The sequence below is a fragment of the Cryptomeria japonica genome, chromosome 11, assembly GCF_030272615.1.
Source record: "Cryptomeria japonica chromosome 11, Sugi_1.0, whole genome shotgun sequence".
Lineage (NCBI taxonomy): Eukaryota > Viridiplantae > Streptophyta > Pinopsida > Cupressales > Cupressaceae > Cryptomeria > Cryptomeria japonica.
Genome location: NC_081415.1, coordinates 642462189 through 642606367, shown reverse-complemented (window position 1 = coordinate 642606367; position 144179 = coordinate 642462189). Strand labels below are relative to the sequence as shown.

Below are 144179 nucleotides of genomic sequence, written 5' to 3'. Positions count from 1 at the left end.
GAATTTTAAATTGCTCTTGTTACTATTAACCCTACCACACAACCAGTTGGGAGACTTATGTATTGACTCATAGGAGACTGCCCTAGGGTCCCAGATTACTGCTAATCCTCCAGACGCCCCCATGGTTGGGATCCCCACTACTTCTCTTATCCCTAATTTTTTGTTTAATGCTTAAATACTCCTTATTTAGTTTTGTTTCTTGCAATAAAATTAATTCTGGGCTAAATTTTGTTATGCGGCGTTTTATGATTCGCCGCTTATTAGGGGCATTCAGGCCCCTAACATTCCACGTGAAGAGCCTCATTTCTGCTTGGGAAGGATCTTACCCTTCTCTGCATAAAAAAGATTTGTTAATTTAGTTTGGCCTTTTTCCTTTCTTGCCAGATTGAGTAACTTCGATAGGGGTTTCCTACCCCTTCTTTTAATTTCTTTGGTGCAATCAGGGGAACAAATATCTTCTATGGTTTTGGCTAATCCAAGGTTGCCTTTTCTAGTTCCTTTTCTGATTCCATGATCCCCATAAACTTTTGAATTGCATCCAACATAATATCTTTCTTCAAGAGCCCTAGCATAAGAAGCCTTTTTTGATATGCTGGTTCCTCATCATCAACAATTTCATCTATGAAAGTATCCATCAGATCGTTAACTATTTCATTGCCCACATAATCTAAGATGATCCTATTTTCTACTTCAATTCTCTTAAAATGTTCCTCCTCAGTTTCCTTGGTTTCTATATTTAGGGGGTCACTAAGTTGTGATATTGGGCAGGCTTTATCGCTCAAAACATAAGGCAGGTAGTCCATGCCATCTGCCTTGCCGATAACCCCTCCATTAAATGCCATGTCTGATTTCTCTGGGAGAACCTTGCTTGCACCAATCCATGAGGGTAAGCTCTTCGATGAGAGGGACAAGGGGATCTATATCCATAAGTGAGGGTGTCTCAAATATGCCACCATCATTGCAGGCAATTTCCCCTTCCTCTAATTCCTGAATCAGGGTTTCCTTATCCTTCCTATCTATTGTATTCCTACTCAGGTCTGATTTATCTGTGGTAGCCTTCATCAAAGTATTAATGGTGAAGCCTCCTCCTTCAGGATTGAGAGTTAGGACAATCTTATCCTTAGGGGGTAAAGCTGGACTTCTATTTCTCGGTTTAGGGTTGGGTAGAGTAAGATCTGGAAGGATAACTTCTTTTGAGACCACTCTGCCTTTAAATAATTCTGGTTTAATCCAATACAAAGAATGATTTGTTATAATTTTAATAGGCTCAATGTTAACAGTTTTGATTGGCAATTTGACCATCATCCTGATGGTTGCAGAATATCTGAAATTTTCTTCTAATCCTTCAAAACCCCCAAGTGAGTCACCTATTCTGACAAGGTGATGATTGTGAATAAGCTCTACTGGGAGGTTAGGTAGTTCTACCCACCTTGGGACAGAATGATCTTCGCAAATCTTAGGGGAAAAATTTGGTTGCCATTTAAAAAAGGAGAAACAGTAACCTTGAAAGAAACGAGGTTGAAAATTTAGTAATTTATCCCTTAATACTAATGATTTGCAATGAATAAACATGTAATTGTCTTCTAGGGTTGTGATACTTACTTACCCTTTGGTTGTGGAGATCAACCACTGGATAATATCCTGGGTGGAGGCGTCGAAGCCGCACCATTTGCCAAAGAGACCTCGTCTTTTGTAATCCTCCCAGATATTGTTTGTGTACTAGTTACTTATGATAATTGTGTTCTGACCAGAGCTGATATGGGAATTGACTTGCTTCTCGCTATTATGATTTTGAGACTTGTTTACTGAGTTAAAATCCCGAGGAAGGGCTATTGATGGATTTGGTAAAGACTCCCCCTCTAGCCTTTTTTTCCCAAGTTTAACCCTATTTGCACCCGTGGCAATATAATTTGCAATAAATCAAGTTGGTTCTTGTGGTGGCCACCATTTGTCCTTCCTTGTGGTTTTCCAGTGCTGATCTAGGGTTCCTTTGTTTCCCCGACCAATCAGTATCTACTGCCGCAGATGCAGAGATATCCTTGTTATTTGTAAATTTAGATTTATTTTGGCTGATTGGGGGGTCACTTGGAACCCTAGGCGCATCCTTGCAAATTTGATTCTGTGTTAACGGGATCAAATTTACTCCTGTAGCGCAGGATTGCATAGATGAAAGGGCTTCAAATCTATTCGCTGAACCCACCTTGTTTTTGTGGGCATTCTGAGAAAATGAATTAGCATGCCTTGGGGATATCCTCTTTGACCTCTAGATATTTTTAGGTCGAACGATGGTTTTCGCAGCTGGATGTGATTTCTTGATCGCAAGATACTGTTTACCAATTGTCGTGGTTTGGGCAAAATTTTGCAGAGCCATAATCTTTCACCGCATCTAAATTTTTAGCTCATTTCACGAATACAACCAACACTTGACGTTTAATTAATTAAGTATTATTATTGATTATTAATTAAGTTTAATTTAATTAGATAACTTAAGCGTAATTTAATTTATTTAATTAAATGTAACTAATTTTTTTTAATTAAATTAAATTAAATTTATGTAATAAATTAATTTTTTAGATGAATTTATTTAATTAATTTGAATTTAATTTTTTTAACAAAGTTTAATTTAATTTGTTTAATAAAGTTTAATTTAATTTTTTTAATAAAGTTTAATTTAATTTGTTTAATAAAGTTTAATTTAATTTGTTTAATAAAGTTTAATTTAATTTTTTAATTAAGTTTAATTTAATTTAAGCTATTAAGTATAATTTAACAAAGTTTAGTTAATTTAATAAACTTTAATTAGGTTAATTTAATAAACTTTAATTAAATTAATGAAGTTCGACCTAATTAGTTTAGTTTAATCTAAATTCAAAATTAATTTAATATTTTAATTCGTCAAGTTCGATTTCATTTATTTAGTTTTATTTATTAAGTTTAATGAAACAATTTTAGTTTCATTTAATTAAATTAATTTAATATAATTGATTTAATTTAATTTAATTTAATTAAGTAAATTAATTAAAATATAGTTTGGTTTAATTAATTTAGTTGATGGTTATTTAATTAATATATTCAATCTTCACATGTTTCAAAAGCATTTATGGCCTATATTTCGTTTCTCTATGATAATAAGTTTAATTTAATTGAAGTATAATTAATTAAGTTTAAATTATTTAATTAATTTTATTTCATTTAATTAGCTTTAATATTTTATTTATTGAATTATGTGTGAGTTAATTTATTGCAAGTAAATGATTTAATATTATTTATTTATCAAACATCTGTATAAATAAAATTGTATTTAATCTTTAATTTAGTAAATAATTTTAATTTTATTTATTTAATTAAGTTTAATTTTAATTAATTTGATCAAGTTTAATTTAATTTATTTAATTAATTTTATTTCATTTAATTAGCTTTAATATTTTATTTATTGAATTATGTGTGAGTTAATTTATTTCAAGTAAATGATTTAATTTTATTTATTTATCAAACATCTGTATAAATAAAATTGTATTTAATCTTTAATTTAGTAAATAATTTTAATTTAATTTCTTTAATTAAGTTTAATTTTAATTAATCTGATCAAGTTTAATTTTAATTAATTTGATCAAGTTTAATTTAATTTATTTAATCAATTTTTAATTTAATTAAAGTCATTATGTTTAATTTAATTTATTTAATTAAGTTTAATTTGATTTAAGTAATTAAGTTTAATTGAAGTTAAGTAATTAAGTTTTTAAAAAAAAAATTTAAGTAATTAAATTAAATTTAATGTAAGTAATTAAGTTTAATTTAATTAAAAAACTTTCGTTCAATTGAATTTTTTAAAGTTTTCTTTATTTTATTTTTTTGATTGGTAATCGCTTTTGACTGGAGCTACGAACCAGTGGGGGACACAATGGGGGACTCCCTCCCCATGGAATTACATGATGAGGTATTAACACCTCCTTGATGATTTGTATGCCTCTTTTTCATAAATTTGTTATGCCACACCTATCTCTCCTTATCACTCCATACACGTTATGTCTCCATACTTGACTTCTCTCCTTATCTCTCCAACATGGGCACCTTATTGCTCCTTAATTTGGTGGGGGGCATCTTGAATCATCGACATTCAGACCTGATGAGGTGTCACAATGGGGTAACACAGATCATAGGAACAAAACAATATGACCACCGCAGGAGGAATGAGCACGAACCAACAAGTCTCTCATGTTTGACCAGACCTTTAGCAACATCAGCCTCTGCATCAGAAGAGCATGAACACTCTTCCACAATGAACAGTCAACAAGTACCTGCACGGGCCATCGAAAAAAAAACACAACGAGCATATTGAAGGGTCTGAGGATTCGAACTAGAGACCTCCATATCAACACGGAGTTGCAACAACCGTTACACTATGGGGTCAACCCAAATTTTTTTTTTTTTTTTGATCGGTAATAGTTTTTGTATTATATTAATGCAAAATTTAAAAACATACATAGATACCATATCCCATAAATCATTTACATGCTGTAAACAGAAACCCCCATACTACCCACAACCATACAGCCAATTCTAAAACCATGCAACCTATGCATGCCAAAAAATGAACCAGTCCAATGCTTCTCCTGCCAACCAAATATTACATAAAAATAGTTTTAAAGCTACTAGTAACAGTGATTTAGTAAAGCATATAAAAAACAATGGCCAGATGGCCACTCACTCGCTGTCGCTCTGGTTCTCCTTCTCCCCATCCTCCTTGTTAGTCGGAGCTTTACTCCTTACCACTTCACGTTTCATCTTTGGGATGCAATCCAGACATCCAAAGTCGGGGTCACCTTCCAAGCTCGCCAGCAATTGAACAAATAGACCTTCCTCAAACCTGTCTCTCAGCTCCCTACCGACCTCCATCCGTGCAACCACCTTTAAAACCTTCAAGACTTCATCCACCCTAATTAGTTTTACACATAACTTCATATCTTCCCATCCAATGCGAGCACGATCACGACATTGATCCTTTATGTCATCCTCCGACACATGGATAAAAGACAACAACTCCTCCTAGTCATCTCCCTCCTTGATGCGGATGCCTACTCGGGTCACAACCCACTCAAGAAGTGAGTTGAGGTTGATCAAGTACTCCCCATCAATCAATTTGGTCAATGTGAGTCTAATTTTCTCCACCTCTGGCTCAAACTCTCATGCCCATGCCAGAATCAAGGAGTACACCTCCATATTCATTCGATAGCGATAATGGATATACACCACCTCTTTTGCAAGCATGAGGCAAGCCGCACTCCACAGTTTCTTCACCTTGTAACAGAAGAGTCCCTGCATCCTCTTCTCCGTCACTTTACCCAAGAATGGCACCAACTTATTATCTGTGTGCAGGGTGAAGTTTGCTTCCTTGGTCACTTGCAAAATGAAATTGCTCCAGCTTCTGCAATGACAATGTCATAAAAGCCACAAAATATTGCATCAATTAAAAAACACACAGCCCCTAGCTCGCAAACCAAAAGGAAATAAATTCCTCCATTGTCATTTGGGGTGAGTAATAAATGCAGGAGTGATGGTATAAAAGCCATGAGATTGCACAAAAGATTTGCTGCCATCCGCCACCCTCTCTAAAACGTGCGACCTGCCAAGGATAACTACCACTGTCAAAGCAATCGCCAACTTGCATGGTGTACTTGCCAAAAATTTCCATTGCTTACATATTGTAGGTTGCGAATTCCTAAGACTGCATTTAAGACCACCTCCACAGTCTTCCATCTCCTTTCCACCACTTGGCCATATAACTATCCATATCACAACCAATATTAGAGAGTAAATCTGCCACTGGGTTTGCTCCTCGCTTGACATGGGAGACACGAAATTCCACAAATGATTTGAGTTTCTCTTGGATTATAGATACCCAATGGTTTAATTTCCAGCATGGAGTGTTACCTTTAGCAATTGCGTTAATGACTACTTGAGAGTCTCCTTCCAAATACAACCATTAGACTTTCATATTTAAAGCCAACTCAGTTGCCAGAAGCGCTGCCTGAGCCTCCGCTTCATTATTTGTACCATCCTGCAAGCGTCGTGCTCCTTTGAAGAGGATAGATTCGTTATCATCCCTCGCCACTACCCCAACACCTGAGATTCCCGGATTTCCTCTAGAAGCACCATCGAAATTGACCTTTATCCACTCTTTACTAGGTGGTTTCCCATATGACACCTCCTATATCTGACAAAGGAGCAACCCCCAAAGACCCATTAATGGGTTGGCAGTACACTAGAGACCAGTTCACTTGAATGTCTCTGTCTTTATTTGTGAAGGGGTGTTTTGCCAAATTATGATTCCTAGCCGCCACAGATACAACTTCAGCTATTGCTCTTTCTACCCTTGCACACAAGCTCCCCACTGATTCCTTTTTTTCTTGAAAAATTCTCCTATTTCTCTCCTTCCCAATCTCCCATACAACAAGGGAGGGGGATACTAGCCAGAGGATAGAGAAAATGGACTTACGACAAGGTAGTCTCTAGCTTGAAAAAAGGTCAAAAATTGAGTTGGGTAGCGGGACAACCCAACCCAGCTTACCCAGAAGGAAACTCCATACCTTCTGTGCCTCCTCACATTGTAGTAGCAAATGATCCAAAGTTTCTTCTGCCTTCTTGCACATTATGCATCTAAAAGGACCCATGAAGCCCAATCTACACAATCTTTCCCCTGTCAGGATTCATTTTTTCAAAACCAACCAAGAAAAGGCTCCTACTTTCGGGAGAATAGGAGAGCTCCATATCAGTTTAGTTGGCTAGTTCGTCCTTCCTTCCAGATTTTCTAAAATACTATAACCAATCTTGACCGAGTATTGCCCTTATTTTGAACCACACCATCTAAGAGTATCTTTCTTGTTAGATAAGGGTGGCGTGTACTCCTGCATGATGGTCTTCAATATAACTTTGTGGTTTGATGTCAGAGGAAGGTTATCCACCTTCTTCCACTCCCAACGGTCTACCCCATTTATCCTACTTTTCGTAAGGAAATCCCCTACCTTCAATCTCCACTGTGCTTCTGTGACCTATTTGATTTCCTCAAAACCTTGTCTCTCAAAGAGGGGTGGTCTCCCCTCCTAGGAGTCCGTCTAGAAATTGGCTGTTGTCCCTTTACCTAATTCCCAAGTGAGATGCTGAGTAATAACATGTCTACAGGAGAAAAGGAAGTTCTAGATAGCAAAGCCTTTAGGAAGGACACTAATGGTAAAAATACGTTCTCTGCTCATTTGATCAAGATACTTGTGTTTTAAAATTTGTACCCACTTTTGATTTGGGTGAGAGTAAATTTGCCATAACAATTTTGCCCCCATTGCCTCATTAAGCAAAGTCCAGTTCCGTAAACCTGCACCCCCTGCCTGTTTGGACTGACAAACTTTATCCCACACAACTAAGGGGATTTTGTTATTTAGGTTTAATTTTTATTGTTGTTAGTTGTTTAAGTTTAATTTATTTTAGTTTGATTAAATTAAATTTAATTTGAATGAATTAATTAAGTTTAATTGAATGAAATTTAATTTAATTTAATTAATTTAATTTCACATAATTAATTATTTTAATCTAATTTAATTTAAGTAAGTTAATTTAATTAACTTTAAATCAATTAATTAATTAATTTAAAAGAAGTGTATTGATTAATTCAACTAAGTTTAATTCAATTAAATTTAATTAACTAATTAAGTTTAATTCAATTAAATTTAATTAACTAATTAAGTTTAATTGAATTCATTTAATTTAATTTAATTTAATTTAATTTTAGTAATGAAGTTTAATTTAATTTAAGTAATTAAGATTAATTTACTTTTTTAAAATTAATTTTAATCTAATTGAAGTAATTACATTGAATTTAATTTATTTAATTAACTTTAACTTAATTTAAGTATTTAAGTGTAATTTAATTTAAGTATTTAAGTGTAAATTTAATTTAACTAATTATAGTTTAATTTAATTTATTTAATTAAGTTTAATTTAATTAATTAAATTAAGTTTAATTTAATTTATTAAATGAAGAGTATTGATTAATTAAATATTTTGGATTTTTTAATTGTGTTTTGTAATTATATTGTTGAATTAATTGATTTGGAATGAATTTAAGTAAATTATTTAATTAATTAAATTTGATTTGATACACATAAGTACTTGTTTGTATTTAATTTAAGTTGTTAAAATATAAGCAGTTGTTTATATAGTAATTATTATTTAATTATAATTGTTTATATAGCAATTATTATTTAATTATTTATAATGGATTAGATTACAATTATTAAAGTATATAGTTTAATTAATTAAAGTTGATTTAATTTAAGCTGTTTAAATATATTTTAAAATTAATTTCATTTCATTTATTAAAAGTTAATAAACTATTTTGTAACTAATTTAATTTAACTAGCCTAGATATCTTAATACATCTATCTAAAATATGCCGAGAGATATCAGTCTCGAGGCACCTATTTTAAATTGTTGTTGAGAATAGTTAGGCGCCTCGAGACTGATATCTCTTGGCATATTTTAGATAGATGTATTAAGATATCTAGGCTAGTAGCATCTGCAACGCGACATGTAAAGTATTAATCCTTCAGTGACATACTCATTTATTGGAGATGCTCCAATTCCTGGCCAATCAATTAGTGATCCAGGATCTACATTAGGATTATTTACCCATGCATGAATTAGTTCCATTTCTCTTCGAGCATTTGGAGGTTTAGAGGCCATTGATGTAGTGTGATTAATAATGTTTTCTTCATCCATCTCTAATATTGGACCCGCAAATACATATTCATTTGTGTCTGAATCAAACTCCATATGAACAGAATTCAATTGATAAAAAATGTTCTCATCTGAATTACATGTAAGGTCATTAAGTGCATTTTCATCAATTTGAACATCTCTATAGAACTTATCATGTTTTATTTTATATTTAAGTGCTCTATATACCCTCTCTTTATTAACTGTAAAATTATAATTTGTTCCACGCTGATCTTTTTTTTGAACAATGATGATTGGCAAATCTTTTATCTGATGTGGTAAAATTTTAGCTATTTCTCTCACTTCTTGTGGAAAACTTATGGTATGTCCTTTATATTTGTATTGACCCCCAGTTGCATGTGTTACTTGAAGAATTGGGTTGACACGTGCTATCAACATTTCTTCTATTTGTGTTAAATTTGCAAGTTCTAATGGTTGTGGACTAGGATCCATATTGTTTGATGCTGAAAATCGATGTTCATTTTTCTCTTGTCGACATCGATTGCAAATAGGGCCCTCAAGTACCCGCACAACCTTCATTGCAGGATAACTCTCTTGACAAATGTAGCACATACTTGGTGTAGAAAGTTGATCGAGTCCATGTCGAAATATCATTTGTAAAGTCTTCAAATCAATCTCAATATTTCCATCATTATTAACTACTCCTTGATCTCTTCTATTTTGTGTTCTTTGCAATTGTCTTTGTCTTCTTAGAGGAGTTGTTAATTCTTGTTGTGAACTATTATTTTCCATATGATTTTGAAAATCAACATTCATTACATTTTGAACTCTATCATTTGGTGTTTGTAGCACACGATCAATTGTCAAAGAATTCATCCCTTCAGAACTAACCTCAACTGCTTCACGATTACGCACTTGTATTTGTTGTCTTTCCATCTCATTCAATTGATCAGAATGCATAGCTCTTTGTATTCTTCTTCTTAATATATATCCATCATCTTGAGATGTTTGTGCACGATGTTTCATCATTTTATCTGCATGTTGTCTCATTTCCTCTTCAATCTCTATCACTGTAATTTCTGCCCTACGTTTAGCACTTCTTTGTCTATCATTTTGGTTTCGATGATTCCTTTCTTCTTGTCTTTGTAGATCAATCATTTGTTCACATCGTTGACTCATATAATTTCGAGCATATTCTCTCTTTTTTTCTCTTTGTTGCTCTTCAGTTGAATGAATTCTTACTTCCTCTCTTTCTGCATTAGCCATTTGTTCACGTCGTTGTCTCATATAATTTTGAGCATATTCTCTTCGATGCTCTTTTCGTTTCTCTTCATTTTCAAAACTTGTCCTTGGACGATGAGGCATCCTACAAATTTCCTTATAAATTATTACATATTTAAAAATATCCTTATTAATAATTTATACTACCTATTTTAAATATGTTCATATCAAGTTAATATCAATTTAATTAAAATAAAAAAAAATAAAAAATAATATAATTAAATATAAAAATAAAAAAGAATATAATATAAATAAAATATATTTAAAAACTAAAAAAAATATTAACTTAATTATATAATTTAGGTTCATATCAACTTAATTATATACAAAATATATGAGAAATATTAACTTAATCATATTATTTAATTATATAAATTAATTTAAAATCAACTTAATATATAAACTACTATAAATAATATAGAATTAAAAAATATTTACTTTTACTAAAAAGATAATAAAAGATATCATTATTCATTGTATATATAATACCCATTTTACATTATAGGTAAAATAAAGTGAAAATGACTTACTTTTTTTTAGAGTATTTATTTGCACCACCTTGCACTATATTCTGGGTAAATTTATTCGCACTATTTGCACTATTCGCAGTTGTTGGTAAATTTATTTGAAGTATTCGCACTATTCGCACTCGCTGGTGATAATTCTTTTTTGTATTTATTCAAAGTAATATGTTTTTAATTCTACACATTCATCGGTATTTATATTAGTTTGAAACGTTATAATTATTTAGTTGTCGGTTCAAAAAGATATAATATTTATTAAATATTACTTGTCGGCTTTCAATTTATAAAAGTTAACAATTTTTTTTTAACACGGTCACGCCATCCCACTCCACCCCGTGCTGCCACTGTAGGTTACGCCTCTCGGCGTAATTAACCCTCATTGAATTGTAGTCACAATTTGAACCTAATGGAGTATATTTAATTATGGTTAAACCTAAAGTATTTTCATTTCATTTATTTAAAAGTTATTAAAGTATTTTGCATTTAATTTAATTTAATCAAATTTAAGTTAGTAGAGTATATTGTGTACTTAATATAATTTCATTTAATTTATTACAGTATAATACTGTTTAATTACTTTAATTATTTTAATTCAAATTGATTCAACTATAAAATCATATTGTTTAATTACTTTAATTAATTTAATTTCAAATAATTTAAATATTGTTGATATTATGGTTAGGGTTAGGGTCTAAATTATGGTTAGCATTACAATTAGGACTAAGTTTCGCCTTAGAGTTTAGGATTATGGTTAAGATTATGGCTAGGGTTAGAGTTTATATTATGATTAGGTATAGGGTTAAGTGTTATGGTTATAATTATTATTATTATAGTTAGGTTTAGAGTTAGGGTTATGTTTAGTGTCTAGATTTACATCATAGTTATGATTAGGTTAAGGATTATGGTTAAGGTTAGGGGTTAGGATCATGACTATGGTTAAGGTCTACATCATGTTTAGGTTTAGGGTCTACATCATGTTTAGGGTTAGGGTTAGTGTTAGGATTATAATTATGCTTAGGGTTTTCATCATGGTTATGGCTAGGGTAAGGGTTAGTTTAGGATTAAATTGAATTTGGTTAAATGTTCAATCAAGTTTTTAAGTTAGGTTATGATTACATTTGAGGGTTCAATTTGTTTTGATTTTAGTAGTTTATTAAATTATTAAAGTTTATTATTATGAAACTATATTATTAAATTATTTTAATATTATAGGTTTAATTTTTAATATTTTTATTTGAATTAATTTAATTTAATATTATTTTAGTTTATTATTAATTGAATTTTATTTATTTATTATTAAAGTGTTAAAGTTTATTATTTTAAAAGTTTTCTATTTGAACATGTTATAAATCATATTATTAAAGTATATTATAAAAGTATACTATTATATTATATTATTCAATATAAATATTATCTTTTTTCATTATATTACAAGATTATTACATTGAACTTTAGAAGGAAAATGTTGATTTAAATGAAATATTTCATAATTTATAATTCCTAAAGAATACAAAATAAGTCATACAACGAATTTATTGAAATTAAAGAAAAATAAAATAATTCATAATTGCTAATCTTAATTTGAAGAAGAATACTCATATATTGAAATTGAAGAAAAATATTCATATAAATGCAATAATTCTAAATTACTAATTAAATTTTGAAAATAATTGAGTACCTTTATTTTACAAGAGACTTTGATAATTCCACCCAATGTGCACAATGCAATCAAATAGTTAAATAATACAAAAAAAAAATAAAAATAAAAATAAATTGATAAAAAAACTTTATAATATGAAAGACATTAAACTTATTATTAATTTTCAAATTAAATATTTTAAAAACAATAATGAAGAAAAAATTCAAAGAAGATACCTTGCCGAGAGAGAAGTCCTCAAAAAGCTATGAATATTTGAATATGTGAACCTAAAAAAATAAGATTACTGAAATTTAATATCAATTAAATTATTTAACAATTCATAACTTTTAAGTTTTCAATTTTTTTATTAAAACAGAAAAACACTATTTAGCGTAGATTAATTATTCAGTATTTCTTTAAAAACTCGTTAATTTTGTCCACATTGCAAACATGAAAGGTAGTCTTGGAATTAGATCTACAGTATGCTTCACATCATGGTATTTTCATGGGTAGTGTAGCAGTTATATATCACCATTTCTTAATAGATGACAAACTTTTTGATGGGAAAGGTTATTTTTTGAACATGCATTGACTGTGCAGTACATTTTCAAAATTATTTAGAGCTTCAACATCTGTTTTACCTTTAAAAATAGATAATATCCCAATTAACTCTTTACTATTTATTATCTTTGGCCACCAAAATATGTGTTTGTTCGGGATTGAAGATGTAGCTGACCGAAATACGATGCACCATCAATATTACACAAAGCTCATTTTATTGTTCTATCGTAAGATGATCAAAGTGCCAGATCTTTTTGGATTATCTTTCCATTTGCATTTAAAAGGGTTTAAGAAAATTTCAAAAAAATGATTTTTGTTAGATACCATAGTTGGATGTGCTCTGTTAGAGATGCATGCAAACGGTGCAAGCAAACAGTCACTAATACATTTGGCTTCAAATTCTGACGAAGGTTTCCAACGGACAAGGCATATTGTGATCAAATTTGATTATTTTTACAAAAATGCCCGAGTTCGTCGGAATTCCGACAGAAAATGTTTGAGATTGAAAATATTATCTCATATGCGTGATCAACCAAATACTTCAAATGCTAAACTCATTTACCGTACTAACAATGGGCCCTCCCATGTCTTACCGCTTTTGCATTTCCTAGAAAAAAATTGGAAAAATAGTTTTATTCGAATATGGTAATACACACACTTGAAGAAACATGATTTACCCATGATAGATTCTATATTCATTGTCATGGAGCTCTATTTGGGCTAATGATGGCTTTTGTCAAGTGGGTAAAACTCCAAATTATGGTTAAATTTTAATAAAGTTTTGTTGTAAGGCTTTATGAAATAACTTAGTCTTAGTGTGGTTTAATAGCAATAACACTATTTAACAACTGCATACAATTTTCGAGTCTTTCAGATCATTTAATAAAATAAAAAATATTATGGAACCAAAATCAAAGTTTTTGGAAGAAGTTGGTTCTGTAGCTTTAGCAATAGACATATAATTTCTACCGTCTATATCTCTCTTATTGCAGCTTGACATATTGGTAGCAAGGGTCACTATCTTTTCAATGAATAAAATCTATTTTTTTGGGATTAAGACCATTTTTTTTATTTAATAAAATGGTAAAAACTTTATTGAAAATCAGAATAAAGAATTACAAAAGAGAACCAGAGTCTTAAAGACCCAGAAGGGAACCACAAGCCCAACACAGGATCAACCAGCTTCGTAACTATCCAAATCTTCAACAAATATCTTATGCAAGTCTTGACAATAATCCGGGGAGAGTTGCTCCCAACCTTCAACTTTCCAATCATCATCATGTTCCGAGGCCCACTTAGCCAAACAATCAGCTGCTCTATTCCATTCACAAGGAATGTGGATGAAAGACACCTTCTCCATCATATAACTAATTTAAGAATCTGGTGAATGATCCCTGCCAATTGCCAATGAATCCCACTCACCTTCTGCTCAATCAACAAGTTAACAATATTTTGCGAATCCGATTCACAGATAACCTTCCACCACCCCAACTCTAAGGCACTCTCCACGAAATAGAAAATTCCTAATCCCTCTATAAAGTTATTAGACTGCCACCCTTTATGCACCGATAAGAAGAAAACCACCTCCCCCCTACTATCCCTACCAACACCGCCAATCCCAACAGGGCCTGGATTACCCCTAGAGGAGCCATCGATGTTAATCTTGATGGACTCATCCTGAGGGGGCATCCACCTTCCCACCCTTTGAACCTTCTTCATAGCACATCTACCTCTCCTGACACAAGCCGAGGTAGGAGACATCTCATGCAGACCCAACCTACTCACAATATCAGCCTCGCCTCTATCCAGAGGAAAATTCACCTCACATTTAGCTTCCACCGTCTCCCGTATCATACCAATGATTCTATTCCACACTTGCTGAACTAACAATCTGACCTCCCTAAAGATCCTCCTATTCCTCTTTAGCCAAATCTGCCACAATATGAAAATGGGCCCAATATGCTAGACAGTTTGGAGAAAAGAGGACAAAATAGGAGGCCCGCCCAAACTGCTCCAAAACTCCACCAAGGAATTCGCGTGAACACAAGGATGCTTCCACACCCCCCACCAGTAATGCCAAATTAGCAGCGAGAAAGGGCATCTAAAGAACATGTGTGAGGAATCCTCCTCCCCATTAGCACACAAAACACAGATGGAAGGCCCAAGAAATCCCCGCTTGCGAATATTGTCCCAAGTAAGACAATTATTAAAATCCAAATTCCAAGCGAAACAGTTACACTTCGGCCAAGAAAAATTATTCCTCACATGTTTCCACCAAAGTACCTCCCTCCCCTCCAATCTTCGGGACAACAGCTCCTGGTACCCACTAGCCACTATAAATACGCCCTTAGAATTTGGGGACCAAGCAAGTCTATCCCTACCCTTAAGGGAGCTACAATGTCTACTCACTAAAATGCCATACAACTCCACACACTCTTCATCCATACCAACAATCGACCATTCATTAGGAGCCTTCCACCGCTCCAACTCCAATCACCCACACCTGTAAACAACATTAAAGTCACTCACCCTAGACCACCCTGCCTCCAGGAACCTCTGGTAAAGATTCCCAAGGTTGGGAAACTGATCAAGGATGGGGGGGTATCCATCCCAAGAGTCGAACCAGAAAAGCACCTCTTCCCCCTCTTACATATCCAAAAAAGTCCTTCCTTTATAAGAGAATCCCCTTTCTTGAGAGTACTCCAAATCGATGAGCCTTTTCCCTCAAGCGGATATCTTGGGATTTCCTCCTTCGGGATCCTCTGCATATATTTGTAGGCTAAAATCCTAGCCCAACCTCAATCCCATTCAACACACCACCTCCAGTACAATTTAGCTGCCAAAGCCTCCCCAAATAAAATAAACTGCCTTAAGCCAAGCCCACCTGACTGCTTCGGGATACACACCAAATCCCAATTGACAAGACACCATTTATAGGAGGAAAGGTTGCCTGCCCATAATAATTGCCTTGCTAGAGAATCCAATCTCTTCAAGAACCACTTAGGGGCCACTTGGAGCATACACCGATAAATCAGAAGAGCCCGACCCACCGTCTGGATCAGTTGAACCTTCCCAGCGAAGGATAACCATCTGTGTGTCCAATGTTCGACCTTCATGCGAAATTTGTCCAAGATACCCTGCCACGAATCCCTGGGAGGATTACTAGCAGAGATAGGAATACCCAAGTAAGTCAAGGGAAGAGAACCAACCTGGAATCTCAGGATATGAGCAATCCTCCTCTGAATAGTTCTAGGTGTGTTGAAGAAGAGAATGGAAGATTTATCCTCATTAATCAACTGGCCTGAAGCGATAAGATAAACATCCAAAACTTTACACAGATTCGTAGCTTCTCTGTTATGAGCTAATCCCATCAGGGTCATGTCATCAACAAATTGCAAATGGGATTGAGGATGCAGGTCATTAGCCCAACTCCAACCTTGAATAATACCCAGACCCACATTATGCTTAATCAACCTCCCTAGATCCTCAGCTAGAAGAATGAATAAGTACGGGGAGAGGGGGTCCCCCTGGCGAAGACCCCTAGATGCACCAAACAACTCAGTATGATCTCCATTAATCAACACAGAGAAGGAGGTAGACGTAACACAACTCATTGCCCATTGGATCCATTCATCAGCAAAGCTAAAGGCCCTAAGGATCTTCTGGAGAAAGGACCAACAAACTCTATCATAAGCTTAGCCATATCCAGCTTAATAAACATAGCTTTTTCCTTGGAAGCCGCCATAGAATGAATGGTCTCAGTAGAAATGACTACACCATCCAAGATTTGGTGACCTTCCATGAACCCACTCTGCTCCTCTGGAATGACATCCCCAAGCCAATTCTTCAACCTCTCCACTATCAACTTAGAAATGATCTTATAGATCACATTACAGAGAGAGATAGGGCAGAACTGGCCTAACCGGTCAGCTCCATCACACTTGGGGATTAGTGCAATGAAAGTCGCATTCAAAGCACGAAGCATCTGCTTATTCCTTTGGGACTCTTGGACCACCTCCAACAAGTCCAATTTGATAATATCCCAGAAATCTTGAAAGAACTCAACCGAAAACCCATCTGGTCTAGGGGCTTTTCCTTTCCTCATGTGAAAAACAATCCTCTCAAGTTCTTCCAACAAAATATGACCCATAAGCTGCTCATTCATCTCCCTAGTAAATAGAGAAGGAATACAAGCAAGAACCTGATTCTCCTCTTCCAAATCCCCCAGAGTATCCTCGCTAAAGAGGGACCAAAAATACTGTAAAGACTCCCTAGAGATATCCTGCAAGGATAAACACTTCTCACCTCTATCATTGACCAAAACAGGAATGGAATTGCCATGTCTTCTTGCTTTCACTGAATTGAAGAAGAATGTAGTATTCTTGTCCCCCGCTTGGAGCCAATCAATACGAGCTCTCTGTTTCCAGTAGATTTCCTCCCTAAGCTCCCATTCCTCTAAAGCCTTGATTTCCCTATCTTCCTCCCTAAGAAAGGCTTTAGACAAACCATGCTCTCTTATTTTCCTGGTAATGCCATTCAACACTAGTTGAGCAGCTTTCTTAGCATGAAAAATATTCCTGAAACACTGGCGGTTCCACTATTTAAGCTGAAACTTAAAAAATTGCAGCTGCTTGGCAAAAGTGTACATAGCAGTGCCAAAGTCTGGCCTCCCTTTCCTCCACCACTCCACAAAATGATCTTGCAAAGAAAGATCCCGTAACTAGATAAGCTGGAATTTGAATGAAGGAGTGCGAGCGACCCAAGCAGAAGAAGATGCCAACTTTATGGGCTGGTGGTCCGACCCTCTCCAATCTAGAATCTCAAAACATGTGGACCACCCCCCACTGACCCAAAAACTAGAAACCAGAAAGTGATCCAACCTCTCCGCAATCCAATACTCCCCTACCCTCCTATTGTTCCAAGTGAACAAACCATTACCAGGCTTAATGTCAACAAGATGCAATGAAGATATACTATCTCAGAGAAGGAAAGGAGAAGATTCCAAATGCATAACACCACCCTTCTTCTCACACAACTCTAAGATGGAATTGAAATCTCCCGCCATAATCCAAGGATGAAAAGGGAACAACCCTCGCATAAAAGAAATACGAGACTATAAATTTTGCTTACCCTGAAGGTCAGTGGGGGCATAAATGTTAGTAAACAAGATATATTCCATAGTCTCAAGACTAGAGGCAACCTCGGTTAAAGAAGATCTGGAAGCGACCCACCAAATAGGATGAATCCTCAAGGGGTTCCAAAGATAGGCCACCCCTCCAGAGGAGCCAACTGCCCCAATACACTGACAATCGCCTCTCCCCCAAATCTTCAGCACCACACCCATCATAGTTTCTGTATAAAGTTTAGTTTCCTGCAAGAAAAGGACATCAGGTGAATGACTCCTTATCAACTCCTGAACAAATTTTTGTCTAGGGCCATTGTTCAAGCCCCTCACATTCCATTATAGCACAATCATTTCGGGAGATTGGAAAAATGAGAATCCAAAGTCTTTACTGACCATGACTCAACCAAATTCTCCCCCATCAATTTGATCTTATCCAAATCCTTCTTTCTACCAACCTTCGAATTCTTCTCCGTTGCTCCTTTCTTAATGTCTTTCCGATGAAGAACCAGGTGTAAGGAGATCTTATTACTTTTGATCCCAACAGGTTCCAATTTTTGAGCTGCAAGAGAACCCTCCCCCCTAGCCAACTTCACTTCTGCACTAGAAATGGGTCCCAACTGAGCCACTACTGGCTGATCCATCTCCATTTGCTAACTCCCAACCACTTGCAGAGCCTTGGTAGAGTCCCAGATCACACTATCAGGAACCAACCCTGATGCACCTTGATCCAAAGGAATTAACCCCGGGTTCACCTCCTGTTGGCTAAGGTCATCCAAGGCTTCAAATCTGTTAAAGGTATCCTCCTCCTGTCTCTTTTGCAAGGACCTCTTTTGTCCCTAATTCCTATTCTTTGTCTTAACTGAGACAAAACCATCAGTACCCACTACCTCGTCCGACATGGTAGGTTTTCCTTTATCAGCCCCATCTAGGTTACGAGTCGGTTGTTGAGGTTGGCACACCACCAGTTTATACCTAGGACACTTGTGCTACAAATGACCATACTCATGACATAGATGACACCGAAATGGTAAAGTTTGATAATCCAACTGTTGAACCCAAGAATAAGAGCCTGCACACATATCTATAACATCTAGCAAAGGCTTACTAAGATCAATTTCAACATAGATACGAGCGAAAGTCATTACCTTTCTTCCCAAGGTTTGCATTGAAGATCCAACTGGATTCCCAAGCAATGAAGTGAGCATCCGCAACACATCCTCCCGACAACATTCCACTAGAAAGCGCAGTAATTAAACCCACACTGGGACCCTATTCGGGAGCTCTTCCGAAGGGATAAACCCCACATGCCAAGGTTTGATGAACAACCCTACCTGGTTGTAAAAATATGGGCCTCCTTCAAAAACCCTATTGCGATCCTCCATGCAGTTGAATGTAACCATGAAGTAGTTGTTTGCCAGCAACATAATCTCCATTTCCCCTTCCGGTGCCCAAGTCCTCTGCGCCCAGTTTTCCAAAAATTGTAGAGAAACCCTCATCCCCCAAAACTTGCAATATAGTGAGTGTTTTGAAAAGTATTCAACATCTTCAACTATCATCTCCGGAGGAATAATCAACTCGGCCTCTCACTTCATCTCTCCAGACAACAATTAATCTTCGTAATCCGAGAGCCACCAACACTACCAAACTTCGAATCTGAGACAAAAATATTATTATAAAAAGTCTTGACACTTTGGGATGGAGATTTTGAACCCACTACAACACGAAAATCCATGACGGGAGGTGCCTTCGAGGTCTCTCCACCAGTACTAGACATTGTACCTCACAAAAAACCCACACCCGAAAGGGAAATAAGCAAGGTATCTACACACCCCTGCAAGGAAACAGAAACCCACCCCTCTCGAGCACCACCGAATGGTAGATCAGATCACAACCCCCCTGCCCCACTGGCTATCCACGAGCCCACAAGGAACCTCAAGCCCCTACCGCGCGCAGTACAGACCCCCCTCTCGTAGGCCACCGCTCCTCCACCAACACCCGCCACCCCTAAAGAAACTCCTCCCCTCCCTGCACTAACATCCACCGCCCTCCCCCGACACACCAGTAGGAAACGACCACCCACCTGCTAAGGCTTCGATGTCCTAGCTCGAAACCCTGCAAACTTCTTCGCGCACAACGCCATCTTGTCTAAAATCAAATTGAAAGCAAATGAAAGATTAAGACCATTGAAAACAAAGTAAAAATGGAAATACCAGAGCTACAACAAAGATAATTGTGAAAAAATAAAGGCAAAATGGAAATTCAAAATGAAAATGCCAATGAAGTTCAAGCATTAATTATTGCAAAAGCCAGTCATTAACATCAACACAACATAAAAAAAACTCACCTAAAATCTGGGAGCATAATAAATTATGAATGCATTTATGAGAAGGAGCACCTACGAATGTAGAAGAATTCGTTGCCAAAGGAAGGCACCTCCATTTGTAAAAGAAGGACATCCGTATGTAAAAGAAGTACCTGCAATTTTAGCAAACAATATTAAGAGTTTTTAAAACACATGTCATTTAATTATAATTAAATATCAAAGAATAAAAATTATTTTACAAATATTACAACTGACATGGTAAACTAAAATAAACATTGAAGAGATTTAAATCATATAAAGAGAAATGAACACATCAAGAGTAGAGAACATAGGAAGGGCTGAGTCCAGTCTAAAGCGGTAAAAAATCATCATTGTAAAAGTAGGGAAATCCTTGACTTGATATGTTTCAAAAGTTGTAGTATATTTCAGAACTTTTTACCGAGTAGTTGGAAAATCCAAATGAAAAGAGTTGCATTAACAATTGCATGTTAATAAGGTGGAGAAAGATTTAAAATAACAAAGGCGTTTGCAAATATTTTTATCTAACATACAATTAAACGTTTCTTTTGTTTTACTGAAAAGATAATTAAATTGTAGAATCTTTATCACAATCAAATAACTGCCTAAACTTTCAACTCACTTCTTTGTGTACTCTTTGCTTCAGAACAACTCCCAGTAGAGTACGAATGCTTTGCTTGTTAACAAAATAAAAGCTCAAATATTTGTGGTTAAAGAGAAAATGGAGATGGAGATTCCAATTTATAGAAATGGTGGGAGATAGATCAATGGTCTAATTTGAATTCATCCCAAAACATATCAATGGCTCAAAATGAATGAGATGAATGGAGGCTAAAAAAAGATGAAGTGGTAAAAAGGTGGTGGAAGAGAAGAGTGGACAAGTGGCTAGAGAGCGGAAGGGTGGTGGAAGAGAAGAGGGGACAAGTGGCTGGAGAGTGGAAGGAATTAAATAAATTTAATTATTTGATTCTATGTGTGAGGAAAAAGAATAAGTAAATTGTAATTTTATGTATTTTTTAAAGAGGTGAATAATTAAACTAGTCTATATATATTTAATTTAATAATATATATATAATTCGCTGAAAGATATCTTTCTCCAAGCACCTATTCAACTTTAATGTGAAAGAATATAAGAACTTAAAGAATATCTATTCTTAAATTTGATATATTATTAAATTAAATATATAAATTAGTTTTATTACAATAGAAAGATTGATTAAATTAAACATAATACAAAACCTAAATTAAAATGGAATTTACACTTGCTGCTGTGAAGGACAAACATGTTTATAACATCTACTATTAAATATCAGCAATGCTACCAAGATTCTTAATCCAGGTTGGTTATGCTTTTAAATTTGTTTACAAGAATATCACTGTTTAAGATCAATTTATTCCGTCTGTTCATGGTGCCTCTACTTTCTCATGATCTAGTTTATTTATAACTATAAAATGTAAGAGTCAATATGCAAGTTCATGGACATTTTTAAGGCAATTGTTAGAATATAAAGAAAACAAAAAAATACCACCATCTTTCCTTTCATTACTCATACGATTATAGGAGTTGAGAAAATACAACACCACAGGAGCCCAAATAATCTCTGCAAGCTGAAAAACCTGTTACAAGGAGAAGCAATGAACCAAATCATAGAAGGAAAGAATACACAGGAAAAATATGCTCCAAAATGTATTGTCAATAATAATCCTTCTTCATACAATGAAAAGAAAGAACTCAACGTTTAATAGGTCAAGAAACCCTAAAACGGAAAACCTAGGTTTGCACATAATAATTAATTATATGCACCTAAAGTTAGCTTAAGTGTAAAAGAGATAAAGGGAACTTAAATAATTAAATAAATAATGTTTAATTAGTCAAGTAAATACCTGAATACTCTAACACCCCCCCTTAAGCTAGACTTAGGGAGAAGCTAAAACCTAGAACAACTACTGAAAGCAATAAAGATGGGTCCCGACAACAAGGCCTGATCAGGTACCCAAATACAATGAAATCTCTATAAACTGGAGAAATAGAGAAAACCACGTGGGAACAAAACTCTACTCCAAAAAGAGATGAAAAAGAATATCACTGAAGCATGAAGAACCTGCAAACTCTGTCAAAGAATAACTGCTGATCTGAAGAACATCCACTGAACTAGAACATGACCAGGTAGAGAAGACTATAATCTGCATGAGTGCCCTCAAATGACACTACTCGAATCAGGAGGCAAACAAGGCAAAAACAACTGAAATCGAAGATATAGATGGCATGAGAAACCAGAGCCTGAAGAGCTGATCAATCAAACCACAGAAGTAGTAGAACCAACAGGATAAACCTCCCCATAATGCGAAAGTGGGAGAGGAACAAGAACACTGAAAAGGACAGCCAAAAACAACTGCATGACGAAGAACCAAGAACATCAAAGGTGCTGAGACACATCATCATGAGGTGAATGTCATGGAAGGAACACTCACTGGACAAAGGAAGATGGCAAACAACAGGCAAACATCAACTCCCTCATGGCACTTGATCAATAGTGCATGTACAACAAGACACAAGATATGCAAGATTCCAAGTAAACAATGCATGATGGCACTTTATCTCAGTGCATTTGCATAAATACAAGCTACAATGATAAGAAGACTGGAAAAAGAAATGAGAATCAAAACAGAGACACCCTACTCAGAAAAGAGATCCCAGGACTTGAAACAACCACGATATCCACCAAAGTGCTGAAAAGAAAAAAACTAAATAAAATATGCATGGAGAAGAATCTAGAAATAAAAATCACATTTCTAGAAATTGCACAGCACAAGCTTTCCGAAAATATAAAGTTTTTGAAAAACAGAGTTCAGATACTCATTCTACGTCTCCCGGAGTGCAAAAACTAGACCTCACTTTGACTGGAAAAAAACATAGTCAAATAAAAAAATTGGAAAAAATTACCAACACCATGAGGTCGGCCTCAGAACCAGCTTTCTGACACCTATTCGTTTTCAAAAAAATGACTTCGTATGCCCAAGATAGAGCCAAAAAACCAAACCCCCCTTGAAAAATGTCAAAAAAGAGGTCTGGTGGCTTGTTTGGGCGGAGGAAGCCAGGGAGCGGTGCTTCGGTGGCGGATGGGTGGAGCCTCCTCGGGGGCTGGGCGGAGCAGAGGTAGGTGGCTAGGCGATGAAGTGCTAGGTGGCTAGGCGGCGGAGGAGGCCGGGGAGGGTTGCAACGGCGGGGAGCTCCAGTAGAGGCGGCGACCGGGGAGAATTCCGGCGGCGGAGGAGGCCGGGGAGGGCTGCAGCGGCGGGGAGCTCCAGCAAAGGTGGCGGTAGGGAGATCTATAGCGATGGATGAGCGCAGCGGTGGGGGCCAGGGAGGAGGCAGAGGGTTGCAGGTGGCGGTAGGCCGGTCAGGTGGCGGGAGGCCGGTAGGCGGTCGGGGAGCTGGGGGCCGCAGGCGGTGCAAGGCCGCAAGGAGTGGAGGCCGAGGGCGTGGGGAGCGAAGGGCCACATGTGGGAGCTGTGGCTAGGAACAGGTGGCGGGAGCTACAGCGGCAGCGACCGATGGAAGGCGACGGCGGGCGGTCCCCGGAGGAGGCAGAGCACAGCGATGCGGAGGCGCTGCAGCGGGCAGGAGGCCGACGGAGGCGTTGCCGGCGGCGAGAGGCACCGGGAGTCGACAGAGGTCAGAGACGGCAAGGCTGCCAAAAAGTCCAAGTGCCGGCAGGAGAATTTGTGCGAGGCCCGAGGGCGGCCAGGTCTGTGGAGCCAGGGGGCCCACGGTACCCTGCGTACCATGGGATCCCCCCCCCAAAAAAAAACTTTTCCCAAAAAACAATTTTTTTTAAAAAACCCTTATTTTTTTTCTCTTTGCTTTTTTTAAAGAATTTTAAAGAAAAAATTCGGCTTGCATACCGTAAAAAGGCAATTTTTTTTTCAATTTTTTTCTCGATCTGCGTGTTAGGGTCGTATGGCCTGGATCTGAGAAAAAAATTCACCCAGAGGCTCAGGAACCAAAATAGGTCAAATTTTATATGACCATAGGGGTTTTTGGGCCTTTTGAGCATGATGGTGAGGTCCGTTTAGGCCCAAAGTGCTCAGAAAAAAAGCTCAAACCCTAAGTACATAAAAAATTCCTAAAACCCTAGATCTGCTTCCAAAGCCAAAAATCTCAAAACAAGAATAGGTAGCTACAGATCTGAAGCTCTGATACCATATAGGAGTTGAGAAAATACAACACCACAGGAGCCCAAATAATCTCTGCAAGCTGAAAAACCTGTTACAAGGAGAAGCAATGAAGCAAATCACAGAAGGAAAGAATACACAGGAAAAATATGCTCCAAAATGTATTGTCAATAATAATCCTTCTTCATACAATGAAAAGAAAGAACTCAACCTTTAATAGGTCAAGAAACCCTAAAAGGGAAAACCTAGGTTTGCACATAATAATTAATTATATGCACCTAAAGTTAGCTTAAGTGTAAAAGAGATAAAGGGAACTTAAATAATTAAACAAATAATGTTTAATTAATCAAGTAAATACCCGAATACTCTAACAACGATGTAGTTTTTTTTTTTTTTTGTTTGTCTCGTGAATAGATCTTACTGAATCTAAGACCTGAAAATTGAGTTAAAATTAAACATACATTATTAATTATATATTAAAATATAAGATGTTGAATTTTCTCGATTCAATTCACAAATACAGAAGCACAAAATAATCTCGACCTTTAAACGTGAAGATTTGAAATTCATTTCTAAATTTAAAGAGATCTATCTAAAAAGGGGAAAAGAAAAAAATGAAAATAATAAATAATAATAAAGCTTAGTAATAAAAAATATTTGGAGATTGGCAGGGAGACACCATGCTATCAAGCATTGGCAATGTCATCCCACCTCCCTCTATAGCTGGCACATTTCCATGTAACTAGTACCCCTTAGTTAGTCCTTTCAAACCCACTATTTAGTACCTTGTCTGCTCTCGTGACTCCATTTCTTTATTTGTTCGAGTGTTGTACATTTTTGCCTAGACTGCATCCATAATCGCCCTCCACACTCCATTCTCCTGCAAGATGCAGAAATGCTATGTGAGATCTCGTTTCCTAGTCAAGTGGTGTTCGAACTACTCCTTTGTTACCTGAAACAGATGACAACCACAACTCCAAAGAAATCCTCAGATTCAATGTTCTTTTCATAAACCTGGAAAGAACCAAAATAAAATGAGAAGCATAAATTTCAGCAACATTGTCCATAACAATTTTGTAAAGGTTTCCAATGCTCCTAAAAGATGAATGTTCGATATTCATCCATGTTTTAAATACAAAATCTTCAAATATTGGATGCATGCTCTTGGAGGAGGAAATCCCTGCAATACGTTTTATATGAACCTATAAAGAGCATCTTGTTTTAAGGGATTCTCAACAATTTCACCTAACCCTAGATTAGAGCAAAAAGTTAAAGATGGTAGGCATGAAAACAACAAAATTTTGAAGTTACAATAAAAGCCCTAAAATTTGTAAATGAATAAAAAAAAAAGAAAAAAGATAAGCATAGATCAGCTGATATTAGAGTGCATTAACAAGATCAAAATAGGTGCATTACAAACATGCAAGTGAGTAAAATTTAAAAATGAAGTCCAAATAAAGAGATTATAAATGAAATGAAACGACATAAATTTTGTAGAAACCTTGCTGGTGGGCATTTCAAAACACAACAATGCTCAGGGAAACATATCAGATTATGCTCACTTTGACATGGAGTAGGATATTCTGTCTGCAACTAATGGTGCAAACCTCTTCCTACGAATATGGAGCAAAAACTTCATGTTGAATGGTTGCGCTTTGCTTGCCAAATCTTCTTTGGCCAATCTAGTAACAAATTATAAAGCTCCAACAAAGCCTCACGTTGCCTTAGGTGTTGCAAGGAAATATAGTGTTTCACATTTTGGCATTAGGGATGGCTTAGAAAACAAAGACAGAAATTCAAAAGCTAGGAAAAAAGCTTTAAAGGGAAAAAAGATAAAATCACTTGAATATGGAATGATGCAATTTGATGCAAAATGCATATCATCTCGTGGGTACCCCTTGCTACTGCTAGTGTTGGTGGTGTAGAGGATTTGGGGGCAGCAACATCGCATCTTCATCAAACCTTGCCCGCATCGCCATCACACTCCCATGCAAAACTCAGGGAGGATTTGGGCCATGCCATGTAGCTTTCCCAAGTTTCAAATATATACACTCATTTTTGTAAGCAACTTCACACTACGATTGGCCATGCTTTAAATATTTACAAGAATTAAATACCACTATAGGCCACTACTCTATTTGGTGAGACTTCTGACCGGAGAATGCACGTCAATTTTTTTTTTAATGTTTTTTGTTTACGGACAATATTGATTCCATTGTAGATCACCTATCGGCGAAATAAATTGACATAATTTATTTAATTATACAAGAAACATTAGCTAATTAAACAATGAAAATGAATAGAATAATTAATGTTGGAAGAAGGGAATGATTATAAATTATTTAATTAATTTGAAGAGAAGCAATGACAAGAATGAAGAAGTTAATTGTCAGTATCTACACATACAACTCTAAATTTTATTTTTCCTCTTTTAAAATGAGGTAAAGGAGGCTTAATTTAAATATTTTGCAAATAAAATTGAAGTATTAAATTTTTGCACACATACAATGAGCTTGCATTTCAATTTGGTGGAAGAAATCAAAAGGTCAAAAATGAACACATGGGATGTGCAGTATCCGATATACATCCTCGAGTGTAACTGTCATCTCGCCGGTCGGTAAGTCGAGGGTATTATGCTCACTATGCCAACACTCAGTCAATAATGTCAGTAATCCTCGGTCAATCAAAGGTCAGGGCATATCAAGGAGGGAAGATAAACCACACCTATCGATGTGGTCTTGGTTTTCTTGGCTAAGGCAGGTTATCAGCATCCATGTCTTTGAGAAGCGCTCCCGAGATTGGAGGACACTAAAGGGCTCCTGCAATCAAATCATATCAACATATTAGTAACTCGATTTATCTATCTATCAATCAATCTATCAATATATCTTGCTTAGGTGAGATTTCTATCAAATCTTGCTGAGCCCCTATCAACGACTCTCATCTATCATGAGCTCGTAATCAATCCTATCTTATCAGGCACACAAATTGAGATAATCGAAACTGATCATCAATCGTCATCAATTAGGAGTATCCAAATAAAAAAAATTTCAAAAAATTGATACCGAGCAACAACTTTGGCTTATCTTTATCCTATCGAAATTAACAATCAAATCAACTTGACAACATTTTATCACCTTATCGAAATCATGATAGTTGGTGGACATGATGCAGATGTTTCTCAAATTTAGACATAACCGCGCATAATAAAAAATAAAAATAAATTCTTTGCGCTCTGGCCTTATAGAGTTGGCTGGTGCCTCGCTGCACCCTAGTGCCCTAAAAATTGAACAAAGGTGGGGGTAAAAGTACAAACTTGTGTCTCACTTTTATAAAGGAGAAGGCTAACAACAACAAAATAGTTCAACTTCAATGGCACAAACATGATATTTCTATTTGGTATTTGAAGATGATGTAAATTGATGAAATGTGTAAAACTGGATGAAGTTTATGCCTCTTATTTAAAAAAAAAATTGGAACAAGAATTGATATGTTTTTTTAATTATTAAAGTCAATTTTTCAATTATTGAAAAATACTGCAAATCAGGGGTTTCACCTCCCACCACAAAACTATATGTAAATAGTCTTGTTTTCCTCTGATTTTGAAATATGTGGGGGTTTCGCTGAGTAGGCTACCATGTGGGATGCTACATAGGAATCCTTGGCCGAGTGGGACTCGGTCGAGTAGAGCTCGGTCGAGTTCCCCAAGCGGTGGGACCGTCCGCGAGCACTCTTTCCCTCATATTTTAATGCGAAATAGCGCTATGGGGGGCTAAGTGCAGTTGTCAGGACTTGACTGAGTAGGACTTGGCCGAGTCCTACTCGGTCGAGTATACCCCACCACCTGTCCTCCATGTAGGTGCCATGTGGCGTCACGTAGGACTCGACCGAGTAGGATTTTTAATGTGATCGCACTTAGCCTAAAGTGCGACACAACACTATACTTTCACCCATGGGTTTTCTCAGGTTACATATCGGTGGACCGTAGGCTACATGATGCTCATGTCGCCGAACTTGCTCGAATCTATGCTAGTGGTAGTGGATCACCATTTTCTTCTCTAGAGCAACTTTTCAACAAACTCAAATGCACAAATGAGGAGTGGTAAAGTGATTTTCACTTTTTAAACTCAAAGTGGGGCATTTAAGTGGGATTTTTATCTTTTATTTTAATCATCTAATCAACTAATTAGCCTGACAGGGCAACATTTTTAAATTTCTTATCGGGAAATGAATCAGATCAAATCTGAAAATATTTAAAAATCGTAACATCATTAAAAAAAAACATTGTAAAATTTTTAAAAATTCAAAAATCGCGAAAAATTCAAAAAATTGAAAAATTATCCAATTCATCTCCCGAGGGGGCATCCTCGTATCGAAATCTATCAATCACCGTCTGGGGCATCATATCAAATCATGTCCGCATCAAATCAAAATTTATCATATCAAAGATCAAATCCGCATCAAATCATATCAACAACATCATCGAATCGAGATTTTCTTTGATTCAATGCGTCATCACACATTGCTTCAAAGAGGGACAAAATGTATTCACCTAAAAATGGTCTGAAGATAATTGATTAAATAGACAGTTATTTAATTAATCCCCCTTTCCCAATTAATTGAATTCACAAATAATTTGATTAATTTCCCTATTCATCTACTTATAATTAAATCTAAATGATTTATTTATATAGCTCATCATATTCCCCTTTGATTAATTAATTTCCCCCCATTTAAATCAATTCTTCTAATCCCATAATTAAGATTAACAAATTCAAGTTTGTTGAGATTAATTATCCATTTTCCTAATTATTTGAATTTTTAAATTCAAATGAGCACATGGCTCCTAACTTATAACCGCCTAGGCTAGCCACCCCTTAACCTAACCCATTCTATCTAATCTAGGGTTTAAGCAACCCTATCCTATCTTGCACATCCTAACCTCTTTTATTCTAACTTCTTGTGGGTTGGATATTCCCTCCTTGAGACACATGACACTTTGGCCACATGTCTTCTCCCTGGGACACTTTCCCTCTCATAAGCAAGATTCCTTAACACTTGTCACCACAGAGATGACATGTGTCCCTTCCTCCAACCTCTTCTCCAACTTCCTCAATTCTAGCCCTTGATATCTTTTGATCGAATTCAGATCGTTGATTCCTGCCACCTCAGCTTTGGCCTTGGAATTCCTATAAATACCCCTCATTTTGGAGCAATAAAGAATCCTTGCATTTATAGTTTTTTCATACTTACTATAGGCATTTTATATCTTAATCATCTAGCATAATTGACAATTAGATCAGTATTAGCATGTTTAGAATAGTTTTTGGCATGTTAATTTAGTTTCCATTTATCAATCATGTAGCTTAAATCATCATTTTAGCTAAATCATGCATCAATCAATCTTGCAATAAATCACTTGCATTATCATGAAGTAGCTACTCAACTTTTGAGTTGCCACTTTGGACCAAATGATTAGGCTCTCTTGTAGCACTTTCATATTCATACATAACAATGTCTTTTATAGATTAATTCAGTGTATCAACATTTTTTGGTACATGGCTTAGAAAATCCACATATATTTAAAATGATAAATTTCATTATAAAATATTTGAAACAATTATGTAATAAAAAATATGTTCTCACAATGCTTAGAGCTATATCATGTGTATGCTTCATGGTTTCCTATTAATTCACTTGTGTACCATTAAGGCACACATGTGTGCATACTTGTAGTGGCAATCTCAATGACATTTTGGTAAGTTTCACTAATAACCATATCCCCAACTACTTTCCCTTATCGTGGACTAATTAATGCCAAAGACGCTTTCCTTGTTTGGATTGTGATTCCAAATAGGATCCTAATTCTCTTTTTAAAAGAGCCTCCCCCATTCTACAACAAGATTAATGTTTAGCAACTCTTCAAACTAAATCCCAATTTTTTTCTTAAAATCTATTATTTGTTTACTTCTCTATAGCAATGGCCAAAACTAAAGCTTTCAAGGTTTTCCAAAAGTGGTCACCCTATTTAAAGAAATTTTCTAACTTCTACTTGATCAATGCTCAATTATGAATAACATTACCAATGACCATTGAACCTACTTTTCAAATTACATCAATATAAGCATAACTTCAACTTAATAAATAATATCACAATTTAGCGTCAAAGCCCTTAAATTTGCTATTTGCAAATGCATATTATCATTTACATTACTTTCTTTCAGATTAAATATGATAAGTCAAGTAATTCAACTTCTTGTTAATTAGTTTAATCAATAATCATACTATATGTGTCCACTACTAATTTGTTTTGCATACTATATTTCACGACCAAAGCCAATCCAAATAACCAGACCACCAATAAAAATGTGACAAAATATATATTTTTTAATATGATATCAAATATTCATACTTATAATCTCCTAATTTACTTTTTTTCTCCCCTCTCAACTTTTTCTATAAAACATCTCTCAACATAATACTATATATTATGCCTTGTGATTATCTCCAATAAAATGCAACAAATAATTAAAAAATATTGATTACTTAAACCAAACTTTATAAACAATTATAAATTTAGAGATAAATTTTTCAAATATAATCGAAAAAAATATTTCTATTTTTAAATATCTAACTTAAATCAATAATATCTATTGCTAATGAATTTTAATGATATAAACAAATGCTATTGTCTTTGTGTTTTAAGAATTGAAGTTGTTCACTACTATTTTTCATATGACATAGACAAATGGATCTTAAGATGACCTCTAAGAATAGTCAACAATACCTAATTGAGTTATTAACAACAATAAATTATTGTATACATAAAGAAATTTTATGTTTCAAGTAATGTTAACATCCTATTGATTATGTATGATATGGAATTAAGCAAAGCAGTTGAGATTGATTAAATTCAACACAAAGGAGACAATATCCTCTCCAAAAGTAAACTACAAACATAATTCCAAACTTGATTAATTTGATAATGAAAACGTATATAAGCACGAATACAACAAAATTATACGATCTGTTAATATCTTTCAAATCTCAATGTGAAATGCAAAACAAAAATGAACTAACAATTAGCTTATTAAAAGTAACCTTCTAACTAGGCTTGGCATTTAACAACACCCTTACCTGTCATATGAATTTTTTTATGATGGTTTGGTCATTTCAATGCCTTTCATTTGACATTTCAAGAAAAATATTAATTGTCATAAAAAAAATTATGAATATTTTTATATAAATGCTATTCTAATAAATGTCAAAATATTAAATTTTACCTATCATGACAAGTTTCTTAAGTCATATTTAAATAATCTTATTAAAATATTTTAAAAAGTTAAATTGACTAAGTTTCTAAAGCAAACCACATGTGTCTCCACTGAATGTAATGTATTTATGGTCAATGGTATATATGTGAGCTTTGGGCCTCGACAATAGATCAAAGAAGATGGAGATAAAAACCTTCCTATAGAAACTTGTAACATATCAAAGAAGATGGAGATAAAAACCTTCCTATAGCTGCTTAGAGCGCAATCTCATGATATGAAATGTTTTTCAAATGATTAATTTTTATGGATAGTTGGTTTATGTACTATTTCTCTTCCACAATAATGTATCCAAACAATAATTTATTTTATTACGATTGAATGATACATTAGTAATGCCGTTGTAAAAAGGAAAACCCATCTATTTTGAATCAATTTGTTTATAGCTTCGAGGCCAAAAAAACTCCCTATATTCATGGAAAATTTATTATAAATTGTGAGCCACAGAAAACTCTATAAATCACAACATAAGATTGAATGCAAGGATATGTATGCATTTTTATTTAGAAAAAATAAATAATAATCCATTTGAATTTTCAGGTATTTGCAATAAATCGTTTCAATCACCCCATAAATTGAGAGGAGTGTCCACTCTCTTAAGGCATTAATCACATTATTTTGTGTGTTATTTTCTACAGTTTTATTCTATATGATTGATGTGGGATTGTTTTTTTATATACAAATTAAAGATTGCTAGGTTTACTTCAATACGTTCAAAACATGACTAGCAATTTTCATGGAGAGTGTTTACAATAGTTTATATTAATTTACATATATAATCATTTATTAATTTGACAATACGATGGTTAAACATGTTTAGTTATAAAATATTTTTTGGTAATATTGTAATTTGTTCCTTAAACATGTTCTTATCTTTAGTTTGTTTGAAATAAAATTGTAACTTCAATAGAAACTTGTATAGTTTTGTAGCATTGTTTACAGGTCTTGTAATAGTTTTTAATTAGTTACTAGAGAGTGATTTAATCTTTACAAATTCTTTATTGAAATACTTGTATTTCATTTATATTAGTCTCCTTAGTTGCACCCCTCATACAAATAGCCACGATGCCTTTCATAAGTTTAATCCCAAAACAAGTGTCACATAGTGGCGAGTACTTGCCATCATAGTATTGTAATAAAAATATTTGTTCTAATTTTAAATTATTATAATTTTAAATTGTAATAAAAATATTAATTTTTTTTAATTATTATAATTTTGAATTGTAATAAAAATATTGAATTTTTAATTATTATAATTTTTTTAATTGTTATTTTAAAATTATATTAGAATAATTATATATTTCAATAAAATAATATAAACTAGTAATTGCACTTTGGTGTGCAATGGGTATGCTAAAGAGGTGTTGATGGTCAATTGAGAAAAAATTGGTCTATTTTTTGGATAAATTTGTGTAGTGCATGAGGTAAATTTGTGGTCATGATGTTGTTTGTACAACAAAAGACTTAATTGAGAGGTGATAGCTTAAAATCAACTATGCATCCACTTACAAGGATTCAATCATAACTGAAATGAAACCTTTGAATTGAGAAGATAATCAAGTTTTATTAGCAACGGGCTCATATTGTCTTTGCAATAAGGTGAGCGCAAGAGTGAGGTTGAGATAGGGCTAGAAAGAGGGATATATAGAGGGGTAAGAGTGAGGGAGATATTGGTAAAGAGATAGACATAGAGATAGAGAAAGAAGATGAAGCTATAGTTGGAGTCGAATATAGAGACGAAGAATAGGGAGAGGAAGATGGAGAGAAGGAGATAGATATGAGTGAGACAAAGAGAGAGAGAAGAGAGGAATATATAGATATGGAAGAGAAAAATAAATAGTTGGAGAGAGATGAAGATATAGAAAGATAAAGATACAGATAGGAAGTGATATATAGAGAGAGGGAGAGATATAGTGGTACAAAGAGATAGAGATAGAGGGATAGATGAAATAACTGATAGAGAGAGATAGAGAGGAAAAGAGATATGGATATAGTGGTCCAAAAAGAGGGAGAATGAGAGAGATGGATAGATAGAAGGAGGCATGTCTAGAGACGAGGGGGAGATATGAAGATAGAGGTAGAGATGAAAATAGAGAAAGGGAGAGGGGGAGATAAAGATAAAAAGAGAGGAGATAGGGAGAGACAAAGAGGAAGATATATATAGTGAGATAGAACTAGAGAGTTAGAGATATATAGAGAGGGGAAGAGGGAGAGAGATAAATAAATGGACAAATAGAGTTGGAGAGAGGGTGAGAGAAATAAGGGACATAGATATATATTGGAAGAGAAAGAGAGAGACATAGAGATATATGGGAAAAAAAGGGAGAGAGGTAGCGATAAAGAGATAAATAGGGGGATAGGGAGGGAAAGGGGGAGGGAGAGATGGGGAGAAATATAAAGAGATGGATGGCCCAAAGAGAGGAAGTGAGGGGAAATTGATATAGATAGATAGAGAGGTATAGAGAGAGATAAAGTGATATATGTATATAAAGTGATCGATAGATGAACTGAAAAGAGATGGAGAGAAATATAGAAAAATATATATTGTGAAAGAGATATGGAGCAAATGAGAGAGAGGGAGGGCAAGAGTAAGAGAAAGAAGCTGACAAAGACAAGTAATAGAGAGAGAAAGGTTTAGACTTTAGAGAGAGAGAGATAAAGAGGGGGAAAGAAAGAGATAGAGAAATATATATGGAGAGAGAAATATGGAGAGTGTGTATATACATTAGAGATCAGAAGTAGAGAAATATAAAAAAGGGAGTGATGGGGAGTTAGGGAGAGATAAGATAGAAAGAGGGAGGGGCGCGATATATAAGGATATAAAGAGATAGCTATAGGGATAGAAAGGATCTAGAGAGTAAATATAACCTATAAAATATAGAGGGGTTGAGCAAGAGGGAGAGATAGAAGGAGAGAAAAAGGGGGAGAGGAAGAAATAGAGATTAAAAAATGGTGAGAATTAGAGAGGGGGAGATAGAGAGGTAGAAAGATAAAGATATAGGAAGTGATAAATGGAGAGGTAGAGATGGATATGGAGAGAGTGAGAGAGATGAGGAGTGTATAATATCTAGAGATAGTGAGATAGAATAGAGATAGGGAGGGAGAAATAGGTTGGAGTGTGTGTTTGTTTGAGTGAGAGAGATATAGATATAAAGATAAGGAAGGAGTAAGACAAAATGTGTGCGAGTAAAAGATATATAGAGATAGATATACAAAAAAAATAGAGAGAGGGAGAGAGGGAGAGAGATGATATAGAAGTAGAGAGATATAAAAAGAGGGAGTGCGAAGGAGAGAGAGAGATGGATAGAGAGAGAGAGATAGAGAGAGCTAGATAGAGTGGGAAGGATAGAAGGGGAAAAGACAGAGATATAGGGAGAGGTAAGGAGATATAGATAAAGGAGAGAGATGGAGATGGATATAATAATCAAATGACATGCTACCCTCAACATAACTCCCCAAAGACATATGATATCCTTATATTATTGGCATGAAATGAATAATCAAAAGTTAGTTACTCTTTCTTTCTCTCTCGCTCTAAACATTTAATTTAGGTATTAAGTTGAAATTTATTTTATTATACAAATTAGAATAAAATTCAAATATAATTATTTATAATAAATAAAATTTAAATAAGACAAAATGTATAAATTCTAATATCTTTTAATTGTTATTTGTAATTCTATTAAAAAACAAAAATAATTAGAATACAATTTTAACTTAGTTACAAATCAACCCTTAAAAGAAGTGGAAGAATTAGAATAAATAATAAAATATCTAATAAAAAAAAGATAATATTAAAAGAAAATAGTAATAAAAGAAATATTTTAATTCAAAATATAATTATTCTATCATAATTAAAATTTAATTAAGACAAATAATTATAGATTAAATTATAATAATTTTTAATTATTATTTAAAAGACATAAATAATTAAAATAAATTTTAAGCTTAATGAAAAATTGACTCCTAATGAATTATATATATATATATATATATATTATAAAAGATATCTTTTTTTAAAAAAATAAATATAATTTAAGCAATTAATTCTATAGTCTTCATTCTTCTCCCCAATTCTAAACCATTGATTTCAATAAGTAGGTGGTTCACTTCATATAGGGAATGCTTCGACATAATAATTATAATATAATAAAAAAATTATAGTGAATTTTTTTTCTTTTTCTTAAAAGCATAATCCTGACCTATTCATGGGTTTACCAGGGTTCATCCTATGGCTAAGGTGAATAGGAGAGGTGAAGAGGTGTGGTCTAGGTTAGAGCAGGGATGGATCAAGATCAACTTTGATGGGGCATCGAGAGGTAACCTAGGCATCTCAGGTGCTGGATGTGTGGCTTGTGATGAAGAGGGGAAGGTTCTCTTCAAAGGGGCATAGAGGTTGTAAGACATGATGAACAATGAGGCCGAGGTGCAAGCTGCCCTATTAGCAGTGGAATTGGCCAATAAGATGAATATCCCGAGAGTGCACCTAGAAGGGGATTCCAAAGTGGTGGTGGATGCTATTTTGAAAGGCATGTCTTCGAGCTAACAGATTAATAAATTCATATCGATTATTTGCTCAAAGCTCAATTTTTTTAAAGATTTTTGTATTTCACATATTTGAAGAGGGTTGAATGAGGTGGTAGACTTATTGTCCAACATTGCGTGTGAATTGGATAGATGTGTGACGAGATGGTGGGGGGTGATGATTTAGAGGTCCAGTGTCATTCTTAATCAGTTTGCACATCCACTGTACTTGGCTATTAATGTGAATTTTGTGATAAGGACATCTAGAATTCTTTCTATGTGTTTCGGTTGGCTTGACTGAAGTTGGCAATTAATGTCAATCAGTTCTGCAATGATGATGAAGTTTGATGACATTTGCATTTATGGGGGGAGTGGGGATGTGTGTGACATTCCCTATGTCTTCATCAAGCTTTTTGATCCATGCACTTGGTATTTTTTTTAGGGAAGAGATTGAGGCATGCACTCTAGTTTTCTAGACTGTATTGGAGGCCAAATGCACTTTGAGGACCTCCAAGCTCCTTAGTGCATTTTGGGGACCGGTCTCAAAGTGCAGATTGAAGAATATGTTCCGCTCTAAGGGTGGGCGTTTGACCAAGAGTGTGTAGTTGGTTCTTGGTGAGGAATTGGGAGTGATTGGACACCAGTATAGAACCCGTATGGATGTATACTCCCTCATCATGGTGTGGGGACTCGACTTGGAATCCTCATGTTAGCCGGTCTGAAAGGTTTTGAAGGCAATAATCCTAGAGGAGTTCCTTGAAAATATCGAGACACTCTTGGAGTGGGTTGTACCGGGTGCAGGTTTTGGGGTTTCATCAAGAGTTGAAATGTAAATCCATTCCCTTTCTCAGGTGGTGGGAGAAGGTGAAGGCAAGGTTCAGAGAGGAGGTGAGGAGAGGGTGGGAGGCACTGAAGTTGTTCACGTAGATAATGGAGTTGGAAGAGGTGATACGTCAAGCTCGAGTGGAAGCAAAGGATGGGGAGGTGACAGATTAGAGGCCGAGGCCGAGAACAAGAAGGACGAGGGACATGCTGGCTCTTACCCCGGCTCCAGGTGGTTCTTGATGTTTCACTGGGTTCTTGTGTCTGGAATGCATTCCTTGATTTAGTATTATGTTCATAGAACTTGGTTTCTCTATTGGTTTTTTGGACTGGCTCAGATAGGTTGACAAGTTTTGTATGCCCTAGTTTTTCTATGTGCACTCCTTTGAGGGCATTTAGTAGGATGGTTTTGAGAACAGTTTTGGTTTGGTGGTTTGGGTTTACCACTTTTTTGTTTAAAGATTATGTAACTGTTTTTCCTTTTAATAATATAAAAACTCATATTATTGACCCAAAAAAAGAAGCATAATCCTAATTTAATTTAAAAATTATATAATTATAATTATAATAATTAAATTAATCTCAAATATAATTACTAATATGTAGTATAATTTTATTTTATTATTGGTATTCATGTAATATTAATTATTATTAGTATTCATGTAATATTAATTATTATTAGTTTTAATAAAATAGCTATTAATAATTATAAAAGTGAAAATAGATATTTTTTTAAATAACTTAATAACAAATATATAAATTTATGACTAAAAAGTTATTAAATTATTTTGTATATATTAAAATGATTAAAAAATTTATGATTTTCAAAAAGTATTTAAAAATAGAATGATTTCAAAAAATATATAAAATATAATTATAAAGAACACATAATAATTAGGTTTATTTTTTTAATAGAAATATTTGTATTTAATTTCATTTAAACTAAATGAAATCCTTATAATTGGTTTTATTATCTATATTCTAGATAAAAATAATAATTATTAAAATTTATATGTTTATTAAGAAAAAATATTTTATTTAAAATATTATAAATGATAAAAAATGAAAAAAACTATTTAAAATAGCCATTTCAATTTTTAAAATACAAAGAAATCCAAAAAAAACCTAAAAAATCTATCATCCCTAAAAATTTGCTCCTATAACACCAATTTTTTTAAAACAATCATAGCGTAGATAAATAATTTTTATAATATCTTAAATTTAAAAATATAAATTTTAACTTTACAAAAACCAAGTTTTTTTTTAAGAAAAAATAATAATCACTTTTGGTTGGTGCAAACTAATTGAATAAAGCAACTTCATGAATGCAATAGTATTGTCTATGGCAAGTACTAATAATACAACAATTAGACTAGATTTTAAATATATCCCTGTAATAAAAATAAAATAATTCCTAATCTAGAATATACAATCTAGATAATATCTTACCAATCCTCATTAATTTAATAAATTATTATAATACAAACAATATTAACACAATTTTACATTTTATGATTCACTAGTTCCAAATGACCAATATGAATTTTTATTCTTACAAACAAGCATCTAAATGTGTGTATAAGAGCCCTCAATACTTTTTATACACACACATGCATGATTTGAATTTCTTTGGGTTAACCTTACACTCTTAATTAGTGTGAGATAAGATTATTAAAAGTTTTCAATATTTTAACATGAATGTATTTTGATTAACTTTATATTCTTAAATAGTAAAGGTTACATATAAAACGTTTACCTTGTTCAATATCTATGGGTCGGTCCCCACTTGTAAAAGGAGAGAGATATGGGAAGAGATTTTCCTCTTTTTTAACTCGCATCCTGATTGGAATTGTATTTTAGGTGGTGACTTCAATGCAATTCTCGATCTATCAGAGAAATATGGGGGATGTATAAGGGAGTCCCAATCTCTTGTAGACTTTAGATATTGGGTGACCTCCAATAACATTATGGACATTCGAATGGACAATGGTGTCTTTACATGGTCCAATAGAAGATCGAGTTTTAGCAAGATTGCAGAAAGATTAGACAATTTTTTATTCAAAGGTGACATCATCAGCTTCTACTCTATTCTCAAAAAATCTATCCTTCTCTTCTCAGGCTCGATCATTATCCGGTTCAACTAATCTAACTGAGGATAAAAAACCAAAGAGGTGCCCCTTCAAATTTGAGAAGATGTGGATGAAAAGTAATAATTTTGTGGGTATGGTTGAGAATTGGTGGAAAGACTGCAAGGTCTCAGACTCAAAGCTATATTGCTTTGTCACTAAATTCAAAATTATCAAGAATAATCTTCTTCAACGGAATAAAGAACATTTTGGCAATATCTTTAGGCCAAATCTCTTATCGAGGAAGAACTAAGCAATTTAAACAAACTTGTCATCAAGGAAGGTATGAATCAGGAGAGTTACCAAAAAGAAAAAAATGCTCCTGGGTAGGTATGAGGATATTTTATCCAAAGAGGAGATCTTCTAGAGACAAAAGTCTAGAGAGACCTGGTTAGGTTCAGGAGACAAAAACACTAAGTTCTTTCATGCAAGTGTCAGAGCCAGAAATAGTATAAATAGAATCACTAAAATCAAGGATGCTTTGGGAATTGTGCTGGTCAAGCTAGATGATATCTCGACTTAAGCTGTAAACTTTTTTCAAAAAATTGCTCAACTCAGAAGCTTCTGACCTAGAAGCACAGTCCAGCTTGCTTCAAAATATTCCTAAACTAATTTCAGGTGAGTAGAATAAGAGGTTGAATAGTAAACTAACCTTTGAAGAGGTGGAAGTAGCGTTGAATCAACTCCATCCCGATAAGGCTCTCGGTCTGGATGGATTCCCAGCTTGCTTTTTCTAGGCATGTTGGCATTTCTTGGGAAGGGAGTTAGTCAAGGCCTTGGAATGTGCCAGGTGTTCGGGGAGATTTATTAGAGAGATCAATAATATGTTCATAATGTTGATTCCTAAAACAAAAAAAGAGTAGTGTATGGATGAGTTTAGACCCATTGCGCTGTGTAATACAAATTACAAAGTGTTTGCAAAAATCTTAGCAAATAGAATGAAAATCTTGCTCCCTGATATTATTTCCAATGGATAGATCGTCTTTGTTCCAGGGAGATCCATTTACAACAGGGTGATTATTGCTCATGAGGCTATTCACTCCATCCACACAAATCATTCACCCTCTATGCTTGTCAAGCTCGATATTAAAAAGGCCTACGCCAGGGTGAATTGGAGATTCCTTTGCAAGTGTCTTGAAGCTTTTGGCTTCCGTAAACAATGGATAAATTTGATTTTTGAATGTATCTCAAGTCCAAAATTTCTATCCTTGTCAATGGTTCTCTAGAAGGTTTTTCGATAGTTCTCGTGGGTTGAGACAAGGAGACCCAATATCTCCTTTTCTCTTTATTATTTTGGTTGAAGCTTTAGGTAGGACTATTCAAATATCACACGATCTAGGCAACATTGAAGATAACTAGTAATTTGGCTCCGATGACTCATCAACAATTTGTGAATGATACTCTGCTTTTTAGTAAAAGCAATATTTAGGAAGCCAAGAATTTTAACCTTATCTTAGAATGGTATTCTAGAGCATCAGAACAGGAAGTGAATAAAGCAAAGTCAAATATATTTTTCTTCTATACATATGCTAGATTGGAAAATGGGATTATGAAATTACTAGGTTTCAATAAAGTTGTTCTCCCATGTAAGTATCTAGGGCTCCCTTTGGAGAAAGACATTATATCCTTAACCTTTGGGATAATGTGTTGTCCAAACTTGATCAGAGGCTACAATCTTGGAAAGGGAAGTGGTTGACGATAGCAGGGAGAGTCATTATGCTAAGATTTGTCCTCTCAGCCATCCCTTAGTATCAAATGTCATGTCTCCTGCTCACGACAGGAGTTAGAAATAAGCTTGATAAGAAAATTAGAACCTGTAAAAGTTGTAGAATACAACCTCACAGAACCCAATGAATCTTTGTATGCAAATAACTTGTCACAACAATGGAAGATTCACAAAACACAAAGATTGCTTTGAAAACCTAGAGCAAAATAATGCAATAATGATAATCAAATAATGAATTACAAAAGGGATAAATCCTTATAAAAGGATATCAAACCTAAAAAGGAAAACCCTAAAACCAATTAATAATTAATAATAAATTAATTATTAATATTCCTAAGTTTAGCTTCCTAAATTTAGCTTAAGTGAAATAGAGAAAAGGTGACTTAATTATTAAATCAATATGATTTAATTAATTAAGTAAACTAATACCTTTACTCTAACTCCCCCCCCTTAAGATGAAAATAGGGAGAAGTTAAAAAACAACTAAGGACTAGATGCATGAAAGCAAAAAAAAAGGGTCTCGACAACAAGGCCTGATGAGGTACCCAAGTACAATGAAATCTCTATAAAGTGGAGAAAGAGGAGAAAACCCTAAGAGAACAAAACTCCTCTCCAAGAAGAGATGACAACTCAAGTGAAGGACTAAGAAGCCTCCAAACAAGAATGTTCCAAAAATAGTGTAATGTCCCCGTTAGTGACTTACCTTGGTTTAGTCTTGAGTCAACAATTTTAACTCAATGTGAGAATTATAAAATATAAATTCATCAATTCTAAAGAGATTTTATTATAATGTTTAATTTATAAAAGTAAGAGTAGTTTATTAATCAATTTATTTATTAACTTCTTTATTCCATATATATGTTTATAATTTTTTATAATATATAAATATGATCTTATTAATAATATTTCAAGTATATATGTATGTATAACAAGCAAAAATAAATCTTGTTTACATCATTATTATATATAGGTCTATTATCCTTATTATGATTTGAATATATACATAATTAAGTAAATGAAATAACTTATATTACTAATTATTTATGTATTTACTAATTATCTATTATATAAGTTATTAATGGTCCACAAAACCATTAACTCTCTTCATATAATAATTTCTATTGATAATACAAGAATATTACTTTAAATTTTATAAGAAATTTATTATACTTCCTATTATATTTATACTTTAATATTCTTATTATATTATCTATAAATTTATTTATTGAAATGATGATCGATCAATAGTAAGACATGACTCCTCCTTACCAATTAAATTGGTGACTGCTATTCTCAATTTGATCGAACTGCCTTTTTCCTTCCGCCTTCCCTAACTGATATTTCCCAAATTAGGCCCACTGATATGTTGAGGCGAGGTCCTGGGCGCCTTCCTTCCAAGTGCCCGTCTGATTATTGAAGTAGTTTATTCTCCATTTTTTATCCCTCCCTTTTGCTAATTCCTTTTTGACGTATTTATCCCTTTCCTTTCGTGGTCAATAGTCACGCTCAAGAAATACAATGGTTAGTGGCAACGATCTTGTTTTATTGATGTCTTATTAATATTTAGGTATTCATTCTATTTAATGAATAAACAATCATCAATGACCAAAGTAATTAAATATTATTATTAATCATGATATTAAATATTATTATTTAATCAAGTACTAGTGACACGAGGATATGATAGACTACCCTCTTGTTTAGTTATTATATCTCCTAACACAACTTAGCTTGCCTCTTTTATACTTGTATTGGTAATTAATTGTTTGCAAAGGTAGACAGATCTGACATGCGTCAGATCTGGTCTGCCATTATGTGTTTTACTCCCTGGTTTAGCAAATATAATCAGTGATCAAGACAAGCACCGGTTAGCAATACATTTAATAGATATTGCAGATATTACTTAACAGTAATTATTATTAATGCAAGTTAATATTTATTGTGGATATTAATAATTATTGGAAATATTAGTTAATAAATATTGCTTGTGATTATAAATACAAATCAGTATTTATTTAATAATTATTGTGAATATTGATTAATGAACAAAATAAATAGTTTAGATCCTTTTCAAATAGAATGCTCAAAATATAAGGGATATTACAACAAATTAAGGATTCCCAAATCAAGGAGCCACAAACACAAGAGAATCTGGATTATAAAGATATGATTGTAATAGATCATTCATTTCTTTGTCTACTTCCTTTAATGACCTTTCGATTCATTTTGCAATTTTGTCTCTTTTAGAGATTTCACAAAATTGAAGAAGTACTAACGTTGTAAGGTTAAGTTGGGTACATTACACATTCCGAGGTTGTGAGGCCATACCAAAAAGTGTCATACTCGTAACACAAGGAATTGTCAAAATTAATTGTGAGGGCATTAGTAATATTAATTGTATTAACAATATTAAATTCTATTAAAATGTGATTCACATATTACTAAATAATTTTTGTATAATAATTTTCAATATTAATTTGTGAATAATAATAATAATATTTAATAATTAAATATTAATAGATATTAATAATAATATTTAATAATTAAATATTAATAATTTCAAATAATCATTTGTTGATTATATTAGTTTATAATAATAATTGTTTCATTTAGATTATAAATAACGATCAAGGAGGGAACATGACAAATAGGAACAAAAGATGAGCATGAAGAATCACTAAAGCATGAAGAAGTTGCAAACATTGTCATCGAATGACTGCTATGATGTTGAAATTAGAACCTCCTCTGAAACAAAAGATGATCAGGATCAAGAAGACATGAATCTATAGGAGTGCCCTCAATGACAATACTCGAATCCAAATTAGATGGCAAACATAGGCAAAACATCTGGAATCTAAAGATACAAATGGCACGAGTACCAACATTATGAAGAACTAATCAAATGAAAAAATGGAAGGTTGCCTCCATAAATAGGAATGCAATAGTATCCATATGGTAAGTATTCCATCTCACCAAAATGCATGGGTAACCAGCCACTACATCCGCCTAGTACATAGGAACAAATACTGAATACATAGCTCACTCCAACGTGAAACCAAGGAAGCATTAGCACCAATAGTAGAAACCCCCCATAATGCTGACAAGGGAGAGGTATGACAGGTGCACTGAATCTGAAAGCCATAATGTAGTGCATGAAGAACAACCAATAACATTTGACCATGTAAAAATGAAAGTACAAGCAAATAAAAAGGGTGTGCAAACCAAGGCACACACGCATGAGAAAGGTATGAAGGCCCAAAGACACTGAGAGCGAGGGGGGTGAATCAATGTCTAATCAGTATATGAAATATTAAAACTTGTTTGCAACTTTACAACCCAAATTAATGTACCGGTAAATAAGAAATAAAATAATAAAGAGAAATACGAGAGACAACATCAATGCACACCATAACACAAGATATTTTGGCGAGGAAACCCGGTAGGGGAAAAACCTCGGTGGGATTTGTGACCCACAATATTTACTCATTGGCCAATATGAAAAAATATTACTGATACAATCGGGGTCTACACATGTAGGAAAGCCAACAACCTAGAGCTCACTACTCAATCACAAAAAGGAGTCACATTGACTACAAAATTGGATGATTAAATCCACTGACAATGTACTGCTCAAAATAGCATCTACAATGCTTGATTCAGTACCGGTTTAAGTTCTGTCAAATACCTCTGCCATAAACCTTTCTTCGCTCTGCTCTGCTCTTATTCGCTTATCAAAATTATTACATCAAAATGCATATACAAATATTCTCTCTCATAATCTACTTGCATTTAACACCTATACATATTTCGCATACCTAACACACTTTTCACATACCTGTGTCACTTTTTAAATGACCTATAAGATCTCATACATATATGAGTCTTTACAATAAATCATGTCGGCTATACAATATAATTACAATATAAAACAATATAATTTCCATGTCGGCTGGGGTGCTGATAAGATCTTCTGTCGGTGTAGATTGGGTGCTGGTGTGAATAATCTTGTTGTGCCTACTAGTGCTGGTAGATGATGTTTGTTGCCAGTGTATGTTGTGAACCATATTACCAGTTGGTCGCCATCAATGACAACATCAACTATTCTCATCTGAGTGTAGATTGCCAACACATCAAACCCCCATGGCACTTTATATCATAGTTCGAGTACAATAAGGCACAAAACTGATGTGCAAGATCCCATAATACATGTGCAATACAGAGGCACTTTATCTCAATGCGATTACAAAATCATAAGTGCTTACAATGAAAGCTCAAAATGTCAAAAAAGACATAAAACTAGAAATACATGAAGAACATCAAAAAAAGAGTCATCCCACGCAAACTAGAAGTTTCCACGAGCTCATATGTCCAAGTAATTCACCAGAGTGTGAAAACACAAAAAATGAATAAAATGTACCTGGAGTAACATTTGGAAAAAGTGCATGGATGGCTGTGAAGAGCTCTAAACCACTGTCCCAATGCCGCTGGAATCATGAAAAATAGAGAAACTGGTGACAAGATACGAGCTCGGGACTGAAAACAACACCTCTGACTTCCAATGGTTGTAGAATGTACCAACAACAAAACCAGGTGATGAAACCCACAATTTTGGAAAGTAGACGAAACCAAATTTTTGATAATATCTCGTTTGCCAAAAAATGCTATCATATGCCCAAGTTATGGCCAAAACAAAAAAAACCCCTCTTTTAGGGCACAAAGAGGGTCAAAGAGGGCCATGCACAACTATTTGTATTGCTGATGTCAGAAGAATATGCTAAGATTATTCTTTGTCCCGCAAAAAAAAATCCCTCATCAGAAAAATATTTCGTTGCCGAAAAAAATTTCTACCAGGAAAAATTGTCAAAAACAAATTCCGACAACCAGAAAAGAGGCAACGACGATCGGGAAAAACGTGGTGATTGAAAAAAAAATGTCGGGGGCTAGAAGGCGGCATGGGCCAGTGGCGGAGTTGGGAGCCGGTGGCGGGGAGACGTCATGGGCCGGTGGTCGTAAGAAACCGCCGGTGGTGGGTGGGGCGGGAGATTGTGGAGCCAACAACAACCGTTAGCCTACTGCAAGTCGTACGAATGTAGTCCGTATGGACTGCAGCAGGGGTACGCCCCCTCACCTCCTTTTTCACAATTTTTTAAAAAACTTTTTGAACACCCCCAAAAAAACTTTAAAAATAAAGTTTTTTTCATTGGATTTTTTAATAATATTTTTAAAATTTTTTTTGGAAAATGAAAATAAAACCAGAAAGGGAAAATAAAAAATACCCCAATTTTTTCTCGAAGTGCGTGCACAGGCAGCGGTATGTTTGTACAGGTAATTTTTTTTTGTTTCAGAGGTCAATGATGCCCAAATATATTGAATTACATATGAAAATTTGTGGAATCGATCCCTTGAAGCCAACCACGATGTCTGTTTTTGCCCAAATTGCTCCAAAAAATAGTTGCCCCCCTGGATCACAAAAAGGTGAATTTTCAAACCCTCACAGATCTGGCCTCGTGAATAAAAAATTGATAAATAAAAGGTCAATCTTGACTAGTTGACATGTGCCAGATTCAATGGTGAGGTCCAAATCAGCCCAAATTGCATAGAAGACCTGTTATAGGTAGAATCTCCCAATCTGAAGAACAAGAAAGCCTCAGGTTTGAAGCTCTAATACCATGTAAAAGTTGTAGAATACAACCTCACAGAACCTAGTGAATCCCTGTATGAAAATAACCTGTCACAATAATGGAAGATTCACAAAACACAAATATTTCTTTGAAAACCTAGAGCAAAAGAATGCAATAATGATAATCAGATAATGAATTACAAAAGGGATCAATCCTTAATAATAAATTAATTATTAATATTCTTAAGTTTAACTTCCTAAATTTAGCTTAAGTGAAATAGAGAAAAGGTGACTTAATTATTAAATCAATATGATTTAATTAATTAAGTAAACTAATACTACTCTAACAAAACCTTTTACTAGCAAGGTTTATATGAGAAGAAGAAGTTTGCATTGATTGCTTGGGATAGAATTTGAATTCCCAAAGAGGCTGGAGGTGTGGGGCTTAGAAATTAAGAATATCAGAACAAAGCGATAGGGGCTAAGTTGGTATGGAAAATGTACAAGGAACCCCATTTGAAATGGGTTAGGATTTTAAACCAAAAATATTTAGATGCCTCTGACCCGGTTAGTATTTTTAGGACTCCTGATCCCCCTAAGGGATCTAGAATTTGGAACTTTTTAGTTAGTTGTAGGGATATTTTATCAGATCAGTTGTCTTGGAACATAGGCCAAGGTGATCAAGCTCAATTTTGGGAAGATTCTTGGGGGAGGGAATCCCCCCATTCACAATATTATGAACAATCAAGCATTAAAGGAAGATTCGGAAGCTAGAGTTGGTAGGTTTGTGAGAGACTATGTAGAATTGCCCAATAATGACCCTGCTCTTGGATGGCAGTGGAAATATTTGGTACCCTTTAATCTGTCATCTGCCGAGTTGGATCAACTTTCATCAATTTTGAAGAGCAGGAGAGTTTCATTTAGTTTGAAGAAGGATTCACTTATATGGGCTATCTCACTGACTGGGGAATATAAGGTGAAGGAGGGCTATAATTACATTAGTAAAAACTCGCAGCACAACAAAACCAATACTCCTATTACCTAGTGTTGGAATAAGCTATGCCTGCCGAAGACCGAGATTTTTTTGTGGGCAGCCCTACAAAATAAGATTCTTACGATGGAATGGATTAGGAAGTTAGGGTATGAGGACCATTGAGGTGTCCTCTTTGACTAAAGGAAGAAGAAGATGTGAACCATCTGTTATTGAACTATGAATATACCAATCAATGTTGGTCTTGACTGATTAGTAAAGTTAATTGGAGTACAATGTTCCCTAAGGATTTACTGATCTTTTTGCAGGGCTGACCAACATTTCTCAGTCACAGTCTTTATGGAGTTTAATAGATTATTACACCCTCTATTCTACTTTGGGAAGTCTAAAAAGAAAGAAACATGAGGATCTTTAAAGAGAAGCATCTTCCTTTAGACAATCTACTGAACAAGATGGAAGCATCTATTATTGAAATAATGAATAATAAATTATCCAGCCTTCAGCACAAATACACCATGTTTACAATTAGAGATGAAAAGATTAGGAAAAATTGGGTAGGACTCATTGTCCCCCCCTTTGTCGGTAAAGGTGGGATTGACACCAAGGCCAAAAGGGAAGAATGTAGATGGCTCCCCCCAACTCCTGGATGGTTCAAGTTAAATTTTTATGGGGCCTTGAGAGGCAATCCAGGGACCACTGGCATTGGATGTGTTATTCACATCTAGGATGGGTCAGAGGTGGCTAGGTTAGCAAGACCCTTAGGCTTTGTTTCCAACAATGAGGCTGAAGCGAATGCCTTGGTTTAAGAGCTTTTGTTCAATAAAGATCTCGAGATCAAGAAACTAGAAATTGAAGGCAATTCTGCTATAGTAATTAATGCTTTGAGATCAGGGAAGGCACAAAATTGAAAGATTAATAACCTAATTAGTAGAGCCTTGGAATTATTGAAGTATTTCAAATTCACCACTATTAATCACATATTCAGGGAAGGTAATGGGAAGGTTGATATGCTTGCTAATATAGGTGTGGATGGTACTTGGGTAGAATGGATTGACATTGGATAGATTAGGGTGTGGGGTTTGGGTGGTAGGGCTTTCGATGAGTGATAACTTGTTTGTCACCTACTTCTATGATTTAGTATGATTTTGGATATTTTTTGTCCCTTCTGTATGGTTTTGATTGGCTGCTTTGGTTTTGATGATTGTAGCCTCTCCCCTGTTCTTCGATCTTTTTCTTTTTTCCATTTTCCCTCTCACTTGTGATTTGGAATGGTCTTGGTTAATGTTGCACGTGAAAAGGCCATTTTTCAAGAATTGGTTTTCTCCTTACTTAAAGGAGGAGGGGGTAGATGTAGCAGGAGAGGTTGTGGAAATTGAAAATGCCTCTATTATAGATGTTGGAGAACCTTCAGGGAGGACCGATTCTCCTGGACAGAACAAGAAAGGAAAATGAATTGGGTCTAGTGGTTAGTACTAGTGATGGACCGAGCCAATTTTCTTTCTCTTTTAAATATGTTATGTTAATAAATTATCGACTCTCTACTCTTGTTTTACGTCGATCGAACTCATAGATATGTTAGACTTACATCTTCATGTTTGGGTATTTTGGTCGCTCTTAAGGCTTTAGATAAAGTTATCACTATAAGGTATCTCTGCAGTGTTAGTGTAGGTTTTTTATTTTCCTTATGTTAGGGGATATTTATTTTTTCCTACACATATATTATTTAAGCTTGCTTAGGTTAATAGGAGTGGTTTATATGAGGACACGTGGCGAAATACTTCAACTACATGTGTAACTCTCCACCTCACATGGGTAGTTGAGTTACACACCCTCTTTTTGACTTGTTGTGCCACCTCTCATAACCACTATTTTGTCATTTTCTAAGTGGGTTATGGGGTAGTTGGGTTTCACACCCTCTTTTGGCCTTATGTGCCAACTTTCTCAACTCCTTTTTTGTCTTCATGTAAGGAGGTTATGCCACATGTTTTGGCATTTACCAAGAAGGTAAAACCTCCCACTTTTTATGGGGAATAGGAGTTAATGCACCCCTTGGATGTATATGCTTATATTTTTTTATATAATAAGCACTATACTCTCACCTTCACTAGTCAAGCAGGTGAAGTGATAGCTCGGTGAGAGTCTTCTCCAAATTCTCTTCTTTGTCTCTATTTCTCTCTCATATTGAAATTATCTTCATTCAGCTATTTTGATCTTTGATCATCTGTTGCGTGAGGAGTTGCATGTGATCTACGACCGACATCAGATCTTGGCTCAGTTCTCACGTCTTGCAGAATCTCACATGGTATCAGAGCTTATTGTCTGGTATATCTCATTGTTTTTTTTGATTTATTTGAGGGATTTGAGACTTTTATATAGCTAATATTTACCTTAAAAACTAAGTATGCTCTTCTCCTGCATTCTAGTGTGATCTGGAGAATCAGAACAGTTTAAAGGAAAATAGCTTCTAATTAAATCTGGTTTATATGTATGTGTCCTTGTAAGATCTGGGTGATTGCAGCTTTGTGGTAATATTGGAAGCTTAATAAGAATTTCCAGAGTGTCCATAAGGCTTGACAAAGTCAAAAGTGACTTTTACTTCACCAAAATCAGAGTTTGGAGGACACAGTAAAAAATCAGAGTAAATTTTTTTTACTGGAGCTGTTTTCATTTCAGCTTTAGTGTTTCAACTTCTGTTCCTTTTCACAAAAAAATGATTTCTGGGTTTTCTTCTCAGCATCGATTGGATGGTATTTCTAGAAAATGAATAAATTTTGTAGAAATCGAGCTTGAATAGGGGCTAAGCCGTTTTTTTATCAGGGAAATTCAGCAACATTTCTTAAAAGTTGCACAAATTTTGCCTCGGGTGTCAGATTTTTACAAACAAATACTTGACGGAAAGCTGGAAATGAGCACTCTCCATTATTGCAGGTCTAACTGAAATTTTTTGCCTTTTTCTATCAGATATTAAAGGTTTTATCAGCTGCTTCTTTTTCTCTTCAACTAGTCATATCTTTCTCCTCACAACTCTGTTTTTCAAAAACTAATAGTTGTTGGAAAGGTATTGAGATAAATTAAGCAGTTATAAGACTGATTTGTTTCAGATCTTGTCTCAAATTATTTGTATTTGAAATATCTATTGGTTTCTTAAAGAATTGTAATATGATAAAAAGCCTTGTAAATGCACTAATTATAAAGTGCCAACCTTGTAATATTTGGGGGGGGGTGATTTTTGAGACTAGTGAAAAGGGGGGGTGTCTCTTATGCCTTCTTTCTTGCACTTTTCCTGATTCTTTGCAATTTTCTTTTCTACTATCATGGATGCATCTATAGTTCCACTTTTAACACCATATAATTACTTTGAATGGAAATCTAAGATGATAATATATCTGAAAAGACATGGATATCATCGTGTTACTATGGGACTTGAAACTGAACCTCAAGATGCTGCAGAAAAGATTAAATGGTTTAATAAATGTGATGAAGCTTTTGGTACTCTATGTATGTCAATCTCTCCAGACCTTCTTTTTCACATTGAATCTGCCACTACACCAAATGCAGTGTGGACCACTTTGGAAAACCTCTTTGGTAAGCAGGATGAGCTAAGAGGTCATCAGTTAGAGAATGAACTCATAGGGTTGAATCCAACCAATTTTGATACTATACAAGACTTCTTCACTAAACTTAAGTCTGTAAGATTGCAGTTGGAACGGTGTGAAACTAAGAAAGATGATAAGCAACTGATCTTGAGTATTCTTTCTAAGCTTGGTCCTAACTATTCAGTGTTTGTTTCTACATTCTATGCTACAAAATGTGCCCTAGGTACCACATTCAAAATGCCTTCTCTGGATGAATTTGCTGCAGAACTCACTAGGGAGCAAGACAAATTGGTTCAAATGGGTACAATAAAATCCTTTAAGTCACATGCCTTAGTTGTAAATCAAGGCACGAAAGAACAAAAAGGGTCTAGTAAGCAAGATAAGAAACAAAAGAACCAAGGAGAGAAGAAAAAAGATTAGAAATTTGCTACTTCAAAAATAGATAATCAGACCTCTTCATCAAGAGGTGAACAACCTAAGAAGGAGAAGGTCAAGTGTTCTTATTGTAAGAGGTCTGGTCATGATGAACATAAGTGTTTAAAGAAACAAATTGATCACCTTTCAAATCTTCTTGAAAAGAATAATATCAAGGTGCCTGATTCAGTCAAACAAAGTTCATCAGAAGGATCTTCTAAGGATACAGATAAGAGTAAAGGGAAAGGAAAGGGTAAGGCCCTAGTTGTTGTTGCTTCACAACCCAATTCTTGGATAATTGACTCGGGTGCTTCGCACCACATGGCTTCTTCAAAAGATGATTTCACCTCTTTAGAGCCATGTTCTATGCCTTCCATACTAATGGGTGATGACACTCCTATTGAAGTGCATGGGAGAGGGTCTGTTGATGTGGGCGAAGGAACATTTAAGGATGTCTTTTGTGTTCCATCTTTATCAACTAATCTCCTATTTGTTTATCAGATCACTCACACTGGTTCTAGCAAGCGAGTTGAGTTCACGCCAGATACAGTGGTTATCAGTGAAATGCATAATGGGTCTACTATTGCTGTGGGAAAAGCAGATCATCAATCCAGATTATATCAGTTTTCTCACTTTCTTCCTGACTCTCCTTCGACAGTTTTACTCACTCATGCAGATAAGATTAGTTGTTTGTGGCATCAACGATTTGGCCACTTGAACTATCGTTACTTGCAACAACTTAGTAAACAAGACATGGTTTCAGGGTTGCCTTCTATTCAATTTTCTGATGGAGTTTGCCAGAGATGTATTCTTGGTAAGCATCCTGAGGAGAAGTATGATAAAGGCAAAGCATGGAGAGCTCCACAGCTATTGGAGTTGGTACATAGTGACTTGGCAGGACCATTTCCACAACCATCTTTCAGTAGGGCTAGATATGTCGTAACATTTATTGATGACTTTTCCAGATTTACATGGGTTTACTTTCTCGAACAAAAGTTTGAGGTATTTGAGAATTTTCTAGATTTCAAAGCTTTTGTAGAGAAACAATCTGGGAAGTTCATCAAGATTCTGCATACAGATAATGGGGGTGAATATTTTAATAATCAGTTTGAACAATTTTGTGCTTCAGAAGGTATCAACATGCAACACACAGTTCCATACAGTCCTCAGCAGAATGGTGTCGCAGAATGGAAGAATAGGTCCTTGAAGGAGATGGCAAATTGTATGATTCACTCCAAGTCTTTGGCACCTCAGTATTGGGCAGAGGCCATCAATTGTGCATGTTACATCCAGAATCGAGTTCCTCATAAAGCTGTGAAGGGGGTAACTCCTTTTCAAGCTTGGACCGGTCGGAAACCTATAGTTAAGCATTTTAGAGTGTTTGGTTCTCTTGCATGGGCCCATATTCCAGTAGAGAAACGCAAGGCTATGGATCGACAGAGCAAGCCTTGCATATTTGTTGGGTATCCAGATGATGTCAAAGGGTATAGACTTCTCCATCCCTCTACACATGAGTTGTTCATTGAGAGGAGTGTTTGTTTTGAGGAGAGTTCTTCTATTTCTTCTCATACCACTTCTCCATCCACTATCACATTGGAGACATTGCATAATGTTGACAGTTCTTTTGAGGATCTTAATCCTCCTAATCCTGTTCAGGAGTCTTCTTCCTCCACTTCAGATGGTGACAATGATGGTGAGGATTCACATTCTTCTCATAGTCATCCTTCAGAGGTTGATGATTCTCCCCCAGACTCTCCAGCTTCAGTGCCTCTTTGGGCTCGACAAACTTTTGAGTCAACAAGAGATTGGCTTGGTGATCCATCAGATTCTAGAAGAACTAGGTCACAATTTCAGCAAGCTCCACATCTCTTCATTGCTTCAACTTCTGATCCACAGTCTTTTCGAGAAGCTATAGGTGTTCCCGAATGGGATGCTGCAATGCAAGAAGAGTTTAATTCCTTAGAAAGGAATCACACATGGGATTTAGTTCCTCTTCCTAAGGGAAGGAAACTTGTTCGATGCAAGTGGATCTATCGAACAAAATTTGCAGTAGATGGGTCAGTTGATAAGTATAAGGCTCGCTTGGTAGCAAAAAGGCTTTTCCCAAGTTCTAGGGGTTGATTACTCTGAGACTTTTGCTCCAGTTGCTAAGATGAATTCCATCTGGCTTGTCCTTGCTATTGTTGCAACCCATCGTTGGAAAGTTCATCAGATGGATGTCAAGAGTGCATTTCTTCATGGTGACCTTCAGGAGGAAATCTACATGGAGAAGCCACAAGGGTTTGTTCAAGATCCTTCACTTGTGTGTCAACTTCGAAAGTCTCTCTATGGCCTCAAACAAGCTCCTCGAGCTTGGTATGCCAAGATGGACTCCTTCCTTCTGACAGTTGGTTTTACTCGATGCCATTCTGATCCAAACATCTATATTCTACACTAGGATGATACTCTCACATTTCTAGTTCTCTATGTTGATGACTTGTTGATCACAGGGAGTCACTCATCCACCATCAAGGTAGTGAAAACTGCTCTACATGATAGATTTCTGATGTCAGACTTGGGTCTTCTACATTACTTCTTGGGAATTGAGATTACTCAATCTTCTTCAAGCATCTTTCTTGGACAACCTAAGTATGCACTCGATATGCTCTCTAGATTTCGCATGGCCGACTATAAGCCTGCACCTACTCCTTTTTTGTCTGGGGTCAAACTTGAGGCTAAGTGCTCTTCACCCTTGATTGATGGCACTTTATATCGACAAATTGTTGGGAGCCTCATCTACTTGACTCATATGAGACCTGAAATTTCATATGCGGTGGGCATGGTCTCTAGATTCATGCAGGAGCCACATGAGTTGCATTGGAAAGCAGCTAAGCGGATTCTCCACTACATTCAGGGTACTCACAATTATGGAATTCAGTATGCAGTAGGCATGGATATTGACTTGGTGGGATATATGGATTCAGATTGGGCGGGTGATTCTCAGGATCACAAATCCACTTCAGGGTATTGCTTCTCACTTGGTTATGGTCTAGTTTGTTGGTCGAGTAAGAAGTAGTCTACAATTGCTCTTTCATCAATAGAGGCTGAGTATCGAGGGGCAGTTAATGCCACCACTGAGGCTATTTGGCTTCAGAATATTCTCATTGAGTTTGGTATTCCAGTTAGGAAGCCTACTATCATCTTTTGTGATAATCAAAGTGCTATACAGATCTCAAGAAATCCAGTTCATCACCAGAGGACGAAACACATTGAGATACATATGCACTATATTCGGGAGCTCATTCAGGAAGGCATCATTGATCTTAAGTATTGTTCTACAACAGAGCAAACTGCGGACATCTTCACCAAACCCTTCATCGAAAGCAAGTTCCTTCATTTGCGATCTCTGCTTGGGATACGACAGGTGTCTACTGTAGGAGGGACTTCTTAGTCCTCATTTCTTTCTCTCCTTATTTAGGGGGGGGGCTATTCCTCTTATGGGGGGGCTTCTTCTTTTGGGAGGGGCTATCTATGTACATGGGTACCTAACATGGTTGCATTTGTCGGGACCTATATTTTCACCCACCTAAGCTACGCTTAAGGGGGGGTGTTAGTGTAGGTTTTTTATTTTCCTTATGTTAAGGGATATTTATTTTTTCCTACACATATATTATTTAAGCTTGCTTAGGTTAATAGGAGTGGTTTATATGAGGACACATGGCGAAATACTTCAACTGCATGTGTAACTCTCCACCTCACATGGGTAGTTGAGTTACACACCCTCTTTTTGGCTTGTTGTGCCACCTCTCATAACCACTATTTTGTCATTTCCTAAGTGGGTTATGGGGTAGTTGGGTTTCACACCCTCTTTTGGCCTTATGTGCCAACTTTCTCAACTGCTTTTTTGTCTTCATGTAAGGAGGTTATGCCACATGTTTTGGCATTTACCAAGAAGGTAAAACCTCCCACTTTTTATGGGGAATAGGAGTTAATGCACCCCTTGGATGTATATGCTTATATTTTTTTATATAATAAGCACTATACTCTCACCTTCACTAGTCAAGCAGGTGAAGTGATAGTTCAGTGAGAGTCTTCTCCAAATTCTCTTCTTTGTCTCTATTTCTCTCTCATATCAAAATTATCTTCATTTAGCTATTTTGATCTTTGATCATCTGTTGTGTGAGGAGTTGCATGTGATCTACGACCAACATCAGATCTTGGCTCGGTTCTTGCGTCTTGCAGAATCTCACATGCAGTTGAGACAAGTTAAAGTAAATCTACTATGGAATTAATTTGGCTCTGGATATATAAACCTCTAATTAGACTTTATTGGAATCTTAAATTAGTAGTATTGTTATAAATTTGGTATTTTGGCAATTGTGGTTAGATTGGCAATTGATCCAATATCTTTTGTTATTTGTTTTTTCATTCTTGTTATTGTTTAACCTAACCTCCCTCTCTTTGTTTCTGGGGAAGATATGGTTCTTCCATGACTTTGGGGTTTGTCTTACGCTACATAAATATATAATTAATTGTGGGCATCGAATTGTTTATGGTAAAAATGGAAACAACAATATTGAAAGACTAAATGAATTCAACCACAAAACCCTAGCCTAACAACAACAAAGATCCACCATAACATATGAAGATTACCTAAGACAATGTAAATCAACAAAATCACAAAGATTATACCATCACATGTCCACTAGGGTTTGAATCTCCATCCTTCCTATCTCCATTGATCTTACTTGATATATTTGCTCTCAGATTCTATGTGTGCACAAGAGCTCAACAAAGAATAGAAATGTGGTTGCAAGTAGGCTTGATCGCATATGAAAGTTCAAATGCTAGTCCAGGAGCTTAGAATGCGTAGTTGAGGATTGATAATGAAAGAAGCATCTCCTTATATAGAAGACACTATAGGAAATTGAGAGATAAGATTAAGAGGTGTAAAAGATAAATGACCGGTTAGGATTAGAGGGTAAGTAGAGGAAATAAGAAAATAATAAGAGGGTAGGTAGTGTAGGAATTAAAAGATGAATGACATGTGTCGTAGGTAGAAAAGGCTAATGAATTAATTAAATAAATAAAGATTTAATTAATTAATAGAAGTGGGATCAATTAAATAAATAAAAGTATTTATTTAATTTAGAAAAGGATAAATAAATAAAAGTATTTATTTAAATGAGAAATAAGGCTAGAAGAGGGTAAATGAATCAATTAAATAAATAAAGATTTATTTAATTAATAGAAGAATTAGGCTTAAAATAATTAAATAAATAAAAATATTTATTTAATTAGACAGGACAATTTTAGGTGTCTACATTTTGCCCCTCTTTGAGACAATGCAGCTTGTCGCGTTGTTTCAAAGAAGATAAGATGAATTGATACAAAGTTGCCCCAAGACAGGAATGATATGCCCCCTTGAGAGATTGGATGAAAATGTCTAAAAAGATAGTAGACAATCTCTCAATAAGAAAGAAAGGCTAGAAATGACTGACAAGATACGCTAGAGTGACAGAGTCACGGGATAAAGAAGATAGACTCAGGATACTAGGGCTAGGGTAGTCTATAAGATAGACTAAGAGGGAAAACATCCTCATTGTCATCCACATACCTAAGAGATCAGAGTGCAAAGAGAAGTCAGCAGTGATGGCATTGGTGCATAGATTCGATCGCCTTCGCCGATATCAGAGGCCAATAGATGTAGGAGAGCCAGTAAGTACCACAAAACTTCCTTGTACCTTGGTGCATTAATTGTTGTCATAAATGCATGTCAGGTAGGGTAATAAATGTGCATTAGGTATGTTGAGAAAAATTTCAAGCGAGGCAAAAGACGGGAAGGCGCATCTGCGTTGGTGCCGGGTGCGTCTGGGTAGGTTAGGCGTGTTGTGTCTAGTGTAAGCGCGTTTATGGTTCTAAAAGAGTCTATGTCAAATGCGAGCATGTTTGTGAAATGCAGGTGCATCTATGGAGAAAAGAGGTACGTTTGTGTGTTTCAGGCACGTTTGTGAAATGTAGAAACGTCTGTGAAGTATGTAAGCGCGTTTGTGTCATGAATGCATGTTTATGTCTTCAAGGTCGAATCGACAGTTCTATGCTAAATATATGTTGTCGATTGGATAAGCTGCTAAGAGGATACACTCAAGCAAGTCCTCTAGGGAAGACTAGGATAACATATAGGGATATGATTGACAATTATGTGATAGAACATATGTTGCCAATCAGGAAACTACTCAAGAGGATACACTCAAGAAGAGACCCTAGGATATGATAGAGCGAGGCACTTTGTGATGAACAGGGAGTACCATAGAAATTGACAATTTTATGATAGAACATATGTTGTCAATTGGATTAAGCTGAAATTGACAATTCTGTGCTAGAACATTCATTATCAATTGGATAAGCTACTCAAGAGGATACACTCAAGTAGGTTCCCTAAAAGATAAAAGAAACACTTTGTGATGAACATGGAATGCTACTAGGATAGATGCCATATGATAGATATAAGCACTAGGATAAAAAAGCAGCACTTTGTGATGAATAAGGAGTACCACTAGGACAGAAAACCATATGATAGATATAAGCACTAGGATAAAAAGCAACACTTTGTGATGAACAAGGAGTACCACTAGGATTGACATAGTTGATTTTATTGACTGCAGGAGGACCTACCTATGCTGGAGTCACAAGAGAGATTCCTTTTGACTCAGGGGTTACGAGAAGAGATGACATTGGAGGATAGAGCAACAGTTGAGGCCATGGGATTGAGATATATTATGTATGTGCTTGAGTTTCGGGTGAACATGGGATTGCTAACTGCATTAGCTAAGAGATGGCACTCAGAGACTTGCACGTTTCATTTGTTGATGGGTGAGATGTCAGTCACCTTAGAGGATGTATACAGGATACTGAGGATATCGATCGTTGGAGAGTCAGTTCCTTACGATCAAGAGGGAGACAAGAATGCACTGAGACAAGTGTTTCAAGATCCAGGACTGGAGATGAGGGCAAGGCATGTGGCTTGGGATACCATGACAATGACAAGATTGGTGCTACCGGTGGTGCTGACAAGAGTGATTAGTGGATTCCTTTATCCGGATATGGTGACATGAGGGTTGGCTGTGGGATGGGGGAGGACTCTGGATACATTGGTGATAGAGCACACCAGGTTTGCATTGGGGTCGTGTCTACTAGCACATCTGTATTATGAGCTACATTAGTTTGTATATCATGGATCAACAAGATTAGGATGCAAAGTAACATTGTTGCAGGTATGGGCATATGAGCATTTGCTAGTTACACGTTCGATACACTTTAGAGGCAGGGGACATGGGTGCAGTTATGTGCATTTGTATGACATGATTACCTCTTAGCCATGGATTGGGAGGCTAGAGTATTGGCGTTGGGTTATTGATGAGGTAGATAGTGTAGTATGGAGGCCTTACCGAGACTGTGAGGAGTGGGAGGATGACGCAGTGGAGCTGCCATATGTATTCAATAGTAGGTATCTGATTGGTCGGACACCATATATCATTGAGTGGTAGTTGATTGACAGGGTGTGCAAGCAATTCGACATGATACATTGGATGCCACGGGATTCAGGGATGTATGCATAGACGGTGAGGGATCAGGTACATTTAGGGCCATTATTATCTTATGATCAGGTTGTGACACAGATGCTGGAGATGGTTCCCATGCCTTGGGATATTTGGGCCGATGTGGAGGATGCAAGGATGGATGCAAAATACAATACATATTAGGTAGAGCATTCGTTTCCACAATTGACGGATCCAGGGGAGTCGATCGAGGGGGATGGTGGGGATGATAGTGGGGATGGCGGAGGCAGACGCCGACGATGGAGGCGAGGGGCAGTGGTAGAGAGGAGGGTGGCTTAGAGGAGAGATGGAGGAGAGGAGACATAGGTGCATGTAGTGAGGGGGAGGGGTGGATTGCCATTACAGGTGCCAACAACATAGGTTCCCAGACAGGTACAGGGATAGGGACAGGGACAACCACAAGAGCAACCATAGGGACAGGGGGAGGCAGGAGAAGAGGAGGAGGATGAGCTACTATCCTTGAGAGATATCTACAAGGGATAGGCAGATGAGATCCACGATTTGGAGAGGGATGCGACTAGGCTCAAGAGACAGTTGAGGGACACTGAGCAGGAGAGGGATCAGGCTATTCAGTGCAATGCGGAGGCTGAGACAACACTGAGGATAGACAGGCAAGCAACAGAGGACACAAGAGCCAGATACACCTATGTTCTGTGGGAAGGGGAGGAGATAGCCTACTGGAGAGACCTGTACTATGGAGTGGTGCCACCAGATCAGCGAGCTAGGAGCTTCCAGAGACCATCGTGGATTATGACGACCACTGGAGGGAGGGACAGGAGACAGACGTCTAGTGGTGGGGCCATGGGTCCTCCACCACCACCAGATAGAGGGGGTAGGAGAGATGATCCTAGGGCAAGTCCTTCCAGGGCTCAAACTCTGTTGAGGCCAGTTGGCTCTGAGGGAGGGAGTTCATCATAGCCTTAGAGGGCTCCCTATGTATCAGTTTTTTGTACCATGTTTGTATGATGATGTATACACCTTCAGGTGATTGTAGCCATATGTATTTTGACATCATTGTATCATGACACTTATGATTTTTGATATATATATATATATATATATATATATATATATATATATATATATATATATATATATATATATATATATATATATATATATATATATATATATATATATATATATATATATATAAGATGATTCATCCTTGCAGCAGCTATATGCATGTGTACCTATGTGATGTTGCTTCTATGTGACGCATGTTTCTATGTGTTAATGATTTGGATGCAAATATGTACATGATGGAATGCAATATTTTTGTTCTTTTATATTTTATATGTTATGCATGATGCAGATATGAATGTATGAAATGCAGATGAATATGATAATGCAAAGAACTATTTACATGATGAGAATGTAAAATGTGCTAACATGTGTTGTATGCAGGATGTGATGCAATTGTGATATTTATATGTATGAAATGCTAATATGTGGTAATGCAGGTGCAAACTACATGAAATGCAAATATTTTTGGCGTGTCATTATACTTAGTCATGTGATAGTAGGCTACACGAACTCCAGAAGGACGATGGAGATCAATCAAGAAAGGAGGATGAAAGATAGAAGATATGGAAGTGAAAGAGCTTCTTGTGCTTTATCATCATTGAGCTTTATTATGGAAAATAGGTTATGACAATTGAGATATATGTTCGACCCAAAAAGTCATTGTACTTGTTTGCATGGAGATCAGACAGTCGCAAACAAGGAATGCCCCAGTTCACACTAGACTCACAATGTCATCATATCCTTGGACAAGTCATAGCATTACTAAGAGACAATCCACAGACAACAAATAAAAATAGGTGACGATACCCCATCCTCCCCTTTCTAGTCAAAGACATCCTGGAGATAGAATCTCTAGTTAGAGACATCCCGGAAAAGCTAAAAGACATGTCACTAAAAGATAAAATCAAAAGAAAACCAGGACTCGACACCAACATCCACTGTAGTCCTCAAGTTTAGTGTCTCTTGTCACTTGTATAAGTCTATTTGATTGTGGTCATGTTGGTAAACAGATTTGTCCTTCTTAAATACCTTTTAAAAATGACTCCCAAATGCCCAAATTGAAAGACAAAACAAGAACCAACATTTGAGTCACTTGCAATGGTGAGTGCAAGTGCTCTGTGAATTTTGATATGAAGGTACAACTCCCTTCGTTGGATAAAAATGTATATTTTCTGAATATGCTTTTAACCAGTAAATAATAAAAGAAGAGTAACATCTACCCATAACCATGAAAGTAGATGCAAATAATAGATTTATAATGCAGTGAATGCAGGTAAGTAAAACATAGTTTAATTATCCACACCCAGGAATATGCCCTTTCGAATAGATCAAAATGCTCTAGATGCTGATCGAGTCTCTCTCATGCCTCAAAGGACAAGGGGGATCAGAATACCCAGACAAAGAGTTAACAACATATTTCTTTCCAAATACAAATTATTTCTGAAATCAAAGTTTCAGAATTAAATGCATACACAACTTTTAATGTAACAAAAAAGGCAATGAAAGGTAATCACAAGAGAAACAAAGTTCATTGTAATCAAAATAAAATATTGACAAATCCACAGATCAACAAAATCTTCTTTATTCTATCAATGCAAAAAATGTGAGCTCATACACTCAATTTTTCTGAAAAATAAAACTGTGCAGTTCAGAAAACAATGCTGCCTCTTCCTTTTTTTACAGCAGAAAGATAAATAAAAGAAAACTAGGTTTTCTAAAACTTGTCAAAAATTCAGCCATATCCAACGGTGCAATTAAAAGTTATGCCCCTGCACCGAGACTTATTTTTCTGTCTCAGAAAAATCCACATTCTGAACCTGCAAACTTCGAACCTTGAACCTTGAACTTGCGGGGTTCAATAGTTCAAGCTCAATGACCGCAAATTACAAAGCCCGAAATTTGAACTTTGAACTTTTTGAACCTGTGCGTTTCAACTTGCGGGCTTGAACCAAAAAGGTTCAATAGTTCAAGTTCAGTGAACAAAAATTACAAAGCCTGCTTCAGTTGAATTCGAACTTTGAACTTGAACCCGAACTTTGAACTTTGAAAAGGTTCAAGGTTCAAGCTCAATGACAATTGTTCTTTTGGGTTGCCTTAGAAAAACCTGCATAACTTTTTACTGAGAGCTTTGTTTCTCATGAAATTTTAACTGTAGAATAAATGAGCTGAGTAGAGCATAACCCAGAAATACTTTTTGCATATGACACATAAAAATTGAGATTTAATTGTTTAGGCATATGGGTAACCCAAAAATAAAACAATTAAAATCTCCCAGCCGACATGGAGTTTGGCCATAAAAACTGGTCATTTTGGAGAAGAGGATGTTAAAATTATCTCTACAAAATTTTTTTATGTCATCTTTCATAGAATTTGAGAAACAATGATTTCTTTGTGATTGACAGGTAGGGGATGTCCAAGAGGGTGCTTGAAAGTTTGAACAAAGGTGAGAAACACTTTCAACATTAAAACATTAGCAATAGCTAGTTTTTAGCTGATTATGAGGCTTTAGACACGAGAAAAAATATAGGGGTAACAAGTCACAATGTTTTCGTTCACAAAAATGATAGATAGCATTGAACCATAATGTTTTCTAAGTCTATTGAGAGATTTGATTTGTCGAAGCCCGTTGCTACTATATCTTCATCTGAAATTAACTGAATCCATGAAACTGATACCTTATTGTGGAGACAATGAAATTTTATTGTGGATCTATGATGCAAGTGTTGCTTTATTGTGGATTGTGCGTGGATAGACTGAAGAAAACTGTACTCCTCAGAACGTGTGATGCTCTCAGTTCCACACCCATCACTAGATTTAGGATTTGCCTTAGCCACAGATAGGAGTTTCTTTATTATGGACGGAAAGAGGTGAAAAGGAGGGATTATAATGAATGACGAACCAATCTTGGGTAGATCAATAACAAGCCATGATGAGAATGGGTAATTTTATTATAAATGGATAGGCTGTGAGCGTGTGCAAAGTGAAGGGATGAGATTGAATCCTGAAGGAAGGAGGAGCAATGTCTCTATACATGGCGCCAGTAACCTAGTTTTCACCATGGTACTTGCCCAGGGCGCCACCGAAGTGGTTTTCATCATTGGACGAAATTATTTCTCTTTACTTTTTTCGATTTAAAAAAAAAATTGTGTCACAAGGTGCTTGTTTGCCAGGTTTTCACCAAGTAACAATTTTTTTTTTTATGATTTTTTTGTATTTTTTTAATTTTTTTAATTTTTTTGTATTTTTTTTTTAATTTTTAATTTTTTTATTTTTTTGTATTTTTGATATTTTTTTGATTTTTTTGTATATTTATATTTTTGTATTTTTTTTGTATTTTTGAATTAGGATATTCTGAAGAGCCGTGTAAAACCTGCGAAGGTGCATGTTGTTGATAGGATCTTCCAAAGGTTCGCCATCTGGGGTCGAAAGATGATATGCACCTGATCCATAGACTGTTGTAATGATATAAGGACCAAGCCAATTTGGTTCAAACTTGCCCTTCTTCTCTCTGTCTTGCTTATTTTTAGGATTTTTTCTGAGAACTAAGTCACCCACCTCTAATGTGTGAGGCTTTACCTTATGATTGTAGTTGCGTCGTTCTTGGATTGAATGATATGTAACTCGAGTAATTATCTTCCTTGATAAAGGAGCTGAGATAGAATTACTATCCTGTGAACTACGTAGGCCCATATGCGTGTCACCTAAAGAAGTTTGGGCATACCTGACAACAAAGTCCCGTGAGGAAGCTCCATTAAAGATCCATGATGTATCACCAAAGGGGAAAGGATCTGCAGAAAAAATGGATGGGTGATGAAGGCTTATGATTACGAAAATAAGTGAAAGTATCATGACATGATGGAGACTTAGGATCAACAAGTATGCTTTTTGACTTAAAATTGTAGAACTTTTCCCCCCAGTTATTTTGATAGTAGGGGAGATCAACTCTTGCTCTTTTTCTTTCATAGTATTTTTATCCTTGACTTTGATTTTTGCAGAGTCCAATAGCTTTTGATTTTGATTTGGACTAAAGGACTTCTCTTTATTTTTTACTTTTAGTTTTTTCTTTTCAAAACTTGATTTTTCATCCCCAATGAGTAAGGGATTTTCTAATTCTTGTTGATCCAAGTCTAGGAGAGGAGTGGAAATGGAATGAATGGATGAAATGGTAAAGCTATAGGAGTTCTCAAGAGAGCTGGTGATATGCTCAATAGATTCTTCGTTGGAACCACTCTCAGGACTATTGATATCAAGAGTTGCTTGGACCACTAGAGGAGATTTGCATTCAAACTTAGTAGCCACAAAACTAGGTGGTTCACACCCAATTCTTCGGCGTTGCAACTTGTTTGTAGGTTGTTCCTGTCGACTAAATGTCTTAGGATATAGTGGGAGTTGACCAATATGAAGGAAATACTCACCACATACCATGTCATTAATCTTGAATTTTTCTTTGAGCTCTGCTTGTTTTGATATAGAGGCTTTCAAGGATTCTTGATCAACATATGTTGATGAAAGAACAACCTCTCGATTGACTGGGATTGTTATTTTTGATCTAGGTCGCAAATTTTTGCAATATATGAATGGGTTTGGATCAGCTTTGACGGTTACTTTAACTCCATTGTGTGGGAACTTGATACATCGATGATATGTTGAGGGAACAACTCTCATTTCATGAATCCATGGGCGTCCCAAGAGTATGTTGTATGTGAGATCTAGATCAAGGACTTGACAAACCACATCCTTAGTAACTGGCCCAACTCTAAGAGGTAAGGTGATTGTGACTTTGGATGAACGCTCTTCGTCATCATATGCCTTGATGGTAATTTTGTTTGTGGCATTCATAGATTTTTCAGAGTATCCCAATTTCTTAAGAGTATTCAATGTACATATGTTCAGACTTGCTCCTCCATCTATCAAGACTCGTTTGATGCGGTTTTTATGGATAAAGGCTTCAATATGTAGAGGTGCATTATGAGGCTGGCTTATGGAGGCGTGGTCAGCTTCAGTGAATGTAAGGGAATGTGGAACGGAAAGGTATCCTACCATGGCGTGAAACCGGTCCACGTTTAGATCAGTGGGGACATAAGTTTCTCTCAAAGTTTAATCAAGGATGGTTTTATGTGCGAGGGATATGCGTAAAAGTTCAAGGATGGAGATTAGTGCGGGCGTCCTCCCTAACTGTTCTACCAGATCGTACTCAAGTTTGGTTGTTGAGGAAGCGATGGTTTTAGCTGGAGCACCTTGCAGGGTGACTTTACTTCAACGAGTTGTGACATTACATTCAGAGGTAGATTCAGAAGAAGGTCCAATGCCTTTTAGGACAACTTTGGGTCTTTGGGTGGAGTTTTTAGGCGTTTTGTCCTTTATGATAATGGTAGAGACATAATTGTCCATTGAAATGTGATTAACAGTTGAATCATAGTTGTTTATGGTAAAAATGGAAACGACAATAATATTGAAAGACTAAATAGATTCAACCACAAAACCCTAGCCTAACAACAACAAAGATCCACCATAACATATGAAGATTACCTAAGACAATGTAAATCAACAAAATCACAAAGATTATACCATCACATGTCTAATAGGGTTTGAATCTCCATTCTTCCTATCTCCATTGATCTTGCTTGATATATTTTCTCTCAGATTTTATGTGTGCACAAGAGCTCAACAAAGAATGAAAATGTGGTTGATAGCTAGTTTGCATATGAAAGTTCGAATGCTAGTCGAGGAGTTAGAATGCGTAGTTGAGGGTTGATAATGAAGGAAACATCCTCTTATATAGAAGACGCTATAAGAAATGGAGGGATAAGATTGAGAGGTGTAAAAGATAAATGGTTGGCTAGGATCAGAGGGTAGGTAATGTAGGAATTAAGAGATGAATGACGTGTCATGGGTAGAAAAAGGCTAATGAATTAATTAAATAAATAAATGTATTTATTTAAATGAAGAATAAGGCTAGAAGAGGATAAATGAATTAATTAAATAAATAAATATTTATTTAATTAATAGAAGACTTAAGCTAAAATAATTAAATAAATAAAGATATTTATTTAATTAGACAGGACAATTTTAGGTGTCTACAATAGTTATAGGACGCTTTTGTATAGTTCGCTTGCTCATCTGTGGCTTTGGCTTTTCCCTTGTCATGTTTAGGGAATGGTTCCTTAAACATCTCATGTTCTTGATTGGATGAATGTCCTTCGATCTCAATGTCATCTCTATTAATAAGATCATGTATGATGTTCTTCAAGCGATGACAATTCCATGTTTTATGTCCCTTGCTCTTGTGATATTCACAGTACTCATTGTCATTCCACCAATTTGGTTTGACCTTTGGTTCATACGGAGGATTGTCTAGAATTGTTATTATCTTGTTTGCCATTAGCTTCTTGAAAGCGGATTCAAGTGGTTCTCCCAATGGGGTGTATTTCCTTCGCGGTTTTGAAGTTGTTTGAGTATTCACTTCGTTGTTTGTAGAACTTGATCCAAAAAGAATGATTTTGGGTCTCACTGTGTTAGCATCGACAACACCATCATTTACTATGTTCTTGTTTTTGTTCCAAAATTGTGGCTTATCTTTCCCTTTAAAGTCCTCTTTGTTTTCTTTGAATATCTTAATGACTCCTTGCTCAATTAAGACCTTCTTTGTTGCTAAGCCTTTCTCAATGACGTCCTTGAAAGTGGACAAACAAGTTTTTCTCAAGTCATAGCCAATTTCTCTGTTGACATTCTGAGTGAACATCTCTACCATTTGTTTTTGTGGAATTTCACAAGAGCATTTGCTAGCTAAATTCCTCCATCTTTGTAAGAATGATGAAAATGACTCCCCATCTTTCTGTTTGCTATTGCACAAAGTGGTAACTGATATATCTGTCTCTATGTTATATGAGAGATGTTGTATAAAAGATTTTGCTAGATCACCCCATGACTTAATTCTAGTTGGAAGTTGGGAGAACCATTCCATAGCTTGTTCACCTAAGCTTTGTGGGAACAATCTCATCAAGTATGTTTCTTCTGTTGCTACCTCAATGCAAGCTGTGAAAAATTGTCTTCTATGTGCCTTATGATCCCCTTTGCCTCTGTACTTATCAAACTTTGGCGTTATGAAATGTGTAGGAAACGGAGGCATTGGAATTCCTTTATCAAATGGATAGGGACATATATCTCTCATTGTCTAAGCTAGTTTTGGTCTATTGATGTCCTCCATCTTCCTTTGTAATTCCTTTATCTGTTGTTCAAAATTGTTTTTGGGTGGAGACCGACTTCTTGGACCATATCCCATGCCTGAGCCACCGGGTGGAGGAGGAAGATACTGCATATATGGATGGAATTGATCGTAAACATGCTCATGTGGAGGAGGTCTATAATGATAATGCATGTAGGGACCACTTGACATAGGGTCATAAGGCATATCATGAGTTTGTTCTTGTGTATTGCCCCCAAATTTGACATAGGGTTTTCTTGTGTCCAAATTTTGAGCATGCTTTTGGATATCCAATTGCTTTTGAGGTTGGTCCTTAGCATTGGTATGCGATTGAGTGTATTTATCCGCATAAGATTTTCATAAGGGTCTGTGTAGACGAAATTGTTCATGAGATGTTCTTTCGTGAGTATCATAAGCTTGATGATGTGTATTTGGGATCTCATGTTTCTGAAACAAGGATGATGGTGACTCAGGCACGAAATGTGGTCCCCTAGTACCTCCACTATTAGGTCTCCTTTGATCCATATTGAGTTGACTTTCTTGAGTAGGTCGATTTTCCACTATTTGGGACATGTCAAAATCATGAGGTATTTTAGCTCCACTTTGTGCCATCACTTGTAGGAAATATTGTCTATCTCTTCTCATGATCTCTTCAACCAATCTATTAAAATGGGGATCCATGATAGTTTCCTCCACCTCTGTTGAATATACTGAAATGTTGTCAACATTGTCATCTTGTGCATCATTGTTGTTTGTATTATCCAAGTTCTCAACGTTCTGAATGTTTCTATAGATGTCCATGTCAGGTAATGTGGTATGATCAGAATTGAAAAAGATATTGTTGTCGTACTCATAGCCACTCATGTTTGCAAACTCTTGACCCTTTTTAGCTTCCCTCCTAGATTTTTGGGAATGGGTTTCAACCATGAACTAGGTCTTGACCAAGATATGTGAGACTAGATGAAAATTGAAAGAGTATGGAAGACCAAGAGTTGGGTGGAATGTAAATGAACCTGAGGTGTACTTGCAATGTCCAAAGTGTAAGACCAAGCATGTATGTAGTAGAGTAGGTGTGGCTTCCAAAGAGATGATAGATCTCTTGATGAGGAAAGTTGACCTTGACTCTAAGAAAGACCAAATGAGACCCAAAGGTGATAGACCTTGATGAGGGACCACTTAGCAAAATGTTGTTGTACCTTCCCCCCCCCCACCCCCCCCTCCCCCCCCCCCCCCCCTCCCCCCCCCTCTTTAGAGACAAATGTGAATGTAATGCAAGTTGTAAAGCAATGATGAACTTTGTGAGACCCAAAGATAGGTTGAATGCTAGATGAAAACCCGAAGAAATAACCTAGGAAGCTCAAGAATTCTGAAATTGATTGCTCTTGTTTGTTGGACTGTAAATTTTCTCAATACTGAATATAGACGTGCCTGTATACTTCACAGACGCGGTTACCCAGCACAGACGTGTTTAGACACTTCACAGACGCGTTTTTGAGAATTTTGTGAATGTAGTTTTTCTTATGATAACACAGACGCGTTTTTGTCCTACACAGATGTGATTATAGGACACAGTCGTGTTTCTATCAGACACAGACGCGTTTCCAGAATCTGAGTGCAATTTTTCCAATTTGTAAAGTTGTTTGTTGTGACCATATCTGAATTTTTTTTATTGTTTTTTCATGACAAGAGGACACAATATTGATGAGAACTCAATGTTTGCAAGTGTTTGGACTCAAAATGACTCAAAGAAAAGTGTGTTGTTTGATGTAAAAATGTTTTGCATACACTTGAAGACACAAAAGACACAATGTTTTGATGTTTGATCTTGAATGTTTGAATGTTTAAAAGAAGACAAGCACAATTCTTATGGTTGGCCAAGACAATAGTTGTTGATCCCACATGGGGTTTCCCCCAAAGCTACGCTATTCAAAGCGAATACTTAGATGCTTGACCCCACTGGCTACACCCTCGACACTCACTTCTTCGGGGCAACCAAGCACCAGTCCCCACGAAAACTCCTCATGGTGAACTTTGTATCTCTACTAAGAACCGTATGTGTGTGGGCCGCTCCAGAGGTCCGACCTCCTGCCCCCACAACTAGAAGGATTTTGACTTTCTTAAACAAAAAAATGTTAGTAAGGGCATCCGCTCGTGTGGCCATACATGGGGCACTTTCAGCTCTGTAAATACAAAAGGCTCCCAACCGGTAGGGGTTACGCTCTACTACTGATCAAATAAATTTGATCAAACGGGTTTATGGGGAGACATAGTGTCAGTATGAACTAATCAGAATACGTTACCCATTATTTTCACCATGGATACAGTTATTTATAGTGGTTCGGAAGAGGTGGGTTTTCCTCGCTACCACTTGGGTCGTTCCCTCCTCACTAGTAGTCCTAATGACCACACAAGGAGGGGGGCCCTCTAAAGATTAACACAAAGAGCCTATTGCCCAAGACACAAAAGACACTGGTTCAATTTTAGTGCACCAAATGAAGTGTTGGCTAGTCTATGAAAAACAATGTACACAATGAAGTTCAAAAGAAAACCCTTGCCAAAATTCCACAACAAAGATTTGTTAGTAGTTTTGCAATAATACCCCTCCTGCAAGCACACAAGTTAGGTAAATTTTAGATCTAAAAGACTTTGTGAAATAGGGGCCTTTGACAAGACGTGTTGCTTCAAGGATAAACTGCGCCAATTTGTTAGCCAGATCACAAGATATTAGCTCGAATAAACCAGATCTGAAATCAAAATGACGAAATGAAGCCCTAAAAACTGAAACAAAAACCAAAACATTGCAAGAACCAAACATAGACGCAATTAAATCCCACACAGACGTGGTTCTGAGACACAGACACGCCTTCAAACCTCATATACGCGCTTTCGAAACACAGACATGAATCTACAACACAGACGTGGTTAAAAGGTTCATAAACGCGATTTGAGAACACAAATGTGGTTCTGCAATTTTAAAAAAATGTAAAATATTGTCGGAGACACATACGCGATTCGAGAGGTCACAGACGCGACAGAAAAACAAAAACGTGGTTCCAGAAGATGCAGACGCAAAAATGTCAAAATATTGTCGGAAATGATAGATCTGCAACTTCAAAAGCATAAAATCTGCAACCAAGATGTTAAATGTAAAAGGGACAAGAGTCCCACCGGGCGTGCCAAAATGTTTATGGTAAAAATGGAAACAACAATATTGAAAGACTAAATGAATTCAACCACAAAACCCTAGCCTCACAACAACAAAGATCCACCATAACATATGAAGATTATCTAAGACAATGTAAGTCAACAAAATCACAAAAATTATACCATCACATGTCCACTAGGGTTTGAATCTCCATCCTTCCTATCTCCATTGATCTTGCTTGATATATTTGCTCTCAGATTTTATGTGCACAAGAGCTCAACAAAGAATGGAAATGTGCTTGCAAGTACGCTTGATCGCATATGAAAGCTTGACTGCTAGTTCAGGAGCTTATAATACGTAGTTGAGGGTTGATAATAAAAGAAGCATCTCCTTATATAAAAGACATTGTAGGAAATGGAGGGATACGATTAAGAGGTGTAAAGATAAATGGTCGGCTAAGATTAGAGGGTAAGTAGAGGAAATAAGAAAATAATAAGAGGGTAGGTTGTGTAGGAATTAAGAGATGAATGATATGTGTCGTAAGTAGAAAAGGCTAATGAATTAATTAAATAAATAAAGATTTATTTAATTAATAGAAGAAGTGGGATCAATTAAATAAATAAAAGTATTTATTTAATTTAGAAAAGGATAATTTAAATAAATAATAGTATTTATTTAAATGAGAAATAAGGATAGAAGAGGGTAAATGAATTAATTAAATAAATAAAGATTTATTTAATTAATAGAAGAATTAGGCTTAAAATAATTAAATAATTAAAAATATTTATTTAATTAGACAGGACAATTTTAGGTGTCTACACCAATTTTTTTGGGTGAGATGACAATGGTACAAGGGATTTGATGGAATTCTAGTCCAAAATATCTTTAATAGACCTTTGTTGTTGCTTTTGTTTGTGTTATGAAGTAAGTTCTTGGATTATAGCTCATAGCTCAGACTCAATAGTCTACGTTTTAAATTAGTTTCAGAAGATTCCTGGCTAGTTAAAGTATTTCTGAGTTTCTACTTCCCTATGTTGGTTATATAATATGAGGTTGCTTATGATCTATGATGTGACTTAGATTACATATTTCTAATCAATATCCATGATGTTGGTGCTTTTCAGGATTGTTTCTTGTAGGTTCGTTTTGAGCGAGGAACATATCTGTAGCTCTATATGAAAATTGGCTTTTTCAGGATTGACTCTTGCAGGCTTGATTCGTTTAGAGAACTTCACCGATCAAGGCTTGGTCAAGATATTGCTCAGTATTGGATTGTAACCTAGTATTGACTGTATGTAGACAAGGAATTAGGAATTTTGCAATTAGGTATTGGATTGTAATCTGGTTTCGGCTATAGGCAAACCAAGAATTATGGAATTGTGTAATATATGAGCTCATAATCATGTAATGTATGCTCACTTCGGGGATCTAGTTGTGTATTGCTTCCTCAGATTTGGGGTTTGTCTTATGCTATATATATATATATATATATATATATATATATACATGTGTGTATATGTATATGTATATATATGTGTGTGTGTATATATATTTATATATACATATACATATACATATGTATATACATATACATATACATATATATATATATATACATATACATATATATATACATATACATATATATATACATATATATATATATATATATATATATGTATACATACATACATACATACATATATATATATATATATGTATATATATGTATATATATATATATATATATATATATATATATATATATGTATGTATGTATATATATAACCACCCACACACACACACACACACACACACACATATATACACTTCTTGTTTTTGAATGTCCTCTCCAATGGAGATCGGTTTTCGGTAATAGATTCATTAATTGTGGGCATCCAATTTTTTGGGTGAGATGACAATGGTAAAATGGATTTGATGGCATTTTGGTCTAGGATATCTTTAATAGACCTTTGTCATTGCTTTTGTTTGTGTTATGAAGTAAGTTCTTGGATTATAGCTCATAGCTCAAACTCAATAGTCTACGTTTTAAATTAGTTTCAGAAGATTCCTGGCTAGTTGAAATATTTCTGAGATTCTGCTTCCCTATGCAGGTTATATAATATGAGGTTGCTTATGATCTATGATGTGACTTAGATTACATATTGCTAATCAATATCCATGAAGTTGGTGCTTTTCAGGATTGTTTCTTGCAGGTTCATTTTGAGAGAGGAACATATATGTAGCTCTATATGAAAATTGGCTTTTCAGGACTGACTCTTGCAGGCTTGATTTGTTTAGAGAACTTCACCGATCAAGGCTTGGTCAAGATATTGCCTAGTATTGGATTGTAACCTAGTATCGACTGTATGCAGACAAGGAATTAGGAATTTTGCAATTAGGTATTGGATTGTAATTTGGTTTCCGGTGTAGGCAAACCATGAATTATGGAATTATGTAATATATGAGCTCATAATCATGTAATGTATGCTCACTTTGGGGATTAGTTATGTATTGTATCCAGGAATTTCATTCTTTGGGCAAGACCAGAGGTTTTCTTTATTCGATTCTTTCCTACCAGTGCCCACACCGAATCGAGAGTGTAAAATTATTTGAAATTAATAAAATAAAATTATTGAATACAACCCATTATCTATCGAAAAAAAAGGGTTACATATAAAAAATTATATATTAATTGGGAAAATAAAACTTTCTTATATAAATATTTTAGAATAAACATGATATCTCTTCAAAAAATACATTTATAAATATTTATAAAAATTAAGAAAATAAAATATAAGTATTTAGTTTTAGATTGATGAACTTGTTGATTGTGATAGATTGGAATAGATGATTCACCCTTGTGCATGTCACACAATTACTTCTAGACTAGTAGATTTATCATTCAATGTTTTGGATATTGCTATATATACAAAAAATGATATTTATGTCTACAAATCTAAACATGTAAATTTTAACTTTCATAAATTCAATTTGAGCCCCTACCACACACCCACCTCTCTCTCTCTCTCTCTCTCTCTCTCTCTCTCTCTCTATATATATATATATATATATATATATATATATATATATATATATATATCAACTCCATTGTTTGGACCTACAATAACAAACTAGTAGCATTGACAAACACCTTTAAAAGCTTGTCAAGCATGGGTTTCTCTACTTGATCAATCTTTAAAGATTAATTCAATGATTTTGAAATGCATTGAAAAATAACATGCATCTATTAATTCAAGTGATATTGATGTTTGAAGCAATCATTGACTAGGAGGGACCTCAAAGAGATTAGTCTAGACCGGCCAGCAAGAGTAAACACAACGGAAACACAGGGACATGGTGGAGGCAATGCAAAATAGATTGAATTATATCATCAAAATCGATTACAACCAACCAGTAGCAACCGGGTTATAGAAACCGTCTCACAGGCCTGCTAAAACATGCTCAAAATATAGAACATGTCACAACTGGGACCTTAAATCTTAAGATCTATCTTCTATGCTCAAATCTTGGACACGGAGAAAAAAATGTTGAAACTACAAACAAAAAGCAAAACAAAAAGGAAATTTTTTTGGTTGATGCAAGATTGCTATGAACCGGGGATGCTCCTGCATCAGACATTCGGGTTTGTTGAAAAAAGTGAGTCTCTCACTTTGTTGCGGTCAGAGGAAAACCAAGGCGGTCTACCTCTTCCTGAGAAATCCAAGATGAATCTTCAACTGGTTTGTCCTTCCACTTCACAACACTCCTTACACTGACTGCTCTGGGTACTACGCCTAATCCTACCATCCAAAATGTCTTCAATCTGATCCGGTTCCTTCCGGGGCAACTGTTTCTCCAAGTCTGCAATATTGTCCTCATTAAATCCTGGATCATGATACCGATGAAGATCTGCAATGTTAAACACGGGTGAAATACTTAGACTATCTGGTAATCCCACTTCATATGCATTCCTAGAACTGAACTTTCTCAAGATCCAACAAGGTCCAAACTTTCTCATATGCAACTTGTTATAAGTTCTAACCAAGAATCTTTCTTTTCTTAGATACACCATCACTTCATCGCCAAATTCAAATTCTTTATGTCTCCTCTTCTCATCTACCTTCTCCTTATACTTGTTGTTCATGTCCTCCAGATGTAGCTTAACTTGAATATGTAAGTCCTTCATGTAATTTGGAAATTCTTCTGCTTCTGAACTTCTCTGGTCTTCATTGCTAATATCTCTTAATTCTGATATACCTCTAGGATGTACTCCGGTAAAAATCTCAAAAGGTGTTCTTCTGATAATCCTGTTTACCAAATTATTGTAGGCAAACTCTGCTTGTGCAAGAATCAAATCTCAACTTCTGGTTTTATCTCCAACTAAACATATCAACAAATTTCCAAAGCTCCGGTTAACTACTTCTATCTGTCCATCAATCTATGGATGAAAAGTAGAACTGAACTTCAAATCTGTCTTCATCTTCCTCCAAAGTGTTCTCCAAAAATAGCCAACAAACTTAGTGTCTCTGTCTGAAACTATGCTCTTAGGTAATCCATGCAATATCACTACTTCCTTGAAAAATAGGTCTGCTATATGTAATGCATTTGATGTCTTCTTAAAAGGTATGAAATGAGCCATCTTCGAGAATCTATCTACTACCACAAATATAGAATCATTCCCTCTTGGTATTTTAGGCAATCCAAGTATAGAATGGAATCCATGCTTATATTCTCACAAGGTCTTACTGGTACTATCAAAGGTTTATACACTCCCACATTTTGAATACTACCCTTTGAAACCTGACAAACACTACAACTTTGCACATATTTCCTAACATCCTTATGAATATGGGGCCAAAAGTAATGCTCACTCACCAATGCTACTATTTTGTCAATACCAAAATGTCTGGCTAATACTCCACTGTGTTTCTCCTTTATCAAATTCTCCCTCATAGAACTCTTAGGTATGCACAATTGTATTCCTCTGAATATCATCTCATCCTGAATTAAGTAATCTAGCCACTTGCTTCTATCTATCATAACTAGTTCTCTATATGCTCTCCAAGGTTCTAAAAAATCCGGGTCATCATCATACAAGGTATTCAATTCCTCAAATCCTAATACTGTCACTCTCATCTCTATCAGCAAATTCCTTCTCCTATTCAATGCATCAACAACTTTATTAGATTTCCCACTTCTATGCTTCAACACAAAGGTGTAACTCTGCAAAAATTCTACCCATCTTATATGTCTCTGATTCAACTTACTCTGACTACTCAAATACTGCAAGGTTTGATGATTCGTATACAACAAAAACTCCTTAGGCAACAGGTAATGTCTCCACTTCTTTAAGGCTTGAACTATGGCATAAAATTCTTGATCATACACTGAATATCTCCTTCGGGCATCATTTAATTTCTCACTGAAATAAGCTACTACTCTCCCTTCCTGACTCAAAACTGCTCCTATTGTTGTTCCACTTGCATCACAATCCACTTGAAATACTTTATTGAAATTTGGTAAAGCTAACACAGGTTGCTCAGTCACTTTCCGTTTCAACAGTTCAAAACTTGTGTTTGCTACAGTGGTCCACTTGAATTTCTTTTGATCTCCCCTCATGGTCTTAGTCATAAACTTACAAACTGAATTGAAATTTATGATGAACTTTTGGTAGAAACTAGCCAATCCATGAAATGATCTTACCTCTCTATTGCTTTCCGGTGTAGGCCACTCAACAATTGTTTTTACTTTCTCAAGGTCCATCTTCAAACCATCCTCAGATATCACAAACCCCAAATAGACTAATTCGTCTTTCATGAAAGTACACTTCTTAAGATTTATCAGCAACTTTTCTTCCCTCAACCTTTGCAAAACTTGTCTCAAATGCAACAAATGCTCCTTTTTTGTTTTACTGAAAATCAGAATGTCGTCCAAATATACAATAACAAACTTACCCAAGAATTTCTTCAATACCTCATTCATCAACCTCATGAAAGTACTCGGTGCATTAGTTAACCCAAAAGGCATCACTAACCATTCATACAACCCTTCATTTATCTTGAATGATGTCTTCCACTCATCTCCTTCTTTGATCCTAATTTGATGATATCCACTCTTCAAGTCTTTCTTTGCAAAGTATTTGGCTCCGCTCAAACAATCCATTATGTCATCCATCCTAGGCAAAAGAAACTGGTATTTCACTGTGATCTTGTTTATTTCTCTAGAATCGGTACACATTCTCCACTCTCCATTCTTCTTAGGTGCTAATATTGTTGGTATTGCACAAGGGCTCGGACTTTCTCTGATCAAACCCTTCTTCAACAGCTCCTACACTTGTCTATTTAGCTCTTCATTCACTGTCGGTGTCATCTAGTGTGGAGCTTTGTTAGGCAAACTAGCTCCGGGAACTAGGTCCATGCAATGACTGATACTTCTCACAGGTGGCAATCCATCAGACACATTATCTGAAATGATGTCTTCATATTCTGTCAAGAAATCTTTTATTTCTTTCAATTGTTCTTCTTCATGCTCCGAATTCTCAGTCTTCTTAGGAACTAAGACAAACCACACATTCTCATGTCTCAATCCATCCAGGAATTTACTTCCATCCACCAAACAGATTATAGCATTCGTACAGACTTCACTCTTCAAAGGTTCCTCCAAGGGCAACAATATTTGCTTCATACCATTGGCCACAATAGTGTATGTATTCTTCCTCCCATCATGTATTGCCTGTCTATCAAAATGTCAAGGTATACCCAACAAAAGATGACAAATATCCATAGGCATAATATCACACAATACTTCATCATGATAATTCTTAATTTTCAATTTCACCAAACATTGCTCACTTACTAACAACTTATGTTCATCCTGAATCCATTCTATCTAATAAGGCTTAGGGTGCTTCAATCTTTCCAAATTCAACTTATTCACCATCTCTTCTGAAACAAGATTATTTGAACTACCACTATCAATAACAACTTTACAGCACTTACCAGATACCTTACATCTGGTCTTGAACAAATTATTTCTCTGTGAGGGCTCTTCATCTCTCCTGGTATGACACAAAGCTCTCCTCATCATCATCAGTTCTCCTTTTTACGGTTTATTATCCGATCCGATGGGGTTTTCTTCCACCATTGTTTCTCTTCCGGTATTCTATGTCTTCTTACACTCGAAAGAATGATGTCCTTCTCCTCCACACTTATAGCAAGTTCCTCTAAACACTTTCATGTCTTGTCTTCCAAAATTCTCATTATGATAGCCATCCGGTTCTCTCCTCCGGTAGAAATTTCTATCATCTTTCCAATATGAATTACCTTCTTTGCTCACTTCTTTGTCCTTGTTATGATTTGCATAGGTTCCTCTACCTCCGGTATATCCTCTTCCTCGAAATCTTCCTCTGGAAAACCTTCCACCTCTGCATCTCTTCCTCTGCTCATGTCTTTTGTTTAGCTTCTCTTCTGCCTTCAAGGCATACTGGTAAGTCTCTTCAACACTATGTAATTTGATCAAACTGAGTTCATCTTGTATAGACACTCGTAATCCATTCAAATATCTTGCAAGTTGTTCAACTTCATCATCAACATGTTCGGAACTGATATTCAACTTGTAAAATGCTTCGGTGTATTCCTTCACACTAGATTCCTTCTGTTTCAAATTTTGTAACTTTCGGAGCAGATTTACTTGATAATCAGCTGGCATAAATTTTGATTTCAACTTAGCAACCATCTGATCCCATTTCTTGATCTTCTCTTTACCTCTTCTCTATCTATCAACCTGCAAATGCTCCTACCAAAGAGATGCATGACCTTTTGACCGGGTACAAGCATATTTCACCTTCCTTTCTTCTGCAGTGTTTTCAAAATCAAAATATTTCTCCATCTCCGAGATCCAATCCATCAATTCATCTGAATCCAACTTTCCATCATATTCCGGTGGGGTAAAATGAGGTTTAGTATTTGCCCTACTCAAAACCCTCAAAAACCTTTCCTCATCCCGATCAACTACCGGTGGGTTTACTTGTTTTGCCAGGGCTTCTTCTCCTCCATCTTCACTTACATCTTCAATGTGTCGGCCTCTTCTATGAGCTGTCTCCACAGCTTCCAACCAGGCTACTATTCCTCGCAACATTTCCATCACACCAGGGTCTACATTCCCACACGCTCCACCATTCCTAGTTCCTCTTTGTGCCATCTTTATGCCAGTCCTCTGCAGCTGTAGGTCGGATCCACAATCCACCACCCTACAACAAAATTCTTAGGACAATGCAATTTTTGGAATGAAAGCTCGCTCTGATACCACTTGAAGCAGTCACCGGCTAGGAGGGATCTTAAAGAGATCAGTCCAGACCGGTCAGTAAGAGTAAACACAATGGAAGCACATGGACATAATGGAGGCAATGCAGAATAGATTGAATTATATCATCAAAACCTATTACAACCAACCGGGTTACAGAAACCAACTCACAAGACTGCTAAAACATACTCAAAATATAGAACAGGTCACAACTGGGACCTTAAATCTTAAGATCTATCTTCTTTGCTCAGTCTAACTTCTTGATTGCATTCTAATGCTCTATTACAATGATTTATACAATCCAAGGAGATTTGATCGGCCCAAAAAAAGATCAAACCCTGAAGAACAAGACCTGACATGCGAAACCAACAAGGTTGGCCTCCGCCAAAAAACTTCCTCCGAAAAATCTAAAGGAAGAAATGTAGATCACGGAAAAAGGTCAGCCACATGCTAAGAAACATCGAAATCAACGCTCAGGGCTCCGCAAGCTACGGAAGGGATCCAGTAGATCACCAATGCAAATAGGTCCAGACAACCGATAATAGAAAACTGTCTCAGAAACCGGTAGCAATAACTTGCCGGAAAATGATCCAAATGCTCCACGGTTTGGAAATTGATCAAGTCTTCAACCAAAATCCAACTTCACAGGTTCCAATGAGCTAAATCCGGGACACACAGAAAGAAATGCTCAAACTGCAAACAAAAAGCAAAACATAAAGGAAATGTTTTTGGTTGATGCAAGATTGCTATGAACCAGGGATGCTCCTGCATCAATGTTGCTACAACCCCAAGTGATTAGGGCATGTGCTTTGGTACAAATGAAAGGCAATGCATTGGATACTAGAATAACCTTGTACAAGAGCTAGGGTTTTGCCATGGACTAATGTGTGAAAAGCTAAATAACAACTTATGAACAACCATTTACAACAAATAGAGAACTAGTAAGTTATCTTCTATAATAAATATATACAAAGGGTGTTGAAATAGTAGCTAGCTCGGATACCTATCTATTTTATTTTAATGTTGTCAATGACAATTAAAATACACATGTATTATCTATTATGTAAATCGAATGTAGGGCTGGGCCCAAATACATGTAACTTGTAATTATGTCTTGCTTGGAAAAGACCTATATATAATGTAACTTGTGGATAGGACAAGCCCTATAAATCTAACTTGTAATTTGGTCTGACCCTAATTGGGCGATGTAACTTGTGGTCCTATATTAAATGTAACTTGTAGATAGGGTAGGCCCAATATGTATTTTGAGTGATTATGTAATTGGGTCGGGCCCAAACTCATGTAGCGTGTGGTAAAGGCAATCAAGCAATAATGTCTTAATAGGTCAAGACCTATTTGGATGATATACATAATATTATTATTAAATTAACAAAGCAGGCCGACTTGAGACTTGACACCACAAGTCAAGTATATAAGCAAGTCATTTGCATATCATAATGAATCAATTTACATACAAGGCGAATCGTTCTTAAGGCTGTCAACACATGTAATATGCTCTCCAACATTTGGTAATCTCTCTCTCTCTCTCTCTCTCTCTCTCTCTCTCTCTCTCTCTCTCTCTCTCTCTTGTGCGAACTTGCTCCTTATCCATTGTGTGAAGGCTGGTTGTTACGTGATGCTATCAAGATCTTGCGAAGCTAATGAAGACTTTCCTTGAGCGAATTTGATGCTGATGATAAGGGCTGCAATCTCCATTATCATATAAAGAGAAATTCAGATCTGATATCTTACTGGTTGAACAACAATCTGAGATAAGCACACTTGCCTTGTAATTGCCTACATTTGAGATAATACACATTGTACTTTGTGGCTGGATTTTTCACCTCCAAGAGGGAGGTTTTCCCAGGGTATTGGTGTGTCTTGTTTTGTGTTTTTATTGTTGTTACTGTTATGTTATAACTTGATTATTTAAAATTAACATCTAATTGCTTAAAATTAACATGGTATCAGAGCTTTAGGTTCATTCTAAATAATCAGATTATTAGTTATCCTTCACTTTTAGTTTGTTGTTAGTTTTTGCAAGATGGTTACAGGTCTGAAAGTCGAGGACATACTTGAAGGTGCCCTAAATTTTACACCATGGAAGGTTCGTTACGGTTTGTGAAAGATAAGGATCTGACTGAGCCTTCGGATCTGGATGAGCTAAAGCAATTCAAGAAGTCTACCGTGATTCAAAAAGTTCAACAACAATGTCTGCTTGACAAATTAAAGGCATCGATGGGACAATAGCAAGAATAAGATTCCAGGTGCTCTCATTCCTCTATTCTCATTTATAGGGTCCACCTAGTTGGAGATTTGCATCTGATTACCTTATTGTTATTAGTGTCTTATCTAGTGCACAAGTTTCTCTTGCTTGTTAACTACTTCATCTTAGGGTGCTTTCATATGTCGGCTTGTGCACTTGTTTTTCAGATCTTAGTATTGCCTAACTTTCTTCCTAAGGTTTGGAACAATCACCCTAGTTCGAGCCTTGTTCTTGTGTTAAGAATTTGTTCTAATCCAGTTTGAACTATTGAAGATAGTTATGCTCTACTCTCTATTTTAAGTATGTTTAGCTCTCAACCTATTTGATGTGGTGATATGAATTGATGCATTGATCTAAATACATCCTTGGCACTTAAGACTTCAGCATGTGTATTCAGATATAAATCTAGGAGTATTATGATGGATATAACAACAAGCACAAATAGAAAGATGAATAAATTTATAGGAGATTCAGAAACATGGAATCTCAGTCATTGGTGTGATAGACATCCTACTTAGTATCTATGTCCAATGTTGACCTTACTATCTTCATATTATGATATGATCCCTTATGACACTTGTTGCATAGTTCTGATGCACTGTATTCTATCTAAGTCTCGAAATGCTCAATAGTCTTGTTGCTCTGGAATTATATACTCTTATGATGTGTCTCTTGATTTGCATCAAATCTCTTAACATCGTATGGACTACATTTTCTGTTCTGTTTTATGTTTGGATAAGGTTGTCATGTAGGGTTGTGACTGTGTAACACTTGGTTCTCTTCAACTCTTCATAATAGGCCCTCATGTTCTTTGTTATGTTTTTATTATAACCTTGCTCTGCTCCTCTTGTGTAGAGGATTGCCTTTAGCTCTAATGCATTTTTTGTCATGGCTTTCATCATCCTTACATAATATTCATTGCGACACTATCTCTTCAATTTAAGCATACTGCCTATTACATTCTTTGAAGTAAGTATTCTCTTGATGATGAAACCTAAGATGAATGAGGTATCTAACTTATTGAAGCTGACTTTCGATCATACGCTTGTGCTCAACTACAATGTGTATCCTTTTGAGTGGTCAATACTCATCTGATTTTACACATTGGCTGGAAAGACAATTAGGCTTATATACCTTGCTTATGGATTTTGTAAAATGTTTTCTGAGGTCATACACTTTTGTAAAATGTTTTTTGAAGTCATTTGCCTTAGTTTTCTAATATAAGCTAACTCTCTGTTATTCAACTATGGAAAACAATTTTAGAATGTTGTGTAGCTTTACACTATGGTTGAAGTTGATCATAGACTGACAATATCCTTTTGAGCAATCTTGGCATATGTTGTCAATGGTGGAAGTCTAGATAAGTTACTTTACATGTTAATTCATTCTATTGGGATATTTTCTCTTCAAGAGTTTCTTGAATTGCCATGCCTTCAAGCTTAAGAGGGAACTTGGTTTCTTCACTTGAAGGTATGCCTTGATCATAATGATTGTACTATAGGTCCATTTCGTAAAAGAGAAGTAGGGAAAATATTGGCATTTCTCATCTTTGATTTATGGTTGCCTACCTTGATTGATTCTTAGTTTATGCAATCTTCATGAGATTTGATTATTACAATTTTAAATTAAGAATCAAAAGAGAGTTCCATATGGAAGTTTTTGAAAATATGAAGCTAGATGTAGTTACAAGGAAACATTTGCTCTTGCTGCTAGATATACTAATATTAGAACCACTATAGCTAATGTTGCAAGTTGGAAGTTAGATATAAAGATTGTTTTCTTAATGTTATCTATATTGAACAACCTGAAAGCTATGAGATTCATAATAGAGAAACTCATGTGTGCAGACTGAAGAAAGCTCTCTACGGTCTCAAGCAAGCTCCTAGGGCTTGGTGTGAAAGAATTGATAAGTACTTAGTTAGTTTAGGGTTTTATAAGAATGATGTTGATCCTAACATTTACTTTAAAGTATTTAATGGTGAAATACTAATTCTGGTTTTATATGTGGATGATTTACTTCTAACTGGTGAAGATAGTCTCATCATTAAGTGTAGGAAAGAATTAGCTACTGAATTTGAAATGAAGAATCTAGGTCTAATGCATTACTTTCTAGGGTTAGAAGTGTGGCAAAGACCTAATGAAATTATTCTAAGTAAAGGAAAATATACTATTGATATATTGAAAAGATTTGGTATGATGGATTGTAAACCTATGTCTACTCCTATGGAAACTAACTTGAAGAAGTTGAACATTTCTGTAGCTAACTCTGATTTTGCTGATCCTTTAGAGTACAGGCAGTTGATTGGAACCTGGATGTATCTAGTCAACACTAATTTGCTATGCAGTGAGTGCACTTAGCCAATTCATTAACCAACCAAAGCATGTTCATTTGGTGGCAACCAAGCACATCCTGAGATACTTGTGTGGAATAGTTGGCTATGGATTGAAGTATCCAATCAACACAGTAATCAATTTGGAAGGCTACTTCGATTCTGATTGGGCCACAAGTGTTACTGACAAGAAAAACACTTCAAAAATCTGTTTCAACTTGGGTTCCGCTATGATCTCTTGGGCCAGTAGGAAACAGTCCTCAGTTGCATTGAGTATTGCAGAAGTTGAATACATTGCTTCAAGTGTGACAACTAGAGAAGCAGTTTGGCTTCGCAAACTTCTTGCTGGGTTGTTTGGACAACCTTGGGAATCCACTGTTATTTATTGTGATAATCAGAGTTGTAATAAAATATCTAATAATCTCGTGTTTCATGATAGGTCAAAACACGTGGAAAATCATTATCACTATATTCGTGATATGGCACAAAGAGGTGCCATCCAGCTGAAATATATCAAGCACTGATGAACAGGTTTCTGATGTTCTCACCAAGCCTCTAGCTCGAGTGAAGTTTGAGTACTTCAAAGAGAAGCTTGGAATTGTGGAGAACACAATATTGATTGAGAGGGAGTCTCAATCCTAGTGATGCAATTTAGACTGCATCTTCCACCCTTTGCGAGCAATGCAATATGGAGTCACCCTCTGCGAGCAATGCAAGGTGGATCCATCCTTTGTGGCAAGGCAAGATGGACATCATGAAATGAGTTCATGATATTTATGTATTTTATTGCAGATATATTCTATGGAGCTTATACATTCATCCTTGCGGGCAATGCAAGATGAAGGTCATGAATGGATCATGACAAGTGGCAGCTATCCTTCCTAGTTAAGAGGGAGTGTTGAAATAGTAGCTAGCTCGGAAACCTATCTGTTGTATTTTAATGTTGTCAATGACAATTAAAATACACATGTATTATCTATTATGTGAAACGAACTTAGGGCTAGGCCCAAATACATGTAACTTGTAATTATGTCTTGCTTGGGCAAGATCTATATATAATTTAACTTGTGGATAAGATAGGCCCTATAAATGTAACTTGTAATTTGGTCTGACCCTAATTGGGCGATGTAACTTGTAGATAAGGTAGGCCCAATATGTATTTTGAGTGATTATGTAATTGGGTTGGGCCCAAACTCATGTAGCATGTGGTAAAGACAATCAAGCAATAATGTCTTAATAGGTCAAGACATATTTGGACGATATACATAATAATATTATTAAATTAACAAGGCAGACTGACTTGAGACTTAACACAAGAAGTCAAGTATATAATCAAGTCATTTGCATAGCATAATGAATCAATTTACATACAAGGTGAAACATTCTTAAGGCTGTCAACACATGTAATTTGCTCTCCAACATTTGGCGATCTCTCTCTCTCTTGAGCGAACTTGCTCCTTATCCATTGTGTGAAAGCTGGATTTTAGGTGATGCTATCAAGATCTTGCGAAGCTAATAAAAACTTGCCTTGAGCGAATTTGATGTTGATGATAAGGGCTACAATCTCCATTATCATATAAAGAGAAATTCAAATCTGCTATCTTGCTGGTTGAACAACAATCTCAGATAAGCACACTTGCCTTGTAATTGCCTACATTTGAGATATACACATTGTACTTTGTGGCTGGGTTTTTCACCTCCAAGAGGGAGGTTTTCCCAAGGTATTGGTGTGTCTTGTTTTCTGTTTTTATTGTTGTTACTATTATGTTTTAACTTGATTATTTAAGATTAACATCTGATTGCTTAAAATTAACAAAGGGTTTTGAAGATAGATTAGGGATTGCTTGTCTTACAAAATGATCTAAGGGTCATGTCTTTATATATTTGACTTTAAAAATTTGAAAATTTTGCCACGAGAGTCCATACATAATAACTAATTGAAAGCTAATTTAGGCCCATTATTAAACTTTGAAACCAAATTTTTTGGTGTCAATGAACATAAAAAATGAACCCATATTCCAATGTGAAAAATGTAATCTAAAAACTGAACAAATAATTTGAGAGCTAATAAACGTTTAGGGGGTTAAAATCTACTCTTAATTATTCATATAGAATTTTGATTAAACAAATACTTCAAATCAATCAAAATCAAATGTTAAGACAAGTACTCCATACACACAATATAACATAATATGGAAGATAAAAATATGTATGTTTCACCATTACAATAATGTAATATTTTTAACTATATTAAGAATTAAAAAACTAAAAAAAATTGATACTCAAATGCTTATGAGATAAACAGATCCCTTTATCTTCAATTAATTATCCATATACATGACAATATAATTAATATGATAATAAATAATATATTAAGTACATAATTTTCCTCAAAAATAATTCCTGTCCATTTCTAGATGAATATTATGCGCACTAAAAATGTCCATTGATTATATTAAGGATAGAAAGAGTGAGGTCCTCTCTAATTTAAAAAAAACTACGCATGATTCAATAACAAATTCACCGTCTTTTAGAGAAAAATAAACTATAATAGCATTATAGCTTGATAGGTTCCCTAAAAAACTAGGAAATGGATTATTGGAAAATTTCCATGAGAGATGCTAAAGGGATTATTTCTATTCCCCAAAAGAGATGTGGGTCAGTCTTTGAGAGAGTATGCTAAATAAGCTAATTTTGTAAATTTGATATTCAGAATAGAAACCCAATCCAATTTGGCACAATGAAATTGGTTTAAAGCAATGAGCAGCTAATAAGAATCACAGTGAAAATTAAATGATTTTCAAGCATTTTCCACCATTAAAGATGAAGGAATGACAGAGTAGGTAACGAAATAAGCTTGGAGGCTACCATAAAACAATAGTGAGCCTATGTCACAAGCAATACTAACTCTATTTGTAAAGAAAAACATAAAACAAACCAGAAGAGAGACATCTCTAGCCAGCAGTGTCTTCTCGAACATGCAATGGCTACAATTGTTGTCCATAAGCTCAAACGTGAAGCTCCTTACACCGGTGCCAAGTAGCATTTGTACATATATCACTCATCTCAAGAAAATATAGATTACATTATTTACACAAGTTCAGTTGTTGGGTTATCAAAGCATACCAAGCCCGATCTCAAATCCTTACCTGCCAATCTAAACCCATGCAGATCTCCAATCTAGACCCCTTTTTAGCTATCTAGTTATGAGAGAGGTGAATAGCTAGTCGAACATAGACTTCTTGAAGAACACTCGTATACTGCAATTGTCTCTTTTAGGCCTCCTCGACTTATTCTTCTGCTACTAGCCCTCTTACAGTAACAGTGTCTATTTTCAGTCAAAGCAATCTGAATTCTTCGGTCTCAGCCAGTGTGGAAAAGTCACTGACTCGACAGTTTGAAATACCCCACTTCAAATTCTTGCTATGAAAGAAACTGTCTTTGCAATTGAATATTCAGAACTGCGTCCAACCAAACCTTTTTGGCTTCCAACAGACATGCTGAATTTTGTCCAACTGTAAAGCTCTCAAACATTGATGGATTTGAAACTTGCCACACCTCCCTCCGTTGGCAATGCTTTTGTGAGCAGAAAACCAGTCATTTTTTGTTGTAGGATGGGGAGATGGCCTGCATGAAACTTTATACAGTATCTTATAGAACTTCGCAGCAGAGTTCTTAGATAAAGAAAGTTTAAATCATAGGACAGATACATCATGAGGTAAAATGACCATATACAATCTTCTAATACAAAGCATAATCAGGGAAAATAGGTAGGTACTCATATGTTTCTTCCACCTTACTGCTGTGAAACAGGTCTGAAGGAAACAGCAAGGAAGTAGTGCCTTCAGAATTCTAGATTCCAGATTCTAGATGTACTAACTCCAAGCCAGAATTAGAACACATAATTACTTAATCTAACTGCTTATACATTAAAACACAGCTACTTGATGCCAATTAAAAACAGACGGGGCTAAAGGAATCACAGACTGAGGATGATCTGTCCTCCTCCCCGCAAGAGAGTAGTAAGCCAAAATTTGAGCTGCCTGCCCCTGTGATTCTTCTCCTTCCATGTCTTCAGAAAACAAATCCCTTGACAACTGCAGGCCAGGTGAGAACTCTATATTCCAATAAGGTCGAGCCATAGCTAGAAGATTAGCACCAGTAACTGTTGCGTTATACCCTTGAACCCATATATACTTGAGTGATTTTAGGCTTAGCACTGCAGACGCCAATGCAGCCTCGCTAAAGAAACAACCTCTAATTTCGAGTCTTTCCAGCTTTGGGCATCCCCTGGAAAATTCATGAAGTCCCAGATCAGTTTCACCGGCAAAACCCAATAGCATCCACCTTATATTGGTACTGTATTTACCAATGTAGCTGAGACCTACGTCTGTCAACCCTCCTGGCCTCACATAGAATGCAAACCTATTCAGCTTTTCACAGCCCTGAAGCAAAGCCTTAACCCCGTTATCAAGAGGCAAATCAGTGATTTGCTCTTCCTTATCCAACAAGACTAACCGGAAATCTTTAAGATTTTTGCAACATTTACCAACAGTCTCCAGTGTTGAGTTGCACATATCTGAAACATAGACAGCAATATATTCAAGAAGGGGGCAGCCTTGAGCTACAGAGGAAATCCCTTTGTGAGAAATCCAGCCTTGCTCATCCTCCAAAGTTGGCTCATCTGCACCTCGCTCCACTCTAAGCCGTTTTAGTTTCTTGCAATTGTTAGCAACAGCTTCTAACCCCTTGTCCCCAATCACATTTCTGGCCTGTATACAAACCAATCATTCCATAACTTTCAGATGTGAGTGTTTGTACTTTCATCCAATTTTGGAAATAACACGAGATCTCAAAAAAATCAAATCAAAACACAATAAATTATTTTAAATAATCCTCTATGATGACTACACTTGAGGGATATAAAATTCAGAAGATAAAATATATTAAATTTTCTGAAGTTGTTCGCTATTTGCATAAGATTTGGAAATGCAATTCTTTTACGGCAGCTTGCCAGACTTTGTTTTTTTAGTTATTTTTGTATCTCAGTATCATTTTCAAACGAAAGTTTTCTGGGTTGGTTAAGTAAATCCCTCGCTAAATTGATCCAGAAATGTGCTAGATTTTCCAACGAAATGGTTAACATATCAAAACACTGGAACTAACATGTTTAGCCAAATGGATTTACTGCAAAAATGGTGAACACAATAAAATGCCGTAACTAGCATGTTTAGCAAAATCTATTGAATCGAAATTAGTCTCAAGCTGATTCTTGCCAATATGCCCAATAATGCCCATTCATTTGTACTGTTTCCCTCAGCATCACAGAGTTAGGATTGAAGGATAGATTCTGCAATGTAGTCTAGTGGAACTACTTGAACCCTAAATCAGGATCGCTCTTGATTCAAAATCTAAAACTAGGAAGAGATTTCACTATCTTCCACTCATTTCCATTTTAACCCCAGTGCAGTCATATGATACGGGAGAAAACTGGCATATGGTCATCTATCTGCTCTAGTGATGGGAGGATTTGTCTCTGAATATGCTTTTGAGTGCTTATGCATCAGCAAAGCCTAAAGCTTTTAGGAATCGAAAACATGGCCAAAAACCTGAAAATCATGCATCTTTTGGACTCGATTCAAACTTCTGTCATTGATGGAGGTCAAAATAAGTGGCCCTGGGAACTACCACTATAATGAGGGATGCAGGCAGCTCTCAAGGTTTATTGTAAAAATTCTAAAGAAGACAATAATCTGAAGATTCTCAACTATTGCGAAATGCAATGCACTTGGTTAATTATTTTGCAAGACTTTAGAAATTAGGTGAGATTAAAAAATAAAACTACAAAACAACTGAACGTTATTACATGAGATAGAATAAAAACTTAAACGTGAACTTATGACCTAGGTGTCAGTTTTGCGTGTTCTTACCTCTTTACAGAATTTGTATTTCTGCCCTCTTCTCTGTTCTCTAAGTATTTCTATTTCATACAATACTCCCTGACATGGTACAAAAACCGAGTTAAAGAGGCTTTACAATTTAGCTCCGGACGGAAGGTTTTGCTTCTGTAAGCTTGATTCCAAAGTTCAGGATGAACTCCCTTACTCATTTTTTGACAATAGAAAGGAATGTATGGAAAAGTGTTGAAAAAAAATTAGAATTTCAAAATCTGACCATCAACATCAACTATGCTATATATTATTCTGGGAGGTATTAGAAACCAGATTTCAACTTTCAAATTTTGAAAACGCACAGAAAGATCTCTCAGAATCAAGAAACATCCAACCCTGCCAGACTTCATTGTAGTAAAAACCTGCATTGTGCATTTGTCTACATGTATCTCTAACTCTTCTAGTCAGTCGGAAGTGGAAAACCTCTGATAAGTTTTCAGTAGCATACTTTCTAATAAGGGTATCCAAGATTAGTTTGCTATACAGAAAAATGAGGAAATGCATATTTTAGGTCCAGAGATTAAAGTAGAGGCTTACTGAAATATTCAGAAGAAGGATTTCAATATCTATCTGAAAAAAATAGAGTTTACATTTTAATTATAAGGCAGCACATCATTGCGAAGTTTCAGATGGAATTGAGGAAACCATGCTCTCTGGAATCTTCGGATCCAGATTATTCTGGTTTCAAATGACTATATGATATTGCAAGCAAGACGTAAGGTACAAAGATTATGAGAAATGATTTTCTAGGGAAATTGCAAAAGTTGTAAATTTAAATGATTCAAAATTGTTAAATTGTGAGCAATGAAGCTTAGGGTGCACTAAGAATTGCCTGTGGGAACTGGGAAGAAGACTGTGACAAGCATGTCTACTTTGCAATTTCTTCAATGCAACTTCACACAAGTAAGTCCTAGTCATTAGTTGATGGTTACAGAAGTACTCTTTTTCTAATGCAAAAATAATATAACATAAAGATATCAGAAAAAGTACTCTTTTTCTGAAAAGGATACGAAACACCAGAATAACAAACTATTCAGAAATCATCAGGTTAGAAGAAAGCCGAGTGTCATTGTAAAGAAAAAGAGCTGGTCATTATCCTTTCAAATGCGGTAAAAAGCTGGTCCATCAGAAGGTTGCTAATAGAGTGAACCTATGCAAATATACCAATGATGAGGATTGTTATCCAACTGTGATTGATTATCCAATTCCATCGAGAGCAATGGTAGGTAATATGTTGACTTTTTCGCCTCACAGCATATGTTATTGAACAGATAATGGTTTACCACCTGTAAAAAGAATCCATCAAGTTTGGGAACTATTCTTGAGAGGTGATTGTAGTAATGGCATTTGGGGGGAGGGCATTGTACCTATTCAGCTTTCTGGTTGAGTGACAAAAAGTATACATGATTTGTTCCATGCACTTAGGCGCTTCCAACATAGTATCAGAACAGATGAAGATTGAGATTGCATTTGATGCTGAACCCTAATAGTTGAAGATTAAGAAGGCAGAAGTGTTTGCCAAGATTGCATGAGTCGAAACTGGAAAGTCAAGTTTATCAAGCCAATATTGTAAAAACAAGTTATAGTCTTGGGGACGCTGATCCATGACATCTGTGGTTTGGACATCTAGGCGTGCCAAGCTTGAAGACAATTTGAAGACAACTTAAATGCTCCTCATGTGGACTTCGATGAAGTTAGTTGTTTGGCAATCTGTGAAGGGTTTGTGTATTGAAAAGAAACGCATTCTCCATCATATAGTTTTCAAAGGATTGTGGAATGTCCATTTGGAGTTTGAGAAAGGTTATCACTTTGCTGTTGATAAAGAACTTGTATTGAAATTAAAAAATGTAATGCATTTTTTCCAAATGGCACCTAGTGTCAGAGGATGGTGGAATCTCCACATGATCTGTGGACAACCTGAGTCTAATCGATCCAGATTGACAAAAGCTAACAAGGGAATGATATATGAAGTGGCTAGGATTAACAAATAAAGCTTATATTCCACGCTTTCATGTCCCCTGGTGCAAGGCTTTTTCTCATATTCCTAGAGAGAAGTTTTTGAAGTTATTATCCAGAAGAGAAAAGCAAGCAAGCTTCCAAACAAATTGTGTTTCCTAATGCAGAACTACTGAGAAAGAGGTACTTGAAGCATCTGAGGTTGAACATCTAAAGCATGTCCACAATCCTTAAGATTTGTTTGCAGACATAGATAAGCCCATTAGTGCGAAGTAGGATCAGCTAGTTTGAATTTTTAAAGTAAGAGAAAATTCTTGAAGACAGATAAAATTTCAATGGAAATCTATTAAACACAGTGATCCAAACATGCAATTGAGAGTGCTTTTGCAACAGACGTAGCTAATAAATACACAGTAAGCTGGATCAGAACATGGATTGCAATCAGCAAGAAATGTATGGTATCTGAAAAACTACTCTTGATTATGTTATTTGCTATCATGGAACATTTAATTGATCACTGGATGGGCTTACTAGAAGGAGACTCATTGCCCAGAGACACATCTTCATGACCTCCATCGTAAAGAATGAAGGGAAGACATAAGATGCTCAAGAAATGAATAAATTAATAAAAAATGTTCTGTAACATTTCAGGTTTTTCTCTTTTGAAATGCAGAATATGTTCTGTCTTAAAGTAAGCGTTTTATGTGCCAAATTTGCTCTATTTAAAATGATCATTTTAGAATCTGAGAAATAATTATTCAGTTTGTTCTTTATAAGCTTAGCTTTCTATCAAAAGGAAGTCTGGAGTTAGTTAGAGTCCCTGGTAGGAATTCGGTGTTTTTCTTAGGTGACAATGAAAGGGGCTTTGGTATACCAGTTTAATTGTATGGCATACGCTGTTGTGGCTCATAAAGAAATAAAACTGCAAAAGATTTGCTTCAGGAACTCAAGGTTAGAATCTTGCCTCGAGAACTTCAAGATTAGGGCAGAGGCCAACCAACTGGCAATGATTTTCTGTGCTCAAAAATGTATACTGCAAATCCAATTTCTTCAGGGCAGAAGCTCTTGGAAGTATAGCGGGCAACTCAGCCTCAGCCATAAAGTTCAATCCCAGCAATGAGGTCAACTTTGGAGGAAAGACTATTGATTGAAACACGTCATGTTCTTGACCATTGCCGAAACAACCACCGCCAAACTCTTCTAATGCAGTGGCTTTCTTTAGAACATTTTTTAAATCCAGCAAATCACATTCACTGACCTTCAATGAGTTTAAAGATGGACAATTTGTTACTATTAGCTCAAGGTCACTAATATTGATCTTTTCCAGTCCTGTCATATAGAAGTTCAAAACTTCCAAAGAAGAATTATTAAGAGCAAGTTCATGTAGCCACTCCCCACTTTCCTCTTCAATGGTACTCTCCTCCAACATAAAAACCTTAAGAGACCTGCACAAAAAGAAAAACATGTGGAGAGTTGATACAAATGTAGTTCAAACTTCAAAAAGAAGGAAATAAAAACAATCCAGAATCTTCCAAAATTGAAGTAAACTTAAGGATGTGTAAGAAAATTCTCACGATAAGCTAAAAACAATTTAAGATGGATAACCACCTATAATTGCTATCTCATGATCAAAAAATTAAAATCTGTACACTAGACTCCTATCTGGTGTGCAATCACAATAACTTAAATTTTGCCCAGGAATTTCAACCAACACAGGAATAGCAAAGCCCAGAGACATATAGGTACCAAAACAGTGAATTAAGTACCCAAAGTCAAACTCTGTTAAAATTTGAAATGAAATACCATACCGTTTACCCAAAGTCAAACTCTCTGTTAAAATTTGAAATGAAATACCATACCGTCATATGCCCAAAAATATTGTTGTTATTGTATCTTGCAAGTAAAGTTTCAAATTTTTTTAGGGGTATTCAACTCCTTAAACGGCAAGATAATAGCGATTATGCTTGCAGATTGCGGTTTCCAAATCAGTACAATGGAACTTGTGACAGAAAAAATTATCTCAATCACTGTTTGAATTTGAGCTGGTGAAACCCATAGCTCAAAAGTTAGCTTGGAATTGGATGCAATCCAAAGCTTCACTGCTCACAAATTTTCCAGCTGCATTTACACACAAGCAGCCGAAGCCCAGGGTAGCCAGGTGAAACAAATATTCCACCTAATCACAGGAAGAATCAATTCACTTCTCAGCTCAGGATCATCGGGCACGGTAAACCAAAGGAAGTCTAATACCCTCACTTCTGAATGGCTTTCTTTTCTAGATGTTTTCGAAATCATCTCAAGATGGGCTGGGCAGGGCTGCACTGCATAGCCAGAGCATCCTTAAGCTCATATGCCACGTGTAGAGACCAAGCCATGGTATACTCATAGACCTCACACCAGCGTACAAAAGATTCCTGAAATTGAGTCTATGCTTTTGTAAAGCAAGTTTACTCAGCCACCCAAATCTGCAAAGTTCATAAAGCCTTAGATGAGGTTTATGAAATGCTAACCCATGCTTGTAAGCATATGTACTCATGATAACTGTAGTACAGGCGATTGAGGCTTTTCACACTTGTGAGGATTGGATTAAATTGCAAAAAAAAACAGGTAAGGATTCCAGAAAAATTACTAACCTCAACCCTATTTTTTGACTAAAAAAACGAGATTTAATTGCAAGTTCTCTATCCAAAAATCGGTTTGACTAATTTTAGGCATATACTCAATTTTTTGAGGAAAAAAATCAGGCAGAGGGTCAAGAAACAATTTATCGCAATGTATAAAAGATTTCTGCCTCTACGCTACTAACATTTACAGTCATAATCTCTTTCAATCTAGGCATATCCTATAAACATTCTAGCGCGTTCACTCACAACCTCTTCGAAACATACAACGACAAGATGTTCTAGACCGTTACCGTAGGTGGGAAAGATTTCGATCTAGTCATTCTATAGACATTCCAGTATGTTAATTCACAACCTCTAAAGAAACATTCTATAAAAAGATGTTCTAGACCATTACCCATAGGCAGGAAAGACAATATATATACTTAAGTTTATCAATGTGAAATCCAATGAAATACATGTAAGTGTTAAATTGCTTGTAAAGTGGCCATTTTCATATAGATAACAACCAAACAGGAGATGATTAATATACAACATGCTACAAGGTTAAACAGTTTGCACGTTCACCAACATCACAGACATAACAAAAACAAGCTAGATAGTGAATACATTTTTATTGCACAGACTAAAATCAACAAGATTGGCTGAGATGGGTGATTTGCAATATGCCACTGAATCAAATAATATGTATAAACTAACCAGCATCACATGGATAACAACCACAAGCCACAGAGGGTAAACTGTTTACTACAAAGGAAAACCAACAAAGTTAGTTGAGATAATTGCCGTGCAAGATGTCAGTGTATAAAATAGCTCGTATATTAATCAATATCACATAGATAACACCCATAAGCTAGTTAGATCGTACAGATGTACTAAACAAAACGAAACAAGGAAGGGAGACTCGGATACACAGAAATAACCAAGTCTATTTTTTTCCCATTTATGAACCGCACAGCCGTTATCATATAAACTGACTTACATATATTTAGTGACTATTTTATTTGCAATTTTTGAATGTTTGTTTTATAGCCCTAAACTGGATAGGTCACTGGACCATAACCATACATTTTTTATACAGCCCAAATATGGGCTTGCATATTGATATGTCTGTAAACTCCGAACTGTATCCAGGAGTAGCAAATCTGTTTCTGTGTTATCGGACGTACAGATATGCATATCTGGGCAGGGGAGGGGAAGTATCTTACAACTCTGAACAAAACCAATAACAGAGGCTGAGATATACAGTAAGAGTCATATCTAAACCTTCCCTAATCTTTACCATATATGGACCACGCTGTCACTTCCTGATAAATCGACTTAAAAAGTTAAATAAAAATAATAAGATGATAGATTTGCAAGATGATACAAGATTTTATAGCTTGTAAATTAAGCAACATCACCTGTATAACAACCACAAGCTTGAAAAGCCAAACAGATTTTTTATCAGAACAAACCCAACATAGACCGAGGCACACAGTAAGAACCAAAATCTGAATCTTTATCATTTATAGACTCCGCTACCACTGCCATACAAATCAACTTAAACGTACACCCAACAAAGTTGGTTAGGATGATTTAAGAGCAAGATGTGAGTAGATTTAAGAGGAGTAAAACCAACAAAGTTGGTTGAGATGATTGATATACATGATGCCGCTAGATTCGATGGCTTTTCAATTAAGCTAGATCAAATAGGTGACAAGCACAAGCTCCAGAGGCAGACGGATTGACTATACAGAACAAAACAATCAAGGGAGGCTGAGGAAAGAACCAACTAGCTCCAGGGAGTAAGAGCCTAATCGGAATCTTCCCATGTATAGAGCACTCCGCCGCTACCATATAAATCAACTAGAAGGTATAGCAAGCAAGTCGATTGAGATGATTGATGTCCATGATGCCACAGGATTAAATAGCTTGTAAGTTAAGCAATATCAATCAGTGGTCACACAGAATAGTTTACAGAACAGAACCAACAAGGGAGCCTGAGGTAAGACCCAACATGCTCGAGGGAGTAGGAACCAAATCTGAATATTACTCATTTATAGAGCACCCAGCAATACCATATAAATCAACTTGAAAATAAAACCAACAAAGTTGATTCAAATAATTGATTTGCAAGATGCCACTGGATTAAATAGCTTATAACTTAAGCAGTATCACATAGATAACAACCAGAGGGCATATGGATTGGTTATAGATAACAAAATCAACATGTGAGGCTGAGGCACAGGGAAACGGCCAAATCTGAATCTTTCCCAATCTTTCCTATTAATAGCCCACCTGCCACTACCATATAAATCAACTTAAAACCACCCTTTTCCATTCAGATAACGCACTGCCACTGTCACATAAACCGACTCAAAAGCAAAAGCCTGTAGAAGAATCAGGAATTGCAGTAACAGTAAAGCTCTCACCAACGGAACCTTAAACCACCCATAAAGAACCTCGAAAACACTGAATCTGTAAGATTTCTAACCAGGAGAGAAACCCAGAAAACAAGTTAATACACAACACAATTAAAGAAAAAAACCCAACAACTAATTACGAAATCCTGCAACACCACAATCACAAAATTGATTCTACAATTAAAGCACTAGAAGCCAATTCTCCAACTGAACTCATACCGGCAACCGCGGGCGACATCCTGTAGCCCCCTGGTGCTAAAGCCGGAGCACTTCTCAAGCTTAAGCGACTGCAGCATATGACCACGGCCCCTAACAAATGTCCCCAAATCGTGATCAGTGAGAATCATTCGCCTAAGATGGAGCGCCTTCAAGCAGATGCAGGTGAAGGAAATATGCTCAATCCAAGGCTTAGCGTAGCCCCCCCAGTCAGGGGGCAACAAATTGTACATGGCGGCTCTGGGTTTCCCCTTAACAGTGAGCGACTCAAGGCATTTAAACCTGCGGGTGAGATCTGCAGCGCTGATGGAGTAGCAGAAGGCCACGGTCACATGCTTGCGAGTAAGGGCGTCCACCTCATACCATTTCTTGCACACCAGCGAAACAGCCCGCCGATCCAGAGGCTCATCCAAGTGCGCCATCACGCATTGCAAAGCCTCATCGCTTAGTCCATTACTCCTCACCCTCGCCATGGCTTCTCTGCACTGATTCCCCTCACCACCCAGTGCCTATACTCGTCAACCCGTTGACATATACTCAATGCGTATACTCATCGCCATTGAAGCATCTTCTCAGCTTCATAAACAAACACATTTTATCTAATGTCTTCTGTTTTTTTCCTTTTTCTTAAAGTTTTTCAGGAGCTCAAGCTGCTCTATAAATTCTTTTTTTCCCTTCCCCTGTTAAAAGTTTTCTAGGATATTATAGAAAGTCACCCTTTCGATCCTGTCCGTCGAATGCGTCCATCGGACGGCTGGATGGGCATGTTGCAGTCGCTGTCGCGTGATGAATGTTTACGTCGTTATGACAGGAGCCCGTGCAATCTGGACCGTCAGTGACTCGGCTGGAATTTTGCCACGCTGTCTCAGTCTTATTCATACGTTCTAGTAGCGTGAGAGGTTGATTTGTTTTTTATTTTTTTTATCCTTATCTATGGTCCAAGTACATAAACAATGGTGAAGCCATTTGTTTTATCTATGCTGTCCAAGTATATTTCCATTTTTCTTAATTATATTTATTTTTGGGTGTGTGGGCAAATGGGTTGAGCTTATCATTGCAGTGAGCGTCCACCCAACAGAGGAGGAAGAAGGAATAAATTATTAAATTAATTAATTAATTATATGAATGAGAGTGATGTGAGTAGAGAGAGACAAGGGAGGGGTCAAATGGGTGGTGAAAGATCACTATTTGTATATTGGAAAGCGGGGTGGGTATGAGGTATTATAAGCATCAACACCCTTGCCTAATCAGTGGTTTATTTTCAATGAATTGATAGGAATATCTTCTTGCTCTTTCATATTATCTAAGTGATGGATATACTTTCAAGATTCCAAGATTTCTTTTACTGGTTTTTTTTCTTAATTTATGATTGATGTTATTATTATATCATTAGTTTGCATTCTTATCTAATGCAAAAATAAATAAATAAAAATTTAATGTTTTTTAATTAAAATTTTAGAGAATTTTGTTTTGTTAATGGAAATTAATAGAGAGGAATATGGATGGTAAGAAGATGTCAAGGTAGACTATGTCAAGATGTAGATCATGGTTCATTAAAATACGTTTTTAAATGTGAAGGGGGCCAACTAGTAAATGAGTAGTAATATTTGTAATTTTATGGGTCAAATTGTCCGAATCCCTTATGATACGCTTGAATTCCACTTGCTTGAAATAAACAAGAGGATTTTGAATGCTTTCAACAAAATAGGCAAGTTTGACATATTTGAAAAGGGCTTTGCTGGCAACATTAATGACAATATTGACAAATTTGGAAAAGGATTTTGTGGCAACATTAATTACAATATGGGAATCTCTAAGATTCTAAGAATCTTCACACCTTCATCCTTGGCCAAAGAGAAGCCCCATGTTAAAGCATGTATTTCAACACTATTGTTAGAGGTGAAATTAAGGCCTACAACATATATAAGAAAAAATATATAGTTGAGCATGATGGAACCTACCATCTCCATCAATTTGGGGTTCCCCTTAGTTACCCCATTGAGCAACAAATTGAAACCATTGTTCAAATTTAAAGAAGAATCCTTAATTATTTTATTCCTTGGTTTAGGATGTTGTTGAATATGTGTAGTCGTCTTCAAAAGGAGGTATTTTAACAAGTTGGTTGTAACCCAAGGAGGAAAGGTTTAATCTCTAAATATAAAAGAATCTAGATAGCTTTCCAAATCCCCCAAAAAGATATATCTAAGAGGGAGATGCGTTACAACTAAAGGCCATTGGTAGTTTATGTTAATTTTTTTAATATACTTAAGAATATTAACCATTGCTAAAAATGAAAGGGGGGAAAGAACTAGGAGTTAACACTTTTAATGAGAGATTATGTGTTGATTTCCATATCTCAGTTACAGGTTCCTCTATGTATCTTATTTCTAGATTTGAGCTTATGTGTTGATTTCTAGTTTTGTATCTTACTATTTATGCTAAAAGTTATCAATTTCTTATCATTTAACTTAGTTAAAATTCGCACACACATCACAATCTTAATTCCATAACAATCACAAAGGAGTCATAAACCCACAAAGTGTTCATCTTTCCTATTAGGACTATAGTTGAACCTAGTTTGTGCTTTTTAATGATATGCCACAAAGATTTGAGATCTTAGTTTACATCTCTAGACTAGGATCTCATTTCCTACATATTATGCTTAAATTTAGTTTGTGGGATACATTGGAAGTTCACCACATGATTAAGAAAGTAATGTTAATAAGGGACAATCAATTTTTTAGATGATTAAATATTTGGTGTTTAAATAGTCTAAGAATTGCATCCTTAAGAATACGATTGTTTTTTAACATTCTCTACCATCTAAGACAAATGAGTGGAGATAAATTATGTAGTTTGTTTTAGAATTTTTCATTTCATTGTTTTATTTTGGATAGATTTAAAACAAAGGCTTTTTCATCAACAAGGTGGCAATGATTTTTTTTTTTTTTGGATTAGATATCATATAAACATTACATATCATCAGGAATGTCTAAGTTTAGCAGTATCAAGGCACCAAAGGAAGGTGCATACACAAAAAATATATAGTTGACGAGCACCTCCACTTATGGGAAGATGATTACATTAGATACATATAATTATAACAGCAAAAAGCAAAATAGACAGTCTTAGATAACTAGGAAAATAATATTTCAAATGCTGGTGCAGAGTTGGCTCCCAATGTCCAAGGATCCAAGCTACCCATCTCAGGTTTCCATCTTGCCATACTTCCACTCTACCATCAATTATGTCCTGTTTGTGGGGGTGTGAGGTGCGCTCATGGATCAGGTCAGCTTCCTCCCGAGAGATCTCCATGTGTAGGTGTCTACATTCCATTTGCCTCATGAAGGCCTTTAATGCTTGTTCAAATGCAGCCTTGCTCGGTTCATCCCTCTCCCACGTGAAGCCGTGAGATAGCTCTCAGATGTACACAGTGGTGGCCCCTTCCTTTATCCATCTGTCAAATTTGTCTGAATCCAGCTTTATTACCACAGTGACCTGCATTGAAACAGTGTAAAAAATGAGTCTCCTAAGAGACTCAGTGAGGTGCTTAGTGTTGTTATTAAAGACGTCATCATTGCGATACATCCAAATGAGCCAAAGAACCTCTAAAGATAAACAAGACCAAAAGATATTTGCAGTTTTCCTACAGCCCTTAATGTAGCCTAAAACAACATCTATGAGTTCAACAAAATTAGATTCCAAATTAAGGCCAAACAATCTCCATATTTCTTTTGCAAAGTGACATTCAAAAAAAATATGTTTCACAGATTCAGGTACTCTACATATTTTGCAGCTTAGGCAGTTACCCTCATTACCTTTTATGGGGAGTTTATTTGACAACAGGCACCAACAAAAGAATTATTTTTTTGGTTCATTTTGAGCCATCCAGAACTTACCCAACCTATCTTTCCAGTATTTTGGTTCCCAGTTTAGATCCCAGCATCTGTTAATGGGAAGAAAAATGATATCAGCCTCGGTAAGTGAGGTATATATGCATTTGGCTTTAAGGGAGGGGAGAGGTGTGCCATCGGCCCAGTAGAGTGTAGAGAGGGGGGGTGAGGGAGAGGATGGTGAGCGAGGGAGAAAAGAGAAGCTAAGGCCATTTGAAGGATGTTATAGGTCCTGCTCTGGGATATCGGGATAGAGAAGGTAAGTTTCAGTTCCTCCCACGATCTCATTTGGCCATTCTCAATTATATGATCAAAACATTTAATCCCCATATTGTGCCATTTCAGTGCAGAGCAGCCTTGAAGGGCGGCTAAGGGTTTCCCATTATGAGATAGATTCCACCATATTGATCTGTTACTGGCAATCTGCCCCTGTATAGTTCCATTCACTTTGATGTGTACCAAGTGCTTCACTTGTTCCCAAGCTTTCCACAGGGACTTAAAGACCTCAGAACCAGTTGGGGATACCTCTATCTGTACAAGAAGAAGGTCAAGCATGGGGAGATTCTTCCACTTCCTGGCTTTCTTAGGAACTGAGGATGTAATATTATTTCTTAATAGAATTTTCCATGGCTCATCCCCATCCATGGCCTTGAGAATCCACTTGGAGGCAAGGGTAATGCCCTGTAGTTTGAGGTCTTTTAATCCCATCCCACCAGAAAGCTTATGCATAGTGCACCACTCCCATTTCACTGCATGTTGCTTCCTAGTACCTTTTCCATCTGACCATAGGAATTCCCTAATCTGTTTTTGGATATGACTGAATTGGTATTTTTAAAGAGCCAAGCAGAGGAGAAATAGATATTGTATGATGCCAATATCTTTTGACAGACCTAAAATCTTCCAGCCAAAGATAGATAATTTATGTTCCATTTAGAGAGTTTCTTCTCTATCTTATTTCTTACCCATTCCCACATTTCTTTTAAGTTTGGAACGACAGCGAATGGGATGCCTAGATATTTTACAATCTGTGTAGGGCCCAGCGAGTTGAGATAAAATTTTGAAAACCAGTTCGGGGGGTTGCCATCCCAGCCAAGGAGATTGGATTTGTGCATAGCTATCTTATTGCTAGAGCCTAGGCAAAATATATCTATATTTTTTAGCAGAGCAACAAGGTTTTCTTCCTCGAGTTTAGTCAAAATTGCAGTATCATCAGCAAATTGGACATTACAGATTTCCTTTTTGTTAGGTAAGGATATGCCCATAACAGGAGGAGTGATAGAGGAGTCTTTAAGTAAGTAGAACATTGCATCAACAACTAGGACAAATAGGGATGGAGCTAAGGGACATCCTTGCCTGATAGATCTAATTAGTGTGAAGTTGGAGGATCTCATCCCATTTACTTCCACAGAGGCATTGGCATCACATAATAGTGTTTTGACCAGTTTACAAAATCTAGGGGGGGATCCTAATGATTGAAGCATCTAAATGATATATCCTCATTCTATTCTATCATAAGATTTCTTGAAGTCTATGAGTAGCATAGCTCCATTTTGCCCTGATTCCTTTGTCCAGTGGAGTGATTCCCAACATGTGATTAGGTTTTCCAGTAAATACCGTCCTTTGACAAACCTTGTTTGAGTAGTACGGATGATCTTAGGTAAGATTTCCTCCAATCTGCTTGCAGTCAATTTCGCTAAGATTTTATATGACACATTCAATAGTGTAATAGGTCTCCAATTTTTAATTAGGGTTTTGTCACCCTCTTTAGGGATGAGCTTGATCACACCTTGGTTGATGTTTGCTCCTAGGGATCCAATGTGGATAGCCTCATTATATAGAGAGAGAAGATCATCCACAATCCATTCAATATTTTCTTTGTAGAATTCAATCGAAAATCCATCAGGGCCAGGGGATTTGTCATTATTGAGGGCCAATATAGCTTTCCTGATTTCTTCTTTAGAAATATTCCTTTCAAGCATCTTACTATCTTCCTCATCAAGAAGTTTGGGGACCAAAGACATGACTATCTTTCTTGCATTATCCTGCTCCTCCCTAACTGGTTCTGCAGAGAACAATTGCTTGTAGAACCGAGCAAAGCATTCTAGAATTTTAGTTGGCTCAGAGAGGTTCTTATTATGTTCCCATATGGTGTCTATTTTCTCTCTTGCTTATTTCATTTTAAGAATCTGGAAGAAGAATTTAGATCCTTGATCCCCAGTATCTAGCCAGTTTAACTTAGCCCTAGTTCTCCATCCTTTGATTTTCTGATTTTGCTGTCTTCTAAGATCATTCTTGGCCTTAATTAGTTGATTGGTGAGATCTAAATTCTCAGGATCCCCTTGGAGATCAAGTTCAGCCACTTGTAGGGCACTATGCAATTGCATCTCAGAGGCTTCGACATCTTTAGCCTTCTTTTTACCCACAGCCTGACAAAGTGAGGTCTAGTTAAAACATTTTGGTTCCATCTATCAATGTTGGACAAATGGCAGTTGCCATATTCATTAAACATTCTGAACAGGCATAGTGCACATTTTAGGTCATCATCCTTTCGAAGACTAGTGTTCATTCTAAAGTTCGAGATAGGGCTTGGTGGGTCCACTCTACTATTAGTTATCTTTAGCCCAATCATAATAGGGTGATGATCTGATAGTGTATATGGTATGACAACATACTGAATACCCTCCTCATTTTTAACAATTTCGAAGAAGTCTTTATTGAAGTAAAACCTATCTAGTTTGCAGTAGACTCTCTTATTGTACTGTTGGTGGTTACACCAGGTGTACCATATTGACTTGTGTTCTCCCTTCTTCCTTACTATCGGGTCAGTCAGTCTCATCTTGTTTACCATCCTTTCCCACTGTATTCTCCCAGCACCTTTCCATTCCACCTTGTTCCATCCCTGTTTATCTTGTGCATTGATTACCATGTTGAAGTCCCCTCCCAAGAGCTAGGGGATGTCTTCCAATTTTGCAAGCCATTCCCACATCGCCCCTCTTTCTCGGTAGTCATTAGATGCATAAATTGAGCAGAGAACAAATGTAGAATTGTCATTTTGTATGATAGCCCATACTGCCCTATCACAAGGGGATTGTCCCCATTTAACAACTTTATTCGCCCATTTAGGGTTTAATAATATTGTAGCTCCACCCTTTCCTTTAGGGTGATTGGTGTAGAAGGGAGTGGCCTCCCTCCAAATGGATTTTAGACCAATTTCTAAGGTGAACCCCACTGATTTTAGTTCTTGGAGCATAAGGCAATCAATGTCCTTGTGCATATTTAGAAATCTTTTGACCACATATTTCCTATCAGGGGCCTCTAATCCTCTGATGTTCCATGAGATGGTTTTCAGCATTATAAGGTTAATTTAGGAGTGTCCACTAGGGATTTAAACCCCTCAAAGCACTTAGGCCATTCCTCAGGTGTAGAAAGATGACTGGCATCAAAGGCCACTGTTGAGAGTGGTCTACCTCTCTTCTTCCTAAGTTCAGAGAGCTGCTCAGGTCCCAATGATTCTTTCCTAGCTGTAGCCTCCTTATTGGCCTTAAGAGACCTTTTCCTCCTTTTTCTGTTTGTTTTATTACCAGCTAGGTCTTCTCCCCCATTAATGGTTCCAATATCAAAGGTTCTAGTATCAGGAGAAAATGGATTATCCCCCTCATTACTGCTAGTCACAATTTCATCAGACTTCACCCCAGGTCCAGCACCATGCCCATTCTCTAGAGGTTGGTTGGAAGGGGGAATGGTAGGCCCCATCTCCCCATCAGTGTTATCAGATGTCTCCTCAGGAGGTTTGGTGGGGTGTTCACCCCCATCCTCAGTTTCCAAGGGAGTATTTGCAAATTGATGAATGCTCATATCCTTGGTAGGGTCATTTTTGTTACATTCAGGCCCTTGAGGAAAATGACTAACACCCTTGGTAACACTACTGGTAACATGAGCACCACCATCTTCCCCTTCGATCAACTCTTGGAGGAAGGGTATGGTACAGGATTCAATCTCCTTTTTTTGGTTACTTAATGCTAATTCAAGTTGTTTTCTTTGTTCTGCAGTCATTCTCAACTTTTCCATGACAATTTGCTGAGCATTTTGAGTTCTGGGTCCACCTTTATTAGTGGAGATTTTAACTACATCCGGTTCTAGTGGCTTAGATTCACTGGCAACCAAATTAGCTTCTTTCAGGGCCAACTGATACTTGAGTAAGGATTCGGCAATCGAGGGAGGAAATGAATACTTTTTTAAATAAAGGAGATACACTATATATCTCTATTAGTTAGCATTATCCATACAATTTGGTAGCCAAGGCCTATTGATGCTTCTAGATACCTCTTAATCCAAGGCCTCCTTGGTTTTTATTGTTGATGAGTAATTCTCATTTACAAGATGGCATTTTCTTTTGTTTTTATGATTTTCCCATTCCCATGTAAACTTCTTGATAAGTTACTTTGTCTTGTTTTTTATTCTCTTTAGCATAAATGATTTTCATTTAATAAATGGTAAGGGTGGATAATATAGAATTGATGAGTAGAATATAAGCTAAAGGGGTTAGGCAAAATTTAGCTCTATGGTTGATTTTAGCCTTAATTTTATAAAGAATTGTTCCTAGTGTTGAGCCATTAGGAGACTATAAGAAATATAAACACATAAGTAAAAAATAGATTGATGAGTACTAACCTCGAATTCCAAGATTTTAGAGATATTTTTAGCTTTTTTCAAGAAGATATAAGAGAAGTGGATTATAGATTTGTTGTTGTTTATCATGCAAGTTGCAACCAATAGCAATCAAATAAAATTTAAGATTAGATGCAAATCTCTTAGAAATTTTGGGAGTAACTCTCCCAAGCAGAATTAATATTTTTATCTTTTAATTATCTAAAAAATCATTTTAAAGATTTAAAACTTGTTTTAAAAAAATAAATAAATTATTAAATAATCAAGAAAAAGCATTGGAAAATAGTATAAATAGGGGAAAGACAAAGAGAATGAGATAGAAGAATTGGCAAGGTATAGAAGCAACTATGGAAGAAGAAGAAATTGATAAGAAGAGTTGGTGAGGAGACTACAAAGAATCGTGGCAAAAGAATAAAGAGAGAGGGTTTCATCAATTAGGGAAAAGCAAATTTTTCAGGTAAGCTAATCTATCCCAATAAGAAAGAATCTTTTCTATATATAAAAAAATGTGGTAATTTCTAGATAGTGAGTTGTGTTATTTAGTATCATCTGCAAAATCAAGAACAAGAAACAGAATGTGAGGATTCTAAGAAGAATCTTTTATTGTGTTTTTGTATTTATTTGATTTGTACTGAATAGTAAAACACTTTCTTTTGATAAGGACCCACAAGTGTATTTGTCACTTCATAACTCATAGTATCACTTGTCAATACATTAAATACAATAATGCCATTGCCTATTCCAAATCAACTTTGGGAGAAAATTTTATGGACTTTAGCATATATTCCAAATCAACTTTTGGAGGAAATTTTATGGATCTTAGTGGAGTAATGAATTCAATTAGTAGAGTGGTGGTATAAAAATCACATTTCACACTTCACCTAAGATAACTCTCTTTGATGCTTTATATGGCTTCCCTTCTTTAGTAATTAACACTTAAATTGTACAAATTCTTATAAGGTGCAAACAATTTGAGACTACTTTTAACGTAATTAAGAAGTTTTGTAGCTTCTTAAACACAAGCTCTTATTCCTTGAAAATATTACAAAGCAATGAGTTGTTTTAAAACATACAAATCTCAAGTTTAGGAGGCTGATTGAATATATCATCCCTAAGAAGTGTTTTGTTGACTACAAAGGATAACATAATTAGCACCCATATTTTGTATCCATCTAATACCCTTAAAAATATTAGTGAGGCCGTATATGCATTGGAAATACTCCTTGCTCCAAGAATCCATAACGGATTTCATTTTTTTGTTCCTATTGTAGCGTCGTAAATTGTACGCACTTGTTAGGGTGGTACAATTTCACACCTAGTTTAGCACCCGCCTTGGTCATTTTGCATTTTGCATTGCATTTCCCCTTTAGCACTTAATTAATCAAATTAATTAGTTCTAAGGTTCTATTTTAGCATCTCCCACATCATAAAGTTGGGCCCTTTCATTAAAGTGTGCCCTTTTCATTTTATTCCTCCTATACATCATTTAATCAAAAACCCTAATTAGGTCCTATTTTGAACTTGGGGGCTTGATTTCGGGGGTCAAAACATCTCGAAATCACCTGTAACTTCGGGATTCTCTCTAAAATCATCATATCCGACGGTCCTGAAAATTTGGTGAAAAGTTGTCGGGACCATGGCGCCCGGAGTGCACATGGTCCCGGACATTTTTCCCAAAATTTTAGGAGCGCGATCCAATCATAAAATAAAGCTTAACCCCAAGAAATTGGCGGGATATTCAATCTCTAAGTCGGCCAAAAGTCAAAATTTAGACCTAGGGTTTCATATATAAGAGCTCTCTTTCTTCATTTGAAAGGATCGGATTTTTTTGGTTTCAAGGACCTTATATGCAGCGAAAGAGCAGATCTTTGAAGACTTCAACAACATTCAATATCCATCTATCAAGCATTTATCAATTTCATTCATCCATTTAGGGCTTGGAAGACATTGAAGAACACTAGGAGATTACCGACTGAAGATTGGCTTGTACCTCTCCCTTGGGGTTGGGTATGATTTCATGTTGTTTTCATGTCTTTGCATAAGCTTCAATACATCACTTATTCATGCTTTAGATCACTTTGCATCTTGATTTAGAGCATTTACATTATCATTTACAAGCAATTAGGGTTTACTTTCTAGGTTGCTCTAGTTTGCTTTCTTGCATTTAAGGACCTTGCACACACACTAGGTCTGCACACACAATACATTTTACAATACAACTTGGCTATTCGTGGAGGTGGAAATCACCGAAGCGGGGGTTTGACTAAGGCAAAACCCTATATAGCCGCCCACCACACCTTTTCAGATATAAGTGCAGGTTTCAGAATTCGGACGACGCCGCAAGTTACAGATCCGGAAGAAGCAGACGGAGACCGAACTTCACACCAAATCTCAGAGCAAAAGACCAGGATAGGGGCGTGGGGCGCCCTGGTCCTCCTGACAGACAACATTTTCAACATTTTTGACAGCTTTTCCAGAGTGCAAAAACAACAGTTTCCGGAGCAGTTTTAGGGGCAGAATCAGGACAGTGGCGCCCGTGCCCCCGTCCTGAACATTTTCAGTCAGATTTTAACTCCGGGTACGCATTTACATTCTTGTCTTGTCCTTGTGTTTACAGCTTTCCATTGTTTAAGTTCAATTCTGCAATCTTGTTATTAGTTCATACTTGCATTTTGGGGTTAGGGATTGAACTTCCATCATTTGATCTTCCAATCTCAACAAAGGAATAGAAATCCTAATAGGTAGCCCGTGGCTCTCTCTTTCACAAGAAGAAGTAGCCAATTGTGTGATACCTCTAGGCTCTTTCGTATTCCGTAATGTGTGTCAAAAGGTAGGATTAGGGCATGTTAACCTAGTCTCGCTTTTTCCCCTACACACCTATTTAGAGAAAAAAAAACCAAACATGATGATAAGGATAAGATAACATTCAAAATTGCATATATTTTGGACACTTGTGTTCATTGGCTTTCTCATCACATATTCACATAGTGCATAATGAAATGGTGATCAAATATGAAAATCCACATGTCAAAGATGCCATTTGGGAGGATTATGTATTTCTTTTTGTCATCTCGCTTTTAAACTTTAAAGACAAGAATTTCCTAGAAGGTTGGACAAGTTCCCTACCCACTCTTATATATGTTTTTCTTTTCCCCTTTCTCTCTCTTATTTTTCTTTTATCCTTCATTCATTACAATATGATGTAATTCTTTCTCCCTCTCATAAAATAATAAGAACCACTTAGAGGAGAGGTGGTTGGATGTATTGTTTCCTTTATTTAGAACAATTCACCTTCAAAGTGGCTTATATTAGACATTGCACCCCCTCAAAGTGGTTGTCACTAATGGAAGAAACATTTTATTTATTTATTTTAGTTGGTGCATAATAATGGGTGTTTAGAGTTAAATATTTTGTTCATGTTTACTTTGGTTGCTTAGATATATGATGTTATAAATGAGGTTATGATAACAAACATCTCTATCCTCATGCCTAATATTGTGACATAATTGATAGGATGCGTATTCAATTTTTAGATTGGTGATGTTTTATAGTACCATACTTTTCTTTTAATTTGATTTTTCATCATTTTTAATTCTTTTAGAGACTTCATCTCTAATTTTAAACCTTAATTTTCCCATTATAAAACTTTTATATCACCATAGATGATGCAAAAAATCAAATATCTATAAAACTCATTTTCCCAACCTTTCCTTAGACATATATGGATTATGTACAATGGTTGTAAAAGTATGCAAACTTTATTTCAATTTACAGTACTAATTTATGCTATTATAATATGTCGTTTCAAGACTTTAATTTTAATAGGTGAGATATTAGATTACGTAAGGAGTATAAGTAGGTACTATTTTATTTTTTATTTTTAAAGTTTATACCATTTTAGATCTATTCAATTTTTCTCATATATACTTCCACTCCAAACTTATCAATCATAGATTATCACATATGATATAAGACATATTTTTTCTTTCTTTTTGTCACAATATTAGATTTCAAAAAAAAATGTTGTGGTATTTTAAACCATTGTAAGCCTTCTAACTGATAAGTTATTCTCAATAATTAAAAGATTATAATTTAATTTATGACTAAGATTAACATCAAAATATTGGTAAGAGTGAACCGTGTATAGAGGTTGCAATTTGGAGAAATTCCAAAGGAAATTTGTCTTTTTGAGCTAGATAATTATGAGTGTAGTTTCATCAAAAATCACTAACATATTGGATATGTTATAAAATGTTAGAAGAATTAAATTGTTTATCTAGGTTAACAAAGTTATGATAGGTTAACAAATGTTAGAAGAATCCCTCCAGTCCGGTTCTCCATTGCGGGCTTTTGCTGCTTATTTATGAGCATTGTAAAACCCTCGCCTTGTTGGAAAACAAAAGGTTATCCGCATCTCCGGGGAAGAGAAAGATGGAGGGAGGCGATTCCAGCAAAGAGAAGGCGTCTTCTAGCAAAAAAAGAAAGAGTGCCCCTGGGATGGAAACAGAGGAAATTGAAAAAGAAGGCAACGAAATGGAGACGGATGATTCCGATGGTGAAGACAGCTGGAAAGACGAGGAGGTGGGTATTGAGGAAGAAAGTGGTGATAATGAGTCTGACAATGAAAGCCCTATCCACAGTGATTGCCCTGGCAAGGACAACAACCATCCTATGAAGGATGTGGAATACAAGGATAATGAGGAAATAGATGTGAATTCCGAGAAGGAAAGGAACAAGGAACCTGAGAAGGATACGACTAAGGACAGTTTAAGCGAGGATAAGGAAAATGTGAGTAAAGGGTTATTCCTGGATAACCTTAAAAAACTCACTGAGGCAAGACTGGATTATGATAGATGGACCTATGAACTCTTGAAGAACCTAGAAAAAAAGGGGAAAAATATGGATGAGAAGAGGGAGGATGACGACAGGGAGCAGATAAATTGGAAGCAGGATATGGAGGAGAAGGTTAAATCGTTGGAAGAAGGGAGAGAGGCGATGAAAAATTTGTTGGGCATCATCCCGAATATCCTGTCAGTTGTCACTAAAAACTTGGAGGATATTGCTAAGGTTTTTGATCATACCAGCTCTCCTAAACTGGTGGTGGAACTTGACATGGACGATGAGACTATCCAGATTGGCAGCGGTGAAGCTACTTTGGTTGGTGGTGCTGCTAAGAGGACCAGGGCGAGTGTTAAGAAAGTTGTGGTTGATTCTGCTAAGGATCTCCCAAATCTCAGGGATAACATCAAAGATTTGCATGGGATTAACAACACCCTGGCTAATGCCCTGAAAAAAATCAATTAGTTTCTCTTCTTGGGTCTGGCTGGTTTTGCTGGCTTTGTGGGGCTTTAGCCGGTTTTCTATGGTTTTCTGTTGGCTTTTCGTTGGCCTGTTCCTTTTTGTCTCTTGTTGCTTTTTCTGTTAAATTCCGTTTGTAAAGGGTTTCGAGGCCCCTTCAAAACCTGTTTTTACCTTAATCAAAAATAAAGTTATGATAGCAACGGGGAAAATGAAATGAACACATAGTAGAATTTCATTATAATGGTTTATTGTTGAGTCAAGCACATGTACATATAACCTTTTCTAAACATATTTTCAAATGATTGCAATAAATTAATAAAAAAATTTAAACATATTTTAAATATTTTAAAATATGCTAGTGACTTTGCCATACAATTTTGTATTACATTGTAAATTAAGAGGAGAGTCATGTGCTTCTCATGCATGCTAATGAAATTCTTATAGGAATGGTGTCATTTTTTCATCCTAAAATCAACAAATATTTTTTAATTGTCACAACAATTTTCAACAACAATTTTAAAAAATAAAATATAACTAACGATCAAATATATTTACTTTAAAGTTAATTTACTATAATCCTTCTATTTTAATTTTGTCTAGCTAATAATTATTTTATTTCATAATAATATTTTAAAATTCTACAAATTAAAAACAAATCATAATAATTCAATAATTAAATGAATTGTTTTCGAGTTATCTTTATTATACATAGAATAGAAATATCAAAACATGAATTTAATTTAGAAAATTTGGACCATTTTTAAAAGATGCATTTCAAAGTTGAATGTTAAAATAATTTCTAATTATGTTTTTGATAATAAAAGCAGCCAAAAACGAGGGGGCTGACCCATGGGTACAATTAAGAGAACAATGGAAGGACCATTGTCCGCAAACAATTAGCACAGAAGCAGCCTTTTACCTCTATCAAAAACAAAAACCATCTTACGAGAGTTTATCAGCAATAAAATACTACTAGTCAGAGTGTACTTTTGGTGCCACGCAGGGCTATAAGCATTAAAATATAAACATAAGCCAAAACTAGACCTATCTAGCCTACTACACCGCATAGACAAAAAACTTCTCCACATGCAAAAAATTAATTCTTTTTCCCTCGGCTCTTCTTAGGGAGCAACTTCTTAGCCCATTCCTTAGTGAGGAACTTGAACAGGCCTTTAAAGTCCTCGTCTTCCTTGCCTTTACCTTTGTCCGCACTATCCTGCAAAAGGCACAGAGTAGTAGCCGAGCATCTCATGACATTCAGAGCAAATTTGGACACATCATGCATCTTGGACTCCGTCGCCTCCAGTCTGCTGGTAATCACTTGCAGGTTGTTAGAGAGGGATTCTATCTTTTTCTCGAGCTCTGCCAGGTTGGGATCTTCTTCCTTCACACTACTGGCCTCTTCAACAACTAGCATTTTCTCAATCCTGAAGGTCGGGGAAGGGAAATTAGCTGGCTCCGGACTCATAAAGGCGGTCGGGCTTTTAGAAACATGGGTTGAGCTCATAGAAAGGGGGGAATGTTTGTGCTGGGCCTAGGGGATTTTATCAGTCGGAATGGAGTTGCCTGTGTCGTGTGAGGAGGAGGGGTCTCTTAGGGATTTATTGGAGGGTTTAGAGGCCAATCTGCTATAGCGGCGGGGCGTGTTGGCGTCTTCGATAATGTCCAGGTCCAAATCAATTTCTTGGATTTTAACTTTTTTAGGGGTTCTAACCTCCTCCGGGGAGTGATTCTTGGTTTTCTTGCTGGAGGAGCCAAGTTCCGTGCAACGGGGGCTTGAATCATTAATGGCCAGAGGTTGGGTTGAGGGGCCGACATTCTGCACAGAAATGGAAAGGGGCTGGCAGAGGGCAAGGTAGATATCGCTAGCCGGAGATCTACTTGGAGCATGCGAGCCTTTACTCGGGCCAATGTGAGTTGACAACTCCCCAACGCCGCCTTTGCCGTTGCTAGTTGGCACCGTCCGAGTCATAATTGAATGGTAATCATTCTCGATGTCAGTCCTTTCTTTATAAATTCATCCCCTGTGGTAGTGATGACTCTGCATACCTCTGCTACATGTTCGTTTGTGGTAGAAATTGGCGGGATCTTCGCGCCAATTTGAAAAAATTAACACATTTTCCTTCATCATTGGGTGGAAGGGTTAGTCCTTTCCTGGCACAAGGCTTTTTCCTTATCCAGGATTTCCTTAACAGTGATTGGCAGTAGATTGGGGTCCCTCCAGCATCGTAAGCCCATCTGCGGCCTTCCTTCAACCGCCATGAAATTTGCCACTCTATTTCCTTCTCTGAAGATGTGGTCTATGGTGAAGTCCTCCATTTTGACCAACAAGCACCTGATATCCCTCAGAATGGATTCCACTCTCCATCCTGCTGAAGCATTCCCTTTGATAGAGTCGATAATAACTTGAAAGTCTCCTTCGATTTCCAGATGCTTTATTCCTATGTCGTTAGCCATTTTCAGCCCCAAGAGGAGGGCCATTCCCTCAGCTTGAGAGACCGAACTTTCACTGAGGTTGCCAGCATAGGCTGCAACCATGTTCCCTAGATGATTCCTGATGACTCCACCACCAACCTGACTGTCACATTGAGCAGAGCCATCAAAATTCAATTTAAACCAGTGAATTCTGGGGGAAGACCACCTAGTCATCTGTCTCTTTTTCTTGGTGCTGTTGTTGAAGCGATCGAAGCCAGGGGGGAGCTTCCAGCCGCCAGTGATCTTCTTATCCGTCTCATCAGGAGGATAGGATTTTTAGCTTCCAGCTTCCAGTCGCCAGCAATCAAATTTTAGCATCCTAGCATTCAAATTATTTGTCTTTCCTTTTGTGGCTTTCTTAATGGATAATGTTCATTTCAATATAGTAATAAATCATCATTTTTAAAAGAGAAAAATAATTCAAATTTTAAATCAATCTTAGTATTAATTATGGCATTTACAATCATTTTTATTTTAAATTTTTTATTTTTTATTTTTATTATTTTATGTTCATTATTCTTTATTTTTTTATTTTTTTTGAACTAATATATATTTTTTCACTTTAATGGTAGACGAGAGTGTGTGATATGAAATATTGATTTAAATTTCCTATAATTTTTATTATTAAAATTCTAATTTATCTACATGGATTATATAAATATAATGTCTAAAATTCTTCTCATTTCGAGTTTAAGCATATAACTTTTTTTTATAATTGTATTAGTGTTGCATTGCAATGAATAGTAGTGTTAGTCAATTTATGATTAAAGCCTAGATACGAAGGTATCTATTTAGACAAGTGGGAGACGGAATGTTAGGGGGGTTGTGGAAGTCTTTTGGAGATCTTATAGGAAAGCTTTAGAATCTTTTTTATTTGGATAGAATTTTTGTGATGTTAAATAGATGCAATGTCGGCTATATACTTGTTTTTATTGTGAAGAAGATATCTCTACAATTTCAAATATACTTGTTTTTATTGTGAAGAAGATATCTCTACAATTTCAATCAAGTTCATGGTCAATTTGGAGGTTGATGTCTCAATTGATCATTTGCGAAAAAACAAGGAGATGACATAATCATTAGTGATACCACATGAAAGAAAGTAAATTGATAAGAGTTTTGCCAATACTTTAGACTATTACAAACTATAAGCTTGTGATCCTATTCAATTTAATTAACCCTTAGCCACAATTGTTATTAATGTATTTTTTAATAAATTTAAGAATTTTTGTTCAAGTTATTTTAAATTTTTATTGAACCCTTGTGAATTTATCCTTACATCACATTTGAAAACAATAGATTATTAATATGATAGTTTCAAGTAGCAAACTCATTAAAAAAAAAAATTTACCATACATATTTATTAGTTCTTATGATTCCAAAGGTACTACTAAAATGAAATGTTTTAAAGTGGAGAGTTATCATAAGAAAAATAATAAGAGAAATTAAATAATCATTTTAATTTATTTTTTAGTTTGAAACATATAAATTATTGCTTTAGATCACTTTTTATTAGTCTTTAATTTGACTTATTTGAAATTTACATGCAATCTTTTAATCTGTTATTCTGTTATTTTTTAATTTGGTATAGACATTATTTCAAGCACTTTCACATTAGAATGCCAAATTTTTTTCATATCTTTTATTCCAATAATATGATTTTTTTAAAAGTATACAAATAATTTATTTATTTATTTATTTATTTACAATGAGAACACTCCATTTATATCTATCTTGGGCACCGGATTTATGCCCCACTCTATTTAACTTTTGAAGCAGTGTAGAGGTAGGAATGGTGGTAATAGGAAGAAGAGACATAAATGTAATTGTATAAAGAGGTTGGTAAGAAAGAGAGTGACAAGGCGTACACATGGTCATGGTAGGCAAGGTAGAATGTGGTGTGGAATAATGTACAAATATGAGTATAAAATGAGATATGGAACTAGGAATCTATTTAGATGTGGGAGACGAAATGTTAGGGGGGTTGTGGAAGTCTTTTGGAGATCTTATAGGAAAACTTTAGAATCTTTTTTATTTGGATAGAATTTTTGTGATGTTAAATAGATGCAGTGTCAGCTATATACGTGTTTTTATTGTAAAGAAGATATCTCTACAATTTCAATCAAGTTCATGGTCAATTTGGAGGTTGATGTCTCAATTGGTCATTTGCAAAAAAACAAGGAGATGACATAATCATTAGTGATACCACATGAAAGAAAGTAAATTGATAAGAGTTTTGCCATTACTTTAGACTATTACAAACTATAAGCTCGTGATCCTACTCAATTAAATTAATCCTGAGCCAGAATTGTTATTAATGTATTTTTTAATAAATTTAAGAAATTTTGTTCAAGTTATTTTAAATTTTTATTGAACCCTTGTGAATTTATCCTTACATCACATTTGAAAACAATAGATTATTAATATGATAGTTTCAAGTAGCAAACTCATTAAAAAAAAAGTTTACTATACATATTTATTAGTTCATATGATTCCAAAGGTACTACTAAAATGAAATGTTTTAAAGTGGAGAGTTATCATAAAAATTAAAAAATTAAGAGAAATTAAATAATCATTTTAATTTATTTTTTAGTTTGAAACATATAAATTATTGCTTTAGATCACTTTTTATTAGTCTTTAATTTGACTTATTTGAAATTTACATGCAATCTTTTAATCTGTTATTCTACTATTTTTAAATTTGGTATAGGCATTATTTCAAGCACTTTCACATTAGAATGCCAATTTTTTTTCATATCTTTTATTCAAATAATATGATTTTTTTAAAAGTATACAACTAATTTATTTACAATGAGAACACTCCATTTATATCTATCTTGGGCACCGGATTTATGGCCCACTCTATTAACTTTTGAAGGAGTATAGAGGTAGGAATGGTGGTAATAGGAAGAAGAGACATAAATGCAATTGCATAAAGAGGTTGGTAAGAAAGAGAGTGACAAGGCATACACATGGTCATGGTGGGCAAGGTAGAATGTGGTGTGGAATAATATACAAATAAGAGTATAGAATGAGATATGGAACTAGGAATGGAATAAGAAATGAAATGAGGAATGGTGAAAGTAGAGGTATGGAAAACACTTGAAGGATGAGAAGAAGAGGTAACAAGAATGTTGGAGATAGAAATGCTAGAAGAAATGTTTAAGGTCATGCTTAGTCTTTCCATTAGTAGAGTTATGATTAAATATAGATGAAATGGTAGTGAGATGAGAGGAAAAAATAATGAATATAGAAAGCTCAATATGGGAGGTAGGTGTGCCATATTTAGGTAGAAAAATAAAGGGAAAATATGAAGATGATGCATTATTCAAAGAACTAGAAAGGGAGCCTTAGCACCAAGGCTTTGAAAGATTTTTTTTTTTTTTTGATCAGTAATGGGGTGAAGTCGATAAGGTGTACATACCCTACCTCTTATGGGATTTGAACTTATGACCTCTCTTTCAAGAGCACAAGTTCTCCACCACTAGGCCAACTTAGGTTGTACGACCTTGAAGGATTTATTGTTCAAATGGATTAGTAAGTAATAAATCACATATACATATTGAACCAAATTTCTTGGACTATCCATTTTAGTTAAGCTAGCAAGCTCATGTGTAAACTGATATTGTTTTAAATGTACTTTTTTTTATCTTAACCTCCAATCTCATGCTCAACAATAGGAGAATGATAATACTATTTATGGGAACATCATTAGATACACCATTTTCAATAGATTGGTATGCTACATGATCCATATTGAGATTTCTTCTTAATGGATGATATCTTGGCATGCAAACAACTCTTAGAGCCCCAAATGTTAGATGATGTGAAATGCTATGAGATTTCATAAAAAATGAAAAAAAAAAGACCATACAATGAAAAGTACAAGCCTAAAGAAGTGTAAAAAATGAGGCACAAGAAAAAGGAATCTAAAACTTAATCAAATTTGAAATGAAAGGTATATAATTAAAAAAAAATGTGAAACTCTAAATAAAAGAAGGATAAACAAGGCTTAAACCCTAGGTCAAATGAGAAAGCTAGATTTACTAAATATGTAAGGGAAATAAATATCCAAACATAAAATAACTAAGCTAATTAGCTAACTATAGCAATTAAGTAACAATTAAGCTAAAAAACTGAATTGGGTTTTAAAATAATAAATGCTTTGATTATATAAATTTAAATGAGATACTTAGCTAGATTTTGAAGGTGGCAAATTGATGTAGAAGATGTCTAGAATTAATCTGCCACAAATGCTCAAATTTTATGGCTTACTCAAATGACATATCATATTTTTTTAAATTGAATGTGTTTTAATTTTCAGTTAAGATCCACACTTATTGAATCAATCTTCATTACTCGTAAAATGGTCTAACACACATATTTGAACCTATACTTGTATGAATGAACTAACATTAAACTATTTGTTAGAATTTGCACACCTCAATCTTCAAATAACTAGATTTTGGTAAGGATTCATAATGTTTACAAACACCTTTGATAAATCTACTAAAATATAGGGTTTATATTCTCCTTATCTAGACCCCTAGTTAGATTGATTCATTTGCTTTGTAGTAAGGATCAAGGATTGCACGAAAGCATGCAATAGACCAAGGATCATGTATGTTGATGTAATGTTTTTATAATGTTGTTCTATTTTTTTTTTCGTTGGCATTGATCAAAGTAAAAGGATTACAAAGAAAGTAAATAAACAATCCAAAAAAAGGACCATATAGAAAAAAGAATAAGCTCAAAAACAACAAGACATAGGCAAACCATATAGATACAACTAGACCATATAATTGCATCTTGTTGTATGATAAATGTTTTATGCTAATTCTTACACTATCTTGGATGATTTTAGCATGATTTCAAATGCACAAATGAATGTTTTTACCTACAACAACATAATACACTAATCGACACAAACACGTGCTAGTTTGGCTCAAAATGACTACTAAAGAGGTAGGAAGGTTTTTTTTTTTTTGGTTGAATTTTAAAAGTTTGAGGTTCCATGGCTGCAAACCTAGCTCAAATGTACACCCTTAGATCTCAATTAAGGTGACAAATAAAGAATATAAAAAATCAAGATCAATATCATAAGACGAACAATAATAAAATCAAAGATAAAACAATATCATGCAAAATCATACCATTTATTGAACTAACCATTATTTTAATAAGACTCTAATTAAAACTAACCCAAACCATTTAAAAAGTATAAATGTAATAAAAAAATGTATTGTGCTCCTAGATTCATCTATGTAGTCTTTATTAACATCAACGTTTTGAATCACACTCCTTGATCCATCAGCAAGGTGAGAGAACTATGAAAATCAAGAAGTGTGATAAAAAAACGTAGATGAAAATAAATGCTACATAATTGAATCCATAAACAATATCATAAATCTCATATCTGTGACATATATGTAATTTCGTCTGTAACATATATGTAATTTCATTTTCATCCTCAACCATCTTATATATCTGACATATATGTAATTTCGTTTTCATCCTCAACCATCTTATATATCTGACATATATGTAATTTCGTTTTCATCCTCAACCATCAAATTATTGATATACTTAGAAAATAAGATAACAAATGAAGTACCTAGAAGTTAAAATAGGGATAGGGATGTGACCAAAATTTGTGTGGTGCTCCAACAATGAAGGAGGCAGCTCAAAAACCGAACCACCACAATCTTCCTTGTAGTCAACCCCTCTTACCAACCATAGCACATAACCCAACACAACTCCAAAACCAATGACACCATTGTGTGTATATGATTCCCCAAATGGGACCACGAACCACACCCATTCATTCACTATTGTACGCCTACTATCCTCCATCAGACCCACACCCATTCATTCACTATTGTACGCCTACTATCCTCCAAAGTCTGTTGGGTATGTAAGTAAAGAATGAGGCTGGCTTTCTCCTCCAATCTAAGTTTCCAAACAAAAGCAATAAATTCCTTTTTCCTACATTGGGGATTCAAGTGAAAGAAAAGGCATGAAAGGCAAAGCAAGCTGTTCTCAATTATAACCAAAAGTGAAATGAATTGGAAGGACATTGCACTAAAAGTTATCTAGTCACATCAAAGCCCATCTCTTTGGCATCTCTTGGGGATTGTAATCTAGATGACCCTCATTTAGACTAAGTATAATGCATGCAAAAAGGGTGATTTGATTTGTAGCATTTGTCTGTGACTAGACAGAGCACAAGAAGCCCACTTGTGTTTCACTAACCTAGGGACAAAATTCTTTACCAATCATGAAATTACAGCTAGATTGTGTGTAATGAGTTGGGGATAATAATTAGCCAAAAATGCATTGAATTTGGACCCTAGTTGCCCCTCCAATAAGGTGATTGTGATTCCCTTGTCAGTACAACCGTGGTAGGGTGGGTAGATGCTTTTTCTATGTCATTCTTATCCTTTAGGGCAATGTAAGAGATGACATACGCCATTATGTAATTTAAGTACAGTGGTCCACGTGTCAGGATTTGGATGGGTGATTGTTGGTGATTAATTATTAATGTTCAAAGCTTAGGAAATTAGTTAAATAATGTTGGTGGGACGCCGTGGCTCATCTAGTGGGGGCATTAACTTCCCGACAACTACGTGGGGAAAATCACATGGCCAAGCTTGAATATTCCGAACACAACAAAAATTAAATTAAACAGAGAATCGTATTGTTAGGGGAGTTTGATGCCTGCCTTATTGTCATCTTTTGCATTAAAAATGCCAAATTAAGATAAGGGCAAACAAGGAAATTAATTTTTTTGATTTTTTTTCTATTGAATCAATGTAGGAAAAAACTACATAACAGATGGGCAGTCAAGAGAGTACAGAGGATTTTTGGGGTTTGATTTCGGATTAAATATTTTTTTACTTTAAGTTATGTATTCGTGAAATTACAAATAGGGACCTCATCTTCAATAAAATGTTCAATCGTAACATTCTAGCATGGTTTGAATCTTGTTATCAAGAACCACAACGTCACTATTGAACCATCACACCATACGTATAAATGAAAAAGAAGATAATCTAATAAGATTTTAATGTTGAGCATAAATTAATTTAGATTGATTCTATGATGGTTCTAGGTTAATGTGTTTAAAACAATAAAATTTAACATGGATGATGACCTTTACCTTTTTAATTTAAGAATGAGTGCAATCTAGATATAACATTGAAATATGAAATGCTTTGGGATTAGAAACAAAATATTATATTCTATGATTTGCCTCAAGAACATAATATTTAATTTAATTTGTCTAAGGTTATGTCCAAAGATCAAGGTTAAGTTTGTAATTACGAAGATGTCTTTCACTCGCAAACTTGATCTAGAAATAACCATAAATCCACTTTTTGCTTCACTTAATTTGACTTTATTTATTTTGCCTTCTTTAATATATGGGGATTGAAAATATTTAAGAATACCACAAGAGGATTATTTAGTGTGCAAGGGGACACATTCTTGTAAATTAACTCTCATAACACTTAGAGTAAACAATCAAAGACAACACTCTTTATTCATGCATATGCTTCTAGGATGACTGTGCAAATATAGATTCCTTTCATTACACCAATTAAAGCATCATAATACAAATTATATGCATTGGGATGCTCAAAGCAGAGAGGATGGTATATGATGCCCCTTAATGTCTAAAATGAATGCTTCATATGCCTTTATATTCAAGAACATAGAAATAAATCACACAAATTTGTGTTTAGTTACCCCTTAACAAGAGTCTACCAAAATATAAATTTGAAAGGGACAAGTTCATGACAAGGAGTTCAATCTCACGACCATGAAAGTGACACTAGACATAAAAAGGGGACACATCAAGGTGGGTGACAAGTACATGAAAATGTGTGTATGTAAAAATTTAATGAATGTACAAACAAGGAAAAAATGTATTGTGTTATGCATGCATATAAATAAAGTAATACATAGGTGTATAAGAATGTGTATAATTCACAAATAAGTGGCAAACAACAAGAGACTCAACTTTATAAAAAAAAATACACAATTTATCAAATATATGAATGTATCAAGGCACTCTCCTCAAACAAGCACAAAACTAAACGGTCACATTATAATATTAAAAAAGCATACCAAAAATTTGTGGTTTATTATGTAACTAAGTGTACAATAAATTAGGATTTTTCAATGACAAATTTGTTGAATATTGTTGGAGCAAAATAGTTTATAAACATGAAAAGAAAATTATATCAATCCTTTTCTAATCTAAGAGATATAATAAAATCTCTTTTATATAAATCTAAAGTAAATTAATAAAATAACATTAAATATTCAAAACATACCTTAAATTAAAATTTGTATTGATGTAAACAAATAAAACATATTAAAATAAATAAATATTTAAGAAATAATAAAATGATGAAAGTATTTAGCTAGACAATTATGATAGATGTTGGATATTGATTCATCAATAATGTGGAAATATCAGTGATGCTTAAATAAATACTTTGGCCCAGTGAATGATTTGTCTATCGCTTCTATGATTGTGGACTCAATCCCACAAGTGTGGGCTTGATTTGATGCATAGATCTTGTTTGTGCTTATATATCTAATCTCTACTAATTTTAAGAATATCATTTTTAAGTATTCCTCGATGTTCTTAGTTTGTTCCCACATAAAAAATATTCTCGTGTTTCATGTTTTGCATTGCAAGGACAATAACTTCACCCATGTCAAACCATGCAAGGAATATGACTCAACAACATGATAAAAGATCAAGGATAACGCTCTCAAATATGGATTATGATTTAAATGCTTATGCAATATAAATATTATGATAGGATGGTTTTGATAATGCATGCAAGTGTTAGAACTAGTGATATTTATAATCCTAAGACTTTCAACTTTTAAATTCATTTTATTTAATAGTCAATTAATTGTGTATGTATCTCTAAGGATCATGGAGAGGTCCAACTTGGACGTCCACTTGAGGTTAGTGGTTTTTATAATTAAATATTATTATGTAGTGTCTTGGAATATGTGTGTAACGTGAAAATGTGAGATGAAGTGTTATAAGACATCATTGGACACTTAACATGAAGTGGAATGGAATCTATAACTATTTGTGGTGGTGTAAGGTGCGTAAGAAGCATCATTAAGATTGTAAGATGTTTTTAAAATAGAATATCTATGATGATGTATAAGAAGTTGGTTATCTTTTTTAGAATTGGGAAGTTGTTATTTTGTCTTATAATGGGCTGGTTTCGTCCTCTAGTGAAGTTGGATGACCAAACCCATGAGATTTTTTTGAAGATTCTAGAAAGATGCTTGTAATTATTAAGCACGTGTCATTAGGTATGTTTCTTTGCATAGATTTCTTGGCTCATTATATTACCTAGATCATAGTAATCTTCTATCCACATCCACCAACCCCCTTCCACTGACCAACATCAAGATTATTGATAAAGGTTGCAAATAATATGAGATACAAGATAAATTTCATATAGGCAAGCCACATGTCCTTCTCCATGTTCTCATGGATGACTTGATATGAGGCTAAGAAGAACAAAAATAACACTACAATATGGGTTAATTACCTTCATGCAACATGGTTTCCTTGTCGATGAAGAGATTGAAAGTTTGAATAGCTCTTGGCTCTACAATGATGAAAAATGTTTATTCAATTTCAAGAATAATATCATACATCTCTTTGAATGTGCAAGAACATGAAACATAAATGAAAGGGTCCCAAACTTTATGGACAAATAATATTTGACCCCATATATGTACAAAACAATACTACAACTTAGGGGTTGAGATATATGCCCTTGGTGTGTAATCTAATAATGCCAATTATTACTTGAAGATTGAATTGGGAATGCTTTATTTTGCACCGTGAACATTAAACCAATGTTCTCTTGCAAAAATATAGCTAGTACTAACCTTTTTATGAAACTTTATTTCTTACCATTGACCTTGAGCTTAAGTATCCAAACCTTATCAATTAGGACTAACAAGACACAATATCCTCAAATACATTTCATAATAATGAAGGTATTGTAGGATTCATGAAACTTTGAAGCCACATTCCATTAGGAGATCATAAAAAGGCTTTGGATCATAAAAAAAGGCTAGGAATTAAGCTTGATATGAAAAGTATTTTGGAGAGAAGGAAGAATTCCTTAGTCATAAAAAATAGTAATAAATAAATAAACTCACTAATGAAAATCTCTCTAAGGAACTATTAGACAAAAGCCAATAATATAAAGATGTGTTTACTAATGAAAACCTTTATGAGGCGTCAATGGATGAGGAACTCAACCTTCCTCTCACACCTCTACAATTATAATATAAATCCACATTATTGGTTCAAGAATCCATGGAACTCAACCTTAGAATGGGGTGAAATTAGAAGATTACCCACATTGCAACAACTTTGAGGCCAAAGGAAAAATAAAGTGTTGCCACTACACTCAAGGAGTCTATATATATATATATATTTGGTCATATGATAATATAATTGGAATTGGAATAAACTTATTAACTATTGATTTATCATCATGTGGTGCATCTTGATGTCGCGCTAGTAAAGAAAATGTTGATAAAAATGCATCCCAAAATACCCCTCCTTGTTAAAGAAGAGTTGCATAATCTTTAGAGGTTTGCTTCATTCAATGAATTGACTATTAAAATTATATATTGAATATTATCCTTTTGAGGAAGAAACCCAAAAGTAATTGTGTATGCACAAACTTATGTGATCATAGCAAGGTTTATCAAAGGAATATTTTTTGGGCTTAACTAACTTTGAAATGGTATTTGATCTCACCAATTTGGATGTGAAATGTTATCACTCATGGATGGTTTTTATAGCTACAATCAAAACCAAATTATACATGAATGCCAAAATAAAACAACTTTCATAACTTATTAGGGAACATTATTTTATCATGTTATGCCTTTTTTGTAAATTTTTTTGGGGGCAGCCTTCCAATGAGAAATGATAGTAACATTTCATGATATGATTCATGTTTGCCCTCTCGGGTGAATAACTTAAAGCACATAGATAAAGCACGTAATGCAGAATAATAATGCCACATATATCAGATGCAATATATCAGATGTTATTCCATTCATAAGTGTTCCCCCGTCACAAGTTACATTCAGAAGTATATAAAGATACCGAGGGGGTGCGAGCGCCAACCGTAGCACTGCAACTACCACCCCATGGTTGCCAACTAACCAAGACAATTACAACTTAATTAACTAGTTTTATTTTCATGTACAATATTGCCGCCAACATCATCCCCCCCAAAAGAAAAGAAGTCATCTCCGAACGACTTAATACAAAATAGAGATGACATTAAACAGAACTGCTGACACCAGTCGAGCCCAGAACTTATACACCTGCTGCGTCCTCGCCTGAAAACCCTTTTCTGCTACCATCCTATGCTCAAGTGCAGATGTCACCATTATTGCTTCCTTCGACATCACAGTCCTCCTGTGCCTAACCAAAACTTGTTTGCAAAACACGCTTTTCAGTCTCAGCCTCCACCAACTGCTACTCAAATGATACTGTCTCCCTAGCCAATTTGTCCTTGATAGCCACCCGCGCTGCCCTCTCGGCATCCAACTCCTGGGTGCACTGAGCTATGTCTCACGCTACTCCTACCTCCAACCTGGTGGTCAGCTCCTCCCGAGCCCTCTATGCATCCACCAAGGCAACCTCACGTCCAGCCGAGACATACTCCAAATTCCTCAAAGCGAACCATTCCTGCCTGGAGGTGGCCACAACCTGCTGGCACAAAGGCTAGGAGACACCTCAAATCCTCCATCATACTCCCCAAAGGCTAATAAATGAACTGAATAACTCCCTGGTGTCATACAACTGTGCGGACTTGCAATGCCTTCCCTCAAACTCTGTTTGTTCCCAACCTCCAAATCCGTCTCCCTCTATGACTTATGGCTTCCCCACCAATGCTTAGCTGCAGGCTTCTTTCTCACAGTACGGACAACCACAACACTTCTTGTAACATCTCTAATGCCCTTCGCCCAACTCCAACAAGTGTATTGTAGCTCAAAAATAAACTGGGGTCTGGGGGCAGTGCCCCCAGCGGGGTCTGGGGCAGCGCCCCAGTGGGGTCGAGGGGCAGCGCCCCAAGTGCGCTCCGTATCGCAGTACAGGGTGGGGTCGAGGGGCAGCGTCTTCGCTGCCAACACCAATTTACAACCCTTAGAACCATACGAAAGTCCATGGCGCACATCATTTATTTGATATTTTAAGATGCAAATACCCTTCTTCTCCACTCTAATATTTTCAGCGTCCTGGCTCCAGAAGTCATCAAATGATTTTTCAATCTGGTCATCGTCGTCATCGTCGTTGTCGTTTTTTTTTTTTTTAAATTTTTTCCTCTGTAATGTCCCCGATGGCACCCCGACCATACAACCTCCCCGTATGGTCAACACCCCTCCACCGTACCACTGTGTTTGTTTGTGCAGTGTTGCGTTTATGTCTCCACGCTCTACTCCTTTATTCCTTGCAGCAACAATGGTTTCCATCGCACGGTGGTCCCACCGTTGGTGTTGCCACCGCACGGTGGTGCTACCGTACGATGGTTCCACCATCAGTGGTGCCACCGTCGGTGTTGCCACTGCACGGTGGTTCCACCGCCGGTGGTCCCACTGTCGGTGTTGCCACCGCATGGTGGTGCTACCGTATGGTGGTTCCACCGTGGCTTTCTTCTCTTTTTTATTTTTATTTATTTTAAAAAAAAAAAAATTTCAAGCCGTATGGTCAACTGTCGTATGGACTCGTACGACTGTAATTTTTTTTTTTTCCAATTTCCTAATTTAGTTGTCTAGAGAGTCTTCGACTCGGGTCCCCTGTCTCTGGGATCACCCTTCATCCTTCTCAGTTTTCCTCGCCCAAGAATCTCCCGCGTTGGTCTCGTGCCTCTCAAGTCGCCTGCCCGACCTCTCGAGTCCCCTTCCCTCCTATCGGTTTCCCCTCCGAACTCTCGGGTGTCCTTCCGGCCTCTCGGGTTCCCTGCGCGCTTCTTGTGGTAGGGTTTCAATTTGGACCCGTTGGTGGCAAGTCTATTTTCAATGGCCATCCGAAGACCTGGAACCACAAATTCTACAAGGACCACGGTCTCCTTCCCATACATAAGAAGAAGAAGAATATTAAATATTTTGAAAGCTGCGGCCTTCCACACAGGGTTCCAATCGTTGCCGACACAATTGATCTTTGGATTATCTACGTCACCGAGGTTTGGGGCGTCTCACTTCCAATATTCTATGTATTCTGGTAGGTACACCTCCTTTGTTACTTGCTCTGGTTCCTCTACTTCGAGCCTATAGCTCTAGAACATTTCATAATCCTCCATCTGCCAATGGAAGAGCCCGTTCAATGACCCTATCTCATCCTCGAAGCACTCTCCTAGTTTGAGAATCCCTTCGTCGTTGGGCTCCCTGCAGCCTCGTCGTTTGTTCCTTAGGTTGCCTTCTCCTTCACCCTCCGATTTTGAAGATGATGCTAGTTCCTCACTGACTAACTGTGTCCCGAGGTCTATGATAAAATTCCTTCCTCCATTCTCCGTAGACAGAGTGTTCTTCTTCCAGTTGTGGGTGGCCTTGGCTGCCACTAGCCACCCTCTCCCTAAGATCGCATCATACCCTTTTTTCTTTAGTGGGATTACCACGAAGTCCAGTATGAAGGGTTGTGTCCCGATGGTAACTTGTTGGCCCATCAGTGTCCCGATGGGTTTGATTCCATGCTGATCTGCTCCGAGTAGATTGAATGTAGATGGCCACAGCGTCGGCCTCCCCAGCTTCCGCCAGGTTTCTTTTGGAAGAACATTCACTCTTGATCCACCATCGACGATGGAATCGGTTAGAATGGTGCCAAGGATACCCATCTCCACAATGGTCGGGTTCCTTCCAGTGTTAACTGTCACCAGCATGGGGTCTATTGCAGACCCCCAGGAACATTTGTGCGGTGGTTGGTATTGGTGCGTGGTTGGGAGAGATTATTCAGCAACGTTGTTCGTAATTAAGGCATTGTCTGGAGGAGGTCATGTACCTTCACAGGCACCTCCACTTTTAATTTTAAAATTTTATTTAATATAGCATCCTTCGCCTCCGATCGGCTGGAAGTACTCACCGTACCCTTCGCCTTTGCCCTTTCTCGTATCTCTTTCTCAATTTCTTCCTATGCTTCCTGTGCCCTTCGCTTCTCCATCTCTGGGTCTGGGCACATTGCGTGTCTGGCTTGGGTGCGGGTTACAGCCAACACTTCCTCTTCTTTGGTTTCCTCGTCCAGGTGGCGTCTTCGTGGTCTCCCGGTCTGCACCATTTGCACAAATATTGTGTGGCCTCTCCCTTCGGGCAGTCTCAAGCAAAGTGCCCCCACTGGCTGCACACTCTGCATTGTACCATCGGTCGACCTTTGGAGTCGTATTGGATCCGGCTCCTTATGTTGTTATTGTTGTTTCGTCCTCCCCACTGGTTATCTCGGTAGCCTCCCGAGGTTGCATTGTTGTTCGCTTGTTGGCCCGTACCCATTGGTGCGGACGTTGTGGCCTGCTCCGTGAACAACACCTGGTTCATTTGCGTATTCTGGGTTTTCATGTTTTATGGGCACTCCTTGGTGGAGTGTCCCATCACTTGGCAAATCTCGTAGAATGCCTTCTTCGGGCAAGTACCCTTTGTGTGCCCCTCCTCTTTGCACTTAGTGCACCATATGTCCCCTTCAGTTCGACTGGTGCTTCTCATTGTTTTGAATTCCCTCCTCATTCGCTCCATGTCTTTCTGGAGCGCTTGCACCCATTTGCCAGCCTCGCTGTCGCTGCTGCTTTCCTGTGACGAGTCATCCTCCTCGGAAGAGCTATCCTTCTTCTTCTTTTTCTTCGATGTCTTGGTCTCGCTCTCGAGATCCATCGCTTTATTGTATGCGTCTTCGTACGATGTAGGTGGAATGATTTTCATCTTCTTTCGGAGGGAATGCTTTAGTCCTTCCATGAACCATTGCTTTTTCAACCCATTTGCTGGTTGACTCTCCATTTTTCCCAATAGTTCCTTCAGCCGCCGACTATAGGCTCGGACAGTCTCGTTCTTGTTCTGCTTCGTTCCATAGATCTCAGCGACTATTTCGTTGTCATCTCTCAGGAGGCAGAACTCTATCCCAAACTCCTTCTTCGGGTCGATCCATGTGCTGACTTTGGCCTTATCCATGTCTGAGTACCAGTCTATGACCACTCCCCTTAAAGTTGTTGGTAACTATGTTACCCATTCATTTTGGTCGGTAACACAGTTCGCTGACCATATGGTTTTGCACGTTCGACAATGGCGGACGGGATCTTCCTTCCCATCGCCATTGAACTTTGACAGTTTCTGTTTACTCCCCATCAATGGGGGTCATCTTCCTGAGGTGGCTATGGATGTGGCTATGTCTGTGCCCCTGCGACGCTCCGTCCAGTCCCTCCGGTGCCGGTGGTGTGTCCTGCGTGGGTGACTGGAGGTACGGTGTTTTGCCTGCCGAGTGTGGCACCTATCGTACGGTTATCCTCCCCTTCGTTGTCACTTGCACCCACTCCTGGCTCCCTTTGGTGATCCTCACTTTGTGGTGTAAGGGATAAGTTTTTGAACTGATCCCAGGTCTCTTCGACTAGATCTCTCCTTAACCTTGTTTCCTCTAGAAACTCTTCGTGGCTCTGCACCCTACGGTGTTCTGGCGATGTGTAGAAATTTCCGTTGGCTTCTGCACCCTCTGTGACACCTCCTTGGTTCCCCTCGGGCCACCCTTCGGCAGGTCATCCTTCGGCAAGTTGCCTAAGCCTCCGTCTACATTCTTCTTGCTACTCCACAATCAAGGCCCTCTGCGCGGCCTCCCACTCATCCGTTTCTACTTTTTTATTTCTATCTTTATTTAATACATTGGGCATAAATCACTTCCATACATAGCAAGCACATGCCATGTACACAAAAAAACTTTTATTATTTTTCCTTTCGGCCACAATTTATCTCAACATTGTGCCACGATTATTACAAGGTTCGATTTCCCCTTCGCCTCTAGCCATCACGCTTTGCGTCCCACTACGATTGTTTCGTTTGCACGTCGTCGGCCTCTGGGTTAATCTCACCGATGGGTAGGCCCATCGTGTCCGTGTGCCATCCGCGTTTTCCATTCCCGAGTACGTCTAGGCAACAACGCCAAATGTAATATTTAAAGTCAATATTACCTTATGATAGTTAAGGTAGGGTGAATAACTTAAAGCACACAGATAAAGCATGTAATGCAGAATAATAATGCCATAGATATCAGATGCAATATATCAGATGTTATTCCATTCATAAGTGTTCCCCCATCACAAGTTACATTTGAAAGTATATAAAGATACCGAGGGGGTGCGAGCGCCAACCATCGCACCGCAACTACCGCCCCGCGGTTGCCAACTAACCAAGACAATTACAACTTAATTAACTAGTTTTATTTTCATGTACAATATTGCCGCCAACAATTCATAATATTATTAAATATTATGTAGATTATTTGTTAAACAAGCCAAAAGTAAAGAAAAACACATGATAATCTTGTACCACATTTTTAAAGGCTAAGAGAATAAAAGGTTTAACTTAATCCTAAAAAGTGCGTGTTTGGGGTAATATTAGGGAATTTTAGAGCTTGATCATCTCAAATTTTTTTAAGGAAGTAGATCTTGTCAAAGTAAAAACAATCACAATAATTTCTCCTCCTTGAAATGTTACACATATTTGTAGTTGGTAGGGCAAGCTTTGATCTATAAGGTGATTCATCTCATAAATTGTAGACAAATGCCAACCATTCTCATGCCTTTTAAATAATAATATGGAATATCTTTGGGATGAAGCATGCTAACAAGATTTTGAACAACTTAAGAAATATCTTTCCTTAAACCACTATGCGATTCTTGACAATCCACCCATTCTCATGGCACTTGTACTTAATAGACCTTTGCCACTCTACATTTCAACTACATAGGTTTCCTTTGGAGCCCTTATAATATAGCATGATAAAAAGAGATGAGAAAGAGCTATTTACTGTATAAGGATGACTCTGGTAATATATAAGGTTAATTATACACTAATGGAAGGGCACATTTGTCTTTGCACCTCAAAATTAAGGCACTAAATGCTCAATCATTAAACTAATCTCATTACAAAAATATATGACTCTTAAGTATCTTTCTATCAAAATAATCTCTAATAGAAATAATGGCTAACCAAGTTATGATGCTTAGTGAATTTGATATCGAGTATGTTAATTAAAAAATAAGCAAAAGGATATAGAGGCAAATCAGTTAATTGAAGCACCATTGATGGATACATAACCATTGACCATTTATTTTATAGATAAGTATATTCTATCTGTTAAGGAATCCCCTACATGGAAACTCTATTTTGATGGGTCCTTCATTAGTCATGGCTTGCAGGCAAGAATTTTGTTCCCTACAACATAATGAGACCTCACCTCCCAAATATTCAAAATTGGTTTCACTTGCACATATAACATTTTTGAATATGAAACACTCATCTTAGGTATCAAGATTGCAATGAAATAGAATTCTAACAGATCTATTAGTCTTCTATTATTCCTAGATAATTATCAAATAGGTTATGATGAGTACCAAACAAAAAATGATCAAATCATCTTATACAAAAGAATGGTTGCTAACTTTAAGAACTATTTTACACACATTAAGTTTGAGAAGGTTCCCCATCTAAATAATAAAGTAAATGACACAATGACAACAATTTAGTTTCTCCTTACAATGCCTCCAATGTTTAGGAATGGTAGTTTTTGGTTGAGCAACTAATGCTATCAACTTATGACATCCTAGATATAGAAATGACGTGTGAGATAAATGGTTCCAATTCTCCTTGGTACCATTATATTTATACCTTTCTATACATGTAGATCTTCCCTGTTACCTCTCATCCACTCAACATAAATTTTCCATCCAACTTGCATCCATAACAAGCACATACATCATCTTACCATATGAGCATAAATGATACATCACACAATGCACTCCATTTTCACTCTCAACTTATTTTATAGGCCAAAGATCTCTCTCCCTATTGGAAAGAGTGAAAACGCCATTTTTATCCCTTCCCCTTATTCATTCACTTTTCCTCACCCATTTTTATCTCTTCCCTTCATTTTCATCGCTTAGGCCCTGGTTCTCCTTTTGAGAGACCACCTAAATCTTATAAACTAGCCAAATCTCTCGAGGAGACATCGTTAACCCACTTTCTAACTCTACTTCTTCCAAAAACTCACGAGGCATTTTTCCACTGGTTTCACTTCGTCAAGTGCCTATATTTATATTTTAAAATGACGTCACTCATCTTAGTCACAATGTTATGTCGAAGGGAAAAATGTAGACCTTTAAAATTCACTCCCATATTTCTATATTACTTTCATTTCGTCACCATCACACAATGCACTCCATTTTCACTCTCAACTTATTTTATAGGCCAAAGATCTCTCTCCCTATTGGAAAGGGTGAAAACGACATTTTTATCCCTTCCCCTTATTTATTCACTTTTCCTCACCCATTTTTATCTCTTCCCTTCATTTTCATCGCTTAGGCCCTAGTTCTCCTTTTGAGAGACCACCTAAATCTTATAAACTAGCCAAATCTCTCGAGGAGACATCGTTAATCCACTTTCTAACTCTACTTCTTCCAAAAACTCACGAGGCATTTTTCCACTGGTTTCACTTCGTCAAGTGCCTATATTTATATTTTAAAATGACGTCACTCATCTTAGTCACAATGTTATGTCGAAGGGAAAAATGTAGACCTTTAAAATTCACTCCCATATTTCTATATTACTTTCATTTCGTCACCATCACCACATCATTGATCTCACACTAACCCATCATCAATTAATCAAGTAAAATATATCTAGATAATTACTCAGGCTAATTCTCTATTCACCAATTAACTAATCAAATTATTTAAGTGATTATCTCCTTCCACTATTAATTAAATAAATTATATTTATTTAACTAATTAGATCAATGCGATTATACACATTCAATTTTATCTTAAAATATTTACTCATCAACCTCATCACAAAACTTCAAAATTAACTCTGAAAATCCTTTCCATTTATCATTTGCATCAATCTCATCTATCCAGTTTCATTACTCTTGGCCATTCATCATTAGCTACAAGCTAATGTATCTTAGACATCCATATTATTGGCCAAAAATCTATAAAACCCCCCTCTCCAAGTTTATTTTCCACATGTGGAAGTCCACCAATCATTGTAGGTGCATGTTGTCCAAATTTAGAAAAAATCTCTAAAGAGGAGCTGGGCATTTCAACTCTTTCTCTATCACATATTGAGCATATCCAAACCATCAAAGGGTTTGTGTTTGGTTAGATATTTTTTATTCCTTTCATTATTTTGCCTCGTTTCTTTGCTCAATCAAATGTGTACATGCAAAATTTAGAATACCGGTTTGTTTTGGATGCATTCTTCATGTTTTGTTTTGAAATTTAGCACTCGCAATAAATCTCTATAGAAAATAGACCAATGCTCGAAGGTTAGAAGTATATTTATTTCAAAGCTTTTGGCCACCGTATGCCACCCTCTTGTCTCTGTGTTTCCCTTACTTTTGGAGACGAACCTTCTTATGTGGCAAATCCTACTCCTATTGTTTTAAATGTGGCAAATGATGTTCATACCTTGGCTGATATAAATTATTATATTCATACAATGCATTGTGGGGTTCTTTCTCCTCTACAATGTGTTGGATCTCTTGTGCTTAATGGTCATGCTACTTCCTCACATCTCCCTAAGTTTGGAATGTTAGTGTTTTCATGTGCCTTGTATCCTCTTGTTGTGGTATTAGAAGAGGAAAGTTATTGAAAATGAAGATATTTTCTTAGAGAAGTCTTTGAATTACAAATTTGACAAAATTTTGTCTTAGTTCTATAGTCTAAATCGATGGATTTATGACTAGTAATGAGCTATTATAAAAGGAAAAATAAAATTATATTATTATGATATGGGTTTCTTTGTTGTTTCATCAAGACTTAGTCGGTGATTGGAATTATGTTCTTGAAGAATGATCTTAGTTATGGGGCTAGCATGCTCTCTTGCTAAAACATTGGTTTTTATCTTTTAATCCTCTCACTAAATCTCGATTTTCTCCCAAATCTTCTTCTTTACTTCTAATGTGAATCTTGGTATATTGGTATTGGGACCTACATGGATTGTTTTGTGAATGTGGATCATGCAACTATAATGTTCTCTCACACCACCTACACTGAAATTTTGGTGGAACTCGACTTAATGTAGATCTTTCTGGATTAAATTGTGTAAATAATTTTTTCATCAACGTTTTGGATCACACTTCGTGATCCATCATCGAGATGAAAAAGAGAGCTAGACTTGTCCGAGCCCCTCTCAGTGGATGTTATCTTGCAAGTGGAGGATCATTCTTGGTATACAAAGGTATCTCATTCCATCGTGGCATTGCTTTGCCATGGGTCATTTGGAGTTTGATTACCAATGCCTTAAGGTCACGAGATCTTCCTCTTTGTAGAAGAATGCTCTTCATGAACATTGTACGATGGATGTGATCAAGGTTGGTTCTATTTAGAGGCTCTTGAGCCTCTTGCTATTGATGGGGTGCTGGTTCCTCCTCTACCTATGTTACTTGAAGCTCTTATTGTGACTTCTCCTATTTCAACGAGTGATATTGGTGTGCCTCCTCTATTTGGTGTTAGGATTTCCACTCGACATTTGGTTTTCCCAATTGGGTGCTCTCGTCCTTTCACATTTTTCCTAGTTGGGACCTCAAAGAGAATTTCTCCTCCCCACTCTCATGACTTTGGAATTTAGATGATGAATTTTCATGAATGGTGGTTCAAAAGAGGAAGAACAGTTTTTTAAAACACATTTCTTTGTTTCACATTCAAATTAAGAACATGCAACTTATTAGATTTAACTATGAAGTTGTTTAATTATTTACAATTAATTTTTGATATCTTTATTATAACTATATTGTTTATCAATTATTAATTTTCAATAACTTTATATAAAAAAATTCTTTAAAAACCAACTTTTTACCATTAATTAAAAACTAATATCATACACCAAAACAATACATTAAAATATCTATACTTACTAAAATAAGTAAAGTAAAATTAAAAAAATAAAAGAATTACATTTTCATCCCTCTAAAGCTTTACCCCATAACTTTAGAAAAGTGAGGTAACTATACATTATTCTATACTTTAGCTATATATATATATATATACTTTAAAGATATTATCAATCTTTTTGGTCTCACTTTAAAGATATTATCAATCTTTTTGGTCTCACCATTCATAGCTAGTACACGTAACAATTCCTTCTAGAAGGAATTATTCATGCGCGACACTAAATTCAAGAAAATTAAGCCTTGTCGTTTACTGACTTGCATACATTTAATTTTATTTGGTGATGATTTTCTTTGGCCTCAAGTTCTAAGCATTTAATTTTTCATTTTAGATTACCAACTTATCTTGGAAATGAGGACTAGATCTTGCCACAATATATTATTCAAGTTTAAATTTTAGTATTGCTTAAATTAATGTTTTAATTTTGGTTGTTTTTGTCTTATATATTAGAAAATATTAGTGTTATTATTTAATTTAAAGATTTTATTTTTTGAAAATAATCATATTGTGATATTAATGAATTATTACAATATTTAATCATTTGGAAAAAATGAGAATAAGTTTTAATATTTAAATCTTAAATTGTATTGATATTAATTTTATATAGATTTTTAATATTGATTAATGTTGAAAATAACGTTAAAGAATTAATATTTTGTTGTAATTATTTCACTTAATAATTTAAATTATAATAAATTACTATAATTTTACATATTTGTATCAAAATTATCATATTTTATTTAATAATATTAAAATTTGTATCTTGAATCATTTAATAAAAAAAATTCAATATACAAAACTACAATATGCTACTCATGATTGAATCATTATACAAAATTGAAAATATTATTCTAATAACCTTATTTAAAAATAATTAATACTTATTTTTTTGATCAGTGAATACAAGATTTTTATTTTAGCCCATGCCAAGTGAGGCCAAAATTGAGGGACCTCATCTTTGACATGAATGCACAAAACCGTCCAAACCCATGAGCATAATAGCCCAATAGGGGCACAGGGGCTTGTGAGCACACCAACCTAGCGAGGTTATGGACCACAGGTATGAATGCCTGCTAAGTCACTAGGCATGAATTCCATCAACATCAACGCTACAATTCTAATCTATGAACACATTGGATCAATGAAGACACAAACTTGCAATCACAATGACTCAGTGGAGATTTGGACCTTGAAGACAACATCAACAATGCCACAAATTAACCATCACACTACGAAATGAACCCCAATATTTAATAATTATTAAACTTAATCAAACATATATATTTATTAGTTGCATAACAAAAATATTTGCCGCATTTACTAAGTATCCACTCTTCACCACCTTCCCTTGAAATAGAAATGAACTATATTCACTAATCACATGATCCATGTTATCTTTGATTTATGTGGTTCTCAATCATCCATTTCCATTTTCTAAATATTTAGACAAGTTAATAGATATGACTTCATTTAATCATTTATCGGATGGGAGGAAATGGGTCGCATGCTTAAAAAACATTGAATGTTGTAACAACTTGATAAATTTAAAAGTAGACTTTTGTTTTTTTAAACAATCATTAATTCTAATTATATGTGAATGATATTAAAATTTAAATATAGATCATTGTAAAGGAAAATATCATCTTATTATATTTACATCAATTCAAAAACTTATAATATATGCATATGTACATACATGCATATATACATACATATATGCATACATGTACATACATACATACATACATACATACATACATACATACATCCATACATACATACATACATACATACATACATACATGCATGCATACATGTACATACATACATATACACACACATATATACACATACATATATAAACATATAAGTCTATACACATACGTTAAGCGATGAAGTTGAAAATGGATAATATAGCAAATTTATAATTAACATTTTATATAATATATGATTAATTTAAAAATTATATAAATATATATACATGCACATGCACATGTATATGTGTATATACATATACATACATATATATGCATATTTATATGCCCACATATACATATACATATACATATAAGTGATAGAGTTGATAATAGACATTATAGTAAATTTTGTAAATAAAGTGAGAATTGCATAACATAATAAAAAACAATTTACCTTTAAATTTAATAAAAAAATTACTCTAGTAAATGTCAAGAAATAATTCATTATGGTACTAAAAATTAAGGATTTAAAAAAATCTTTTGTTAAATTAAAAATCTAATTCTATAACTATCTAGTAAACTTTTATGAATAGATAAGTGATCTCTATGCATGAAGAAATAAAATTTGCATGTGAAATTAAACCTACTGCCATGAATTTGAACTTCAATTTGTATTTTTACACTTATTCACCTCTATTTTTATGTTATCTAGGAAAATGGTATTGTTTAGGATCTTGCTAGATAACAATTTATCTTCCATTGGTCAAGCTTTGAGGTAGGATGATTCAACATCAGTGAACGAGGATTTAAGAGAGTAGGCAACCATGTAATATGTTCCTAGAATGATATAATTTTTTTGCTAGATTGTTTTTATTCCTTTTTAATGGATAAATCAAGGCTAAATTATAATTAATATACCACTAATACGAAACAACAACAAGAAACATCCGCTTCTGGGAGGACTGTTGGTTGGGAGATAAACCTCTATCTTCTTTCCCTTCTCTCAGGAGACTTCAGCGCTATGCTATTGCTTTCTTTGGTCATCAGGTTAACAATGATCTCTTTGCAAACACTTAGCAGGATGTTTCGGCTTGTTGTCACAACTAGCCCCACCTTCTCCCCTTTGACCAGGAGTTGCGGAACATTCTTGGTAAAGTCAGGATACCCCTTTTCCCTCGAGAGGATAAATTCATATGGAGATGGAACTTGAGGGGGGACTTTTTAGTTAAAACGACTTATCACAACCTTCTTAGGGATAACAATGCCCCTGATTAGTGGAAGCAAGTTTGGAACCCCCACCTCATCCCTAAAATCAACTTCTTTTTGGTGGACTACCCTTCATAACAAAATCCTCACCTAAGACAGTCTCTCCAAAAGAGGCTTCCAATTTCCTAACAGATGTGTCATGTGCAAGTTGGATGAAGAAAATGTTCCTCATTTACTTCTGCATTGTACTTTTGGTAGAACCCTTTGGGAGATGGTTTATCAGAGGTTCAAATGAGGATTTGACCCACCTATTGCAGGAATGGGAGGGGGTCCAACTTCTAATCCCCTGATTCGACAGCTATGGAGGCTCATACCACCGCATTTGGGCTAGTGCATTTGGAAGGAAAGGAATAACAAGATCTTCTGCAATGTTGTAACCTTTGCAGAGATAATTTTCAGTTCTTTCCTCAAGCTCTTGTTGGAGAATATCTTTGTTACTATTGTTAAACCCCACCAATCCCCCCTCTGCCAATGACATTGAGGTAGCTCTTCAATGGAACCTCCCAGGCTCTTTTGTGGCTTTTAATAACTCTAATTGTCTGCTCAGAATGAATACCAAGTGGTCTCCACTGTCCCCTGGTTGCTTCAAGCTAAACTTTGATGATGCTGCCAGACACTCCATGGCACTGGAAGCAGGTGGAGGAATCTTAAGATCTCACTTTGGAGAGCTTGTGGCTGCTTATACTGGCAATTTGAATGGTTGTTCTAGTAACCAAGCTGAAGGTATGACCCTTTATTAGGGTCTTCTAATCGCTCTCTCTATTGGCATTTGTGCTATTGATATTGAGGGGGACTCCAAACTCATTGTTGATACCATCAAAGGGCTGAACATAATCAACAGGTCAATTGATAACATTATCAAAGATATTCTCAAGCTAATCTCAGGTTTTGATTCCTTCTTTATAGGTCATTTTTTTCAGGGAAGGTAACAGGGTTGCCAATGCCTTGGTGATGCTTGGCCTTCCTGGCCAAGGACTAAGATGTTGGACGAATTTGAATTCCTTACCTATCAATGTTAGACTTGTTGGGACCTCAAAATTTTTGCCAAATTTCGAGGACCCAAGCTAAAAAAATTACCTATGATACTTAGAAAGTTCCTTACAAAACCAACTCAAGAAGCTCACTTTGAGAGCCTATAATTTTGAACCCCTTGATTTTCATGTAAAGTGACTATTGGGATACTTTTTGAAATTTTTTGTCCACCCTATGTTTATAATGTTTTTGGTCTAAAGCTCATAAACCCTAAGCCCTAGTCTTTATTACTCTTGATTTTTGCTAAGTTGTAGTATCCCCTTTGGTCTTGAAGTCCCTTTTTATTTTGGGTCACACTTCATATTCTTTAGTTCCAAAATTGCTTGATCAGTTGATCAAGCTTATTTTAGGTGTCAAGTCTCACTTATGTCTAACGGGGCCCTACCTATGCTTTATTGACTTATCGCTACCTGATGGAAGTGTAAATCATGAGTTCTCATGGTCATCAAGCTTTGTTCCACCCGATCTCCGATCCCCGATAGTGTTGTGTTAATGGGCCCCTCACAAGTCTCATATCGACTAATCGCACTTATAGGATCTTTTTGCACATAGGTTCTATTGTTCTACGGATCTTAAAGAGCTTGATAGCCTGATTCTTTGATGGAAACTTCCTCATGATCGACAACTTCTGTGGTGATGTCAACACAGTACCAATTCCCACAGGTGGCACGTAGTGTCCACAAGGGATGATGACAAACACTTGAACCAATAAGAGGATGGACACATGGATGGTTGAGCCATGCAATAAAGGTGTGGTCCTATGCTCCTATCTTCTAATTCAAGTAGAAGAAGACACTTTTGAAGAAGACGACGACGAATAAGTGATTTTCGCATGATCACATGATTGAACAAAGAAGGCACTACCAATTAATTCTGTAGTGTCGAGAAAGCTCGTAGAGGCAATAGTGAATAAAAAATAACTAAAGTTTCTACATGCCAAGTTTTCATTCATCACCGATTGACCTGGATTTTGTTGTTGGGGCCCCAATGTTCAAATATGAATTGTAACGACTATCTCTCACCATCACACTAGCTTGTGTGCCTATGAAAAATGAATTCAGTAGCTTGATGATCCAGATTTCTTTGGCTATATCAGCACCATCTCTTCTCAATTTCATATTTACAGTGCTTTGGATATGCTTTGAATCTCTTTGTAATTCTTTGCTGTCACAATTAGGGTTTATATGATAAAGGTTTATGCAAACCCTAACCCTATAAATGGCAGAATCCTCCAGTTTGGGAAAGATAAATGTTGAAGATATTATAGCTACGGTCAGATTCCTCTAATTAATCTAGCTAGTACAAATGTCTAATTGGCCTATCGGCCTTAGACATTTGTATATTTGATTTACTTGTTCCTGTTATTATTTTTTGTACTTAAGTTATAGATCAGTTAGACTGTTTGTGTTTACAAATTTATCATATTATATAATCCTTATGATTATTGATTTATCTATCTAATTTATCAACGTATATATCTGATTATCAAATTGCATTGCATAATCGACATTTGTTAGTATCAGTTCTACATAATCGATTCCATTTGTTAACATATTGTCTAATGTTGGTTATATTTGAATCAATTTGATTCGAATGGTCATCGGGTCTATTAGTGAAGAGTCAGGACTTCTTTGAAAGTCATGAGGCATCATATATTAGTATGATTAATTTTGAGCATGACAGGAATAAGATCGATATATGGAAGAAGTCGATAATATCCATACAATGATAAATAAGATATCATTATACAACAGTCCATGATAACATAGTCTATGATAACACAATGTGTGGCATATAGGAATAAATAATAGTTCGTGATTATTGTCAACTTGGAGTAAGTCGATAACCTACAATATTCGATGAACACAACTATAGACACCTAAAAATGTCTCATTGATCATGTACTAATTATTCCTCTAATTGATTAAATAATTCTTTAATTATTTAATTAAGTTAATTAATCTTATTCTTCTAATTTCATATTTCCTCATCATTTTACTAATTATTCTATTTCCTAGTCTATCACCATTTAATCATTTTAATCATTTTCTAATGTTAATTAAATATTTATTATTTAATTAATTCTGATTAATTCCCCAATTTAAATAATCTTTATTATTTAAATAAATTACTAATTATTCAATTTCTATCTCTAATCATCTAATCATTTAACCCTTTTCTGAATATTAACTAAATATTTATTATTTAATTAATTATGAAGGATTAAATTGGTTGAAAACAATAGTCTTTAATTTAATAATTTTTCGGTGCTATGGGTGACAACCAATGACTAGGGGTTTGGGCAGATGTCACATGGGATGATCCGCCTCATACTCCGCAATGGGTTTTTACCAAAGGTAGGTGGGAGGACAAGGCGGTTCCATCTTCGAAGCCAGCTCGCAGGAGATGGTTCAGGCTGATGTCTAGATACTTTCAGGGGTTTTTTAAACATCACCGTCACATTCCTCGAAGGCAATTTCCTGTGGCTAATTACACTCGATGCTCTGATTTTCATGGGGAACAAGGGCAGCAACAGTGGAATCCAAATTTGAAATGGGGATCTGTTTATGGCAAGAATCGTTCATTTGCACAGGTGGTTAGATCTCGAGGTGTGGAGAAAGAAGCTAGGGTTTCGGCAATGGTACCTGGCAAAACGGGTAACAATGAGATGAAGACTAGGGTTTCTGTTTCTGCGACTCAGGCGATCAGCCAGGTAAGTTCAAAACCTAAGGACCCTAGCCCTGTGAAGGATAAGGTATGTGATTCTAGTGATCCTCCATCTCAAGTTTGGGTACCGATTCCTTGCATTGATCTCCTCGGATCTTATGTTGATAAAAAGGCTTATTCCCTTCATTCGAATGCTATTATTGGGGAACTCTGGGGGGATCAGATCTGTTTGTCCAAACTTTTTACTAAGTTACAGAAACGTTGGGCAGATATTCATTATTTTTCAGCTCCTTTCATCAAATTCATTTATTATTATTTTCGATTCTCCTGTGATTCAGGATAGGGTTTTGGATTCTCCTCACCACTAGTTTGGGAAGCACTTTCTTTCAGTTATTGCTTGGAAGCCTTTCTATGTTCCTGCTTGGTCAAAATAGTAAATTTTATCCCTTTTGGTTTCGGCTACCTAAACTTCCCTTTGAATTCATGGATCCCGATGTTCTGCAACAAATTGGCAATTCATTTGGTACTTTTGTCACATCCAATTTGGATTTTGTGGAGGGGGAGGTTCTGGTAAAAATCTGTGTATTACTCAATCCTGAAATTGTGCATCCCCGTACTTGTAATATCAAGTCTGATGATGGGATTTGGAATCAAAATATAGAGAAACTGAAATCTGAGCTTTTAAAATCTCCCCTTATTTTAGATGCCCCGCTTTTTATGGATTTTAAGAAGAATTATCAGGTGATGGGTCCAATAGATGTGAATGCTAACACTATGTTATAGTCTCAGCAGATTATTGATAGTAATGGGAAAAATTTGAATAAAGATGATGCTTCTTTTCAGTTGGATTCTAATCAAGTTATTGTTTCTCCTTCCATTAATAAATCAATAAAAATTTCAAAGCCAATTTCAAACTTTATTAGGAGGGATTCTAAGATTATTTTAAATTCTCTGGGTGTTATTGACAATCCTAAAAAGACTGCTGCCTCTCCTTTCAAATCAGTGGCCTTAGATACTTCTAAAATAGGTAATTTTGGCAAGGCTTCTGAAGTAGAGATTTTGTCTGACACTGCCTTAATTGCTCAAATCAAACTTTTAGCTTCTAATACTTCTGATCTCAGTCCAGAAACCCTAGATAAGGAATTAAATCGAAGTTTTAATGAGTTACCTGAAGTAGTTGTGCCTGATATAGAGTTAGTACAACAGGTGAATGAGCTTCTGAATAATCATGCCCCCCAAGGTGGGATGGAGGTGACAGATAGGGTTATTTGTTCTATTGATAGTGATTTAGGTGAAATTAAGTCCTCTCTTCCTATTGTTACAACTTCAAATCCTTTTGAGATTTTGGCTACTAAAGGTTTGGGATTGATTGACAAGCCGACTATTTTTTCCCCACCACAAAATGTTAAAGACTTGCCAATTGTTCAAACCACTTTGGTTTTGTCCCCTCCTTTTGGTTCTCCTAGGAGAGGTAGGCCTCCTAAAAATGCTCAAACTAAATTAGAGATTGATGCTGGGATATAGAAGACTCTGTCCCTTTCCCTTGGATTTGATAAGGGGAAGAAGTCACTCTCCTTAGGTAACTGAAAAAAGGGTAAGCTACATTTGACTAGTCCTCCTGTGACTAGGTCTGGGGCTATTAAGAAGAATTTGCAGAAGTGCTATGGAGATTTCACTAAGTCTTTGGATACTAAGAAGAGGGGAGCTTTGACCTCCCCTCGAGATCAATGAAACTTATATCCTGGAATGTTAGTGGCTTAAATGCCCCTAACAAGAGACGCTTGATTAAGTCTCAATTGGATTTAATCAAGTGTGATTTGGTTATGTTGCATGAAATGAAATTGTCTAAAGAGTCTGCTAATGTGCTTTTTTCATCTTGGAAAAAGTGGAACTCTCTATCTTGTTCTTCTTTTGGTGCTTCTGGGGGCTTAGATTTATTATGGAATACTTATAATATTGAGGTGCAATTGGTCTCTTCGGCAGTACATTGGATGTTGTTCTTGGTTACCAGTAAAGTTTCTAGGATTAAGGTCTTGCTGTTCAATATTTATGCTCCTTCTGGGATTCAGGGAAAAAAGAAGTTATGGAGGGAATTGAGTAGGATGGCTTCTCCTCTGAGACAGGGGTCCCTTGTTGTTTTTGGAGGAGACTTTAATGCTATATTGGATCCTAGTGAAAAAAGTGGAGGGATTTTTTCAAACAAAAGAATCATGGAGGATTTTGGGAATTTCATCCTTCATATGGGTCTTTTTGATTGTAAATCTCAAAATGGGATTTTTACTTGGACAAATATGAGGAGGAATTTCTCACAAATAGCAGAAAGGTTAGATCGGTTCTTACTTTCATAAAATTGGTTGCAATCAGACCTTAAGTTTTTTTCCTCCATTTTGTCTATGTCAGGATCTGATCATTTTCCGATTTCTCTCTGTATTTTGGAAGACAAGGCTCCCTTTCGGTCTCCTTTCAAATTCAAGCCTATGTGGTTCAGGGATGCCTCCTTCTTACCTCTCCTTACAAAATGGTGGGAGTCCGCTCCCTTCTATTAAGGGTCTCACATGTTTCAGCTTGTCAAGAAGATAAAGTTCTTAAAATTGAACATTAAAGAATGTAATATTTCACATTTCAAAAACATTTTTCATGAAAAACAGAGAATTAAAGCTATGATTGAAACTCTTAATAAGCATGTGCTTGATCATGGTATGGTTCCCCAGGTTTTTGATGAGTTAAAGTCTTTAAGGATAGAACTTGAAGAGATTCTGGCTAGGGAAGAGATATTTTGGAGACAAAAGTCTAGAGAGGTATGGTTGTCTGATGGGGATAGAAATACCAAGTTCTTTCACTCTTCTACTAAATTAAAAAGGAGTAGGAACAAGATTTCTTGTATAGAGGATTCTTCAGGGAATTTGCTTACAGAGCCTGAGGAGATTGCTACGGAGGCAGTAAGTTTTTTTAAGGCACTGCTATCTTTTGAAGGTGACAATTTTAAAGATGATTTTATTTTTGATATACCATCTTTAGTTTCTATTGAGGACAATAGGATGTTGATGTCTCCTTTTTCCCTTGAAGAAGTTAGATTGGTAGTCTTTGCTATGAGTTTTGATAAGGCTCCGGGTTTGGATGGGTTCACTCCTTTATTTTTTCAAAAGTGTTGGGATTTTGTGGGTAAGGATCTGCTCCTAGCTCTTGAAGAAAGTAGGAGAAATAGGTCAATTTTGAAGGAACTCAATACCACGATGGTTGCTATTATTCCTAAAAAGGAGATTGTTAAATATTTTGCTGATTTTTGTCCTATTGCTCTATGTAATACTTTATATAAGATTTTCACTAAGGCAATATCCATTCAGCTATCCAAAATCCTTCCTAAACTAATTTCGGTGGAACAAGGTGGTTTTGTACCAAACAGGGAAACACCGGAGGGAGCT

The 144179-nt window shown here is 35.8% G+C and overlaps 3 protein-coding genes across 3 annotated transcripts; 1 reads left to right on the top strand and 2 right to left on the bottom strand.

Annotated features, from left to right (window-relative positions):
* The first annotated feature begins 23251 nt into the window (after nt 1-23251).
* Nucleotides 23252-23719, top strand: LOC131055860 (uncharacterized). The gene is made up of 2 exons (XM_059214781.1): nt 23252-23303; nt 23391-23719. The coding sequence occupies exons 1-2, from the start codon at nt 23252-23254 to the stop codon at nt 23717-23719; spliced, it is 381 nt and encodes a 126-aa protein (XP_059070764.1).
* Nucleotides 23720-86180: 62461 nt separating this feature from the next.
* Nucleotides 86181-97216, bottom strand: LOC131055875 (coronatine-insensitive protein homolog 1a). The gene is made up of 3 exons (XM_057990194.2): nt 96550-97216; nt 92269-92749; nt 86181-88169 (listed from the first exon to the last, which is right to left on the bottom strand). Exons 1-3 carry the CDS (start codon nt 97017-97019, stop codon nt 87327-87329), a joined length of 1794 nt encoding a protein of 597 aa, XP_057846177.2. The 5' UTR covers nt 97020-97216; the 3' UTR covers nt 86181-87326.
* A 15319-nt stretch (nt 97217-112535) lies between these two features.
* Nucleotides 112536-137536, bottom strand: LOC131055861 (uncharacterized). The gene is made up of 2 exons (XM_057990177.1): nt 137373-137536; nt 112536-112986 (listed from the first exon to the last, which is right to left on the bottom strand). The coding sequence occupies exons 1-2, from the start codon at nt 137534-137536 to the stop codon at nt 112536-112538; spliced, it is 615 nt and encodes a 204-aa protein (XP_057846160.1).
* Between the last annotated feature and the right edge of the window lie 6643 nt (nt 137537-144179).

Excerpts from the sequence above, each read along its gene's own strand:
- LOC131055860 (XM_059214781.1), top strand. The coding sequence starts at position 23,252 with ATGTCAAAAAAGAGGTCTGGTGGCTTGTTTGGGCGGAGGAAGCCAGGG. Across the intron at positions 23,304-23,390 it reads GCGGAGGAAGCCAGGGAGCG|GCGGCGGAGGAGGCCGGGGA; the intron begins GTGCTTCGGTGG and ends CTAGGTGGCTAG.
- LOC131055875 (XM_057990194.2), bottom strand. The coding sequence starts at position 97,019 with ATGGCGAGGGTGAGGAGTAATGGACTAAGCGATGAGGCTTTGCAATGC. Across the intron at positions 92,750-96,549 it reads GATGTCGCCCGCGGTTGCCG|GTCTCTTAAGGTTTTTATGT; the intron begins GTATGAGTTCAG and ends CTTTTTGTGCAG. Across the intron at positions 88,170-92,268 it reads CTAATCTTGAAGTTCTCGAG|GCCAGAAATGTGATTGGGGA; the intron begins GCAAGATTCTAA and ends GTTTGTATACAG.
- LOC131055861 (XM_057990177.1), bottom strand. The coding sequence starts at position 137,536 with ATGTCATTGGCAGAGGGGGGATTGGTGGGGTTTAACAATAGTAACAAA. Across the intron at positions 112,987-137,372 it reads GCACTAGCCCAAATGCGGTG|TCAGGTTGGTGGTGGAGTCA; the intron begins GTATGAGCCTCC and ends TCAATGTGACAG.